Raw genomic sequence first — 135324 nt, 5'->3', positions numbered from 1 at the left:
GGCCGGGGTGGTGGAGTGTGCATGCGCAGAGTGGACGGCGTGAACACCCACCCCCGCCCTGCAGCGGGTGAGGGGCGGGCGGTCGCTGCCTGCGGGGGAGCGGGGTCCGGCCGGGTTGAGGGGCGGGCGGTCGCTGCCTGCGGGGGAGCGGGGTCCGGCCGGGTTGAGGGGCGGCTGGGCTCCCCTCTGTGCCGCCGGTGCGCCCCGGGCTTGGGGCAGCCCTTCGCGGAGGGAATCGTTAGGGCCGGCCTGCGGTGCCCGAAGCTACAGGTGGCCGGAGGGAGCGTGACCTGGCCGTCCCCGGCCTGCCTGCCCTGACCCCCGCGGCCGGGCTGGGCCGGGGGAGGCCCTGTTCGCCGACACCCGGTGTGAACGACGTGAATCTTTTTAAAAATTTGTTCCAGGAGTTCCGTAAGGCTCTGGTGGGCTTCGTGGGCAGCGGCCCGAGGCCTGTGAGCCCGCTAGATGGGAGGCAGGGAGAGGGGCCTGCCCGGCTGTGCAGTGGTGGGACTGTCTCTGCACCCGAGGGTGAAGAGGTGGTGGTGGTGGTGGTGGTGGAGATGGTTGCTCTGGGCTTAGAAGAAGCAGGAGTTTGTGTGGAAGATGCGTTGCCAGTTTTCACAAATGGATTTCAGCCTCTGCTTGCTACCTTCGAATAATCCCCTGTGGCAGCATGGAGAGCTAATGTTTCTTCTTTTCTGCCCAGGCAGGGAAAAGAAAAGGAACATACTGACAGGACTCGGTGCCACATGCTTTGTGCTTCAGAGGCTAAGCCCTTCCCATGTCTCTTGGAGCCTATGGCTTAGCTAGTTCAATGGGAGTAAGTGCATTAGGGATCATATTTTCCGCTGATCTCAAATACTTTAAGCAGTTTTATTGCAGGCCATCTTGAAGATGTGCTTTACAGATCATAGCGAATCAGGCAACAGATGGCTGGCCTTATAATTCACTAGTTGCATTCTTGGAGCATGGAAACCATGAAGAAGAAAGGGCAAGGAGTTGGGTGTATGGAGTGTGAGCTCAAAGGGCTCTGTGCTCACACAGAAAAGAGCACATCATAGCATGGGCAGGTGAGTCTGTGGAGGTGAATGAGATGCAAGTGCAAAACTGGCAAAACTCTCCTCCCTCCTTCCATTTTCAGGTGATGATGTGGGATGGAATAGTAGGATTCTCTCTCTTAACGCCTGGCTACGAGACTGGTGCTACAGGCAGGGCTTTGGGTTCTTTGATAATGGCTGGTTTTATAAGACAACAGGCGTGACAGTGATACATGGGAAAGGTTTATGTCGTAGGGGCAAAAGGGTTCTGGGACAGGAATTAGCAGGGCTCATTCGGAGAGCTTTAAACTAGATTCGAAGGGGGATGGGTAGTAGCTGGGCTTGCACCACTGGGGCAACGCTCTAGTGTTGAGGTAGACCAGGAGGCCCCCCATCCCCCTGGGGTGAAATCGGTGTGCTCAGCTCGCTCCCTGAAATGCCTGTACACCAATGCACGCAGCATGGGGAATAAACAGGAGGAGTTGGAAATCCGTGTTCGGTCGAGGGGCTATGATCTAGTGGCCATTACAGAGACTTGGTGGGACGCCTCGCATGACTGGAATGTGGTCATGGATGGCTATGTCTTGTTCAGGAAAGACAGGCCGCTAAGGAGAGTTGGTGGAGTTGCTCTTTATGTGAGTGAGCAGCTAGAATGTATTGAGTTCTGTCCAGGGGCGGATCAGGAGCGAGTTGAGAGTTTGTGGGTGCGAATTAAGGGGCAGGCTGGCAGGGGTGATACTGTTGTGGGTGTCTATTACAGGCCACCGGATCAGGATGAGGAGGGTGATGAGGCCTTCTACAGGCAGCTGAGAGCAGTCTCGCAATTACAGGGCCTGGTTGTCGTGGGGGATTTCAACTACCCTGATATTTGCTGGGAGGCCTACTCAGCCAGCCATCCCCAGTCCAGGAGGTTCCTCCAGTGCACTGATGATAACTTTCTGATGCAAATGGTGGATGAGCCAACTAGGAGAGGAGCGCTGCTGGATCTTATCCTCACTAACAAGGAGGGTCTGGTTGAAGAGGTGAAGGTTGAGGGCAGCCTTGGTTGTAGTGACCATGAGATGGTAGAGTTCAGGATCTCATGTGGCAGGAACAGAATAGCTAGCAGAATCGCAACCCTGAACTTCAGGAGGGCCAACTTTGGCCTTTTCAAGCAATTGCTAGGGGAAATCCCATGGGACAGGGTACTAGAAGGTAAGGGGGCCCAAGATAGTTGGTTAGCATTCAAGGACTGCTTCTTCCGAGCTCAAGATCAGAGCATCCCAACAGGTAGGAAGTCAAGGAAGGGTACCAGGAGACCTGCATGGTTAAACAGGGAACTGCTGGGCAAACTCAAGTGGAAGAAGAGGGTGTACAGATCGTGGAAGGAGGGGCTGGCCACTTGGGAGGAATATAAGTCTGTTGTCAGAGGATGTAGGGAGGCAACTAGGAAAGCTAAGGCCTCCTTGGAATTAAACCTTGCAAGAGAGGTCAAGGACAACAGAAAGGGCTTCTTCAAATACATTGCAGGTAAAGCCAACACTAGAGGCAAAGTAGGCCCACTGATGAATGAGGTGGGGGTCCTGGAGACAGAGGATAAAAAGAAGGCGGAGTTACTGAATGCCTTCTTTGCCTCTGTCTATACTGTTGGAGGCTGTCCTGAGGAGCCCCGGACCCCTGAGGCCTCAGAAGAAGTCAGGATAGAGGAAGAATCTGTCTTGGTTGATGAGGGCTGGGTCAGGGACCAATTAAGCAACCTGGACGTCCATAAATCCATGGGCCCTGATGGGATGCACCCGCGGGTGCTGAGGGAGCTGGCGGAAGTCATTGCTAGGCCACTCTCCATCATCTTTGCTAAGTCGTGGGCAACGGGAGAGGTGCCTGAGGACTGGAGGAAAGCGAATGTCACTCCAGTCTTCAAAAAGGGCAAGAAGGAGGACCCGGGTAACTATAGACCCGTCAGCCTCACCTCCATCCCCGGAAAGGTGATGGAACAACTTGTTCTTGGTGCTGTCTCTAGGCACATCAAGGATAGGGGGATCATTAGGGGCACTCAGCATGGCTTCACCAACGGGAAGTCATGCTCAACCAACTTGATAGCCTTTTATGAGGATGTAACCCGGTGGATAGATGATGGTAAAGCTGTGGATGTGGTCTATCTCGATTTCAGTAAAGCGTTTGACACTGTCTCCCACAGCATCCTCGCAGCTAAACTGGGGAAGTGTGGTCTGGATGATCAGGTAGTGAGGTGGATTGTGAACTGGCTGAAGGAAAGAAGCCAGAGAGTGGTGGTCAATGGGACAGAGTCCAGTTGGAGGTCTGTGTCTAGCGGAGTCCCGCAAGGGTCGGTTCTGGGACCAGTTCTATTCAATATATTCATTAATGACTTGGATGAGGGATTAGAGTGCGCTGTCAGCAAGTTCGCTGATGACACAAAACTGGGAGGAGTGGCTGACACACCGGAAGGCTGCGCAGCCATTCAGAGGGACCTAGACAGGCTGGAGAGTTGGGCAGGGAGAAATTTAATGAAATATAACAAGGGCAAGTGTAGAGTCCTGCATCTGGGCAAGAACAACCCCATGTACCAGTACAAGTTGGGGGCAGAGCTGTTGGAGACCAGCGTAGGGGAAAGGGACCTGGGGGTCCTAGTGGACAACAGGATGACCATGAGCCAGCAGTGTGCCCTTGTGGCCAAGAAGGCCAATGGCATCCTGGGGTGTATTAGAAGGGGTGTGGTCAGCAGGTCGAGAGAGGTTCTCCTCCCCCTCTACTCTGCCCTGGTGAGGCCGCATCTGGAGTATTGTGTCCAGTTCTGGGCCCCTCAGTTCAAGAAGGACAGGGAACTGCTGGAGAGAGTCCAGCGCAGAGCCACGAAGATGATTAAGGGAGTGGAACATCTCCCTTATGAGGAGAGGCTGAGGGAGCTGGGTCTCTTTAGCTTAGAGAAGAGGAGACTGAGGGGTGACCTCATTAATGTTTATAAATATGTAAAGGGCAAGTGTCAAGAGGATGGAGCCAGGCTCTTCTCAGTGACATCCCTTGACAGGACAAGGGGCAATGGGTGCAAGCTGGAACACAGGAGGTTCCACTTAAATATGAGGAAAAACTTCTTTACGGTGAGGGTGACCGAACACTGGAACAGGCTGCCCAGAGAGGTTGTGGAGTCTCCTTCTCTGGAGACATTCAAAACCCGCCTGGACGCGTTCCTGTGTGATATGGTCTAGGCAATCCTGCCCCGGCAGGGGGATTGGACTAGAAGATCTTTCGAGGTCCCTTCCAATCCCTAACATTCTGTGATTCTGTGTAATGCAGAGGAGGCACAATCATGAGTATATTGTCATTCCAGAGCAATGCCTAGCAATTAGCGTATATGAGTGATTATGGCCCTTAAAGTTTAAGGGTTTATACTGTAGGTTTTTTAAATGCATAGAAACAATATGCTATTATATTTCTGTTGGATCTAATTAGTTGTATTAGACTTCAGTACTCATAAAATTGACCCTTCTTTTACTGTAGACTGAGATCCTATTCCTTTGTTTTTAATAAATCTACTGTTCACTTCGGTCATCTGCAGTTTCTTTAGAATCAAGAATTCTAAACTTAGAGGATTTAGACTTACTATTTCAACTAGAAGTAAATAAGATATAGAAGACCAAACAAAGTAGTCTGCCATAAGGAGTAAAAAAAAAATGAAAAACACTGCATACGTGTGTAAAACCAAATGTAATCTAAGGTAGGACTGTAAGTAATCTGTGTATTAATCATAACTGTTTATTGCACAGTGACACTGTGCTGAGGTGGTTTGGGTGTTCTATTCAAATATTTCCAGAAGTCAATTTGTTTAGAATTTTCTTTCAGCAAAACCTTAACCCAGTTTCCTGGGCTTATAATGTTGTTTCAAAAATAATTACAGCATCCTGCTAATATTTTTCATCCCATACTGCAGATAAATATTCCCAGTTTTATCTCTGCTGTTTTGCTTTGGGAATTAATTGTTTAATTAATTAATTAATCCAATTCTTTGAATATTTTCATCAGCATTTGCACAGAATTCTCCTTCACCTTGGTTGTAACAAGACTTGTTTCCTTGACATAGCCAAATACAAAATTCTTCACAAGGCCAAAACTTTAAGAATCTTGTATAGCACAGTAAAATGCTATATCTTATTTTCAGATTTAGGTAAGCAGCTGGATGCTACCATATTTTTTTTTTTTTGTTCTGTGAGAGTCAAGATGTATCATGGCACAATTTTATTTTAAAAATCACAGGACTTATACTGTAAAATTATGTATGTGGCAAATACATGATTTACTGAAATGGAAAAAAAACACAGCGTTATATGCTGGTTTTTTATAACTTTTTGCATGTGCAAAAAGTTATAAAATTCCTTCCAGTAAGCTCCAAAGTAATTGAAATAGTCTACCCTGCACAGTCCTAAACAACACAGGTAGGAAAACAGGCAAACTCAAGTCAAATAGGCAGGAATCTCTTCCAACAATCTCCCCTTACTGTACGGTGCTTGTCCCCTTTTCTCGGAGATTAGAGCTAAAATCAATCATTCATTGGGATTAAAGTTTTAATCACCACAGAATTTCATACATATTCAATCTCCCCTGTCTAGTTTTTATAGTTACAGTATAGCTGTTTCTATGAAACAGAAAAAAAAAAACAAACCACCTACCTGTCCTAGCTGTGCTAACTGGTTTTGATTGCAAGTGAAGCAAACACATCTGTGCTTGTGGTTTATTCCCACACCATCTTCGCCCCCCCCAAACAAAAAGAGAAAAGAGAGACAGACACTTTAATATAGGCAAGAAGATCTAGAAGACTAAGGAAAACAGCTTTTCATTGTGTTCTCAGGTGTTTAATTGCCAGAAAGGACTTGAAAGTGAATTTGACTGGGAACTGAAATTGACTGGTGGAAAAAGTAGATCTTTTATAGCAAACTACACAGGGAAAAAATAGCATTTGGAAATTGGGACTTTGACAATATTCTGCTTTTACCTTGCATTTTGAAGTGAATGGATGAAATTTTCCTTTTGAGGAAAATGTGGGAAAGGGAAAAAGGGATCATTTGAATTGCAATTAGAATTTTCCTTTTGCTCTTTCCTTTAAACCAACAATGTCTAAAATGTTCTCTGTCTCTACTGGAAATCATACATGTCTTAAGTGAACATTAATTTTGTTTCCACAAAACCCAGTCATATTATAGACACCAGGCCATCATAGTGCTACAGTTCTCCAATTTTTCAACCTTATGTGCTTGGCAAGATAAAGTTACATACAAAACATTCTCTTTAGCAAAGCAGTTAGCAAATTCTTTTCACCATTTCATTTTGTTGGGTATCATCAGGTGCCTGAAACTTTTCCCTAGTCGCATTGGCAGAGCAGAATTATACCTACACTTTAAATGATGAATGGGTGAGAGAGGAGGAGGTGAACTTGAGGTAGTTCATGGCCAGCCAGAGCCTGTGCAAATGCTTCTCCTAAGTATAAGCATTATCATTGCTATTACAGCAATAAGCTCAATGCCCAAGTAGATCACCAATGGGATGGATCTTGACTTTGAGGTGCAGTATAAAGGAGCAAATTAATCTAGGAGGCATTTGTATGACTGGATGAAAAGACTGCATATATGTTACTAGAACAAGAAGAGTTTTACTGGTTTCCAAGTCTGTGCGCACCTCAGCTTCCTCTGAATTTCAGGTTAGCGCGGACAGAAGCACGCACCGCCCCTTCCGTTCGTCCCTACGCCACAGTCTGGCTTCTGTGCAAAGGCAGCAGAGGTGTGCTGGCTGAACAGGGCCGTAGCACACGCCATCGACTCCCTTAGGTGGAGGAACAGGAACAGGGCTCCGGGTGCATGAGAACACACTAGCAGGAAAAACAACCTTGGAAAAAAATGGGCTCTTTCTCTCCCAAAACAAGGCGCACAAACTCACTCATTACTGTTGAAAATGCAGACTCTGCTCTTCATGCTAACTTTGTTTAACTGCACTTTGTTAACTATTTCCATAGCAATAGCTGGTGTTTATTCTTCTGACATTTATTTTGTATATGCCCTCTGATCTTGCAGCCAGGTCACTCCCCACATTCCACAACTTCTCTCTGCAATAGGATGTATAAGATACCATAGAGAATTTAAAACTTTCTCCATCAAAATTTTGCACGGTTGCAGGTGTTAACGTTCTGCTGTAATGTTTCTTCTTATTGATGACTTACTTAGAGATTTATACACCCGACAGTCACGGCATCAGACAGTGCCATCAGTGGAATGTGAATCATGTTACATGGCTCGTTTCGGGTTAGGCTAGTTTCATGGGCAGTTTCTGTGGCTTTTGGGAACTCTTCCTCCTGGAGCAGGAATGAAGTCTGACTTGAAAGGTGGGGATTGTTTCAGAGAAAGAAACTGGTTTCAGATGTGCTGCACATGTATATTGTATGGTGGTTAATGTAAACAATTAAAGGGTTAAATTTCTTATTATCCCCTTCTATCATATTCCCTATGTTTAGAAGCACAAACCCACATGGCTCAGGTGTCAAGCAAATGGGAAGTCGACATATCCCACACCTTTTTCTGCTCCTGAATTTCCATTTCCTTCTTTTCCCCCCAGCTCTTCTTCTGTTACTGGTTTGTTTAAATGATATTCTCTGCAAGGCAGGGCAAGGAATTTCATTATCTCTGTAAAATATTTAGCACTTTAATTTGATCAAAATAAAGTGTAGCTGTAGTCCTAAGTACCGTATCAGAGAGATTAATGAGCTCAATAACTGCAAGAGAAGCAGCAGTGGTTTTGTGAGGAATTGGATCCTGTCTCAGGTCTCCCAAAGGGCTAGAAGGTTAATTAAACCCTGGCTCATTGTTGTAACACTAAATCCTAAAATATGATGTCAGTCTTCGGGTCCCCGCTGGGACAACCCTAGTTGAAATTCTTTCAGATATTTAAGAAGCAGGAAAAAGGAAGGAAAACGGTTAAATTGTATCCCTAATTGCCTTATGTTTTGATGGAAAGTCCATTACAGGGGGAAATCCACATTTGAAAATACTCCTGCTGAGTTTAAAGATGGTATCAACTGTCCTATATTGGGGATGCAGAGAGAGAACAGATGACAAACAGAAAGAGAATGGTGTTGAAGAAGGGAAATGATCCCCAGCAGGCAAGGGTGTGATAGGAGGAAAATGAAATTCCTATGCCAGGTTTTGATTAGGACGAAGAGAAAACCAGCAGTGTCCACAGTGTAATGTGATTCTCTCTCTCCAGCTTTGTCAGCCCTGCCTGGTAGCCTTTAAGATAATGGAGGCCCAGGAGTATCATGGTAGATGCTAGGATCCCAGGATCTGCTAGCAGTAACAGTCATGAATGTAAAATTCCTTGTTCCCTCTAGTCCACATATCCCACTGCTCCCATTCGGTGACCTCCAAATAAAGATTTTTCAAGAAAAAGCATATCTTTATTCTCTGCATCTAACCACACTCTAACATTTCTTTCATTTTCATGTGGTGGGGTGACCCTGGCCAGCAGCCACACAATCACTCACTCGCTCCCCCCTCTCCAGTGAGACAGGGGGAGAAAAGAGGAAGAATAAAAGTGAGAAAACACGTAGTTTGAGATAAAGACAGTTTAATAGGTGAAGAAAAGAGACAAAAAACCAAAGGAAATCACTTGCCACGTGCCACAAGGAAACTGATGCCCAGCCAGTCTCAACAGCAGCCACCTTGGAAACCAAAAATCTCCCTTCTTCTTCCTCTACCCCAGTGATTACTGCTGAGTGTGATATGGTATTATGGAAAAGCCCTTTGGCCAATTGGGGTTAGCTGTCCCAGCTGTGTCCCCTCCCAATCTCTTGCCCACCCCAACCTACTCGCTCGAGGATAGCGGGAAAAAGATAAAGCCTTGACACTGTGCAAGGTCTGTTCAGCAACAGCTATAACGTCAGTGTGTTAGCAACACTATTTTGGCCACAAACTCAAAACACAGTGCTACATGAGCTGCTATGAAGAAAGTTAACTCCATCCCAGCCAGACCCAGTGCAGTATCCAAATAGTTTAGATCATCATTATGCCAGCTTTCAGTTGCATGGAGGGTCTTGAAGATGTCTTCCCAGAGCTTTTCAATGGAGGCACAAAAATTAGTACCAGTTAAACTGTGCCGAACTTTTCTTCTTGTTACAACAACCAGTCATGTACCAGATTAGGTTGGTTTTCCTGAGATGGCTTAGTGTAGGATTATGCCAGAGATATTCATGAAACAATACCCTGCCTTTGACATACTATCACCACTATTTAAAACAGAACCTGTAGGCAGATGAACAGTTCTGGGGTTTCCATGAAATGGTAGGAGATGGCTTACACAGCTTACGCAGCTGGGATTTTACCAGAAGTTCAAATCTTGTCTGACCTGAAAGTGGTTACAGAAGAGAACTTCATAGGCAGAATGAATATTTGAATGTCCAAATTTATCATTCTCTGGACAGTAGCAAGGTTTGGAAAGAAAAATTCCGAAGGAATTTCTATAGAAGGCCTCCTTCTTCAAGATGAGCATCAACTTCTACCTATAGGAAAAAATTTAAAGGAATTTTTCCAATAAGGTTAAAAGATAAATCCTTGCTTGTAGGGATTTCTCACCTTCTCCTTTAATAGCTTTGGCAATTAGTATTTTGGAAGAAATGGCTATTCAAGTTCATGGGCTTCCAGTGAGATGGCCTGCAGTTGCTCTTCTCATTCACTCTGTACAGTGTTTGGGATTAAAAAAATCTACTTATTAACTGTTAAGTTTTATAGAAGTACTGGAGGAAACCATATCACAAAGGAAGAGTTCCTCGAGGAGTCAGATATAGAAGCTGATGCGTAGTTTCATGTTTTCAGTTTGCAGACAGCAGTCACAAAACTGGCACCAAACAGTGTAGTCCAGTGCCACCAGCTTGTGGCCCATCAGTGAACAGCCCTCTGGCACATAGACACGAACCTCTCCACAGACAGTGTTTTTAGATGTATTTTCAGATAATTCCTGTTAATCAAATCACTGTAAAAATGAGACACAATGTGTTTGCCCCGTTATATAATTAATTGAAGTAATTCCTCTAGACTTCAAGTACTTTCCTTTCTTTGCCTAGACTTTGAGATTTTAAGGTGATTCTAACACTGAAGCCAGAAGTTATTGATTTATGCATTTGATATCAGCTTAGCAGTGGCTTTTCACCTTATTGTACTACAAGAGAAAAAATACGGTGGATTCACTCTATGATTAATGAATTTGTGTATGAAAGAAAGCAAAAATTAATGCTGGAGGCATACTTTACTTTTTGTCATCTCTGGGTCATAATGAATAAAACACTTCTTCATGCAGTCAGTTGATTATTTTTAATCCATTATTTTGAGTTTTGCATAGGAAATTCTGGTTTTAATTAACTAATTTTATGAATTCACAGCCACCTGCAAAACATGGGAAAAAAGTTAAGATTTTTACATTTGGGAAAATTCTTTTATACTATTGTAAAGTGAATTCTTTTTTCAAAATGAACACTTTAAAAACCACCTTGTCTTTTTAAATTAGTATGTCAGCCACGAAACATTAGCTGTACATAATAATCAGAATTTTTGGCTTTTTATTTCATATCATTGAGAAAGAATCATTGACTGAAATTTGTTTAATAGCAACGAAACCAGCATGAGGTTTTCCATACCAGCTCTATTCAAGAGCATTTTTATTCTATCCACAGATATCTGTCTGTGTTTCTGCAGCAGAAAATGCTGTGTTGTGTGAACTGCCCCCCATCATCAGAGATACGAAAATATGGGGAAAGTGATAGTAACTTTGCTGAAGAGCTGCATGTGTCCTTGTTCTGAAACCCCTAAAATGACAAACCAGAGGGACAAGGTTGAAGTGTGGGATCAAAGACCTTCAAGAAGAGTCAGGAAAAGCTACCAGCCTGAAGAAGTGGAGAGAAAAGAAAGGAGAAATCATTTAAGGAAGGAGTCTACAGAAAAACTGGCCAGCAAGTCAGGACAGAGCAGCTGGAGCAAGGATAGGCAGATGCTACCTAGACTGGAAGGGAGGAACAGTAGCATGCTATTTCTCCAACATAATCTTCATAATCTTTTCAACATCAGTCTTTGTCTTCTGGGACTCAAAGAAACCTCCTTTCCTGGGAATGCCTCTCTTTCTATCACTCCTTAAGACAGGCTTTCCTCCTCTCCCAAACAGCTTGCTTTGAATAGCTCTCAAAAATCCTACTCATCCAGGGAAAATGCTACAAAAAGGCAGCATATTATCAGAGGCAGCTTCACCTTGCAGGCATGAGGAGAAAGGCATTTGAACTCACAGAAGAACAAGTTCAAAGTGTGAAATTTTGAGTATGATCTTTGAGTATGAAAGTATGAACATTATTATCAGGATTATAATGTTAGGTGTTTCGTGGTGCAAACAACTCTGCTTTCTCCCCCTGTACCACACAAACAAAATAAAAGAAGAGGAAAAAGTAGATGTGACAGCTCTTACTCCAAGCTAATCCTGAAGACCAGAGGAATTCAACCTGGTGATGTTTGCAGCTGAGCCACCACTTGCCTCCTTTTCTTCTCCCCTAGCAGGTAATTTAGATCCATTTCCTGAGTCATTCAAACTTATTAAGAAATTTACTAGTAAAAGTGCAGTGATCCTAGAGCCTTTTACAGCTCTGCTGTAATCCAAACAACTTTTCAACCAGCATGCTTCCAGCATGGGCAGAAACAAGGTCAGGTGCCAGCAGACAGAGAAGGCCCTCACACCCCAGGAGCTCCTGTAGCTCTGTAGTCTTTTCAGAATGTCAATCCCGGACCCGAGCTGCAGAACAGGAACACTTCAGCTGCCAGCAAGGAGGCACTCCGGCTAATTAGCTGGTCTTAAACAGCGAGATCCAAACCAATAGCATCCAGCACACTCTCCAGCATTTAATGGGTGCTACTTCTCTGTATCACCCACCTCTCAACATGCTCCCTCAGCAGCCCCCTTTCTCATATTGTCCAGCCCTGCTGAGTGTGCAGCCATAGTAGCTATTGCGAGATAGCCAGCTGTTGCTGCATGAAAATTGAAAGCGAGTATCCTAGCTCAGGAGAGAGAAGGCTTGTATAAGGAGTCTTATTTTCATTTATGCCAAGAGTATGAGTGGGAGAGAGTCCAAGGCAGAGTCCCAGGGCAGTCATACCCCAAAGTGGTTTTGGGCTTCCTCTTGAGACCAAAGACCTTAGAAGAAACGGGCTTATTTCTTATTTACATGGAAAGTTTTACTATCCTGAGAGAAGGAGTTAGAAGTGCAGAAAGATAAAAAGTTTAACTCTGGATGTACTTTGGAAAAGGGGGAGGTAAGAGACCATCACGGGATGTTTCCATGCACAACTCGAGTACGGGAGCTTTGGTATCACTGCTAACAAGGTGACTGCATTGCCAGATATGAGCAACCTGTCATGGCCTGCCATAAAGGCTTAGAGAAACCATGATTTATTTCACGTGTGTCACAGCCAGAGCGCTCCCTGTTCACAGCTCAGGAGGTAAATCACTGTTACTTAAGTTGTTTTAACAGCTATACACTGCAGTCCACGCACCCGTACACCCTCAGCTGGGGACTGTAGAGACCGGACAAAAGACAACCCTTTCCTCCGGCATATATTGATGACTCTATTCATTTTCACTTAATACACTGTTAGAAACATAGATGTGTGGTCATTTTCAGAAGTCACTTTAGAAAACACATTAAAGGAAACATTAATGAAATAAACCTTTACAAACTAATTATGTTTTTTTCACAAACATATCATAACAGAGTAGTTGTGGGTTGTTAGTTCTTTTCATTTATGCTCCTACTTAGGACTAGTTTCTGAAGAGTACGGGTGAAGTTGGTAAGAGCTAGACCATAAAATTTCTAGTTTGATTTTCCAGGCAATAAGGATCTCTGTCCATCACACCAGCCTGGAGAAGAGCTCACATGTCCAAGGTATAATTAAAAATTAATGGGAAGAGGGGAGGAGGGAATCTTAAAGTGAGTTACACCATTATTTAAATACTCTTCTCTGAGTTCATCATGGGAAAGCTCATTTCAAAATTAGCATGCCAAAAGCTATTAGTTATTAAATTAAAATACAGTGTTAATTAGAAGTGAGATTCCTTTGCAAGCTTACGTTGGGCAGGTCCTCCCTGGGTGGCAAAATTGAAGTACTACAAGAATAATTAAGTCTGAAGAAGAGGCCCAGAGACCCATCACAATAAGCCTAGAAGTAAATATTCAGATAAGAATCCTCCACTTTAGAGTCCTCCCCCTGCCCAACTCTGGATCAATAGAACTGTGTTCTGCAGTGACATGACAGGCTTGAGTTTAGATGGAGACAGGACAGCATGTGTGCACTGGAATGTAGTTATGAAGGCATCAGATGTTTTCATGCACAGGAGCAGGGATGGAGTGTGGTTTTTGGTAGCTGAAGCATTCACAGGAGTGAGTCCCATTAAGAGGAGACTTTTTTTCTTACACCACCATCAAACGGTAAGGTCCTCTGTTGGCACTAGCCTTCACTTTTGAAGAAAAGGCCCGATATCCTAATTACCATGATAACAGTACCCTTCACAGAGGTTTAAACTGACAGTTGCCACCTCTTAATTTCAGTGTATATGTGATTTCACAGAGAAGGAGAATGAGGACTAAGCAACCAGAGACACAACAGTACCACAAAGTTTTGAGATCACAAAGACATCCAGGCAGATTGGGTTTTTTGCACCACAGGTTTCTATTTCTGGGTTTGATCCTATTAGACATTGGTGCTCTTAGTAAAGCTACTAAGACAGCTGTAAAACAAAAGATACCATTGAGAAAGGACAATGAGTCTCTCATTGATTCTTGCTCTGACAGCTGCTGCCCCCCAAATAATGAGGCAGTAAATATTTCTAATGGATGATGCTACTTACATGCAGAGTCCTCTAGTAGCACTGCAAACAAGAGTTCACTACTTTTAACACCCTACGTTAGCGTTTTTCAGTGGTGCCTGAGGACAGAAAGACACCCTGAACCTTGCCCTAAGCACCAAACTGAAGCTGAGTAAGACTACACTTGAACCCCATCCCCGCCAAATGAGTTGTTGGTAAATGAGAACAGGTTTCCTCTTGTGAGTGGAAGTCACAATTCTATTACTTCATTTTTGCAGAGGTACTATACAAAGTTACAACATTTTGTTTTGTTTTACATCTTGAGTGGGAGCGAGTACTGTTTTGTCACAGGTTGCACAAGTGCTCTCCCTTGGAAAAGCCATTTACCCTTCTGATGGGTGGATTAGCAAATCTCTCCTTGCCTGGGGGACAGACAGAGAGGCAAATCTGGGCGTACTGACAGTTTGGGTGCCACTTCTGAATCCGTGCTGAAGTCTCGGAGAAGCCCAAGGGAATTAAACACTTCACTCCCATCAGATGGAAAAGGAAGTCATGTGCCTAATGCTATTAGTGCCTGTGAAATTTCCAGACCTAATATTAGCTCCAGAGGTTGCTCCACTGAGAGATCCCTCTGAGAGTAAGAAAAAAAACGTATTGCTTCAGTGCAATTTGTTCTCCTTAACCACGTTATCACATTGGAGTTAACAGCAATAATTTATGTTCATTATGTGCAGTACTTAATTTAGATAGGCCAACTGCCTTCTTGTACGGTTGCCAGCAGAAGAGTGCGTTGTCTCAGGAAATAACAAGTTTGCAGGTTTCCCATCTTGCTGCAATTCTGGGCCAGGGGTGGTGGGGGGATGTTGTTTGTTTATGCCCATCTGACAGGGAACTAACCCCGGTCCGAGCAAGTTTCCCTCCCCAAAAATACAGGGTTCCACTCTGCAGTACCTGGTTGTGTCTTGTCCGCACCTCACAGCTGCACAATATTCAAAAGCCCTTTCACAGAAGCATTTCTTAGCAGTTGGAGAAGGTTTTTTCCATGCTTTAGTGAGCCATTAACGTTAAATTCATCAGATAAAGAAATATGGGATTTGCCAGGCAAACTCTTTTATCATGTCAGTTAGTGAGTCTTGCTCTGAACCTACTTGCTGTCAGAGAGAGCAAGCAATGCTTCCTCATCCTTCTGGCAGATGATGCCATTATAACCCCAACAAATGCTCTGTACTGAAAACCTTCAACTTCTTAAAAAAAGACTTAATATAGACATTTAAAATACCAGAGATTTGGAATAAAGCTTTGTAAACAATGGGAATTACATGATTATGTTCTGGGCATAACATGGGAGAAAGCAAGCAGCAAAACAGGGAAAAAGACCTAATGAAGAGGGGGATCTTAGTCTGCCCATTCAGCATTGATTGCATTTTTCCTTAAGCAATTGCACAAAAATGAGGTGTAAAGTAACGCGTTACAGCTGGAAGAAAGCTCACTGGTGTGTAAAGCGAGTTGGCCTCGTTTGCTCAAACATGACACTTGCCGAGGTTGCGCGAAGAGAGGAGTAACTGCAGTGGGAAGGATTTCCCCTTGGAAAGCCTCATGAGAGCGGCTCAGCTGAGCAGCACAGTGGACCCCACTCCAGCAGCCTGCAAACCAGCTTTGCTGTACAGAGGCAAAGCGCAGAAGAGGGCGGCTATAAGGTCTGCAGTCCTACATCTACTGTCTTCTCTTGCCTACAAAAGGGTAAGACTAGCTGTATCAGCCCTGTGGAGCTATTTTCTGGCTGCTAATCCCTAAGGAGACAATCATACATATCCCAATCACTGCAATGCTCTGAACAGATTTAGCTCAAATAAACTCATGATCTTAAATGTCATCACACAAACATAAATGTCTGATGGCCAGACAAGCTGCAGGGCTCATGTTCTGCTCCACAAGTCTTGCCTGACTGGATTATAAATCGGAGTTTTGACCAGATGGAATAAAGCGCAGTGTTGTCCTCCTTTCTGGAAACCACCGTGAAAGGGCTCACACTTCTCCGATGTGAAGGGGGGAAACACAAATGCCAGGGGAAAGCCCGAACCACTGCCACAAGAGCCTTCTCTTCACGGACTGGAAGAAGCAAGCCTGTAACAGTGCACTCAAGTCCATCTGCATAGTAGAAATCTACAATTAAATGATGCAGCTTCCAGCCTTAATGTTGACTGTATAACTTTCCTACAGCTGAATTAAAAGATGGGAAAAAAGGAAAGCATAGCACTTTCCTGCCTTTGACAAGGAACTTTGAGCTGATGGGAAGCATACAAGAAATAGCATTTCCCTGAAAATACTTTCAAAGTTTGTACTTCATTGCAGCCAAAGTGGGAGGAGATTTATGCATGTTCTTAAACCCTGCCTAGTTTCTTTCTTCTATTGATTTTCCTCATAAATGGAGCAACCACTAGCACGTAGCTGCTTGTATCATCGTTAGACAAGTAAATAAAAGAGATGTCACAGGACAACTAGGCCACTGCTGAATTCAACTTTTACAAATGTTGCCCTACATCAGCAAGATGAAAAACAAAGGCAGTTCACATCACAAGTCACAGCGAAGAAAAGAAAAACAACCTGTCAGCAGAGTAAACTCTGCTCTGTACCACATTTTTCACTATCAGTCCCCTGGCAAGCTGCTCGTTATATCCCATCTGTCACGTCCCAGTGTCCGTGCAGAGGCATTTACCACAGATGGCAAGGTGGCATCTGCTTTTGGTAGTCTGCTTTCTAGCAAATGCCTTGGGAAGCAATATGCTTTACCTTTCCAGTGATGACCACGACTGCCTGCTCCAGCTGCCCTGCCTCAGGTGGCACAGCTCCAGTCCCGGAAGGCTCACCATATAGCCCACTGCAATCCTTCCCCTTTGGCACATACCTTTATCACAGCAGGAACACAATGATGTTGGCATTGTAGAGGATTTATATATATATGTATCTCATATAATATATTGATATCGTACCATGTATCATATGATATACCAATATCATATATGATATTATGGTGGTTGACCAAAAATCCCTAGAAGGGAAGAAGGCTCCGTGGAGATGGGCAAGGGCAATGCTCCTGTGAAGCTCAGGGAGTATTTCAGGGTGTGACTGACCACAGCCATGGCAAAGCACGCCGACTTTAGCTCAACACGAAGGGGACCAGAGGGCGGCCTTTGTTTTAGCTCAAGAGCTGTCAACGGTTGAGTGGATCAGCTGGTGGTGTAAACATCTCCCTGAGTTAGGCAGACCAGCACAGGGGGAATGAATACATAGCTCAGCCCCACACAGAGTATAAAAACTAAATAACTAATGGAAGAATTTCAAAGAGAGCAACAGGCTTGAGCTGGCTTCAACCCATCTATTCCTTACCGGTGACTGGGCACGCCCAGCATTGTGACAGTCAGCGTATTACTGAGACTGCCAATGGAGATGACGTTGGCATTGTGCTTGAACAGTGTACTGCGATTGCTGTATTTTGCTGAGTGTAACTTACATTTGTATCATGTTGTGTTTTCAGTATAATTTGTATCATCCTCCCAAATCAGAAATCCCATGTGACAACTATCTTCAAGTAAGTAAAGTTACTACTAAACATTACACCCTCCACAAGTGGGATATCTAAAAGAATGTGGTGAAAAAGTATTGGACTCTGACGTATATATACACGTAAAAAATAGTATAGGTTCATGGATGTAAATTCATAGGGTAGCAAAATCCAGAAGAGTATTTCATTAACCCATATCACAGCTATTAAGCTTATATCTACCTGTAAAAACCTGTCATATAAAGTTTTGTTTCATAAATGCACGCAGTGTGTCACGCCTCTCAGAAACAGATTCCAGTTTTAGAAGTATATAGAAAGTGCATTCACCTGTCCCTCCCCGCAAAAAGCCCTCTGCCCAATGTAGCTGCAGTCAGGAGTATAGCATATCTGAAACGTGAACTTGCTCCCAGTGCAGCAGCTGATTGTGTCTGGTGTTGAGGACACGGCCTTGCTTTTATGGAATTCCAGGCTGTTTTCCCAAATATGTTAATGCAGTATTGGAAGAAAAAGGGCAGAATAAGTGAGATTAAGGAATCTAGAAGAGCTATACCCAGAAAGTGCCACCACCACAGTCAACTTCCTATTGTGTTTGCAATTTGAAGAGAGGATGTGTAAGAAGCTCCCACAACCTTAAAGTCCCTGTGATGTGGACTGCTTAATTCAAAAGCAAAGGACCTAACAACATCCCCTGTGCCTTCATTTAAGTAGCAAACGTTTTCTTCCATTTCCACAGCTACCTTACACAGTGCTGCCCATCAAACACTGTGGTGACATGCAGCACCCCTAACCTACCCTTGGCCATACACCCCACTGCCTGGCTGCTTCAGCTTCTTCAGTACGTGGAGTTGTGATCTCTGACGCTGCCTGGTTCAACAAGAGAAGGCAGCTCAGGAAAGAGGACTTGCAGAAGGGCAGGTGGATAGGCAATGAGGGAAGACAGGTACCTCTGAGGACAAGAATTAACAACAGTAATGTCTCTTCTGTAGCGCATGGCAAGACAACAGACAGTAAGGAACAGAGCTCTGCTGTCATCTGGGGCTTTGCTTTTCATAAGCTGGCTTTTGCATGCAAATACTAAGGACCATACCATCTTAATCAAATTAATTCTTTATTATGCTGTACTGAAAAAAAACTTCAACCCATATTTTTCACCTTAAAGCTGAAAAAAATAGTCCTAGAACAGAGCATTAAAAATTCTAGATCAAAATCATCAGACTTTAAAAATGAATTATGGACCTGAGGGCATTCAATGGAGGCACAGAGATAAGAAAAGCTGTACTTGTGCAAACTAGAAAAGTAACAGAAAATAAGTTTCTGCTTGCTTACTCTCAGACTCAGAGCCCATCCTCTCCACAAAAAAAGGTCTGCCCATACAGTGACACACAGTGCAACTGATCTGTCATTTTAAGGCAGCTCAGCACAACCTGGAATATTCAAAGGAGCAAAGGATCATGGAAGGGAAAACCTACAGGAGAAACCAAGAAGTCAGTGTATCATCACACGTCTGTCATTTGTTACAGGCACAGATACCCTAAAGAAGAGCTGATATCTTAGGGGACTGAGCAGGTACAGAGGCAGGCCAGGGATACACTAGAGGTAGAAATTGTAGAGATCTACTTCTGTTGGGCAGCCTTCTGATAAAAATATGGGGAAGGGAACAAAAATGCCAAGTGAACTTCCAGTGGGTCTTGGTTTGCTTTCAGATGGGAGCATATGATGTTGGTGTACAGCTGAGGAAGGGTGAAGGTCTTTATCTTCCAGTGAAAAATAGAAACTTAAAAGATGTCAGATTTGAAAAACTGGTTTAATCTACAGCATCTATCTGTACAGCCATCTTACCCTGCTGGAACCTCAGCTTCTTAGATCACACAGCTTTGGGTTTACTTTGGAGGATTCTTCAGGAAAGGAACATCCCTCCCCCTACCCTGGTCATTTGGAGGAGCCATGCAAAACTTTATATACTGCTTCTATAAATGCTACAGTAATGCACCGTCCCTCCACAGTTCTCAATGACTGGCTCAGTGCAGGGAATGGCCGTAGGGTTAAGCTTGTTCTTTACTCCCAGCCCCCACAAAATGATCCACCCAGATTATTGCTGCAGACACGTGGCCCTCGCATGGATCAGTTTGCAGGACTGAGACCACAAAGCATAAATGGAAATAAAACCAACCAAAGCAAAAAGAAAATAGCCCTTGGTGCACATTTAGTTACAAAAACCAGAGGGGCAAATAGGAAAAGGATGCAGATCTCCCAGTTACATTATCGCCTACTTACTCAGTAACATTGCAAGAAATCAGATGCTGGGCAGTCACCCTTTTTCATTCAAGCACAATTAAAAATCCCTCTATACCAGCATGTTATATACAAAATCACGTACAGTTAAAATAAGCAACTGAAAGTGTGAATGAGATTCTCATATACAGTACTTTCACACAGCCAAAGCTATTTTATTTTACATGATGAGTCTTTTGCATTAATCTTTTTCTGAAAGCCCAGTAAAAACAGCGTGAACTACTTCAGCAAAATTTAAGAGACAACTTACAAAGTAATATTTGCATAGCACTGTAAATCTGCATACTTGTTTGGGCACAGTTCTTAGTAGAAACTACAGTAGGTGACAAGGTTGGGTTTTCTTAATAGCTTCTTGTTTTTAACCAGATTCAGACACATCTCTTCTGAACATCATAAAATCAAGTGTAGGAAATAACTGTAAAAATGTACAAAAATATATACACATGCACAGTAAATGTGTACCCTGTATACAGTTTTATTACTCGTTAGATTTGGCTAATAATGATCATCTGGTACTTACACTTCCCTCCAAATGACAAGTTTGTAACAAATCAGTCAGGTTAAGGATGGTGAGTTTTCTGAGAGAGAAGGTTTTCATTAAAGCTACAGTACTTGCTGGTGATCTTTAGGAGTGTGCAACACGTCAGCAGACAGTAGCTGCCTGGTGTGCAGGCAAGTAGCATTCAGTTGTCACAAGGTAAAGCTCTGACAAAGCTGAAGCAAAATAACATGAAGAGGCACAGCTTGGCTCTCTGCACAGATGCACACGCACGTAATAACGGAGATACACAGAACCAGTTCATGCCTTGGGAAAGAAAAAAAATTCATTCCTGATTAGACTCTGCTGCCCACTCTTCCTCCCTTCGCAAATTAGATTTTAGTGTTACTAGTAAATCGGTGTGTTTTCCTTGAAAATACACCTTGGCCAAAATAAAAGAAATAAAACTTGTCTAAGACTGCAAATTGGTAGTAGTAGTCCCCTCACTAAAGAATACCTCCAATTTAGATTTTAAAAGTAATATTATATTCCAGTTTCTGCTAAAGTGCCTATTTTAAAAATACATTTCCTCTTAAAAAGATAAAATGCTGCTTCTGCTTATGTAAAGCTTTTTAGAAATAGACAATCAGCAACACTCAACTATTCTCAAAAGTGAAAGTGCACAAATTAACTTTCTTCACAGTTTCAAAAACTGAAGAGTGGCTTGTAACAACGGGTATAACGTTTTAAGAAATACAGGCAGCCTTCCATAAACCTGGAGAGGCTGAGGATAGGAGAAACACGACAACATGTTTGGTTTACGGATGCCAATCTACTGTCTTCCCAATTCCAAAGTGTGAAATATTTTCATGACGTTTTCTGGTGGCTACCAAACGTGGCGCAGACCCTGTAACATCAACTTCCAGAAAGTTTTCGCTCAAAACCATAGCAGGTAAAAAAACCACAACCAACAATCTGCAAGGATCTTGATCCTAGAGATTGCTGAGACAATCAGATAAACTAGTCTCCAAGATAATTAGGGGGATGTGGTGCAGAGTAAGAGTTGCCATCTGTAACAAGGAGATAAGCCCTTTAAGACAAATTCTGACCCCAGTCACATGAACAGGGCCCCTCCTTGTAAGTTGTCACATGGAGGTTTCACATTCGTATTAGAGTCAGAGTTTGCCTGCCCACATACATGCTTATCTTCAGTTTGCGAAGCTCCTGGCAATCGCTCAGTTTTCTCAGGGCGAGAATTTGGCCAGACCTGTTGGTGTTCCTCCTCCTTCCAGTGATGCACCTTGTGGTGTTCTTCCTCCCTTCAGCAATGCACCTTGCAGCTCTCAGCACGACTGTTACCTGCTTCAAATTCCAGCTTCACTCAGCACTGGCAGCCTTGAGGCAGCCCATTATGGATCAAAAGGTTCAGAAATACAGAAAGGAGTAGCTGTGACAAACTGGGTCGAAGGACAAATTCAGCATTACCATTACGGGGAAGGGCTCCTTTCCACAGGTATAAACCAGAATGTGTAGTAATCATCTGCTGTGAACCAGAAGCTTCACACAAAGTGAAGTAAGCGCACAGGCATCCAGGAGATGCTGTGAGCTCCACCGCTGCATCTGATTTTCAAAGGAAATCTAGGAATGGATTTTGCAGACTTTTATCTGCATTGGCCTCTAGCATCTGAATGAAATACACTTGGGCTAGGTCTGGCCAATCCTGGCCTTAGACTTAATACATGCTTCTCCAAGATGCCAAAATATGTGAATATTATCTGTCTTCAATCTGAAACACTCTGCACAGTGTGAACTCAGCATTATTAAAAGCCTCCAGTCCCACATTTCTTTAATCAAAAAGAGATTTTGGGGTAGGCCCTGACAAAAACTGCATCTTTAGCAATTGTCAGACATACAGCAACCCCTGCTTGCTAGTTATTCCAACTGTTAGTAAAGACCTTGTCCCAACTCTCTTTTGTCAGCTTCATCAATGCCAGAGGGACCTGTTGCCAGGTAGTGACAGCCTAAGGGAGCAGGCCTGGGAAGGACTCCTCTTTCCTAATAAAGCTTTGCTCTGAAGCAGCAGAGTTGCATTATCACTTAACACAACTATGCCACTTCAGACCTACAGAGCACGCCAACCAGCACCAAAACGCAGGAAGACAAAATGCCAGCTATATGAGACGATTTCTACAGGATTGGTTGAACTGGAAAGCTCCAAGTTCCAGCTAAGAGGTCGTAACCGAACCATCTGCAGGAAATACAGGCAAGCAAATATACAGACATCAGTAGATGGAGACAAGTGGTATCATGTGGAAGTGAGCAGACACACTCACTGTTTCTGTGAATACGAGGCAATTAGGACAAAGGTAGTAGTCATATTCATTGGTCAGCATTTAAGTGTAGAGCCCTTCAACATAAGTTAAAGCAGAACAAAGGAACGTTGCCCATGCTTTTTGTGCTAGAGACAGATATTTTGTTCAGTAACGCAAAGTCAATTGCAAGAGCACATTCAGCCCACAATGAGCAACAGAGAACTGTCATCCCTACCAAGCCAAGACCTCCGGATACCAGTTATCTGGTCCTTCTTCAGCATCAGCTTTTTGTGCCTTCCTAACTGAGAGATGCCACAATGCTAGCAGTCTCCGAGCTCTCCCATCAGGTTCTGAGACGCAGGTCAACATGATGCTACCTTAGAACTGCAAATCACACTGCAAGAGCAATGTCATTGTTCTTCCTGACAATGACAAGCACTGCCAAGGCCAAGAGCATAGCATCTGTCCATATCAGTCTGAGAACCATTCATCTTCGGAGTCAATGCTGAACTCCATGGCAGTCAGCTTGCAAGTCCATACTGGAGAACATGGTATTTAGTCTAAACAATCAAGCAATAAGTGAAAGTTTTGAAAGGTGAAGAGAGAAAACACTCCTGTAGCTTTAAGTTTATTAAACCTAGCATGGTTGAAAAGCAAAAGACAAAAAACATGATATATTTTTGTTTATTATTGCTCTTAAAGGGCTTGGTAGTCAAATATACAAGCTATGTTCTATTAAACCAGAAGAAAATAAGACATAAAATCTATGCTCACTTTTCCAATCCAAGCCACCTGCTAATCTTCAATTAGCGACATTAACTTCAGCTATTTCTGGTCATTTTAATTTATACATACTCCGTGTACGCGTGCATAAAACCCCCTATTTGAGGAGATAAAATTCAAAATTAAGATATCTGTGTTGGTTTTATACTGTTTGTGCATTGCTGTATATTTCAGTTTTCCAAATGGTTACTGATATGTCTGTTTAGAAGAGCAAAATTTAAGTATCTGATGATGTATTTATTACATTTTCAAAAAGAAAGTATGACCAATAAGTTATGATAAGAAAACATGAAATGTTGGTTATTCTCCCCTTGATGTACATGCACTAATCCCGTGATTCCTAATAGGGAGCTACATGCACTAAGAGGAGAAAAGGGTCCCGTGAAGAGAAAGACTATTAATTCCCTTCTCCTTTAAGCATCTCCCCTCTTCTCAGCATTAAGGAGGGATTTATTTTGTGAAATTCTTGTCATGCCCATTAATATACTGCTCAAAATATAAGTATAAAACATAGTCAACGGTCAGCCTGCTTTGCAAGCCTCATTCTACTAAGCCAGTACAATTTATATATACTCAATATCATCTTCAGGAAGCAAGTATACAGCATTTGTAACATCTTTCTAAGAAGCAAGAATTACATCCGTTACTGAATTACTTAAGAAAAAAAAAGAATAAAGAAAAGAAAGAAAAGCCCACTGCTTTTAATCCTCTGGTTAAAAAACAGGGAAAAGTCAGAGAGTTGTCTTTATCAGCATTTGGAAGTCTAACCACATTTAAAGACAGAGGACAAAAACATCCAGCAAGGAAAACCAGAGTCATGGCTAGGCTCTGTTCTCCTCAATTCCCCAAGCATATTCCAAATTCCACTAACATTAACAACAGTTCTGCATCCCCTATCTTAGAGAAGATTTATTGAGGGGACAAAGATGACATACTAATGCTGGGGCTATGGGTACAATGATTCAGTGAAGATGATGAGTCTAACAGGAGACAGACAATGTAGGTCATCCTTCAAACCCTCTTGTTGAAAAGACCACAAATAAAAATCAAGTGTACGATAAAACAGTGATTAATGACCCCAAGTAAGATATTTTTCTAAGTTACAAAATTGCTCTTCCAGTGTTTGAAAACAGAAAAACCTGTGGGAGAAGAGGTTACATTCCAATAGTTAGAGTAAATACAAAAAGAAGGTAAATTATTACTCTCTTATCTTGGTTACTAGAGCAAAGATGAAAATAACGACCAGTGCTTTGATAAGATCTGCTCTTTACAAAAGTGAGATAAATATTCTAGTGGCAGCTGGGTTAAAAATACAGACCCCGAGGGTCAGCTTCTGCCCTCAGCTGTAGATCTGCAACCCATTTCACGAACTTCTGAGCGTAGCCAAATGCAGATTGTGGCCTTCAGACTTGAACATACAGGTAGTTCCCCTCTGTTTGCAAATAATTCTCCAGCTATGCATACAGCAGCAATCTACAAAAACCTCAGAGCGTGCATTTGTAAAAAAGAAAAAAGAAAGAAAGAAAAGAAAAAAGATAGGTACAGCCATAATTCTGATCTCTAATTTTCAGTGAAAAAAACCCCAAAAGGTCAACAAGTAAAACTAAAGATATTTAAAATCCCTGAAGAGACCCCATACTCTTTCTAATGCTTAACAGCACAGCTCACCTTGCAATATACTTCACAATAACATCTAAAGCATGACCAAGTGGAAAGTGCAGCACACCCTGTCATTACAGCACACAGGGTAAGATCCCGGCCCCATTTGAATCAATGTCGAAACTCTCATTAAAAGTTCAAGAGATGCCAGTATTCGAAATCTGATTGCTACAGACCTCTCCTTTTCCAATTCTTGTAAAAAAAGACATTTTGAAAACTAGTGTGCTGGTTTCTGCTGCTGCCTCCCAGTTTACCAAGAGAAGTTGGCTGAACTGGACTTTGGTGATGAGCGACGTGAACAGAAATAACAGGAGAAAACGTCAGGACAATTGAATAAATTTCCTTCTTCGCACAACTCCAAATCCTACAGTCAGCATTAATTCAGAAAACAAAAAAGGCCCAAACAGATTCAAGATTATCATACCTGTATGATGTGAAACAGGGCAAACAACACTCAGGACTGAAGTACTATTTTGAAATTAAGCAGTCTTGAGCAGTTAGCAGGAAATATGATGAGAATTTTATACTGGTTTAATACTAGTGGATCTGTTCTATGGTATGTGCTGATCAATAACACACTGCTTCCAAACTCCACTATCCGTTCTCTCGCATTACAGAATTTTTAAGACGTTGCCTGAAAATAAAAAGTATCAGTGTAACATACAAATAGGATTTCATCTGTAGCCATGACAACAAAGCCTTTCCAAAATGACTCTAACCCAATGAACATCTGTCAGTTAATTTAAGAAGGGTTGTTTTTTCCTGGCTCATTAATAAAAAAAGTTGGAAATCAACAAACATTACGTTGGCTTTAGAAGAGGAAACATTCAATGGCTCCTGTTGTAAAAGTGAGTGTAGTGCTCTTGACAGAAACCAGTGTATTCAGTCATCTGAAGATGCACGTGGCCATGGCCAATGCCCTCTTTTCTCCCCCCACCCCCAAGTCTCTCAACAAAGCAAGAAAAATTAGTTTCTTCTTCCACCCCACCCCAGATTTTCTCCCATAGTTTGACTACAGTAATCCTTAAACAGGCATAAAGTTGATGCATTCTTCAGCTGATGCCTCCAACTTCTTCATTCTTGGCTCAAGTTTTACTCATTAATATTAGTCATCAGTTATTAAGAAAAAGATAGTTTCTAAGTGTTTGTTGTTGTTTTTTAACTGAAGTTAATCGGATACCATAGTCTGGTTATATGTGCTGAACTGCAGCTGTCAGTTATTCCTTTTTCTTGAATTCTTGGTTGCCATAGCTGGAGCCTTTTTCTATTTCAGTTACTCCTATCAGTCTACGAACTCCAAAGGAAGCTTTAAAATATAACAGAGAAATGGGAGGCGTATTAAAACCAGTTCAGGAATTTAAGAAGTTACACAAGCAGAACCAACATGAGTTAACCCAGTCCTGAAGGCAGTAGTGACTACAGACCAACAGTGCGCTGTATGAGGCTGCACATGGATCGCAGGTCAGATGTCACACTAAAAGAGGAGGACAATCCAGATTTAAAATTATAATTAATGCTTCTAGTTGATTAACAGGACAGGTAGCATGCACACTGAAGCATATATTCCCCCTGCCCCAACTGGGGTTTTTGTGTGGGTTTTTTTGTTTGTTTGGTTTAGGGTTTTTTTTTTCCTCAGGGTTTTTTGTTTGAGAGGGGCCTGGGGGTTTTTGTATTTTGTTTGGTTTTGTTTTGTTTTTTTAATTCACAGACAAGGTGTGCTGTAAAAGTATTTTCTCCTTCAGGCACCATAATAATGGGTGACTCACATTACAAGACTCACTTGCTATTATTGATTACTATAGATACTGCCGAAGATATGAAGGCAAGCCTGCCTGGATTAAAGCTTTTGAAATAATAAGGAGTGAGCTCCAAGTATTCTTCTGCAAGCCCCGTTCATATTAATTAATTCACAGAACTTATTGGAGCTAATGGATCCTGTTACATGTCACTCTGGGCTTAGCTTCTTCTCTGCTTTTATTACCTGCTCCAACAAGTCCCAGGAATGTAAGGATAAGGAGAGGTGATCCACTTGCAAAAACTCCAAAGCCAAATGTGAAGAGAGGAGAGAGGAGAACTGTGGCCCAAAAAAGAAAGTTTAGGAGAGTCCATGGTCTCCTAGGAGGTTTAAACTGCTGGCCAGGAAATATGCCTTCCTGATTATACATCTCTTGCAAAGCATCCTGGGAGAAAGAGAAGATAGGAGAAAACATGTTCATAATGTCTGCACCAAGCAATCCAAGACTAGTCAATTCCAGGACAACGTCAAGGACAGTATCTGTGGTAAATACCCATCAAGAGTACACAGCATCCATTTCCATCTGCTGTCATTTATTTGGGCATTTCACTGAGGCTACCGTATTAGCCCCCTGAAGGCAATCCTGGCCACCATCAGAAACGGAAACTCTCCACTACCAAATACCTTCAACTCTTAATTGCTTAGGAATTTAGGGCAGCGTCAGGCCAAAGGCCAATTCAGACACTACCTGCCTCTTTGCTGGATGCTTTTTCTTCCTGTTTTTACTTGCAGAAAGGTCAGCATGATTTAGCAAAGCATAACAGAAAAATGCTGTATATACAGCCAGAAGAGGAAGGCAAAGCACAAGCTAACCAACAGAGACAGCACTGTGCTAGCCATAACCTCAAGACTTCAACAGGGCAGTTGCATCCTGAGCTGAGCCTGCAGACAGATGCAATCACAGAACATATCACTCAAAGGAGCAGCATGCCCATGGTCTTCCCTCAGTTTGTAAGAAGCTCTGTAAGGTTTCCAAGCCATTACCAAGGATGGCTCAAGTTTCACTATTTCTTATTTTTCCCACTTAAGCTGTTTTTCTTTTAGCTTCCCTTGTAAGGGAACTTATAAGGCCAGCAGGACTAGGGAAGTGATCGTCCCCCTGTACTCAGCACTGGTGAGGCCACACCTTGAATATTGTGTTCAGTTTTGGGCCTCTTCACTACAAGAAAGACACTGAGGTGCTGGAGCGAGTCCAAAGAGGGGCAACGAAGCTGGTGAAGGGTCTAGAGCACAAGTTTTATGAGGAGCAGCTGAGAGAACTGGGGCTGTTTAGTCTGGAGAAAAGGAGGCTCAGGGGAAACCTTATCGCTCTCTACAACTACCTGAAAGGAGATTGTAGCAAGGTGGGTGTTGGTCTCTTCTCCCAGGTAGCAAGTGATAGGATGAGAGGAAATGGCCTCAAGTTGTGCCAGGGGAGGTTTAGATTGGATATCAGGAAAAATGTCTTCACTAAAGGGGTTATCAAGCATTGGAACAGGCTGCCCAGGAAGTGGTGGAGTCACCATCCCTGGAGGTATTTAAAAGACTTGTAGATGTGGTGCTTAGGTACGTGGTTTAGTGGTGGACTTTGCAGTGCTAGGTTAATGGTTGGATTTGATCATCTTAAAGGTCCTTTCCAACCAAAACGATTCTATGATTCTATCATAAAGGGCTGAGAAGTGCAAGGCATTCCTTGCCAATAACAAAGCCTTTTAAGGACATACCCTCTGTGCGGGAAGAGCGCTTTAAGGATTCCAGTTACAACATATTGCTACCACCGTATGATCAATACATAAAATACCCACATATGTAAATAATACCTCCCCAGCAACATCTCACACCAAAGCTGAATGGAGGTACGGCCAACACCAGCAAGGAATACCAAGCCCTCCATCTGCAAGAAAAGCAGAGCATTCTGCCCAAGGAATGGCAGAAGCGGAGTGAATGCTCTGTGCTGTCTCTGCTCTCCTTATTGCAGTCTACAACTACCTGAAGGGAGGTTGTAGTGGAGTGGGAGTCGGCCTCTTCTCCCAGGCAACTAGCGATAGGACAAGAGGACACAGCCTCAGGCTTCGCCAGGGGAGGTTCAGGTTGGACATTAGGAAGCATTTCTTCTCAGAAAGGGTCATTAGACATTGGTACAGGCTGCCCAGGGAGGTGGTGGAGTCACCATCTCTGGATGTGTTTAAGAGAAGACTGGACATGGCACTTAGTGGTGGTGTCAGGGCAATGGTTGGACTCGATGATCCCAGAGGTCTCTTCCAACCTGATTGATTCTGCGATTCTGCTTAGCTCTGCATTTACTGTTTAAAAACTCAGGAGCCAAGCAAAGAAAGATCACCCCTGTAACATACACCTTAATGTCTTCTCCTCCAGCCAGGCAATGTCAGAAGAAATTCTTGCATCTAAGAGCCTTTTCATATAGGAATTACACGATGGCATGTCCCTGATAGCAGGAGGCGGGATTCAAGGATTCCAATTTTTTTAAGCTCTCTAGTCCCATCTTACACTAACTGACCCACAAGCTACTTTGATACACCTGCTAATAGGAGGTGGGGGGAGATGATAGCAAATGCTCTTTCTAAGGTAACTTCTCTCCCTTTAATTGAATTAGAGCTTAGGTATTCAAACAAATGAGGTTAAAATGAACAAAATGAAACTCAGAACAATCTGCTGCCTACCTACAGACTAAGCGTAAGCTTGGAAATGCTGAAGCACAGGTCATCATAGCAGAAGAAAGCCCAAGATAGTGGAAGTTTCTGTGCTCCTCTGTTTTCCCACAAAGATAAGCAACACAAGAATCAAGATACACATTTAAAGTTCAACAATCCACCAATGAGGGCTGGGCAACATTAATTACAGTTCTCTCCTCCTCCCCACAGAACTGTTAAATCTGTAGTCAAGAAATTAACCATCTAAGGTAAAAGAAGAAAAGACATGAGGAAAAGCTGTGAGCCCTTTGAAGGCATGCTAGCCATGTGCTACATCAGTCCCTGGCAGCAGATCCCAAGGACTGTCTGTATCATGTCACACATCACTGCAGAGGTATTACCAGGAGGCAGAAGGAAAGTGACAGTGGAAGAAACATTAAAGCAAAGGACAATTGCAGCTAAGAGCTGGGACCAGCTGTCCCTGACATACAATTATCACTCTTCTTGAGTGCCTAAAAACACCCACAGGGAAAATGGAGCTTTTAGAAATGTATGACAGAGATCCAAGAGCTGAAGAATATAAAAAGACAGTGGATTGCTATTAGTCTTCTGCAACTTAGGCATATCTCTGAATCCCATTGTGTTTCCCGGCAATTTGAGACCTACTCACTACCCAGCCCTCTGCAGCCAAGGGGCTCTTCTGTACTGCTCCTTCTAGCAATTTAAGGGATGGCTGCCAAATTATATATAACATTTCCATCTCGTCTCTCCATCCAGTGGAAGAGTGTGCATTACTCAGTACCTTAATACACTACCCCTGTGAAAGTCCCAAAAGAGAGAAAAGAAAGCAAAGCTGTTTACCTTTTCCTGGTAAAGCTTATGAAGCCAGTTTGCAGCTTCCTTTTCATCTTGAGGGATATCTTCCAGAGGAAATCTCCTAGTTTAGTAGAGAGATTAAAAAAAAGAATTAAGGGAAAATCCAGGTATTTGACTTTAGACTTCTACTAGGGAAGATCTTCCATTCAGTGAAGGGCATAAGCTACAGGTAATACTGTCACTGATGGCAGAGGTCTTAAATGCAGAGAATAACTGGGACTTAAATAACACCCAGTTCTCCACCTAAAGCTCAGATTCTTAAGACAAAAGAAACTGCACAAGCTCCTATCAATTTCAGAGTACATTAGTAAAACAAGCATTTCCCATTTAAACACTGTTCTTCCTTCACTGGGAACGGCCACCGGTTGATTCCCAGTGAGCTCAGACTGGGGCACCCCGAGCTGGTAAAAGATAAGCAAGTTGCAAACCCCAGGATAATTGTTTGTTACATTTAGTTAGCGAAAACCCCATTTTGGAAGGAATGGGAGGGGTGGTTAAAAACTCACTTCGTACCAACTCTAAGGAAAACATTATCTTCTACAGCGACTGTACTTCTCTCTCCTTGCCTCTCCAGCCCTACAGACTGAGGCATGCAGTTCTGTGTGCATGCAAAAATTATGCCCCACTACAGGTACTGACCTGACCTCACCAAGAACAGGCACCCTGTAAGAGCCTCTTTCTAGTGGCGAAGAGCGAACCATTTTCCTGCATTCTTTTATTTTCTGAGATAGGCCACTAACACGCTCACAAATGTATTGTCTCCTTTCTCAGTGGCACACATCTCAGTCCTGGATCGATTCAGAAAGAAGTTGCTCCGTTTGTAGAGGGCAGGCACACACGTTACTCTCAGCTCCAATATATTTTGGCAACACTTGGACTGTATCAGGGCCCTCTTACGGCAGGGCAGTAAGACCAGAAGGGTGACCTCTGGGAGGGCTCTAGACACAGTGATGCCAGATACAACTTATTTGCTGCTGTTCAACTGTGGAATATATTTCTGCAGTACAAACTAAAGCTTTCAAGTCTGCAGCAGCAGAGGGAAGATATTCTGATACATTTCTAGTAATTTCTGCATCCCATAAACGAATTGAACACCAGATTTTACAGATTTGCTTTCAGTAGCTCTAACAAGAGGAGCTGCTCAATTAATATAAATAGTGCTCAATAAAAGCTCAGTAAAAAGTTGTTTCCTGAGAACTCTCTGGTAAAGTTGTAGCTGTATTGCTATCACCACTAGAGGGTACTCACAGCAATAACATTTAGTCATTTTTAGCTGATTATTTTCTCTTGAGCCAGTCAGGAGAAAGACTGGATCCTCTGCAGAGAACTAAGCTTCTTACCTCTGCACAGGTAACTGCACACGCATATACCAAGAACAAGAGCTTACATGCTTCCTTTCTCTGAGCTAATCTAAATTCACTGTCGCATTCAGGACACGTTCAATTTTCAGCAAAAAACCTGTAAAAATAGTTTCCTTATTCTCACAGCTTCTGCTCCAAAACAGAGAAAAATCTTGAAGTGTAGAAAAGCATATTGAGAATGTTGATTCAGTCCACAAACAATTTTTATTTCAAATATATCTGAACATAGTCATTAGTTTCTTTAAAAGGGTACAATTAGTAATTTTACCTGACAACATCATCCTCAACAGAATTTTATGAACCCAGACCTCTTCTAATGACTCTTCTACCTCTTCTTCCCTCCTGCTACCTCACCAATAAATGAAACCAGCTTGCTTCTCCATTAGCAAGCCACAGGATATTTAACTGAATGCAGCTGCTCTTAAACCCCATTAGGGCTGTGGCATTCTGCCTCCCTAGAATAGCATTTCTTCCACAGAACTGTTGCTGCAATACCTCGACACCATGGATAATCAGTGTGATTCCCTACGAAGTCTTTCACCCTTGAAGGCTCTGGCAAGACACACTTGTCCTGTTGAAGGACAACATATAGAGCCAGTGCCACATATCTGTAAAGGACAGACCCATGGCCAGAGGTGAAAGGTGTGGTGGAAGTAGCAAGGCTTTTTTTTTTTTTTTCTTTTTCTTTTAAAAACCAAACATCAACCTCATCACCAGAATGTAGCAATGTTTTCCAAAGTGTGGGTGAAGTCCCCAAAGAAGAAGCAGTGAACTGTCAAAAGAACTGTGGAAAGAACAACCAGGTTGTTTGTCAGGTACAAATACAAAAGGGAAAAGAAATTCAACAGGAAAGGGTTGGTAGTTTTTATGATCACAAGGAAGTCTTTAAAGCAGAAGGCAACAAGGAGAAAGCAAGAAAGAGAAAGCATGCGTGTGTGTGTATGCACATGTGTACGTGCTGTATGGGGTTAGGTGTTAGCAGCTACTCTTTCAGGCAAAAGAACAATGAGGAATGTGAGGAATGTACCACCTCATTCATACGATCTCTGAATTTCAGCATTATTTAACCTCTAATCTGCTAATCAAACCACATGAGAGAAGGAGAGAAACTGGCACAGTAAGGAGCTGTACGCCATTTACTGAAAGAGACTACTCACGTTGGACAGGCTACTTATACTATGCATATGCTTGCAGGGGACTGGGAAAGAGGCAGAACCATTGGTTTTCTGTTCCCAGAAGAGAAAGGAAAAATGTGAAGTAGTGCCCTCATTGCAGAAAACTTGGGGAAACCCCATGATGACAATATGGTCATACCCAGGCTCAAAAAGTCTGTCCAGTGCACTCTGACTTGCTGGGTGGTATCACGGGATCTCACACATGAAAGCGAACTAAAGCAAGGGGGAAATGGGGAGGTCTTTGTAGACTGCAGAGGAGCTTGAAGGACAAGGAAAAGGGGACTACAGCAAAGGACATTATTACCCTGTAAAATCTGAATACACTTCAACATGCCAAAGCATGCATCTTAGGTCTCACCTCCATCATTATATGCTCACCTTACACACATATCTGCTTCATATTTCTTTCCATAAAGAATTCCTAATAAAGACGGGTTCTTGTTTCCTCTGAAATTTAGTGTTACATCATATACTGCTGAAACTGTTACAAAAAAGAAAATATGGCTGTTATATCTGCAGTTCTAGCAACGACAATGCCAGCATCCTTGCATTAGACATCAACAGGGCCTTGTGCAAGCCTTGCGTTAATGATGTCAGGTAGCAGCGTCCTTCACTACTTCGTATTTACATGTATTTATCTGTATCAGCCACTGACATTCCCATCTATGTAGCATGTGTGTTATCAAAACACAAGACAACTTTGATGAACTAAGCAACAATAAAGTACCTGAAAGGTTCATTATTTTTTAAGACTATATCTGAGAGTTATGTGGCCCAAATTAATGGCTAACATGCTGAATGCTTACTACTGCCAATTCGCTAATTGTAATGGATGTAATGAACGATAGAGTATACTAAACTGTGCTACACAGAGTATACTAAACACCACATTATAATTAATGCAAAGAACAAGTAGCAGCTTGCCAGTACCTGTTCCCCTGAGACACTGGACAGCAGTGGTGAAACCTTTGGTTCTGGGCAACAGGTGGTATTTCAGTTTAGGCAACCCCTTGGATTCAGCTACCTCCATACTGATACGATGCTTGGTCTCTGTAAAACGAGTTCCTTCACAGTACAGGAGAAACTAGTACAACAAGACAAAAGGCAAAAACAAGGACATCTTGAGAGCAAAAGAAACCAAGCAGAATACTGAAAATTTCTGTAAGATAAACATACGTCCATGCATGCGCACACACTTCAATTATCTCATTTGATCATCAAGTATTAGGCATAAGCGCCACCTCTCAACTCATTTACAATTATATTTAATTTTAACAACACTGGTACCAAATTTAAGGCAATAAAAAGTGTCTAAATAGTTACACCTGAAACATTTACTCAAAACAGAAAAATCTCTGAAGGCTTTGGCTGGCTGGTGATGGACTAATCTACAAACCAGAAAAAGCAATCCAAATATCAGTACACGACCACTTTAGGAAAAAACATATTAATCACTAGCTACCTCATTTAAAATTTGTACTGTGCAACCAGAATGACTCATCTGACGACAGACTTCTTTGAAAGCTTTTCTGATTTTTTTTTTTTGCATTTGTATCAGTTGTGTTCATAAGAAATGATGCCTTTCCCTAAAACATTTACCTTGTTCATCTTGTAAGGCACCAATCTGACTGTGGTATCCTAAGTAATATTAAAGACTTAAATCCTCCCATACCGACTTCAAGCAGCACAAAACATCGATCTGTCCTTCTCCAGCCTCTATATTGCCTCTGCTCTAGTTCAGAGACAGAAGCAATGCAAAGCTGAGAGCAGACACACAAAGCCCTTCTGAGGGTGCTAGGGTGAATTTCTGTTTATCCCTGGCCTTTTTGAAAGGCAGACATCATTCCCATTGTGCCAGCAATGGAAAACATTGCTGCGTTTCAACACACAGACCTCTGCATCCCTTGCAAGCAATGGAGGGAGAGAAGGGCAGTTTGCCACTACTCTCTCACAGCAGTATGATGCAACACTGTAATGTTGCAATTCAAAAGAAAGACTTGTTGAATGCATCACTGTACATCTGCTATCTGTCAGTACTGTGGTCGCTTGACTTTTTCTCTGTAGTGCATCGACATCCTATGCACCACAAAAGGTAAGTTAAATGAACGTTAAAACCACAAAGCCATCGACATGAGAGTCAGACCTGCCAGAGTGCAGTGAGAGGACGGGAGCTGGTCCTGCAACCTTCATTTGGCCCTTGAGGGCACGTTCATTATAAAAATCTGTGGTGAGGACAGCACAAGGTAGAGTGCAACAAGGCAATCTCAACCCCAGTCTGCAATGCAAGCTCTTTCCTCCATACCAAATTCTCACCCTCTGGTACTCAACAGCACAGTCATCCTTCTGGACCAAGCATGCAAGCGAGGTACAGACCGCGCTGCAGTGCAAGCGTGAGAAAGACCTCACAAAGGAAGGTTGCGCAGACAGCCCTAATTGTGGCATTTAAGAATGCACAAAAATTAGGAAACTGATTTTCTGAAATCAATTTTAATCCTTATTTAAATTACCAAGCAGGAAGTCTTGATTTAAATAATCAATGCTAACTACATTTTGCATTTATAGTTTCTAGTTGTTTTCCCTAGAGACTAGTCCTTGGTTCTCAATCATAGAATCATTAAAATGTATACATTTGCAACTAAAGTACAGTCTTGAGATTTTTTAATTGGTAGGGTTTGGTTTTTTTTTTTTTCAAGACTAATCAGGAGGTTATATTAAATGTAGTTCATATCCATATATTCAAGCAATTAAGTAGTTTAAAATACATTCTTCAGATTCTTATTTTTTGTATGCTTGTAATGATGGAAAAATCACAAATAATGCAGTCACAATGTACTAGTTAAGGCTTACTATTTTGCTATTAATTTTAACAAGCTGGACCTGATAATATTGAAAAAGCACTTAAAATGCACAAAAAGCCTCTTAAAATGTTTTATGAGCCAAATAATTGTACATTACATGCGCTGCTATAAAAGCAAACCAGTAAATTTATCAAAACGTTTGCATTCAAAGCTAAAAGAAGGTTAATAGGTTGATTATACCACTGTGTTGTTGCAGTAAAAGCTAACAACATTGCACATAATGAAACATAGATGTTTCACCCTTGACTTCAAATAATGTAAAAAAAATACAAAGGAAAAGCATAACCGCAAAAGCAGATGTAAGCTTGCCATATGGTCTCATAGGGACTTTTTGGGAAACCTGTAATTTCACAGATCAACGAGCATACTAACAAGACCTTCCCATCAAAGTCCATGGTCTGCGCATCCTCCCCACCTAAATTCCCTCACTTCTCCAGAAAAGACTTTTTTGTTTACGTGTCCTTTTAGCCTACCTCGGAAAATGTAGCTTAAGGTTATATAGATGTAGTAGTCAAATATAGGCTGTTATATTTTTTTAGAAAGGTAAAAAATAAGTTCAGACAAAATTAGCAAGTATTACACAAGCCTGATTTATAAATTATCATCAAGCTTCTAATCATTTATGCACACTTCTGAACTGTTTCCAAAATGACTTCCCTTACCAACAGGCAAACAGAGCAACACTTTACCAGCATATCCCAAAAGATCTCCTGAAACAGAGCACAGGTTTTCCTTGATAACACTAGAAGAAAGTAGCGAGCAGATATTCTCCTGATACATAAGGCTACAGTACCACATGAGTATCTCCACCACCATTTCACTTCTAGCAGTCATTTCTATAGGAACTCAACACTTACCCACATATATTCAGGATAATCAGCCAAACGTTTTAATCCTTCAATAACCGTATCTCTGTCTTCTTCCCATTTCCTTTTGCAGAAAACAATCTCAAGGAAGTACCACGTCCAGCCAATTAGGGGCACATATAGTAGCTCTCTCTTAGCCAGAACTTTGGAACTCTTGGAGAAAAACAAGAATAACAATCCAAAAATGTCATTTGCTAATTTGTACAATGAGATCAAACAAAAACATTGAAGTTAAGATGACGAAGAGTTGATGGAGTTATATCTGGAAACTCAAATGCAAAGAAACTGTATGTGTGTGGGTTTTAAATAGTCCTCCAGATGAAGGGAAAGTTCATGGCCCCACGTACCCCTAGCACTCCGAAGCGCTCTGTCATAGTCCAGCCACACAAGAAGTCGATTTCAAAGTTGTGATTCAAGATGATGATGACATGTTCTTTCCCAAAGGTGTTCACTGTGGCCTCGTCTGAGAACAAGGTGCACTCTGTGCCTGACCACCATTCCAGCAGCATTACCAACTCTGACAAACATGATGAAGATGGAGAGAGGAGTTAGGGGTACCGCTTACAGAAAGCATTTAGCATTTCATCTCGAGCCCCATTCAGTGCCTAGTCTCTTCTGACTCCCAACACCACTGCCACCTTTTCAATCCAACCCAGTAGAGGTGAAATTAGAGCTTAGACAGGTATAGACCAAAGAACATCACCATCCTTATGCAGTATTTAGGGCACTAGATGTATGCATTATGGATAATTTAACAAGTTCTTAACAGTGACAAGTTTGGGCATTATATTATGAATGTGAAATTTCATGATCACTGGAAAAAAAAAACAAAACTGTGTGCCTGAAAACAGACAGTTGAGCCGCTGATTGCTCCACTAAATGAGTACAGTTTCTCCCAGGTGGAATACAAATTATGCATAGATGCAGCCTAATGCTTCTACTCAACATGAAATGAGCTTTATGGAGGTAAACAGACCAATAAAGGGCTTTTAAAGGGATACAGTGCTATATGTCTTCTGCAATAGATTTGAATATTATAACACAGGACTCTAATGGTTCTGTATTATGGTCATCAACACAGAGTCAGAAGCACCACAGAATTGAGCTAATTTATCAAAATACCTGGGCAAAGCCAGGAATGGTAAATTGTGTCTTCCTTTTACTGCAAAAGAAAGAATGAGCCTTTTCTCCTCTGTCTTCTCCAGCTTTTCAATATCCCAGCATCTCTCTTACTCCACCCTGAACATTTCCTTCGTTACCCACTCTTCTGATTTTCCACCTTCCCTTTTTTCATCTTAAAAAAAAAACCTTCCACTTAAATTCAGCACACACTGAATGTAGTTGCTATGGTTAGCCTATTTCTCTCATTTCAGTACAAGCAGGCAGATGGAAGGCATTGCTTGTATCATGGGACAACTATAAAAAGTATGAGAATAGTTCATTCTCCCAGTAGGAAGATTTGCTTCCATGCAAACTGTAGTCATTGGTATTTTCTAATTTCAATGTGACATGGATGCAATCAAAATTTGGTTGCATGAATATGGCAGTTAAAAAGTCCAACTCTTCCCACATTACTACGACAAACTTGCACAGTCAAAACTGGAAGGCACCCCCTCAGTTCTTTACATCAGGTTCTGCCACGGGGTATTTCAGCTCTCCATCAAGAGGTCTTGGTTTTGCAAAACGGAGCAGCGCCTTCCTGCACAAGGGCTTCTGATCAGTGAGATCATGACAGGGTAATCTATCCATACTGCTAAATAAGAGTGGGTCCAACTTTGGAACACATCAGAGAGAAGGCAAACACAGTATTTGGGTGAATGACAGTGTAAACCAATCCTGGTCTGCTGAAGACACATAACTTCTCTAGCACTAGTTTTTTCACTTATATTCCCCATATGCCCACTTATCCTCCAGGTTATTCCCTTGTATCATTTTCAAGAATCACTCATTTGGAGGCATGACAAAGTTATGCAACTTGCTGATCAAGAGAGCGTAACCCTGATCAACTGGAAATACAGCAGAGGAAAGACAGAATAATAGTTTATACCAACCAGAGGTTTCTGTCACTGTTTTCCACCTTTGTCTCCTTTGCAAATGATGTGACCACTTACCTTTCTAGGTAATCCTCTAGTTATCCTACCTCAGTAAAAGGGGAAAGAGGACAGCAAGAGTCCTCAGTTGAGAGCTATGCTCTTCCAAGCAGGTGGCCAGGAGAATGGAGTAGTGGTACCAAACACAGCGTGGTACTCCGAGTGATTTTCCCTTTCCATTGCTGTCTATGTATACTAAGGAGGAACATCTCCAGTACCTGCTACAGTTGCTGCATTTCCTTATCGAAACCAAAATCAAACGGGTGTGTTTCTTCTTCAAAATCAGAAAAAAATTCTGTAGAGGCAGGTGTGGATGATTTTCTGCAGAGCATTTCTTGTACCATTCGCTCTAAAGTAGTGGAGGAAGCTTTGCTGAGAGATTTGCCAGAGTTCACACTGAGAGGAGGGTTGATGAGCCAGAGAACTGATACGAGGAAACAGACTGTCCTTTACAAGTGTACTGATAAATGATGTAATTATAACTGAGAGCGGGCTCATTTCCTTTTTTTTTTGGTGTGTGGGTTACAGCTATTTTGCATGGTACCAATCCCGCCGATGCTACAGCAAGCCCATCCTTCTGAACGAAGGGACAATAACACTTGCGCTGCTTGGGATACTTCCTGTAGAGGACAAGCAACACCTCGATACAACAAACCCTCTCCTGCAGCTGGGGTTCCCACATACCAAAGCAAGAAGGTTTACAGCCTTGCAAGTCACATGGAAACAAAGCAAACAAGAGGCACAGTGCACCTCTCAGTTTAAAGTACTAACATTTGAGAGGGTTATTTTTGTGACCAGACTAAACCAAACGCGCTGCGCTCTCCAAAGGCAAGTCATCTGAAAGGAACTGATGTAGGAAAGCTTGAAGTACAGACTACCCATCATAAATTACATGCTCTGCAAAGGGTTTATGTTGAGACCATAGCCCGACAGATGTTTTTCCCAAAATGGCTGCCATGAACCCTGGATAGAGTCTATCTCCTTCCCCTTCTGAAGCTGTGCTTTATGTATTTGAGAAGAGATACAGTAAGACTAGAGCCGGGTTTTCAGTGGGCCAAAGTACATAGCCAGATACGCGATCACCTGTGTATCTACCCCTGCACATGGATCCTCTGCCGGACAGGCAGAGCAGCTCCTGTTACAGACAGCTCTGACATGAACACCCTCAGCCTAAAACTAAACAGCTTGGAGTAAGCAAGCAAAACGTAGCATCTGGAACAGAACACTAACCTACAAGTTCGTTGCCAAAAGGCTTCCACATAATGAAATATATTTCATTATGAATGGCAACTTTTGAACTGCTGCATTTACACGGCTTACTTAATTCGTTATAAATCACAATTGAAGTGCATATTCTGTCAGCTCTTCCATTACAGGCCATCAGCACTCTGCAATCCCATATAACACATTAATTTTCATAGTTTAATTTCTCAATCATTTATTTTATAATAGGCTATACACGAGGGGTTATGCTAGGTACAACGTAATTACCTACTCAGCTTCTCCAAATCTTTTTTAACAGTAGTGTAGGTTATTTCCAGTGTATACAAGATAAGATAACAGCATTTAAAATGTAATTTTTCCATGCACGATACTAACTTGTGGAAATCAAGGGTCTGAACCTACAAGCCTTACAGGCACAAGCAGCTGATATCCTCAGAAAAGCCAGACTATTAATGTAACAATAGTTTTCAGGATGAGATCAGACTCTAGATTATTAAAAGCACATTAAGAAATTCTTACAAGCAAATAAAAAAAAAAAACACATATATACTCCCACTCCCCTCCAACCAAGCTGGCTTTGAAGTTTCTACCCATAAGTTCTTCCATTACAATACCTTTTCTCCTGACAGTTTGCCTGACACTTTCTATTTAATTTCCTTTCTCCTGTGCTTCTCAGACAACACTCTCAATAGGTGGGACAAAAAGCACAGGAAGGACAAGAAGCTTAAAAAGAAACCGAACTAGATACTTTGGAGAGTTTTTGTTGGTAGTACTTCACATCGATGATTTAAGAAACGTGGGTGCCTGTCAGTGGACAGCTCAACTGTAATTTCAGTACTCATTTAGGTGACTCATTCACCCAAAGTGGGAGTTGGATGCTGAGCTGAGCACTAAGGTAAGTGGCCATGCATACTGTGAAGGGATGGAGAATGGAAATGAATTAGATGATTCACTGCTGAAAACAGGAGGTGACATTTGGACTAAGGAGCCTTCTAAACATTCATTTCAGAAATCTAATCCCCTGTTAAACTGTATGAGGAGAAAAAAAAGCCATCCACAGGGATGAAGTTTTGCAAAGGTCTGAAAAGGGAAGGCAAAGCAGCTGCACTCGCTATAGAGCTGTCCCACAGGCAGAAGAAGAAAAGAGTGACAAATTGCTCATAAGAGGCGACACTGGCGTCACAGATGGACACTGTAGGGTGTAAGAGGACTCTGATGTTGTCACACAGTTCAGCTATAGAGTCATCTATACTAGATACTTTAAGACAGACATCTCTCTCTGCAGACCACGCAGTCTACTTGGGCTCCTAAGTAATTGGTCCATATCGCACGTATGCTCAATACCTGAAGCAGTGTCTGTGAATTCCCCCTTCTCCATCACTTAGCACAGGCTTTGATGCTGGATGAAGATGGTATTGAGACAGAATCAGCAACTCTATCAGACAAGATCAGATTGAGGATGGGGAAGAGCTTTACTTCCCACTTTTTTTCAATGACAGAGTGACAAAAGTATCACTCCCTTGACTTCTGTATGTTTTCACAATATTTCAGAAAAGATAGCTGCTTTGAACTGCTCTGAAAGTCTACATCTAACTTATCACTTCTCTCTCTCTCTCGTGTGTCTGTGTTTGTATACATACATGTGTGTACAGATATTTTTTCTTTAATTAACAAAGAGAAACAAAAAACACTCCCCTCCCCACCCCCAGCCCTCCCGTCCCCTTCAAGCATACTCACGGCTCCAAAGCGAATAGGCAAGGCGACAGTTTACTCGGCGATAAAACTGCTTGTTTATGGGCCAGAGGACTAGCGTGCATAGTTGAATGAAGTTAATGATCAGTCCACTCACAACAAAGACGAACCCAATGAGGAGGTGAACTATGAACTGGGTCTTCAGAAAGGCAATGAAGCCCATGATAACCACTCAGAAGCGTGCGCAAGGGCTGTCACTCAGAATAATTGTCCTGAAAGAGAAAGAAAAGAATTAAATGGAGACTGGATTTACAAGCCCTGAGGAAAGGCAGAGTGAGAGCCCTGAAACAGTCCATGCAACTTCAGCAACAGGAACCCAATCCAATAAATACTCTGCTCTCCAAGCCTGCCTCGTTCAGGTCTTCATAGAATAAACTGTTGATGGTGCAAATCACTTCCAAAAATAGGAGGGAATCATTATTTGCAATTTACAGCCCACTAAGATTATTGTTTGCTGAAGATGAATCTCACACCTCTCTTCAAACAAAGATTATATAATTGGACTTAATGCTGGGGGGAACACAGAGCCCTGCGCTCACAGGGAAGCAGTCGAGCCCCGATCAGTAAACAAGCTGCACAGTGACTGCTGTACCTTCAGGGGTTGCTGTCCCTGAACTGCAACAGGAGCCTCGGCCCCCCGCACCCAGTAAATGGCATGCCGAGCCTCTGGAGCTGTGCAAGCAAACCGATGCCGTCCTGGCCTGCCTTCAAAAGCCACCACTCTGTACACATTTCTCCCAAACAAGCATGGAGCGAGGGCTGCTGGGGGCTACAGAGACTTTGTTACGTGCTTGCTTTGACTAGAAGAGTACAGCAGTCCATCTGGGGAGCAGGCTCTTCATCCTGCAGTGAATTTCGGGATGAAAAGAGCAGGGCTGGTCACAGAGAGCATCAGTCTGGCAAACACTATGGCATGGAAATGGAAATTAGGTATTCCCACATCCAAAACCCATGTTGGAGCAAGTTTAATAACTTCTCACTTTGTCAAGCCACCAGTTCCATGATCAAATATACCAGTTAGTGTGGGGAAAAAAGTAAAATAATAGAAAAACCTTAGGCTATGTAGCAGTACAAACTTGATCTGGAAAGGGCTTTGGCGCAGAATCTTGATTCCACTGCATTATCCAGAGCACTTAACTCTGAGCATATGCCATATTTATACCAGGTGCAGAAAGATGGGCGATGTCTGAACCAGCAGAAAGTCACAGTAGTTTAGTCAGACAAGTCTGTCAAATACAGATACAATACAAATCCTGCCAGTACAAAGTTAACCCAATAAAATGTATTTACCAAGCCATCAGATTGAGTTTATTCCAAACCCTGCGTTATCTGGCACTGGCCTTTTGACCCGTTAGGTACTAGAAGCCCTAAAACTAGGCCAACCAGGCTGTCAAACCACAGCTTCGTCATCTCACCCAAAAAATAAAAGCAGGACCCTGATTTTCTGCCACAGCCAAAGCTTGCTAACAGTATTTATGCTCAGCTTTTACAAGTGTTGCAAATGACCAAAACAACTAGTAGATGGTAACAAACACTTTAGACAAGTCAAGCATCCAAAGGTGATGCAGAAGTTCCTGAAGATGCTCAAAAATAAAGTACGTGCCAGCTGTGAGGAACCAAACCATTTTCATTTGCCACCTGCTTACAGTATGGTGCTATTTATAAAGCTCAACAACAATTGTTTTCTACCATCTCTTCTACAAATCAGGTACTGCCTTTCAAGGCATGGTGCGTCTAGCTTTTGCACAATTAAAATCTATTTGCATCATTAGTAATCTACCTAATTCAGAAGCACATTATAGAGAAAAAAAAGTCTGTTTCAATAGAGCCACTGTTGTGCCTACCACAGAAAGCAAAGCAAAGCAAGTTGAGTAAGCCGATATTGAAGCTTATGATGAATAATCTAAATTCTCCCAATGTTTTCCTGTAAGAATAGAAGAAACTTTTCTTCAACTAACAAATTACTTTAAGTACAGCTGTTGGGAAGCAGACACCTGTGTTTAAAAAGAAGCAAGTAGAGCCCCCCTTCCTTTCCCCTCCCTAAAGGGTTGCAGGGTACAGTTGTCTCATACAGCCAAAACACTGCACCAGCGTTCACATGTACCATATGGGAGGTAGCCATGGTATTCGGTGTTTGACTCCCTAACACAGCAATGGGCTCATTTATCTTTTCCACTGGCATGTTCTTCAAGTCGTTGTGTTAAGTACTGCCAAACATTAAACACCAAGTTCTTCACTTCCAAGACCAGAGTCATTCTCTTCATCTCATTTCTCTTAAAAACCAGTTCAAACAAACCAGAAAAGAACAATCTCCCTCCCTGCCCCCCTACCCCACTATCATTTGTTGAATCCCTATCTGGCTTCTGTACAGCCATGTGCAAGCAGCTTTGCTGATGACCATGCCTATCACAGTCATTAGACCAGTACTTAACTGCCTTTCAATGCACAGCTTGGCCGCTTCCGGACAAGGACCCAAAGCACATACAAATAGCATAAGGAACAACAGAAACGTCAAGTATCATCCTCAAATAAAATGGTTTGGCTCCACTTCCACAGCCTCTTTGCTTTGAGCAAAGTCTGGAGCACTCTGGTATTTCTCCCTTACATTAAGGACCTTGCCACATTACACACCCAAAAGGACACATCCCTTTTTACAAGACAGAAAGCTGGAGACACTGCAGCATGTTGCTTCTTCAGCAACACTTCTGCATCTGACATGTATATTAAGATCAGCTAAGTGAAGTGTCTAGGAAGTAAACATCTGCCCTAGCTTAAGACAGCACATCTCAGCACTATCCATTTTTTCTTTTTTAAAGTATACCCATATCATGTGCATATTCAAAGACCTGCTGGTAAAATCTTTTTTCTCCCTTCTTTTCCTAAAGCACCTTGTAACTTCACAACATGGACCTTTCACCACAAAACTGCCATTTTCTCCTGTGCAGCTGCACTGAGAACTGCAGGCAACTTCAGTACTCTCCCTGCTTCTACATCCTCACCAAGTGCCTACTTTTGACAGCCATGCTGCAGGACAGTCCTTGTGTGAAACCCAGCTCAAACCAAATGGCACACTTTCATTGCCTTTTAGTGCCTTACCTCGCAGCGTTGTTTGACTTTATGAAAGTCAGAAACCACTTCCCACAGTATTCATCTTTATCTTCTCTGATGGAAAAGTTCTTAAATGCTTTGCGTCTTTCTGGGCTCCCTCCCCTATTTACACACCTCTCAAGTAAAGGGCAATAAGGTAGATGTCCTACAGCTTTCTTGGGTACAGAGTTATGTGTTGAAGCTCCATGTTCACATGAATTCTCTCATATCCAAAAGATACTACGTGCCTCTCAGTAGGAGGAATACAAACTTTTTCCTTTACCCAGCTTTCTACATCCATTAAAATCCTAATGATTCAACTGCTTCGAGACTTCTACCTCTCCGTTAAACATCGCTGAAATGGGCCACCAAGTTCAAAAACCATTAGAAGGGAGAACGAAAGAGACGGAGTGATTCAATCAGCCTCATTTCATTAAGAAATCAGGCTAAAAAGATGCACAACATGCACTAAGCACATTACAGGCATTTCATGAAACATGTAGATATTTATGAACTCAAAATCAAAAATTAAGCCATTGATCATTCTATAATACAGTATTTCCAGTTCGAACTCCAAGTTTTAATTAATTTATTGCTGTCACGTGTGTACAATTCCTCTGAAGTTCATGAGGTTTGCATGAATATGAGCATGAAATTAGACATTGGTCCATTGATTCTAATATTCCAGCCCAGTTAGAATTAATGTGTTTGACAACAACAAAAACCGCAGCCGCCAGTACTTCTATCTCTAGCCTTTTGCCTTCAGTTTTTCTGAGCATGCTGTTGCCATTTTCCAGCTGCTTCTGCTCTACCATACCATATTTATCTCCACTTATGAAACTAATTACAGACATCTTTTGCTCTGAATGTGTTGCCCCCACCCTGAATTCTGGTATTTTACCTACCTCATAACATTTTTGCTAGTTGGGGAATTGAGTGAAACCCTTATGATACTGAATTCTACCTTTTACCATCATATTTTAAAATACTGTATTTTTCAGACAGAGTTTGGTAAGCCTTCCTGATGCCTGTATAAACTTGGCAAGCCCTGTCTGTGAAGAAAGGCTAATAATGTTGCAAGTCACAAGCAGTACAAAACGGCAGTTTGTTGGCCATGTCTCATCAAGAGTTTCCTCACCTTTTTCCAGAATTCTACAAACTCTGCTCATTGAACACACACAAGGAAAATTAAAAACTATTTTTTTATTTAAAGTGAGAACTATCTGTTCCATGAGCTGCTTCATGTGTATGAGGAGGACAGGTACAAACAGCAGCAGCTGTCTTCTCTCCGTATACTTTCTACCCTCCAGATTTCTCTGATGACCCGACTTGGGCTACTTCTCTTTTAAAGGCAGCTATGAAAATCACTAGCATAAGCACCTGTTCCCTCACCTCCCCTTACAAGATCAGAAACCCCAAGAATACTAACCAGCTACCCAACAGTCAAGGCAGAGATATGAAGGAAAGCTTTCAATGCCACTGCCTATACCTGTTTGGTGGATAAATAAAAGTACAGGTGCCAGTCTGGTTATTCTCAGAATTACTATGTTGAGCATCCCCCAGAAGTACTATGTTGCCACAGGGGCAGCACACTATTTTCCTGGACATTTCTGGGACATACCTCACAAAAATATGTTGATCATCTTATAAGTCGTGTTCAATGCTTAGAAGTAATCACCTCAGTTACCTCTAAGAAATAATTTTTCCTTGCAGAATACGCAATAATTTCCTAGCTAAAAAAGTGCAGTGGCTATCCAGCTTTTAAAAGTGTAATGATATATTCATAGCAAATACTCCTGATATCAGAAAATATTCAGGAAGAAAGTAGGTAATTGATGGTCTTCCATATATACTTTTAGAAGTATAGTTTTAGAAGAACCACTGGCAACCACAGCTGTCTAAGTAGACTAGAAAACATAGCTTAGATCAACAGCAGTGAGTCAGTAGAGCTAAAAAGCAAATGAAAGGAAATGAAGTATAACAACAGTTCTGGTATCCATTTGAACAGTCTGTACTAAGGATTCTCCAGATACTCTGTAAAAATAGAAAACTATTCAATAACATCCCACACAGCATTACAAACTGTCTACTACAGACCTAGCGTCTTAAACCTAAGCACGACAGGAAGATTATCTTAGTTTCTCACACAATATAGGTCTAATTTCCCTGCACATCCCTCAGCGAAATGCAAGGCTGATTCAGAGTTCGTTAAAAATCCTGCTTGTCATGAATTTCTAAAATTGAAGTGTATGGAAGAGGACCTTAAGCCCAACTTAGGTCACAAAGATGCCAATTTGTTTCCGAGTTGTGAGAACTGGGAATACGATCTCAAAAAGAAAAAAAAATTAGATGAGACCTTATTCCTTGAAATGTTGTCAGTCTTGGCTTTGAAACAGCACCACAGCCAGTTTCTAGAAAAGGTCAAGAGTAAAATATTATCACCACTATCTGTCTGAAATATATTCATTATTTTGGTCTTGATCTAAAGTCCATTAAATCATAGAAACTTCCACTAGCGTCAATAGGTTTGGCTCAGTATCTGTAGAGATTTTTGATGAGATTAGTCTATTTCCATCAAATCAAAAGCCTTTTGCTTGACTCGTCATCCTAATAGGATGCCAATACTTCAAGGTTAAAAACAAAACAAAACAAGCTGTGCACATTGCTCTGACATTCATCGCCATTTAATGGGCATACAGAATGAGAGGTCCTGAAGAAGTTATTTCATTTTCTTCTGCCACAGGTAAATTCTAGGCATTAACTCCAGGCATGATGTGATGGTCACTCTGAACAATGACAACCACATGAGGAACACATCCTCAACAGAAACACTAGTCCCTGTTCACGCCTCCTCCACTCTATAAATTTTTAATTTTTTTATTAAAAGACTGTTAGTTTACCAATCAAACTTTAGGAGAGAGTAGGTTACGAAATAAAACACATACATGAATAGTTTCCACGCACCAGCAATCCCCATTGAGGAGTGACCACAGAAAGTCATCCCTTCACCCCACAAATGCCGCACTAGGGCACGGCCCCACTGTGGAGAGTCCCTTGTGTGCTCAGAGCACCTCCCACCACAGCGACCTCCCCCCACTGCCCTGTGAAGAGCATTCATAAGAGGTCCACACCCTACCGGGACTTCAGCCCCAGCACTCCTTCCCGCTTTTAAGATGTGGGGCAGCTTCCTATTGTGGTATGGGTTGCTCAAAAAAGAAAAATTAAGTCAAGATAAACTCATATTTTGTAGATAGAAGACCATGTAGATAGAAGACTATGTAAACAAAGCAAAGAAAAACATTTAAACAACTTGATGGAACCAGAAGGGGATAAAATAGCTCTTGATACTACATATTACTGCACTCGAGGGGCAGTTTTCCCTCTTCCCCACCCTAAATGAAGTGTTACTGACATGATTAAGCCTCCTTGCCAGCTGCAGAGAGCACTGTGCTTATGCCTCTGCTAGAGCTGAATTTATATTTTTCTAACTTGTTGCTGCGATATTACAGCTGAAAACACAAGCAATATTAAAACGGCTATTTTCCAAATTTAATTTCAAACATTTCCTTTTATTGTACTTGGCATATATGAAAAAAAGAGAGCAAGTGTGCACAAATTCAATTTCTCCTCAGCATACACACTCAGTTAACTCATCCTCTATTTAAACAAATGGATCAGATAACCGAAATGAATCCCGACTTGCTTAGAAATCTGCCAGCTGCAGAGCAACCAACACAAGGAAGCAGAACTGCTTGAGAAGCCTCCCTCACTGCAAGCATCTCTGTGAATGAAGAGAACAATGGTATTTTCATAAGGATTTTCTGTTCACAACTGGGAAACTAGGGAAATTCTGTCACGAGTTCACTGGGTAAAACCAGCCCAGATAAGACGCTGAGTATCCCTGAACTAGGCTGACATCAGTTTTTCTGCAGAACAGCCTCACCGTACTTGCAAGACACCGCAGGATTCTCCGTTGACCTTTCCAGTGAAGGAGTCCCACTACTTCAAAACCTGTTTGTGCATGCATGTAACTTATTTTTATTTCAGGAAGACAAGCATTGCCTTATGTTTTAGTAAACTCAGGATAGTTTCTATTATAGTATGTCCTTTACAACTGCTTGTAGGTGTTTGACTGCTGTTTCTCTCCTTTATACATGCACACCATTTGTCATCGTTCGGTCTGCAGTCTGGCACTTTTGCTTCAGTATAAACAACACGTAAAGTTAATTTTTCCTAAAGCTGTAATTACAAAGCCTTAATTGCATATTAAATTTAGATTAGATAATAATTCCCAAGTTCTGCAAGTTTGCCTCATTTCTCATACAGATGGGTTTTGTGCTATATGCGTATTTACAGAAACCTGGGAGAGCCCTTGTAGAACTCAGCCTTAATAAAACTTATCCTACACTTGACTATTACTGATTACAAATATTTACCCAACTGCAAGCATTTGAGCTCAAGTTCTTTCTTTGACCTGCTTGCCGTCAAAAGGAAAAAAAAAAACCTGTAACTTACCTTGTTCTACATGGCATAAAATTAGCCTCATTTTGAAAACAAAAGACAGGTAGTCACACATTATTCCTGGTTTCATCTTTAATGGAAAGGGGAAAAATTCAACAGTTAGGGGCAAAAAATAAGCGTTTTTCAATTCTGGTTGCCCGAACCAAAAAGAAATTGCACTTGAATTGCCTTACTGCAGCACAGCTAAGCTAAACTGCAAGTTAATGTGCACATTTTAATGCACCGGCTTCCCCATTAAAGGGTGCTAGTAACCCAAGAGCGCAACAGTGTTCCCACACCCCTCCCCAGTGCTCCCTGCTCTTCCCGGGGGCTATATAGTGCTGTGTATTTGCCTTTCTTTGCAGCACTACAGAGGTCAATCTCCCAAACACTGCCTCCCTGACGCAGCCATGCACAGGGATGTGAGCCATTGACCCAGGGCAAGAGGGAGCCATGTTCCCAGCAGCCTGTTGGCATGGCAAGACGCAGCGGGAACAGGTCTCCCTGGCTCTTAGGTGGAAGGGGAGAAGTTAAGCAAGACTGCAATTTAAAAGAAAAAAGGATAAAAACAGGGTAAAATATCAGCCAACAGCAAGGCATTTTACGCTGAAAAACACAAGCTAGAACTGTGTCACGTTCCGTATATTTTAAGAAATAAATAGGAACAATTATTCCGTCTTGCAAATTCCCCATGCCTCCAGACAGACAGTTAAACGTGACTCAGTCAGAAATAGCTGTCAAACACCCTCTGCCAGTCTTGTTCCTTCTCTTGGGAGCTTGTAAACCTCCCCCCTGCCTTTTCTGTTTGTTTGGGGGCAGGTATTCACCCCCCTTTGCCACTTTAGATAAAACCCAGAAGCTTCTGTCACCATGAAGGGAGAAGCAGGGGGCTAATCCTTGCTAGCTTCCCAGTTCCCTATTCCTTCCCTCACATTACACTCTCCTTTGTTACACAACCCAACAACTTCCCAGGCCTGTGCAAGATTCCCTCTGTGTGCCACAGCGGATTTATGCCATTCAACCATTGTGCACAGCACTACAGGCGTTGCCTGCTCATCTGGTATTCAGTTTGTATATCAACCCCAAATTCTGAAAAATGCAGTCAAGTTTCCAGCTTGCACAGGTTTTGAGAGCAAAAGCAGCCTGGGAGAAGCTCTTCGACAACTCTGCACACTCCAGCAGGTCTAACAGAACCACTCCAGTTCTCTAAAGGACAGCCAAATATTTTCTGTCCTGCAAACTGCTCTCTGCAATTTCACTCTGAGTGCAACAGCAGGGTGTCCTGCCCAATTCAAGTGCAGCAGATGATAGCCGACACTGGGATGCGATACCTGCCAAGCAGTACTGGGATGCTCTTGGTGCTAAATACTCCCTTTTCTTTTCCCAGCCAGGTTCACTCATCAATGGTACCCAAGAAAGGACTTCAGTAGCACCTTCGGTAAACATTGTGCATCTCTTTATTCCCTATATGCAAGGGAATGGGTACCTGTGAGAGCTAACAGCTAGATGGAGCTTACTGCGTAGCCCAGCAGCAGCTCACACATCATTTAACCACTGCACTGGCAATGAACAAAACTGGCACCAAGCACAAGACATTTAGGCAGGTTTAAATGCTCGTCATGAAAAACAAGCCAACAAACCTGTAATAACCACAGTATCTGCTTGCTTCTGACTTGCTCCAAACTTACACTGCAGGCATGGGAAATCTTTTCCTCAATGATAAAACACAGCTTTAGGATGCTGTAGACACAGAGCACGTCCCCACAAGGCACCTGTCAATTGCCCACTGGCTTGTGTTGCTCACGCTCTCTGCTGTTGCTAGGTGAACTTGTGTAAACTGTGACCTACCAGTCTGTGTGTAGTGCCACAGTGATGGGGCCTTAAGGTATCTGGGCCTCAGCTGGCCACTGTGGGGGGTGGACAGAGTGGGGCAACAGCCTATACCTGTCCATAGAGATCTGTTCTAATACCCCCACCGCCACCTCTTCCTTGAACCTCAGCACGAGCTGAGAGACCTCCCTCTCTCACAGGAAGGAGAGGATATAAAATACTTCTCCACTATGCAGCAGCGGGATTAAGTTGATGAAAACATGCATGCCCACTCCTATGGCTGGGGCTGGAAAACCTCCGTTTTCCCCATGACAGGGGACCCCAGACCTCTGGGCAGGGGAACAGGAAGCAACATGCTTCTCCCTGGAAGGAGGGTGATGGAGGAGATGACCTATTTTATCCAGGTTTACGGCTCACGCTGTGGATGCTCTGGAGGTCTTGTAGATTTGGTGATTTAGCACCATACTCACACCCCTAAACAACACTCCTCAGCTACCAGCAGGTCTCAGTATGGTAGGGCAAAATTCCATATAGGCATGGTTTTGAAAATCACTTTGTTTATATATATATGAAAATATAAATTATATACATAACATATATAATCACATATAAATACATAAAAATAACGTACATAGTTATATATCTATATTAAATTAGATATATAACACGCACAGGACATAGCAGCAATTTCCAGGATAGCAGTTGTAGGCTTGATAGAATTTCATTTTAACCCAGTAGTTACACGAGTATTTGGAAAGGGTGGGAACTGGAAGCCAGGAGACTCCACGATTTACAAGTGACGACAAAAGGCTAGGGTGGCCATAATCAATATTCTTCTCAAGTCAGCTCATTATTTATTCCATCCCACTGCAGTTTACACACCTATGCAATTGCTACAGAGTATCTGTGATCCCACAGATCTGTGATAAAATTTACATTTTGACAGAAGCACGAATCCTCCTTTTTTCAGGCAATGTGGCAAGAATACCAAGTTTCTTCCCTCTCCACAAAACTAATTGATGCCCTTTGAATTTTTCCTGTTAAGCCATGACACAGATTATCAAATACAGAGTAACAGGAAAGTTAAAATGAACAGTTTATATATACTTTCTTCAAAAAGGACAGAGAAAAAGTAATTCTTCCCAGTTCCTAGAGAAGCAGTCAATGCCTCAAGCCTGTCAGTGTTTAACAGGTATTTGGACAATGCCCTTAACATATTTTGACTTTTGGTCAGCCCTGAACTGGTCAGGCAAGTGGATTAGATGATCATTGTAGGTCCCTTCCAACTGAAACACTCTATTCTGTTCTAATCTTATCTGGCTTGGAATAGATTTTCGCCTTGCATTTAACTTCACAAAGGCTACAGAAAATATATCTGTGATAGATCTTCGGTTTCTCCTAATTTTGTTCTCTCTGCAGATTACTGTTATTGCTTCACAAACACCTGGAATATTGGGGGGCCACTGTTGCACTGCCCATCTCAGGTGCTGACACAGTTCTCACGGCTGCGACGGGCCAGGAGGGGCTCAGAGAGCAGGGGCCAAAGCCCAGAAGCCCGCCTGGCACCCCAGCCAGCTTCAGCCCTACAAACTTCCCCTCCAGTTTATGTGAAGGTGGGCAAAAGCAACAACATACCTACATATTGTGAGACAGAAATACAAGCCAGGTTTTTAGTTCGATTGGAAAAAAATAATAATAGTATTTAAAAAAAATTAAACACACTCCAGTTGCTTAAAATTATGAAAGTAGACTGAGACCAAAACTTACTATATAATCTATTACAAGCATGTAATTAACCACAGAAATAGCTGAAGCTGTAAGTTGTCTCAGTGAGTTCTCAGTATAGCTGAAAGAAGTGGCACTTTTGTAATTTTGAAAAGGTCAGGACTTTTGCCCCACCTGACCAGAGGTCAAGTCAACATTTAACCACCAGGAAATCACATTCTGCACCTAGCAGCTCTATTATTTTCAGCCTTTCCTATGGAGCAAATGCTGATACTGACATTTTCCCCTCAAATGTAAGCACTTTCAATTCCTCTTGCAAAGAAAGAATTTTTGCCTTAATTACTTCTGGTTTCAATAGAGCTAGCAGGTGTAGTGAGACTATTTTCTTCATTTCAACTAGTTCATTCAAAGTTGAAAACCTGACTGGGAGTTGAAAAAGGAAAGAGCCTCTTGCAATCTCTGAATAAAAAACAGGTGGGAGAAAATGAGGTCTCTGAATTTTAAATAGGCCCAGACTTGCCCTGGTACTTACGTTTTGTTTTTTCCCTTATAGTAGACTTCTGTTCTTAAAGTGAACATGTTCTGGCTGTGGCTACTCTCTTTAGTGAGAAGAATACTGTCCAGAATGGAATTTCAGAGTAATTCAATATCCCTCCAAGGCTTTCATTCTTTCTCAAGTTATTAGGCTAGATAGTTTGCCTGCACAGGTGAAAATGCACTTTTATGAACACAAAAATCTGAAGTTACTACAATTACGATCGGTACTGTAAACCAGGATCTGGTCAGATTTATGTCTAGATACTGATGGCAGCACTTTTTAAGCATTCAGTGAACACTACAGGGAAAACACTAACAAATATTTAAAGAGAAACACACTTAGATAGTTTGTGATCACCTTGACTCCTACTTTCTAACCTGAGATAATTACCAGATACAAAGCAGATGTTAAAGTCTCCCATTAGGTCCCAAATTCTGAAGTTTAATCAGCTTTAAAAAAAAGTTCTGTTTGTTTTAAAAAATCAGGTTAAAATATAACTATTTCAGTGAGAAACTTTAGTATTTTTATATTTTGATGTAGGGATTTACAATTTGACACAAGATTTGCTGGAGCACCCTCTCCTAAATCACCTGCTCTGATTGGTACAGCTCCTAAGTTGCTAAAAATTTCAGAGTGTCTCCACCCTCAAAGAGAGAGGTTCACTGACACAAAGTGGCCAGAGTGCTAGCTAGCTAGTAGCTAGTTGAAGTGGCAAATAACAAAGTAATTAGCCACAGTGAGTGACTTCTTTAAAATAGCAGGATTCTTTCTCTAGATAGTCCAAATAAATTTCATAACGCCAGTAATCCAGCACTCTTCAGAGAACAGCAAAGGATCTAAAGAAGTACAAGTTCAATACTGTATAAAAAGGCATGCTTCAGAAAACGTTGCCCATGTCCAGATCAGTGTATGGTTTCCTCAGTCACAAAAGTGCACAGCTCCCAGCTGTCCCTTGGAGTCACTCCCCTGAACGGAGGGACATTTTCCAAAGTGAGCCATACAACTGCAACACAGAAAACCTGACATACGGGACTGCCACTACTGAGGTCAACAGTAGAGTAAAATTACAATCTGGTGTTCTAACATCAATTTGATAGCTAGCTACTACCATATCAGAGACATAGTTGATGCCACCACCACAACACTTTGATTTAGTCAGGCAGGAGGAGCTTACTAATTGCCAGAAAAAAGCTCTGAACCAGGCTGTTTGTTTCCTAACTCACTGGGCGCAGGAAGGAAGGAAGCCGCATCCATATGCACACACACGTCACAGCGGTGCAGCTCTCCTCAGCTCTGCCTCGTGCATCAGCTTCCTTCCACCAGATCCACTCCCAGTGGACGGGCAAAGCAATCGCTGGTCAATCCAAAAATTCCTCACACACATCAAGAGGATAGTAAACCTAAAATATCTCTGGCGTATCTTGTCTCTTCTCCATGTAAACATCTATTTTCAGCAGTGTAGCTTCTATTATTGATCTCTTGAGAACAACAAAGATTTTGTTTCTAATTATCCCCTCACCATAGCAATATATGTACCAAGTAGAAAGATGGTCTATTTAGTAAAGTGCATTTGATGCTATTCCTGAATACAGATTACAAAATAGTATCCTAATGGTCTGCAAGTTTTATTTTTATAGTTATTTCCCAAGAACTCAAGTTCCCATCAATTTTCTGTCATTACAAGTCACTTCCTCAGTTGTGTTTTCTGCTAAAAAAATTTTGAACAAGTGCTATTACAAGAAAAACATTTTTTCCCCTGACATTTCATTTCATACTATCGTTTCTAGGTAGTGTTCTCCACAAAGCTTCCCCCTCTCCTCTGTGTTAATGCATTCTTTATATCTACACTCTGACGACATTTTTGTCATCTTACCTACTCCCATATACGCAGCCAGTTCCTGTGCGCATTTCATGATCTTTGCCTCACGTCTCAAAGTTTTGCTTTCAGCTTCTAGTTTTATAAATATATTGGACTGTGTGAAAGCAAACAGAATACATGCATGACAGTGATACGGGGGAAATGATCTTTGAACAATTACCCATGAACATATATTTCAGACTATAGGACAAGCAGGAGAAGGAGAGCAACCCCAGCTACTGATAGCATCCATTTCCCTGGCAGATTCCTAACACAAGATGAGAGATCAGCTCTTCACATAGAAAAGGCCAAACCGTGGACACCTGCATATGGTTTAATTCCCTCCTTTCCAGGCAAAAAGGCCATCAACAAAGAAAACCCATGGGCTGCTTCCAGGTTTAGTTCGGTTTCAAGGCCACCCAACTTCAGATGTCTTCTTTGCATTGTGAACTGGCCTCTCCCAAGAAGCAGCCTCCAGAAAAGGTGACCTACTGCTCATTTGGACGTGGACTAATAAGAAGGCATCTCAGTTCCCAAAATTTCGGATATGATTATTGGCCTCAGTATGAAGTCAACTTGGGATGTCACGTCAAAAAGCCCAGTCACTGACACAGCTTCTCTTGCCTGTTTACCCTCTGTCTGTCTGCACTACCTGAACACAGCCAGTGCAAAGGGAGACAGTACTGGATCCACCCTGCAGTCATCATGTTGAGCACGTACAGGACAGCCATCACAGACATTCTCTCTGTATTAGGGGCCCAGGTCCTTCAGGGCACACACCCTCCCAGTGACAGCTCACAAGGGTCTAATTGGAAGAGCCCAAACACAAACACTGGGAAAATCAAAATCTTCTCACTAACAACAGCCCTTCACATTCCCAGAACTTCTTCCGAAGGAATTAACAGCAAAGCCCACTCCTCACCAAGGCTTCCTTTCTCTCTTTCCAGACATTAAAAGATGACACCAATTTGTACTACTGCTAGCCGTATTAACAACAAACGTACAGTGGTTCAGCACTGGAACAAGTTGCCCAGAGAGGCTGAGGAAACTCCATCCTTGGACATTTTGCACTGCATAAAAACCCAACTGTACAAAGCCCTGAGCAACTCGATCTATCTGTGAAATAAACCCTGCTGAAAGCTGCCTCTAACTCAAACAGCACGCCCTGAAGGTCCCACCCACCTATATTCTTCTATATTTTTTTTTTATAATGAATGCTCATAAAATTACAAACCCTCAATTACAATCTCCATAGAGAAAAAGGATGCTGAGACCTCATATTTGACCACGGGAAACCATTCTGAGACCTCTTTCCTCCTTGAAATGTCATCAAGTGAGCTCTACAGGAAGGTAGGCAATGCACATTTAGCAATAATAATGAAGTCCAAACTGCCCGAGTTTTCACTCCACTTCCCAGGTGGCTTTTGCAGCCTGCAGTGAGCTTTGTGTTGCCATGGCTACTCTTACAAGCATTTCAGTCCTCCTTTAAAACTAATCACATCACAGCTGCAGTACAGACCTGCCCTATCAGGTAACTCAGCCACAGATTCATTTTTTTCCTCTACCATCTGTGCAAATCCAAGATTTGATTTTAAGCGAGTTCATCCTTCTTAAGACAGATGCAAGCTTAACTATTACTTACAGCCTTTGTTTCGCTACTCTTAATCTCTTCTCTAGCATTAAAATGATATCTCTCTCTCATTGTATCTCCCAAATTTCAGAGTGTTAAGTCATATCTGTTTCATATCAGTCTGACATCATTTGTTCGCAAAGGGCATCCAAATCAGCCACTGGGAACCACATGCCTGGGGAACTGCATGTTGCACATCCCCAGTGAAACGGGAACAGTGCCTGCCTCTCCAGACTAGAGGTCTGCAGCAGAGCAACCACTGCAATGGGCATGATCAGCAAAGTCCCTGAGGTCAACTCAGTTTGTGTTCAAGAGTAAAAAAGTCTGTGTCGTATTGACAGCTGCTCTTCCAGTCTCTCCTCCAGCCTTTAATATCTCATGTTTTTTCTAAGCTCCAACTCCGACCAATATATAGGAATCTCCATTTAGTTCATGCATAACAATTGCTCTGGTTGCAGAGAAGAGCTTGAGTAACCAGATACTCATCATTAGAAAGCAGCCTGCTGAAGAAAGGAATTTAGCAAGTAGTTCCAAAAGCCCGATTCCCTACAAACTTGTATTTTAGTGTTGGCTGACACTTTTACAAGCTCACATGTGTGTAGGGACCCAGATATCAAAGACACACAACTTTATGTCATATCCTTTCCCTAAGGTGAGGCTCTTAACAGCCCCTTTCTTGTCTCCCCAGCTACCTCCATGAAACTTGTAGGATTCCAGTTATTTTGGAAACACTTCTCTGCCACCTGCCAGTCAAGCATGGCTGGAAACCCTTCAATGGGTTCAAAACATATGGCTGAGGAGAGGGACACAGCATAAGACTAGGGTTTATTTCCATAGTGAAGCATGCTGAAAATCTGCTAAGCTCAACCCCTTCAAGACATCAAATTTAGATACACAGCAATGCTGTGTTAGCCTGGATAAACTCATGGTTTATGCATGTAGGCATGGTCACAAAATTCTTTGGATAATGAGTTTTTAAGATATTGACAATTTCCACGTTTGCAGATCCACAAGCAGCAGCCATAGCACAAAAACAACCCCCCAAAATCCACATTGAGAGCACTGCTCAAAGCTTCAACTTCTCTTCAAACTCCTCATGTATTTGAATACTCTGTGCTCTTAAAATTGCATGGTTTGGTGCTACGGGTGTGTTAGGAAGACATCGGCTGTTTTAATCTCTAGGCACTTATCTCATAGACAACTACCCAGTCAACACAGGGCACCTATCCTCTCAGTGCTTCAGTTTAAGCTGCCTAAATAAAGCAGCAGAGCATAGAGTGGCTTTTACACAAACGTGGTGGTATTTCAAGCACAGCAGCCTATAGATCATGGGCACATTATTGACAGATTACAGATGTTATATAGAAATATATCATGTCGTGCTTTGTGTGTCAAGTGATAATCTGTACATGTGCATCCGGAGAACTGAACTCCTCTACCAGGCTCGGGTCCGCTCTTCCCCGGCCTCCCTCGATGGTGGCGCAGACAGTTGCACCCCACAGGCCTGACAGAGAACGTGCCAGCCAACGCGTAAGGCTCCTCTCCCCCCGCCATTTTGAGAAAAACATCAGTGAAGTGGAGTAGCATTTAGAGATGTGAATAGTATACTAAGTATAGATGAGACAGATATGTTTAGAATCTCCATCCCAAGAGTCCCCAGCCCATGAGAGGGCCCTCTCTCCCCTCCAGCCAGCATGGACGCAGGGCCCGCCAGCAGAGCCAAGCTCTTCATCTGCTCCACTGCTCCCCTCAGGTCTGGGGAACTGGTGCGGGGATGCACTAAACAGGTACCCTGGCTACTCCATTTTTTGCCCATTTATCTCCCCTCGGAAGTCAATCTTTCTTTAAAACAATATTTTAATATGCAGTCACTATGCAGTCTTTTGCTGCGCTACTCTATGAAGAAAAACACAAAACCAAGCACTAACTTAACAGGAGCAGGGCTTAAAGCTCATGTTTGAAGAGTTTAGTATTTACACTGCAGCACTTCCCAGAGTGCTTAACCATCCCCAGAGCCAGCAACACCAGGCTCCCCACCAACACGGAAATGATCTGCCCCCACTGTGTGCAAATCACCCCTCCAGCACGTACAAACTAGGAACCTCTGGGTTATTCTGCCTAAAATAACAGACAATACATTCACTCCAAAATACAATGATGGGAAATACGAAACAAAACCCAAGTGAAGAGGAAGATAGACATCATTAGAGATTATGTTCTAAACTATTGCTTCTAATACCTGACACCGAGAGAGCAAAGCACAATTACAGTCAATAAGCAAACAAAATAAATGGGCAGTGAAATTACACAGCTCATTAGAACTGCTTGAATATACGTGCAAGTCTAGCACAGGCCTCCCCTCTCTCAATCTGTCTCAAAAAATGCTGAACTATTGAAGTACAAAATACAACGGTAGCCAAAACTTTGTGATCTGAATTACTTGGCTCTTAGCGAAGTGTATTAATAAAATCAAAACATTCATGGCAAGTTCAGGTGTTTCGACACATCACTCAAGCTACAAGGCAGGGCTAGGAACATGGTAAGATCACTGAGTTAAATTACCTTAAGTTCTAATAAAAAGTACAGCAATTAATCAAACTAAATACACGTCAGTATTTCAGTCTCCTTTGGTGGCCAGAAGCTGAAACTTGGAGGGTAGATTCGGCAACAGGGGAAAAAGAAAGAAAAAAGCATTTGTTTCAAACATTTTGCAGCTTGGAATGGGTCAATTAAAAAACACAAAAAGTTAGAGTGGAGGATTTTTATGGGTTTATCCTACATATTAAATGACGACAAGCACACACAGAACGATAAATCCATTATTTACGTGCTAAGTGATTTGCTGATTGGTGAAAATGGACAATTCTTTTAGGGTCTCATGTTGTGGGGAGACTAACCAAACAAACTCCCTGCAGCAGTAATGACTCACCAAAGAAGAAAATGTGATGCCTCATGCTCTTATAATTTCTGTGCACTTTAGTTTTGTACTACGGGTTATACAACCTGTACATACACTGGATTGCTGTGGTATATCCTGTGAGGCAATCATGCCTGGTAGCAGAACAAGCCTATGTGTGGAGACATAGATGGGTAGATGCATGTGAGCCCTCTGGACTATTTCCTACAGAGCTGCCTGTAACTTCAGGGGACCATGCACATCTTCCATCGCTGCCTGAGAACCAGTCTTCACATATCTGAGCAATGCATTTTTTTTTAATTTTTTTTTGGGGGGTGGAGGGGGCATGCTGGATTTCCTAGGTCATTTCTGAGGTTGGTGGTGGTCTTGCATCAGACACAAAATAAGGGAGCCAGCCCCAGGCCTGCAGGGTGCCAGATAAATCCCAGAGGAACAAAGACCCTTCGCTTCCTTACAAGAATTCCTTAGAGAGTACAAACTAAATTTAGCCCAGAAGGCGACCAAACTACATCCTGTCTAGCAAGCTAATAAGGGTGCTCCAATTCAGGAGAAGCAAAAGATCACAGATGGAATTACAGAAAAACCGGGTTAATCTCTCAATATGCAAAGTTGATGCGCTGCTGAACTTCTGATCTCTGATCTTAATCACCCCAGCTCTGTCTGAGGATATTCTAAGGGAATTGCAGCAGCCAAATTAACACACTTAAGAAGAAGGAAAAAAAAAATTAGTCTTTCTAGTTACTTCCTACAGAACAGACTTATGTTAAAAAATTAATAATCTAAAATATTTATCAAAGTCAGTTTTTTTCAAGCATCAACAAATTAAAGAGTTCAAAAAACCCAAACCAACAATGCCAAAAAAGCACTCTGGGGTACTCGTGTTAGGTCTCATCCATATCTAATCAGAGAGGTTTGAATGAGCTTTCTTTTCACAAACAAATAAATGATGTCATCAATTTTCTCCTGAACCTTGAGGTTGTTCAAGAAGAGGATCTGACCTAATACCAGTTAATTCCTTCTGTGTGCAGAATTGTAATCTCTCCTGCAAACCAGATCTGACCTGGATTCAAGTCAAGAATTTTAAGAGTGAACAAAATAGGAGAAGAAGAATTACAGAAGAGATGTACCTGGTATACCTATGCATAACACGCACACAAATTTATATTTATATCAATACAGAAGCGTAACTGATATCGGATGCATATACCACTCCCCAATATTGAGTCAATACATGCAGAATTAATTAAAAACTACACCGTGTTCACGTATATACCTACCACATGTACTTTCTTTGGTAAAAAAAAAAAAGAAAACCAGAAACAAACCAAAACCATTTAGCAGGACAGCTGTTAACATCCTTAAGCTCTACATTTCCTGGTTTTTAACGTTAAAACTGTAAAGTCCCTTACATACATTCCATTTTCTTGAACATTTTGAGGACTAAAGAGGCTAGTAATCACACACATTTTAATTTGAGCTGCCACACTGTATAGCTGAAAGCTTACATATCTGCAGAGATTCACTGTAAAGCTTAAACGTAAATAAACTCATTAATATTAGAAGTGTGTGCGTACACACACAGAGGATTGTAGGCTTGTAAATAGCACAAGCATAACTGCCTGGAGGAAGTACTTGGCAAAAGCAAAGCCAGGAAGATCACCCCACAGATTTTCATTTATTTGTCTCTTCATCACCTTATACAATAAACAAACAAAAGAACCCACGTTAACGCTGGAGACTTGTTCTCAGCAACATCACACCTCTTCAAAAGTTTTCCAGTCGTAGCCATATTAATTACAGCTCCAGCAGGCTCTTCCTTTTACAGTTGAAATGACATGTAATTTTCCCAGTAAAACTAGTCAACAGATTTCACTTGGGTTTCTAAAAGTTGCTATTTGCTCCAGACGCAGCTCTATGAAGTTCCAAGACTCCTTTGAGCTGAAAGTCTTGGACGTATGCAGAGACACGTAGAAACAAAGCCAACCCAGAAATCTAGGGCAGCCCTGCACTACTCTTACCTTTCCCAAAGCCCACGCAGACCCCTTGCCGCATGCTGCTCCAGCACAGCAAAAAACCCAGGTACACCCAGGCTCCCAGCCCCGATGGTCCATGCCACCATCCTCCCGGACCCCAGCTCACCCACAAGGGGAAGCAACCTGCTGGGCTCCTGGGGCGGGGTGGAGAAACAATGGTGGCAGTCCTTAACTTGCACCTGCCCAAAACATTTCTTTTCAAATGCTGAAGACACAGGTGTCCCACAAACACCCTAATACATTACAGAGACACGGACACGCCGATTGTGAGCCTGTCACAGCCTAATTTTCAAGTTGCATGCCAAGAGGGACAGCCATGTGAATGCTAAGCAAGAGCACAAAATAAGAGTGAAATAAATTGAAAAGGCTCTCTCAATGAAATGGGAAGACACAATCACTATCTTATCCAACACCTGCTATGGCATCCTTAGCCACTACGCACTCAGCTGAACAAAAACATACAAAATCTCAAACAAAAGCAAAACCAAGTCCCATGACAACTAAGAGGGCACCAGCTTGAATTATGGGGAGGTGTCTACCCTTGGCCACACATTAGTAGTACATCAACCTCTAAGAGCGTTTCAAAAGGACCACCACCCTCCAGCCCACCTGAAGAAAGCATTTTAAAGGACAATCCACGACCACGGATGCAGCACAAAATCCAACTTACCAATACAAGTAATAGGCTAAAGCCAGGGCGATGAGCGTACTGCAGATTCCAGCTAGCAAGAATATACCCGGCTGGCTTACCAACATCTTCCCAATTTATTATTGATTAATAAAACCAAAAAAAGGAGGAGGAGAAATGGAACGGCAAAAATGGACGATGCAAGTCTTGGCTAGGAAAGCAAATCAGTCTTGACATGGAGGAGGGATTATGATGACAAAAGCACATTGAGGTAAATCTGGAAGCGCTGCCCCTACTAAAACTGCCTGCTCAGCAGCAGGAGAAAGGAGCTGGGTGTCCTCTCCTTTACGTGGCTTTGTAAAACACCAAACTAAAAAAGCCCCTCTTACCTCAAGAATGAAGGTATGATTGGGCAATAAGTGTACTAATATTTAAAATAGGTAAAACTTCTCAATAAATATCACTGTCAGGTGGTGTTGCTGACAAACCAAGCTTTTGTGCTAATCCAATAATCTTCTTACAGCAAATTACCAGGCTACAATCAACTAGATTCACTTGCATGGTGAGGTACCTATGTCAGCACTGCTGCTTGACACTTTTTTCTTTTTTAAAGAGCTGACAAAGAATTTTCACAAAATCTAAATTTTAACACAAAGGAACCTCCTGCCCCACCAAAGCCTGCATCTCTTCCCCACAGAGCAAACACAAGGCTTACGAGAACATCACAGCAGAGAAAGGGTTTGGTCTGCATCCAGACCTGCAGGACTCAGAGGAGAGCTCTACCCAAGTAAAGATGACAGTATTTTCTCTCTCTTCTCCCCACTCCAAATTCAGGGCTTTAGGGAGGCCTGAGCCACAGCAGGCACAGTCCAGCGGCTTGGTTAACAAAAAGGAGATACCAGAGCCTAGAGAGGAAAGAAACGAGGCAGAAGTGGTTACACCCCACCCAAGCAGCAGGAACACTGTGCCACCGGTGTGATTAAGGCTCAGGAGCTTGTCCGGCTGTTCTGCGCCATAATCTGGACAGTCCAGATAAAGAGTGACTTGAGGCCACGTCTGCACAGGGACACAACAGTCAGACTGAAGTGATTCCCCTTCACCTACCATTATACCAACACAGCCCTTCGTGTAGATACAGTTTTCACTGGCATAACTGATCCTCACCTGGTAAGAGTTAGGCCTCTAAGAGAAAGAAGAAAAAACAAAATTCAAACAAAATCTAGCTTAAATGCCAAAGAAAATTTAAAGTGGTAGTCACAACCCCCTTGATGCTCCCATTTTCTGACCAAACTTTAGCAGCAGCACTACAGAAAGCTACAGCACACTGTTAGCTCCCCTTAAACCCTTGGCTGCCCTGTAAGGGAAGTCACAGAGTTTTTAGGAGATTTTAATAAAATGGAAAGAGACAGTACAAAAACACTTAAGATACAACAAATAGGAAGTTTTTACAATCAGAAGAAACAGACCAATACTTGGAACTATTTGGCCAAAAAGGAAAAAAAGAGGCTGTGAATTTAAAAATCACAGCCAAACAGGAGATTTTATCTGGTATGAAGTTCAGTGGAGCTGCGTAGAAAAAGAATGTAAGAAGCTGCCTCTGAGTTTAAAAGCATACACAAAATAAATACTACATACTCCAGAAAGTGTGGTGAGTGGGGTCCAGTAGAAACCAACTTCTCAACCAGGACAGAAGCATCACAGCATTCATGAATTAAAGGAAAATTTCAGGTACTCTCTATGCACCAAGACAATAGGTCCTCCTGCCCTCTTACATCCTGTGCAACGACCAGTTCTATTGTAACAACTTTTTCCAATCTCACCCTATAGCTCAAGCACATTTCTCAAGTGACTACACAGATAAAAGTCTTACTACTATCTACATCTTTGTCAGTGAAGGAGACAGCTTGCAACTAAATTCTTTGCTCGGGAATAATCTGTTTTTGTGGGCTCCAAAGGAATTTTTACTGATTGTGTTTCCCAATCTCATTTTGAGACTGCTCACACTGTTTCTCTTCTATATTACAGAAATAAAATGATATTAAATTATATTAAAATAAACGTCCAAAACCTGAGAGACAAACACACATGTAGTTCAAAGATGACAGGAGGGTTCCAGTCATGCAGAGTTTGTAAACTGGCACTTGCAATGTTTTCGTAGGTGAAAGCTGTCACCAGTTCCAAGACTGCTGATCAATACTTTTCCAGTACACAATATTCATTACAGAAATGCATATAATGGAATATGACTGAGCACAGGACAGCCTCAGAACTTTGTAAATAAAAACCAAAACGAACGTAGCAATTATCAAGAAGCCTCATTTGGAAGAAAAAAATAGGATCTTGTAATAATTGCCTATATTTGGAGCAAGGCTTACTTGGTATTTCTATTATAAAAGCAATTCTAAAATTACAGTGCTGGTATTCAAACAGTGATTCTATAACACCAGCCCTTACATAACAAACAGAAAAGGAGTTATCTAACAGAAGCCCTATTAGTACAAAATTATTTGAGTAATAGGTCTCTTGTATTGCATAAAATAGATCAATGTTGTGTATTTATATAAAAGTTGCCAATCTTAGTCGCTGATGATTAAGAAAAACCTCAGTAGTGTCTACTCATCTCTAAGACTACACAAAATGCTTCTCTTCACTCCAGCTGGTTGAATTTTCAAGGTAGGTGGGAATTCGCCCTTTGTATTCAGATAAAAATAAACTACAAAAGAAATTCCAGGTGTGTAAGTGCAACTAAGCACCAAGCTGTGAAATCTAGGGATCCATCTCCTTCTTAGAAAGATTGTGTGAACCTGGAAAATGCTTTGGGGCACCGTTTCCTTATCTGTTAAAACAGGGATGAAAAATAAAGGATAAACAAAAAAGTCTCATCTGAGATAAGTGTTATAAGAAGAAAGATATACTTCGCTTTCTGGATGGAAAATTATGCAAAAAAAAAAAAAAAAATATCAACCCTCAAACGTAAGAAACAGAGAGCCAACCAGGAGATATCTGTCAACATGCAAAATGTACCATGGCTGAACAAGGAGAAGCTTCTGGACTGCTGCTAAATGAAGTCTCAGCAAACACTGTACGTGTGCCCACAAGCCCCTACCCAAGTTCAAAGCTTTTCTCTGAAGTACTGCATACTAATTGGGAAGGAACTGAAAGTCCGTCTGTTGAGAATTGCTGAGCTGCTTTAAGTTTTAGGTATAAAACACTACCTTCTGCAAAAAAGCAGCCAATATGATTGATTCCATGACTGCACTCCACAGTAACGGCATGATCACCAGTGCAAGTGAACTGGCAGGAACAGGCAGGCTCTCTGGGCTGTCTGGTACCAAACCCACCACCTCTCTCCTACCTCGTCCTGAGAGCAGGCTAGGAGATGCAAGACTTGGCACACTGGCTTTGCTCAGTTACGCTTCACACGTCTGCTCCAGCATTTGCTAACACTATCTGAACTGCCAGGATGGAAAAGCTTAAATAACTACAATCATTTATTATTATTAGGATTATTAAATAAATGAATAACACAGCAAAGTGAATACCCCAGATACTATCCACGTGCTGTGAGAATCACAGCTGCAAAATTGAGAAGTGACAACAGGGAAGTTTTCCACTGCCAGTGCTCTTCTCCACTAAATCCAGAAATTCCCCAGAAGAACATTCACATTATTTCATCTTATAATGTACCTCCAAACTGCTAACTGCTCACAGCTTACCAGCAATGGAGAAAGGCTGCTCTAAAAGATAGCTGAGAAGCAGAATATATGCCACTCATTTGTAACTTTACGGTCCCCAGCCTTCTTGACGGATCTGTGACAAGTGAGAAAGACCAACCAGCCTACTGTCACCGGACTGACATTTATCACACGGACAATCATACCTCCTCTAGACATGTCTTTATAGGAAAGTCTACTGCTTCCACCAGCAAATTTCCAGGCTTTGACCCAGGAGGGAGGTGGGGGCCACGTGGAGGGGGAGGGATGACGAAAGCCACCTTTCTGACATATCTGGGTTTGGAAGATCTCCATGACGGGGCGGGGGGTGGGGGAAGAGAGAGAGAAGTAAAAATACTAAAATCAGAAGCAGTAGGTGTTCTGCTGGGTGACTGACTGTCACCGAGGCAGCTTAAGATAAAACCCCATTGTTTTGCAGTCAGGAAGGAATAATAGGTGAAAAGTGTGGCTTGAAAAACCAACAGGTACACAGCCCAAACAGTTCCTCAGTCGGTTCCCGGGAGCTGAATTGGCAGCCTGAATTGCACTGGGGAGCTTGATCCTGTGGAGCAGAAGGAGGATGTTCAGTGCAATGCTGCTTCGTACAGTGCTGCGTGCAGTCTGTTACTCACAACCCAAAGGGTAAGAAAGCAAGAAAAGTAGAACAGTACAGCAGGGCAGGGGCCCACATCACCCTCTTCTTCCTTGTACAGGATCAAACTTTTATTCTCTTTACTGTCACCTCGGCTGCCATCAGCAGCGTGTTCCTACCTGAACACAACAGCTATACTTCTTTCAGATGACAAATATTTCACAAGGCTGTTATCAGTCTGCATTCATAACTACCCTTGTGGTCAGATCTCCTTTTGCATATACACAAAAGCAGGTATCTTTCTAAAAAGACAGGGCAGGCTATCAAGGAGACTGATAGCAAAAACAAATACATGCTGGACAAAGTTTTTTGTTCTGTGTTTTCAGACAAGATCACACCAGCCCCTTCTGGCCTGAATACCAATATTGGCAGCAGCCACACGACACACAGTCTTTTCAGCGTAAACGGAAAAAAACTCCACTCCAAACAACAAGGAAAAAAAAAAAACACAAGCTTGTTTAGCTTCTTCTGAACAGTAGCTTTTTAATGCAATGTTTGAGAGGGAGGTGACCTAAATATCCTTTTACTGAAGGCTGCAGGGATCCTTGAAAAGACTAGCCCACTAGAAATGCATGCCTGCCTTGCACCAGCAAAATTCAGACAGCTTCTTCGCATGAGGGCTGCTCCACCACTAACAGCAAAAGCATAAGAGTTTTCACAGATACTCTCTGCTCTTTTTATCATCATCTCACATAAACTAGCTCTGACTGGACATAGACAAAAGGACATTAAAATAATTCTGATGCTCTGAGTACTTTCTCAGTCCTACAGGTGCCACAGTACTGATATTAATCTGCCTATGGGAGATTTCTGTGACCTACCTCAAGCCAGGTAGGCAGCTGCCTGTGTGGAAACTTCTACATCTCCATACATTTCACTGTATTGTTTCTACTTCTGTCGGAGACACACAAGATCACTGGAGCAGAGGCTGTTTTCTGTTACCTGGCACAGTTATAAAGCACCATGTCCTGGTTTCAGCTGGGATAGAGCTAATTTTCTTCTTAGTAGCTAGAATAGCGTTGTGTTTTGGTTTTAGTATGGGATTTGGTATGGGAAGAATGTTGATAATATACTGATGTTTTTAGTTGTCACTAAGATATCAAGGACTTTTCAACTTCCCATGCTTTGCTAGTGTGCAGGTGCACAAGAAGCTGGGAGGGAGCACAGACCAAGCAACGGATCCAAATTGGCCAAGGCAATATTCCATATCATGCAACGTCATGCTCAGTATATAGGTGAGGGCTGGCCGGGAAGTTGCTCTCTCTTTCTTTTCCAGGACTGCAATTTTGGGGTTTCTCTCCTCCAGGATCACTAGCCAGGGACGGGCTGGGCATTGGTCAGCAGGTGGTGAGCAGTTGCACTGTGCATCACTTGTTTGTATATTATTATTATTATTATTATTTTATTTCAATTATTAAATTGTTTCTATCTCAATCCATGAGCCTCTTTACCTTTACCTTTCTGATTCTCTACCCCATTCCCCGGGGGGCGGAGGAGAGTGATCGAGCAGCTGCGTGGTATTTAGCTGCCTGTCGGGTTAAAACCATGACACGCTGAAAGAAATGTGAAATGTGAAATTACTAGTACAAAAGTGGGCACCTGTTTCTCTTGGAGCTTGCAGCATTTCAGAACAGTTAACTGCCAAGTCAAAAACTGCCCCCATCATTTGAAAAATTAATAGGTAATTAGTAAACAGAGGTGTTTTTTGTACAAAAGCCTCATATTCAAAAGAGCCTGTGTGCCATACTCCAATTCTGGATGTCACCACAGCTAGCTTGACACTGCTCTTCAAAACCTCCTCAGTCAGGCAGAGTAATAGTTTGAGAAGCAGCATTTATGCTCTTATGATTCATTTTTATCTGCCAGAATAACCCTTAGCTCATCTGCAATTATATGCCAAAAAAAACAGATATTCAAGGATATTAAAAACTGCCAGCAGTTCAATGGAATGTGTTAATATAGAACACATTTATAGACAATGAGTCTGGCAAACCAGGCTAGCTTCATGTAAAATAAACAAACAAGCAGGCTGGTCTAATTAGCAGAACTAATCTAAAAGAATCAATATTTCTCCAATCAAGAAATATAACAAGAACCTTCATACTAGTTACACTGCAATGTATAATTGCTTCTTGAGCCTGCAGTCTGTGCTGTTCATTTTCAAGCCCATTAAACATGAATAACTTATTTTGATTCATTCTATTTAAATTCCTTTTACTTTTATTATAATAAACCAGATTTTGGAAATACCTGTAATAATTGAATCTTCACTGCATTGTTAAAAAGTATTTTTCCAAGTATTTCTAAGAAGTATTTCGAAGTTCATTACTTTCAGGCAACTGGGAGCTTACCCCATGCCTGGTTTGACTGACTGCTCACAAGTCCCTACTTCCAGGCACTGCTAGAGGCTCACTCTTAACTCATGCTTAAGGTCAGTATGTCCTGAGGTTTGCTTGTATAACTGCTATTACAGTTATTACTCATCCCAGGTCTGTACCAACAAGACTTATCTTAAGCTAAACTGTTGGGTTTTTTGGTGGGTTTTTTTGTTTGTTTGGGGTTTTTTTTAAATTTTTGTTTAGAATTTTTTAGCAAATAGATAATTTCGGTAGACACGAGGGAACAGTTAACCTAGTAAAACTGAGAATTTGGTAGTGGTAGGCACAGAGGGATGAACAGCCTTAACACAGCAGCACGTGCAACTGGGCTGTAGGTTTATGTTACCAAGTGTCCCAGCACTACACTGGCCCACAGTCATAAACAGTGAAGATGTTTTCCTTATGGGGCACACATGACGATCACAAGTGACATTGCTATACCTTCCATACAGGAAAAAGAACCACACAAGGAGATGCTTAGGACTTTTGCTCCCATCTTGCAATACAGATCTGAAGTACCCAGATGATTTCTTACTGAACAAGGCAAAAGCTCACAATGCCGGGACAAGGAGTATCTGCCCTGACAGCCACCCAGAAGGGACCTGTAAAATGAGCCACCACAGCCAGGTCCTGCGGTGTGGGTGAGCAGCTCACACTCGTGGCCAGCTGCTGTTCACCCGGCCAGCTCCGACACATACACCCGTTCTCCACCATGGTACAGCACCAGCAGTTGTGGCAACAGCCCAGCACCTGCATCACTAGCTCACACTGCACTGAGCTTCCTTCTCTCTGTTCTTTTCCTTACTTCACAGTAGGAGCGATGCTTGTTCTGTTTTGTTGGGTTTTTTTGTGGTTTTTTGTTGGTTTTTGTTTGTTTGTTTAAGAGAGGTATCCTTTATTTGCCCACCTTTTTCAATCACATGTATTTGGTTGTATGATCTCCAACTCCTCAGTCTCAGGCCAAGCCACTCTTGTGCATCAGGCTACTTGTCCCATTAAACTTGAACACCACAACCAAGGCAGAAAGAGACACAGGTGCAGAGACTGGGAAAATGAACTCTTGATATAAAACTGGTCTTGCTCATAAGGCGTAATAATATCGTCCCAAAACACATGCTGTGACAGCATTCATATTCCCATCTGTACTTCCTGCTGCTTTGGAAAATACTGTCAAAGGTCCTGAATGTGTGGTCTTCACGACCTAAAAGAAGCATGTGAAAACAATTGCTCCCATGGCAACACTGACATTTTCAAAACAATTATAAAAGAGTAAGAGTAAATGCCATTATAGCGTCTTATAAAGCGCTTTTAGTTTGGACTATTTTTTCTTCTCAAAAATAAAGCATCCCTAGGAAATCCAGTTTCTAGGTCCTTGGTCCTTGATTTCCACCAGCTGATCCTCCCAGGTAGAAGTGGTCCCTGTGCCAGCCCAGAGCAGTGACCACCCTGGCAGGGCTGAACAGCGCTGGGTCCCGGGCACAAGCGTAGCCAGCATCGTCCGACAAGGGTGCTCTTTCCCTAAGCTATGTGGGGAGCAAAGCTTAGTGGGGTGCAGTCCAAGTGTTTTCAAAGATGAAGAGGACCAAGTGCTTCACAAAACAGTTATCATGCTCACTTCTTCCAAACAAAGGTCACAACAAGGAGAGCTGATCTTCTGGTGCCCACCTCTTAGGCTCAGTAGTTAGAGGAGACATGCTGAAGTGAAGGACATGGAAACAATATTCACCTCGTCCTGAAAGAGTTCAGAGCAACACTTTTCACCTTGCAGAAGAGTGCTCCATGCTATAACGCACCTAACACACCCAGACCTTCTCGAATGTTTCTAGACTACCAAAGAAAACTAGTCCTTTCACCCACAGGAAGGGATGGCTGTTATGGCAAATGCTATAATAATTCGGCCTCCCCATAATTCAGTCTCTCACCTCCTTGACTGTGTGCCTCTTGGTACCGGCTGTGCTTTGGTTCACGAAATGGAGATTTGTTCTGCAGAAGCAGCATCCACTGGGACACTGAAAAGCTCTCAGTACAATTTATCTAATCCATATTAATATCTATCGACCCGCTCAGGATTTATCTGAACAATCAAGAAGGTGAAGGCTGAAGGAATTATTCATGTGATTATTCCACCCATGCAACTTCCAGAATGGCCATCCACTTCATTCAGAACATTTCGTTTCCCGATTATTCCTCCTTGCAGGTTCTAGCAACCCAAGATAAGACACCCAGGCACACACTACATGAGGGGCACAGGCACCAGGCTTGGCAGCCTGCAGGGCTGGGTACAAGAAGCCCAAGTTCTCTTTGCTCTAAACAGAAGCAGAGCTTGAGAATTCAAGACCTGTGGACAATTCATAAAAATCTGCCCCCCAAGCATACTTTAGCTTCTCAGTAACACTCACATTAACGGCCTTTTCAAGTCTTACATACAAAGAAGAAAAGAAAAAAATGCAGCCATGTAAACTGAAAAATATGCTACAAAACAGCAAACACATAAAAACAGGCTTTCGTGTTATTTCTGGGGCATTGCTCTTACACCAATGGCAATGAGTCCAGGCAAAAGCATTTTGCAGAACTGGTTTTAAAAGTAGCTGGTCACCACGACACTGTAACAAGGCTACATTCATGAATCAACCCACTGGGTCTCCCTCTGCCCACCAAGGCTGCAGATGATCAGCATTAACCAGATTCGGCTGCAGTAACTAATTTTTTGGGGTAAAATTTTGATCTAAGAATATTTGGGGTTTGCAGAAAGCGGTTATTTGCCCCCCTAATATGATCTGGGATAAATGCTTTAACTTCCTCTACAGCAGGAAAATGTACATCTCCAAAAGGGATGTAACCTTGCATGGGGTCAGAATACAGGCCCTGAACACAGACTGTGGCTGATCCAGTATGTACTGCCCTGTGAATCAGAGCTTTGAGAAATATCTCACAGAAATGAAAGTTTCTTGTCCTATAATAGACCTTGAAAGGTTATAGAATACTAAAGCAATGCTCTGGGTATTTGCAAAATCACCAAGATTAAATTACTCTCCTATAAAAAAAGCTACTAATAGCCCATGAAGGGGCAGGGTGTCAGAGATTATCATTAAGATATCAACATCTGACACTAACCACTCCGGGATTTTAAGATCCTGTTCTGGAAAAACCCTGTCCTATTGTTGTGTCAGTGGGGTATCATCCTCTTTCCACTTTTGTTGTCACCATTTGTAGGAGACTACAAAAAAGGGCAAAAAAGAAGGAAGTTTCCTGCTATAACTTAACATTTCCATATCTGGTTACTGAACAAAGTTTAAGGGAGTTTGGATTAAAGGCAGCCTAAAATGACCCCAGAGTCAGCATTCAAGAGATTTCTAAGAACTCTGCAAAGGAGGTCCTCAAAGCACTGTAAGGACACGGTTCCCCTTCCACATTTAAGCAGGGAAGCAATAGTTAAGTATTTCTAGTGTCCTCTGGAAGCTTATTTGTGGCTAAGTCTTCACTGCAATGATTATCAACCGATACAGCATACATCAGACAGCAGGAGCAAACACTACAGCAAGCAACAAGCTGAAGCGCTGGTTTCGTCCCCAAATTAAAGTTCTCAGAGTGGGAGACTTTTGATGCCTCTCCCAGCAATTCATACAGCTCTATGAAAAGAACAGGATTTGCACCCCCTTTTTTTTTCTAAAAGCATCTTATTGCTACAGACAAAATGCAAATACAGAAACGTGGGGGAAGATTTCTTTCTTACCACCACCACTGGGGACCACTTCTGGCACCTGGCAACACTCAGAGCAACAGGAGAATCCCCATCTCCTCCCTCCAGGGAAGTACCACTGTTTATGTTTCAAGAGATTTGCTTTCTCATTTGCCTATAATCAAAAAAGACATTCTTCAATGAATGAAGGTAAAAATATTTTGTTTAGAAGCAAAATACAATACAAACAACATGCAGCTGCTAACCTAGGTCATGAATTCTTTAACTCAAATTCTTCTTATTAAAATTACCCACCTTTCTCTTTTCTTTGGGGAAAAATCCTACTTAATCTTCCCATGTACTAATACTACACTCTGCTCCACAGGTACCAACTACCATTGCTTTCAGAGGGTCTAACTGGCACATATCTATGAAATTAAAAGCAAGTGTTCTCAGCTTATATTTAGTAGTGAAATTGCAGCTTCTATTCAGAACAGAGAAAGGGGTTGCATACTCAAGAACTAGCCTACTTTTCCTAGCTTTACTAATCAGCATAACAAAAGGTATTTCTTTTACCTACAAACCTTGTCTTGATAGAAGTTATTGAAAATGAAGCAGAAGCAATTATCCACTCAAAACACACACTTAATCCCTATATTTTATTAAGAGCGGTTTTTATGATCCTGGAGCAATTAGGTTAATCATTATTTAATTTTAGATTACTGAACTGGAGATTTACTTCAGACACAAGCTCACCTTCCACATAATTTAGTCTCAGTAATTAGAGATGTACTTTACCCAGACGTGGCTTCTTTAAAGCATGTTATCTAATTTCACATGCAGAAATCTATAAACCAAACTTCAAATAAAGGAAATCCCCAAAGAAACTCAGATTTACCAAACTGCAAACCTGTTTTTCCTTAAAAATAAAAAAATTGAAGAAAAAATAGTCTTCAAACATCTGCCCAACAAATCAGACTTATCACAAAAGCTAATATAAAGCATTTCTTTAACCTAACACTACCTTTAGCAAAGTTTAAAGCCATAAGAACAAAAAAAAAGCTCTTCTCACATAAATCACTTAATTTACAACTTATTTTAACGAGGATGTAAGGTCTACAGGAAAATGTATGTGTCTATTAGATGCCCAGCACGTCTCTGCAACAGGATATAACCAGTACTGAAATCGTTCAGACACTTCACAAGGACTTCTGTGACGGTGTTATCAGAGGAACAGAAATAAAGACTGGGCATGTAGGTTCATATCGTATGGATACCATAGCATTCAAAAACTGCTCAATTCCAACCTACTTCAGACAAATTTGTGTAAACACATTGTTGAAACCAAACCATACTAGGAAATGCCAGTTAGGCGTTCAGTTGGCTGCTACCCACCTAGCTCAGCTTTAGGTCTGTATACAGTTAAAAACTATCACAAAAGCAGCTAGGTCAGTTTTCAGGGTTGGTAGAGGAAGGTGGTATGTGGTATGTGAGATACAGGCAGGAAGCTGATTTATAGGGGAAAGTGTAAACAGTTACTGTAATCTTCCTGCATACCTAAAAAGCAAACAAATATCTCATAATTTAAAATAATAATGTTAGCCATTTTGTTTACATTAAAATCCTCACATGAAACCATAGCAATAAAAAGTGTCCATTAAACAAGCTCAGCAAGCCACGAACACCATCTAATCCTACTTCCAATATCCCACAAGAAAGAAATCTTCAGAACTGATGCAACAGAGCATGCCACAGTTCAACAAATTGCATCACTCAGGCCAAGCTGCTCCTTGGAACAAGCGCGTTCTCTGGTCTTGAACCAATTCTTGGACACTGCCTTCATGGCCTGTCAAAGGCATCTTTGCTTTTCGCTGCCTGTGTATTGCATCTCTCATGCAGACATTTTACTAAAACTAAGGTCAAAGTTCCCAGAATGAAACATTGCAACTGGTAGGAAAAGAATTTCTGGTTCAATACTGAAGCACAGCAGTGTTGTGCAAGACAACAGGATTTCAAAGCAAGTTTTGGTCTGACACTGTTTATTGTACTAGTGCCTGCATAAGAGGTACTTGAGCCCTAAAGAAAGGGAGAGAAGCTCTTCCCGTTTAAGATCTTCATCTTCCCCACTTAAAAAAATACATATATATATATATTAAAAAAAAAAAACAAAAACAATAATGAACTGGAAACTTCAAGTTGTATCAAATTGCTTTTCTGATGTCTTCTAAGATTGAACAAACAGATTTAGGCAGTGCATTGAGGATAGAGTCATATTTAAGCACACACACATTTTTCCATTTCAAAAAAAAGTTCCCCATTTAAATATAAATGCATGTGCACGCACTTAAACACTTACGCAGTTTCTCTCTTGCATAGTGCCTTGCATTGAATTCAATATGATAACCTCCAAAACCATGTTTCCATTAGCTACTATAGCTTTGAAAAGATTCTCAGCACTCCAACGTTTAGGACATACAGGACTCAAAAGTGGACACACACAACTCTGTTTTCAGCATCATCTCACAAGCGAAACATTTAATTCTTTTTAGTCTTTTTTTTTGTTTCTTATTTTTTAATAATTTATTAAAACTACTGAATCCATTTTCTGCTCAGTTTTCTTCCTCACCATGGGAAGTATCGATATCTTTGAATCTCCTGATTATCTGCTTGACCCACAGCTCAGTCTATTCCCCAAAGACCATCTTCCATATGATAATATTGCAATGTTGATGGAGGAATGGCAGTTAAAAAAAAAAGAAAAAGAAAACAAAAAGGCTTGATAATGTGTTTTTAATCACAAGTTAACTTTCTCCCTAAATGGTAAAACTGGTTTCACTGCAAACCTCTCTCAAAGTCTTACAGAATCATACTGATATTAACAGAATGGCTTCAGGAAATTAATTCTTGCAACCATCCTACTACTGTGCCCATCATCTCTTAGAAAGAGAGCCCCTAAAATTAAATGCTTCCCTAAGATAATTGGAAATTATTACTCTGAAAGTACTTTCAGAAGAAGAGGTCTTCTCTCATAGTAGGAAAAACTAGGAGAATGTCAATAAATTATGAGGGGTTTACAACAAACCATCAGAATTGTTTCCCCCTCCCCCCATAATGCATAACTGAACTGTGAACCTTCTTGCCATGGCTGTTAGAGATGGCGTAAGTAGACTGAAAAGAGAGGGACCAGAATTATTAGTGAAATGGAAATTAGGAGGATATGACAGAGCAAATAGTAGTTATTATGTTGACTGTAAATCCTTTTGTAAGGCATCCATTATAAGCCAGACTACTGAGCTCGATGGACCAACAACAGACACTCTCCCTTTTCAAGATGGAAATTAGACTTCTGCAGCAAACAAAGCATTTTAATTTTCCATTGCAACTTGCAACCAAATCCTTCAGTTTTGAGCTTCTCTTTGTAAGATGAGGAACAGATAAGCAAGAATGAAGTCGATGAATGTATATGTGGCTTCACGACTCTGGAAAGTTCTCTGTTCACTCATCAAGAGAGAGCTTGAGCACCAGCAGAAGACCAGTAACATCTAACTCTATCCATAGCCTTCTATGGAGCCAGGGCTCTGATGGATAAACATCCTCCAGCAGGTTCAGCTGTGGCAGCCTAAAACACTACTGCCCTCTCTTGTCCATCCCAGCCTCCTGCTAGGGATCACTGCTTCATAGCTGGAACACCTTCATAGCCCGCACCTTAGTTGCACAAATTCACAGTGCAATGTGCTAGTTTAAACCTTTGATGAAAGTGGGTTCTTGCCATGACTCTCTTTTATTCTTATTATTATTTTATTTTTTTAAAGGCAACAAACTCCACCAGGATTTTTCAGCTGTAAACTGCTGGGGCTGAAGCCTGCACGTGGTCCTTTCTGCAGTGCCAATGTCTGGTAACATCTGGAGGAGCAAGCGACGTCTGAGATCATCACAGCAAGACTTGGTAGACAATCCTAGTCCAATTTGAAGAGGCTGAAGTATACTTAGGCTTCTGACACTTGAGACCAGAAACAGGGTAAGTCCTCCGCAAGTTAACTGAGATGTCTGTATGGCACTACAGTGCTTAGCTGGAAAGCTTTCATCTCAGTTCTAGCTTCAAACGTGACATACAGGAAAGGAAACTATGACTACATGAAATGACACAAACTCAGAAAGTCACAGCCACCCTCAACAACTAGGGCGAAACATCTTTGAACCGAGTTAAGCGTGCCCTGTCCTGGGAAGTGTTACCCCAGTTACATTCCAGACAGGTTTATTCCCAAGAAATCTAATAATTTATCTGCAATTTCTTAGAGACTAGTTACCTTGGAGGTTTTTCCATGACTTAACCCTGACTAAAGGCCTAAATTTAAAAAAACAGCACAAAAGAATATATGTAAGAGGGGAATTTGAGTAAGCTCAGGCAAGGTTTCTGTATTTCCTTGTGTTTGGGAGTGCTTGGGTTTTAGTTGGGTTCATTAACAAAATTTAAATTGTGAATAACTCTTGAATGTTGATGCAAGCTCATCCATTCCTTAGAAAAGAATTACCTAAACTGGCTTCTGGGAAGAAGCAGGGTCTGAAAAAGGACCTAAATTATTTTTCTAAATGGCTACTAATTGTAAACGTATTTTTTTCCTACCACAATATATAACATAAGTCTGTCATGTTCAGAGTAATTCCAGTGTTGTTTTTTTTTTTCTTTTAAACATTGGAATATTCTTTTGCTTAGAATATGCCCATTATAGAAATGTTTATCTGCCTAACACAGCTACATGAAGAACTGCCTTCACAGAAACAAGGCTAGTTAGGTGCTGTATTCAGTGCCTAAATGCTACAGAGAGAGACCTGCTGTGGAATGAGTGTGGAAAATGTACACAGGAATGATCTGCAGGGTAAGGGATAAACTGAATTTCCCTCCTCCTTTCACTTTTCAAGACTTAAAAAAACCCAAAACAGTTGCAAACACCCTCTGCTGGTTTCCTCTGGCTGACCTTCATAACAGCACGTTCCTTTCACTCTGGTGCTCCTCTGCCGCCTTCATTTTGTGCCCTGCCCCAAACCCTGGGGCTGAGGGTCCCCAAACTGCACCCCGGGGGAAGCCTCCATCACTCAAGCTGGGGCTGCGGCAAGCTCTTCTCCCATTGCTCTGACGTTTTCTTTGGTGTGCAATAGATTTATAGATAGCTTTGAGAGCTGTAGGTCTTTAAATGGCCTTCAGTCAAGGAAAAAAAAAAAATCCCCAAACACAATTCTTCATAATCACCCACTAACGAGAAGCAATTGATCATTAACTTCCACGCTCTGATCTTCCACAAGCAGACTTTCCAGGTACTCCGATCTAATCATTGTCTTAAGAATTCACAGATAAAGTTAATAGGAAGGAGTTACCTCATGTGATTTGAGAACTGCAGCAAGTTTTGGCAGAAATACCCTTCCTTTACCAGCATGGAATCTATAAGGTTCGAAAATGAAAAACTTATTGGTGAAGGATTAGGAACATCTGGATTAAAACTCCCAGCAACCTGTATGTGCCCAGCACACCAGACTCATGTCATTTCCTTGAGCTCATCCATACACACCCCTTCCCTGTCCACATTAAGTCTCTTTTAGCAAGAGACTGCCACAAGGGCCATGAGTCAAGTAGGCTTGGCTAAAAATATTCTCCAAAACTGCCGCTCATCTGCCTCACTGTTGTCCACCTCATCCTCTGCCTTGACATTGGAGACCCTTCAAGTTTCCAAGCTGTTTGCAAAGCACCTACTGCTACCAGTACCAGCACCAGCAAACCGCAGGAGACAGCCACATCCTAGCACTGGGCACAAACCTGCATGGCAGCTATTTGTAGCCGAGGGATCCTCCTCCTCAGGAGTTATTTTACTCCCCCTGTTTAGACCAAATTAACTACACGTATTTCTGTTTATTCACTATTCGTAATTCAAATACAAGTGAAATTAAAAGGATCTAGAATGGCAATCTAGTTAATAACTTTAATGAACATGAATAGCATTTTAGAAATAAAGTCTATTGTAAAGCACTGTGATGAATGAAAAGTTTACTCCCTGCCCAAAACCCTTAGCATTCTGCATTAAGAAAGTAAAAGCCTTTTAAGGAAAGTTTTAAAATTCTGAACTGCTGCAGGCAAGATCTGAACAGGCAACAGTGAAACTATCTGCATTTGCTATCATGTCTCATTCAGTAGCACAAACAAGGAAAGACCAGTTAAATACACTTATATCCGGAGAAAAAATATTCTTTGTTATGGGTAAAGCCATTGCGCAGTGAATGAGGTGATAATTCTGGATGCATCATCTCTTCAGGATCTCAAAAAAAATTACGGGTGTTCCACACATTCCTTTCCAAGCAACAGTGGCCAACAATAAAATAATAAGGAAAAAAAAAAACCACAAAGCCCACAAACAAAACATCTTCAGAGCTGGCTGCTGAGGCAGAGAAGGCCTAGCTTATCTTCTCCAGGAGAACCTGTGCACTGGACCTTTGAACTAATGTCTTTTTTTCTCTTGTTTACACAAGGGAAGTTTTTAATACCATCTTAACAGCATTTTTAATTAAGCAGAAATATACATAAATAATAGATTTCCAGAAGCGTGATGAAGCTTAAGCTAACTGTAATCTAAAATAACAAAGTAATTCCTAAGAGGATGCATTATATTTACACTCTCCTAGCTTGGTCTTGGTCAAACACAGCAAGAGAGTAAACTGCTACGTTGGAGGTTAAAAGCAGAGTTTAAAAACCCAAGTCAAACAGAAGAGCAGGCGGCTGAGGAGACAGCAAATACTTGCAATCAAAGGGTGACACAGCATGGGTGTTTTATTAATCTTGCAGAAGTCCAGCCAAGGACCCTGCCAAGGGGTTGTCCACACTCCTCCCCACGGTTGCAGCTGCTCCACCTGTAAAAGGCAGAGAAAACCTCACCAGACTGCTCTGGCTCACCCCAGCCCGGGGCTGGTACGGGCAGCAGCAGGGCCCTTGCTCACCCCTGGCCCACGTGACTGAAGCAGGTGCCAGCTATTTTTATGTCTAAACTGCTATTTACATCTGACCTGTTATTAACTTCAAAGGGAGAAGCAGTGGCAGCAATGCCACCAGGAAGGCAACGTGATGTGCTCCCAGGTCATCGGTGGAGAAGGGGAGGCTATGGCTGGGAGGGGGGATGCAATCATGGCCCTGACATGCCTGGTGGGCTGCAGGAATCGTCTGCAGGAATGGTCTGCTCCGACTGCCATAGACCAGCGGCTGCCTGATGCTACACAACCTGCGAGATGTCAAAAAGCCCTGAAGCCTTCCTCCCCATGCATCACACGATCTGACAGCACCAGGCTGCGGGTAGCATGCACTTGCTGGGGCTGATCTCAGTGTCTGAGTGTTACAGAGTTTGTAAATAAAGGAACGTGGCACTGAATTGATAAATTTTGAAGTTCTACATGACAGGGCACTGAAGTAATAATCTGATCTTGAAGTGATTTAAATGCATTCACTGATTCACCAGTTCATTCTCACACCATGGATCTCAGAGGACTATTTGGAACATAATCAAGCGGCCAACTATGTGCAAGGAATCATGTACACAACAGACCATCCGCAAATTGAGAATTACTTCAAAATCCATTTCAAGTAAATCATTCTCCTGCTCCAAAAATCTCAGCTTCTAAGATTAGAGATCTTTTGGAAGATTATTCATTCCCTCATCTCACACTTAAAAGGATGCCCGAATTACGATATCCTGGACCGTAACTGAAGCCATTCAGTGCAAGCAGCTTTCCTATCAAGGTACCATCTTTTCAGTGAGATCCATTACATATCTTAGGGTTTGATTGAGGTATTTAGTATCTTTCCCCCCCCCCGCCCATAAACACAAGAGCTGAGCAGTCTTCTAATCTCAGAGATTGCAAATGCCCAGCTTCTACAGCTGCAGTAATTAAAACCAACTTCTCATGCCATTACCCACATCAAGTCTCTTCCTCAGCATCTGCTCTATTCACACACTGCCCTCTTAAATCAAACGAAGATAAGCTATTTTTTAAGATCAGCTGACTCGTCTTTCCCTCAAAATCACTGCAGCCAAAATTATTCTGAGCAGATATGAAGCATCTTGCCAAATATCCAAAAGGTCTCTTTTAAAGCAAAAAAAAAGCAGACGTCAATGCAAGTGGATATTTTTAGCACCTGAGATGTTCTATATTTATTCCTTTATGTCTATCTAAAAAAACCCCCAAGATCTCTGATGAAGCATTACCAGAAAATATATTCTACTGGAAAGTCTGCTTTATGAATCTTAGCTACACGAGCACTGCAACAAGTATGTCACGCCACCCATTCAACCATACAAGCCTAAGGGTTAGGAGTGTACACAGAATAATGTTTCCTCGGTTTCAAAGAAGTGCTAAAAAAACCCCAACCAAACAAATAAACCAACCCAGAAAGCAAATTCCTCAGCATAATGTTTTTGTCATTCTGCTTCGATGCAACACTTCAGCCTCATGCTTAAAAACTGCCACCTTGAAGTATTTCTAATTGTCTAACCCCCCAAAAAACTCAAGACATCTTGTGGGTTAACTGTTAAAAAAAAAACAAAAAAACAAACACAACACCACCAACTCCAGGACACACCATACTTCTGCAAAACCCCAAGTCACCATCAACAGCAGCAGCTCAGGTCATACAAATATTCAGGCAGTAAGACTACTCATCTTTTCTTTACAGCTGTTACCTTCTTGCCCTGAAGACTCCTGCCCCATTACCTCCAACATGTTTACTCTACTCCAACAACCTTGTGCCTCTGATCTTACGCAAATTATCTGAAGATTTATTTTCAAGGACAGGATACAGATTATCAAAGGTGTGGGTTATTGGTGTGGGAAGAGGTACGTCAGATAGAAAGGAAAAGCAGAACTGTGTCAAGGAAGCTTCTCCTAGTTGGGGTAAACTTTCATTAAAAAAGGAAGAGAAAATAAAGTTGTTAAAGACAGGGTCTTACATCCACAAAAACTGGAAGATAACTTGTATTTTGAAGCTAACAGTATTTGAATTTCCCGCTCTAGAAAGATACCTGTTACCTACCCACAGTTATTTTAGATTTTTGACTTATGCTAGATCTCTTAACATACTCATCAAAACAGCAAAAGGGGGAGTGTGTGGTACGATACTGGTAAAATACTTACCTCTGTATATAAACTTGAAACTTCTCTCTCCTCTGACCTTGAAGGACTCGGTCTTCCTTCCAGATATTCCCTACCTACAAGACAGACATGTCCCATCACTCAGCCACACTCTCCAAGTATTTTTCCAACTGGCATTACCTACACATTGACAGCCCTCCGATCCCAGGGTAAACAGAGGTAGTCGCCCCCGTTGAGGGACTCCAGAGTACGAAACTATACTGGAAACACCTCAGCGTACACACTGATATCAAATGAGTAAGTTTGGTCAGCAGCAGGTTATTATTACTTTCATACAGTGCAAATCACTTGAGTCTGCAACTTGCCACAAGGTAGAAGAATGGATTTTCAAAAAATTATAGGCTTTCCAAGTTAAAAATATATGTACCTCAATTACCTCAGACTGACCCTTGTATATTTGTCTTTGAAGACTTTGCACTGCATCACCATTGCACTATGGAAGGCAGCAAGACTTCAGGTTAATTTTAAAACAAGCTGCTCTGAAGTCTTTTAACTGAGCAAACCCACCTAACTCTCCGATCCAGTTTTGAACTATTTTTTTTTTCCTTCTGATTAAAATATTTCCCATCCAGCTGCAGTTTCAGTTTAAGTCTTCTGTAGAAATCTAAAGACAAGGAAATAGCTAGCTCGAATTCAAGAATTCTCTCCTCTTAGCCACATAAAATTCACAAAAAAAAATAGAAATTCCCTCGCTGTTGCCAGCCCTCCCCCTACTATCAAAAATAGTTTAGAATTGTGAAGTACCCCAAGCAAGGCAACAGAAACATCCAACACCTTTGAAAGACAGGACCCAAATGCTGTACACCCTCTCGGGCTACTAAAAACAAACAAAAAACCCCACATACTCTAACAGACACAAAGTTAGGGTTTGCTTAAGGTAAGTACATCTGTGGGAGAAGAAACAGCATATCCAATTTATTCGTATTTCCTGGATTAAAAGCCATTAAGCTCACATGACAATTTTTTTAGACAATTTGTCTACCTTTTGTGAATTGGATAATCCTTTTTCAAAGTGGATTAAATTCCAGAGTAAGCATGGCAAGAAAAGTTTGTCCAGAAACATGAATTGTGAATGAACGGGATTTTGCCTCTGGCGGTCTTCCCTTCTGCTATATTATTTAATGCCCAAATCAAACTGTTTTGTGGCTTTTGTTAGCACTCGGGTGTCTGACGACATATAACCTGTGCACTGAAAGGCCGATATGCAGCTAGGTATAACCCATTTGTAATTACAGACACAGTTGCTCACATACCCTTCTCAACACTAGAGCTGTCTGATATTCTTCTCTGAGCAGACCCATGCAGACATCCTGCAGGTAACAGCTGGTTCCTTAACATGAGCCACGAACACAAGACTCACAAGGACACATCCAAACAACTTGGGAGGTCACTCCCAGGACAGCCATGTTGCAATCAAGACCACATGAGCTACAAGAATAGCTTCTTTCAGAGTATTAAGACTCCAGCAAGACCTCCAGCACCTACCCCTACTACGAGAATCTGGAAAAGCAACAAGGGAAGTCCAGCAAGAACACCACCAAGTCCTAGCCATAGCCAGCAAAGGCACCAGGGAAGCCACAGACTCAACTGATGTAAAATATCACATTAATCCACAGCACCAGTCTGCTTTTGAAGGGAATGCCCTATGGCTTCTGCAGCTTGGATCACTGGATGATTTTGGTGTGAAAAGCCAGATTCCCTTTGGATGAAACCAAATCAGAAGATCCACATAGAGTATCACCCTAAACCCCTCTGGTGACACAAGCATCCCAAGCAATGCGCAGGCTGCACCTCAGCAAAGCTCTCCAGCATGTCCCAAGCAGTAGGAAACTCCTCAACTGTTAGGAATTTATGCAATACCCGGAATACCTCATGCTAAACAAAGGGCTAAGTAGCACCCTTTGCACCTTTTTAAGTAATGTACTTTTGTATTTTATGTTAACCACCAGCTCTCAATTCTTTGCGATCCACTTTGTCTTCCACTGAGGCCTCTCTTGCCTCCATGCCATTTCTCTTTCCTCAACACCTGTCCTGCCTTCTGTTGCCTTCCTCACTATTGCTGAATGCCACCACTACTTTCAGCTTTATCTTGTATTGTACTCCTTCCAAGTGTCCTTTACCATGACAAAAATCAATCCCCTTCATGCTCACAGAAGCACAGTGGTTCCTGGAGTCACGTGGAAACACCACCGCTCATCAAGCAGTGCTGAAAAGGGACAAGGCTTCTCCAGTGGCAAGAGGAAGCTAACCAACCAAGGAGCGAGACTGCTGACTTGCATGTGCAAAAGGACTGGTGATGAGTGCCACAAAGATCAAGGGGATGAAGGTTGCCTTCTTAAAGGCCACAGAACATGGGGGAAACATGGCAGGCATACCCTTGCCACAGACATCTTCAAACAGATCTTCGGGCACATCATCAACCCTACCCCCTGCCACAGGATGTACCTGTGCTGGGGCCAGGGTCATTGCACAGCAGATACTGTAAGACAGCACCGTCTCTATGCTTCCCCTTCCCAGACCCTGCAGGTAACTCGTATGAGGGAACATGGATGTTCAGGGAATGGACCCTTCCCTTTGTCCATTCTCCCATGGCCAACACTAGCGACCTCTCACATTAACACCTCTGGTTCCAACTGAGGTAAGTGCATTGCTTTTCTATACCCGTTGCTAGGGAAGAAGGATGTGTGCACATTGAGCCTTCAAGCTGAATTACTATGCACTGATCTTGGGTCTGCAGAGAGCCAAACATCAGCAGTCTGACTGGGAAGGCTGTCATGCCTTTGAAAGCAATTCCACAAGGGCAGAAGATTGCTGTTGCTCATAGCATGGCAAGCAGCTAAACCAGAAAGCCTCTCTCCACTCCTTGCCCTGTACAATAGCCTTGCTCAGTCCTGCTGACCAAGTACACCTGCACACAGCATATTCTGCTAACACAGCCCACAAAGGCCCTAACTATGGCCCCCTCCTTCCCCAGTGTAGCGGCACAACCCCAAAGCACACAAGCCTTGGTGACCCCTTGATCCAGGTGGGCTGTTGTGTGGCATAGAGCAGATTCACAACTGTTACTGATCGGATGCCCTCAAAAGCCACCAGATACGCCCAACTAGCTCTCCCTTCAGTGCAGGCCAGCAGAAAAAACCCCAAGGGTTCAACATTTTTGAGGGAGCCCTTTTCCTTCCTTTTCACTCTCTGCCTCTCCCCCTCCCCCTGCTCTCCCTGTGCTTCGCTGCCTTACCCTGCTGCAAATTTCAGCAGGTCGCAGGGCAGATTCCTGCACTACAGCACTGGCCATAGCAAAGAGGTAATTACTATGCATGGTAAGATATCTTGTTCAGAGCCCAACTTCACCTGTCCCTTACAGGTGGAGCAAAAATGGGTCTGTCAGTTTATACTGCCTTCCATTCTCCTGCTGCTGCTTTTAACAAACCTGGGGGAACTAGTCAGAGCCCTGCCCCTGCATTATATCCATACAGCAAGGACCAAACAGTTTGTTTTTCTCTCCTCCACAAGGTCCTCTGAGGTAGAGGCAAAGACAGCCCCTATTCACCAACCCCAGGCATCTTATCCTGAAGTTTCTGCAGGCAGGGGGGCAACGTATGCAGTAGCGGGCCAACCCACTGTAGCACCTCTAGTCTGAGGGGGTACTTAAGAGGGAAGGAGGAGAGAAGAGAGGAGGGAGACCCTGGGCTGGCACAGGGGCTCACAGCAGACCCAAAGAGTTTTGGTTCAGCTCAGTGCCAGATGGGCAGAGAGCCTGACAAGGTGGCAACTCCTGCAGAGGCTTTCATCTCTATCCAGAGTCCTCACCTCATAATCACAGATACGAGCAGGTACAGCAGTGCAGGAGCACGGGGAAGGCCGGAAGCCCCAGTGACAACTAACACATCCCCCCCTCCACAGAGCTTCTACTTAAGTATTTAAGTTGGGCCAAGAAGACACAGCATAGCAACAGGCTCTGTATAGCAATGGCTGACAAGACTTCTTCTGTTATCACAACTCTAGAAGAGGTCTCTCCCCTTCTAGTTAATGTTAATAATAATAATCCTGGCCTAATCTCCAAAAGGCACACTTGGGATACGGGTCACGTGTGTGGTTTGTTATATTCCTTGGCTATCCTCATCCCAAAACCTCTAGGCACCACTGCCTTCCCTTACCAGCCTCTCCCTTGAGATGGCAGCAGCTAATACAGATCTTACCAAACTTGCCTTCCCTTCCCCACCCCAGCAAAGCAGAGACACTGCCCCTCAAGCCCACTCCCCTTCCTCCGAATGGAAAATCACTCTGTTGGATGAGGTCTCCTCAAAGGAACATGACAGCAGTCACAGGCACAAACCTGGACATGAGCAAGTCCTAAAGGGTTGGAGGCCCAGCAAAAATGCTGTCACAACTTATCAAAAGGGACAAAAAGGGGTGGTTGCTTTGAGTGTCACCAGGAACAGAGTGCACACATGGGGAGGGCAGGTTAAGCAGATCCAGAGTCCATTGGGAATCTGTTGCTTTTTATTCAGCACGGACACATTCACACACTAGTAAGTCATGGCACGTAGTTTCATTCCCCCGCTGCACTCTGTCTGCTCCCAGCTGCTGATCACAGTGGTTTTCCTCTGTGATAAGTGTCCTAGATGAGTGCCATGCTGGGTGCTCCAACTTTTCAAAGCAGATGTGGGACGCTGAAATTACAGCCTCAGAAAAGGTTCACACACATCCTCAGTGTCCACTGCAGCTGCCTGTGACTCAGAGCGCACTGGATATATTTGTGTCTCACCTTTTGCGCAGGCAGAACCAGGCAGCACGTTCCACTTCAGTAAGGCAAGATATGAGGCCATGCCCGGAAATACCCTTCCATGGTCCGAAGATGGCAGGACTAACAAAGGGCTGCCCCCACTGCTTACTTAACAGCGGTCGTGGGCCAGGCACCAGGCTGGAACCAATACTGCTCACACTGCGTGGGAATCCACAGAGGGCAAAGGCCCAGGTTACCTTTTTGATAACTCCCACTACATGGAGGTAAAAGGTTTGGAAGATAGCCTTGAAAACTTTGATCATAACTATACCCAGACCAGACTTGCTCACCCCACATCAATTCACCACTAGTGGTAGGAACTGAGGGTCACAAGACTTTACAGATGACAGTCACTCTTTTGTGCAAGGTCCAGGCTACTAAAATTTCACTTCGTGACAGCAGAGACGCTGTACCATCTGATGGCAGAAGGCCTTGACTGTGCCTCTTCACACACAAAAGCTCTGTGCCCACTGCTGGTCATTTCATGTCTTGAGAGCAATGGCATCCTACCAGACCAAGCTTCTCCACCAGGGCCAGAGAAAAAGCAGCTGCAAAACTTCAGAGAAAGCTCTTACTTCTTCCTTCTTCCCCCAAAAACAGGATGTCCAGGAACGTGAGAGTCTGGTCTTTCGGGTGGGCTCCTGGAGCAGTTGATGATGAAAAACACCCACCTCCCCCGACATCACTAATCTCAAGAGTCAAGAGAGGATCCAGTCAGCAGCTTGCATAGGTCACTCAAGCGAGCAAGAAGAGAAATAGTTTGTTCCCACAAGAGGCTTACACAAACATTACTGACAGGGTAATGACATGCTAGCATCATCCCTGTGAAACAGGGAAGAGGACAATGTGACGCTTCCCAGAGCAACAGTCCAAAGAGCTGAGGTTAGCGGGACAGCTTTCCTTCAGAGAGCCCTGCAGCCCGTGCACAGGGAGGACAGTCGCTCTAGGGAGTAGGCTAACTCAAATTCAAAGAACGTTAAGTGGACAAAGCAAGTAAAACCGAAACCTGATCTCCTGGCCTGCTCCTGCTGCACGTGCGGTTAATGCAGACACAGCCAGCCACTACTCCCCTGGCAAAGAGATTCTCTACCCTGTAGAGAAGAGTCCACAGAGAGTAGCTCCGAAATCCCAGCCAAAGCCCAAGCACTGGCACTGCAGGGAAGAGATGACTTCTGCTAAAAAGCATTACAAGTGTTATGTGCCATACTGCAGTACAGTTCTGTTGCTCAGGGTTTTTGTTTCTCATAATAAACTTTTGCTTCAGGTATCTGATGGACAGGTGCCTTTTCAATCTTCCCTTCCCTACAATATGTACCTTTCTTACTGTGGTTATAATCACCACAACTACTAGAAAACACAGGGACTAGCACGCTTATTTGAACAACTGATAAGGACAGAAAAGCATACCATATAGTCCTTTGATTTCCAGTTTAAGCAATATCCTGTCTGAACATTTCACATGGGTGTATTTTCCCCCTTCCTCCTCCAAACATGACATTCAAAAACCCAAGGGTTATCAAACAAAGCTAGTATTAATCAGCCTCTCAGGATCTGAATCCCATGGGCTCAGGGCAAATTGCTGTAGAAATCTCTTTCTTCAGTGGACTTTGTGCTGATTCACAAGCCACATGAAGAGTTTAAGGCAAGAGTAGGACTCCATTTTGGCACATACTCTTCCAGGCAATGCAGCCAGTGCTGCTTGAGACACTACTCTACAGATAGACCGATGCTACTAAAAGAAAGGTCAGAAGACCAAGCTTGGTCCCAAACAAGTCAGGGGGCAAGCCAACAGCTAAGCAGAGCAGACAACAAGGGCTCCAGTCCTTATGATCATTTTTTGGACCTTTTTTGCAGAATTGTCCTCTTGGGTCCCACAGCAGTCAGAGCACTCCAGCAAGTAACACCACCGAGTGTTTTGCTGATCGACCCACTACTTCCCAAACGTGGCCCGTTTCCATCTTGCCATGAACCATCACCAGCCTCCCACACAAGGACTCTGCTACAGACATGCATGGAAGATGTCTACTGCCCTGACCCTTCCTGTCCTCCACGATTCTGGATGGGTACCTAGATCCTACATAAAGGAGATATCAAGGGACGGAGGGAATGTTTTGTCATATCCAGGCTCACCCTGACATGAGGAGATTATATGTCCTCTCCAAAACTGAGGGAGGTGAGAAGCAATATTTTAACTGGGGGGGGGGAATGAAATCTCTATCACTATTTCTAGTGACTGGAATAATTTTTCAGTAATTTCTTGTTCTATTTATGTGCTTTCCCAGCTCCTGCACCAGATGTACATGCTGACCTATCCTCCCAACCAAGAGCTGATAGAGCCACTGAAATCTCAGAGATACCAGATCTCACACACACTCACATTATCACCACCTAGATGTAAATCCTCTGGTGGACCTCAGTGTTTGCTCCCCAAAGAGAGAAGAAACAGCTGCAGAACTAAGAGGAAAAAAAATCTCTTTATCAGGTAGTTCGCTTCTCTTCTAGGGGGTTGAGTAGCAGACAACAGGGAACAGCCAAATTGGGGGGCAGGGACAAAAGGAATCAAGAAGGTCAAGGTAGGGAATGGACTAAGCAGATCTGGAGGCTGCCTGTAAAAGGGGACACAAATGGCTCCACCTCCAAATGGGATAACAGGACCCTCAGAAACACCGAGGATAAATCCTGACCACAGCTGCACACTAATGCCTTAGTACCATCCACTCCTGTTCATGTTTGGACAATATTCTGAAGCCTGGGGAAAGGACTAATTTGAGCACAGCTAATCACTGGGCTGATGAATCAGCTCACCAGTGTGCGTTCTCCTCAGGGAGAGAAGAGAGAATTGGCAGAGGACAGTGCTGCAGAAGATAGCAATATGAGGAAACAGCTGCTGAATTTGATGCAGCAGCCGCCCGTTGTGTGGAAAACATTTTGGTGCAGTGTTCTTGGCCAAAATCATCATCCCCAGCCAAGCACATCCTACAGTACGTAAGGAACAAGCACATTCCCTCCAAAATGCTGGAACTGTAAAACCCAAGGCTTTTGCTGCTGTACATGCAAGTAACAGCAAGACAGAAAACGTTCTCTATCACATGGCAAAGATCGAGGGAAACCCATATCAAGGCAGTCCTCTCAAGGATAGTATCAATCACATGCACCCAAAAGTGATGAGCTTGTGACATATCTACATCTGTATTGCACAAAACCTGTACTAGTTTGAGGATAGTTTTTGCAGCAACTTGAAGTCCAGTGGCTTAAAATCTGCACTGTTACCTTCACTCAGTAACCTTCCATAAGATTAAGTGCAAAATGCACTTCAAGTGTTTTCTATAAAATTATTTTATAAAAACCTCAAAAAGCCCTCAGACTACAACAGGAAGGCAAAGCCCCAGGTAGGGTCACTATGCAGTCCAATGGGCTTGCTGCAATTTGCAGCAACAGTCTTCCTGCCTCTTCAGCGTGTTGCAGAGGTTGCTGCATCTCTTCTGCTAAAGGAGGCTTCCACCATTCCTGCTCCCCTCACTGACAAGCTCAAGCACCTGAAAAGCAGCCCTCAAGACTGCAGCACCAAACCTTGCCATGAATGCTCACCCTACAACCTTCCAGCTGCCATCCACCTTAGAAAAACACTGCTTGAGAAACACTGAAGTCAGGGGAATGGCAAGTAAGCCATTACCCAGAGCAACCACAGGGAAGATGTCTTTCTACAGAAGTAGTTCTCTCCTCCTTGATGAAGATGCTAGAATGAGTTTAAGGATCCTGACATCATGGGCCTCTGCTAGTTAGCGTATTTCCAAAAAGATTAAGGCCAATCCTCTACTGACACACCAGGAAGCCTGGTTGGGAAAGGGAAGACTCAAAGCTAATGGCTTTATCAGAGACCCCAAGACGCTCTTGGAGCCACTGCTGCACTAATGCCCTTCAGCATTCTGTCAAGCAGCTCTTTACATCAAAAGCAGACGCTGTACTCGGAAGCACTGGATCAGGAGCAGTGATACACAGCAATCTCCCAGGTGGCGATGGCTGCACAGCCAGCCAGGCAGAGGGGAACTATCGCATCCGTGTGCTCCTGTGCAGAGCTCCCCAGGACCAGCCCTAGCGCTGCCAAGCTGACGTTCAGCACGCAGAGGCCGTGCTCCCACCGGCAGCTGCCCTTGTCCTGCGCAGCTCTCTCTCTCGATCAGGCCACACTCGTTTACATATGCAAAAACATCTCCAGGAGAGGCTGCTGCTGGCAAGGGCATCCAAAAACAGCAGTTCAATTTCTTCCCCCATTTGGATAAGCTGAGCAGCCACAGCAGCTGAACTGCCTGAGCAACAGGCATGCTGCAGCTTAAATATCTTAATGATTCTCAGGATCGTGCCATCAAGCAATGGTTCCACCTTGCTGTCTGACAGCAACCCAAAAATGGAAAATGCAAAGGACAGAAGAATCGCAGGAACTGGTATTTGAGCTTGCACTTGCAAAAATCTGGCGTCCTTCGAAAAGCTTCCTACAACACACCAGAAAGTGAACCCCAGAGCACAGACAGACCAAACAGCAGGTAAGTGAAGCGCCCACAGTTTGCTAATCTTGCAAAACCAAGCTGCCATGCAAGTGTGTTGATTCAAAGAGAGGTAGGTTAAAGCCATCAGGTGGACATGCTCTGGATTATTTCACTTTTATGAAAAATTTTATGCAAATACATGCCTGCACAGGAGTATTTATGTGGAACAAGCCCTTATCTAAAATACATCATCACTACTTCGTACGAAAATCTACCATCAATACTAAAAAGACCCTGTACAAGCTGAATTCTTTACTCATCACACAAGATAAAGCTCCCAGGTACTCTTGCCTGTAAGAGGAGGTCTGATAAATAAGCACCCTTCTCTAACTGGCTTTTTTCGGTTACGAAGATTTGATCGGCATCATCCTGCCCCTCTCCAGCTAAGTCACAGACCAGTTAAGTTAGACCCATAATAAAAAGTACAAGCTAGCTTCAGCTTTGATGACCTTTATTTCCAAGCTGCCTTAATGGGACAGACAAATATTATGGAACAAAACTGCATTTCCCATTTTTGTTCAACCAAACACTAGTTTACCACTGGACTACTACAGTCTCCCCACCTGCAACATTTTCAGTGGCGGATAACAGCCCGCCTCCAGGACTGTTGTGCTCTCCATGAAAAGGCAAAGAACTATGCAACGAAAAATTACAACTGCAAACTCCAAGAGTTTTTCACACAATACAATCTATTCCATTAAGCAATTTTAGACTTTGAGGAACAAAAGTGGGTTTCTATTCCTATGCCAGACTGACTGATCGTCTCTCTGAAAAGTAAATAAAATCTGCTCTCAATTCTGTCAGTACAGAGATAAGGGTCTAACTTCAGCAAGAACTGCAAGTGACCCAACCTTTTAATTTTTCCTAATGCTTCACCTGTGTCCCATCAGTGGCATAGTAAAGTTTTACTTATTTGTTCTTTTTCCGCATAGCAGAAACAAGCTTTCAGTCTGTGTGAAAGACGATGCCTCAGGTGCTCCCTGTGGGCCTCTTATTTGTTGTTCACTGTAACTACTTTCTCCTGCTGGCAACTGGAGACTCATTCACCAGATTTCCGTGATGACAGGTATAATAAGAGACAAGCAGGTATCTTCTTTTGCATCTCTGGACACCTGCTCTGAAAGAGTTTTCTGTTCCCGTGTGCTGTTACTTGAATACGTGAATGACCTTTCCAAGGCAAGCGACAGTTTTCCCCAGAACACACTTAGTCTGACTGTCAAACTGAAGGGTGGAGAAAAACCACTTGCGCTCCTCAAATATCTTCCAGTTCTACCTTTGTGAACTGAGAAATCAACAGCTTCCAAGACTTATTTCAAGCCCTGCAAATCATAAGACTTAAAACCAATGCAGCCTCAGTGTTGTAGTACAAATAAAACTATTACACTCTACCTATCTATCAAGACTTTAATATCGATTCTTGTTGGTTTGTTCTCTGTTTTTCCTCCTGGTGACCGAAAGGACTACTTTCCCCCCAAAAGCCTTGCTTTGACAAGCACCTAGAAGAGCAAAAAGGTTGCTTTTCTAATTCTAAATACTGAGCCACCAAACACAAAGGGAGGGCACTATGTACATATTTCATTCCCTAGCCTGGCAAGCCTCGTGACTTTGGATCATTCCTTCCTCCAAAGCCAGCCTGAAGAGGAGAACTATGTTAACAGTCTTCCAGTATTTGCTCAATGGCTTTCAGACTAGTCAGTCCCTCTACCCGAAAGGTATAAAAACTAGGTCCTGGGGAAATGGTGAGGAGTCAAATGCATCATCAGAAGCTGGGACAGTCCTTGAGCAAGAGGAAACAGAGCAAGGTAAAGGAAAATCCATAGGAGAGGCAGGAGAAGAAACGAGAGCCAACAAAGATGCAGAAGATGCAAGGTAGTGGTCAGGAAGCACGGGGAGGAACAGGAGGAAGAAACAGGGCCTTGCTGTAGCAAGGGGCTGATACAAACAGGACATGGGACCATCATGCACCCATATCGCCACGTCCAGTTCTGCCTTCAGTAGGCTCAAGGATGAACAGACTGAAAAGTGTGCATGGAAGAGCTTCACAAACAATTTAAGAAAATTTCAAAATTCACTAGAAAACAAGCCTTCAGCAGGAGACTCAACAAGGACAGCTGTTTCTAGTTTAAAGGAAAAAAAAAAACCACCAAAACCACAAACTTAATCACAGTCTAAGTCCCTGCATGGAAACAAGTTTTACAGCAGATTAAATCTCAGCTGCTGGAACACTAAAGCTTGGTAAACAAGAGCCATCAGCTTCTGGATGAAACTAAAAAATTCAGGTCACAAGCCATGTACTTCAGCAAAGATGAAAAACTGAAACAACTTACAGGAGACCAGGATAGTCTTCATGACCAGACATTTTTAAATCAAGTCTGGAAGTCTTTCTCGGAGGCAACTTATAGTTTGAGTACAGATTTATGAAACACAGGGTTAACCCTGGGATAATTCCTATAGCCTCTACCTTTGGCTTGTGACCCAAGAACCCAAGGGGTGGGTGTGTGAGGGATCTGGAGAAAGAAAAGAAAGTAAGAGAAAGTACAGAAAAAGATATAGAGGGAAGCAAAGAAAGCATACTCATAATGAAGTAGAATGAGTAAGAACAGCCTAAAAAAGAGCAAGTAAGAGGATATACATAGTTATTTTGGGTTTTTTAGTTGAAGATGTATGGGAGGAAGGAAAGAAACGGAACAAGAGAAACCAATTCTGTGCAGGAGACTGGGCCTGGAGAGGGGGCAAGGAGGGACTGTGAAGGAAAAGACAACTTCGTCTGTTTCCTTTGATCAATAAGTAGTTCAAGGGCTAGTTTTTCAAGTGCACAGGTCCATATATCAGAGAACCCAGGTCCAGCTTGCCATGTGGTACTCCAAACAGCTTTCTGCTGTCCAGACAGTACACGATGCCACATGACAATAAACCAGAAAAACTAAACCTGAAACATGCCCCCAGTCACGCTCATGCACAGCCTAATTCTTCCAGGTGACAAATCCTGTCACTTAGTGATCCCCTGTCCAAGTGAAATGTGGAAGCAGATGCTCTTTTAAAGCCACTGTATTCCTCCACACACTGCCTTGATCAATACAGCCATTGTTTATTTACTTCGAGCTCTGTGACAAGGTACAGCAGTGAAACTTTACCCAGACACGAGCTCTATGGGGGATCAGATGCGTGCGGGCATTGGGATCTACGCAAAAGGAAAGGAGACACCAGGACACCAGGTATCGATACACAAAAGCACAGGAAGCAAGGGACTACCTAGCTGAGCTCTCTCTGTTGACTTCTTCAAGCAACAACTACAGGATCAAATAACAATAACCAAATTACAAGGGTTTCCACATAATGGTGTAAGTTCAGATCTTTGTAGTCAAGGGTAGCTGAGGTGGTAAGCTATATAGGACAGATCAAAATGTACTGACCAATTCATTAGCCACAGAGGCTTTAAAGCAGGCTGGTTTATCTCACTTGCAGCTCTATCAATGAAAGCAATCAGCCTCTCTGAAGGCAGCAAGAACGTTTATTTAGGGCAGCACGGCACACTTCTCTCACCTCTGCTAGGCGTGGGATGGTAACTTGTTGAGGGAGGCAGACAGAGGGATCAATTCCCTCATCAGGTTCGAGTTTACTCCTATCTTTGCTCTAAAAATCACACCCAGCAACACACACCAACAGAAACTTCTAAAGGGATAAACGTTGCATAAAAGCTTATACTTCCTGCAACTGAGCACTATCATTAGGCAAAAAAGGGCAGAAAATACACACAGCATCATACACGTACACAAAAAGTCCTGGGCAAAAACTCTTAACTCTGAGGGAAAATACGCCTCCTAAAAGTCTTAGGAAATTAAAAACAGGGGGTAGGGTGAGGTGTGTACTTCCCCTTTTGCTTTCACCTACATTTGTTTCATCCACACAGCTTCTTCCACTTGGAGACTTAAAAAAAAACAAACAAAAAACCCCACATACAACACACAAACACACACACAAAAAAACAAAACCAAAGCCCAACAACCACCTTCAAAGACATGTTCCCCCTTATCAATCCCAAGTAGCCTTTTTACAACTCATGTAATACTACTCTGGATCAGATCAGTGATCCCCACACTGCACAAAGTGCTCCCAAGCAGGGTTCACTCTGGAGGTATCAGGAGGAGAGAGAAAAAAAACCCCCTTGCTAATGTATAGATATACTCAAATGACACCAGAATGACTCAAGGAAAGGGGAGTAATTCTTCCAGAACTGGGAGGTTCTTCCAGAACTTCCAGCTGGCAGGTTGCTCACACCCCATGCAGAAAGGCTTTTAAGCGTTAAGCAGCATAGTCGTGAAGAGATTTATGCCTTCTCGCACGTGCGCTTCCTCCTGCTTCCAGTCGCTCTGCTCCTGGGAACTCCATTCCTTGTGTTAAAAAGGGTATTCCTTTTCAATCTACCTGCTGCTTTTCAGATTAATTTCACAGCACGATCTTTAAAATTTTAAAATCAAAGAAAAAAAAAGAAAACACAATATTTGACTATAAGAAACTAACATTGTCCAAATAAGCCAGTTTTTAACTTTTTTTTCTTTCTCTCTATAAAACTTCTAAATACAAAGAAAGGCAAAGGAAAGAGAGAAATTAACAGTCAAATCCTGAGAAACCAGACTTTTATTTTTATTTCAATTTGACAAATCTGAGTCCTGCAGTAAGATTGTCTGCCTTTAAGCTTCAAGAAAGAGTCAATGGCATCTACATGTCAGGAGCCTGTTTTCACACCTCATTGTCAGCCTAAGCATAAGGTTAGGTTTCCTCTCATTCTCATTTCCCAGGTGCCACAAGAGGCTAAAACGGAACAGTAGAGCCGCTTCCTACCCTACTAAGAAACTAAAAGATTAACTAAAAAAAAAAAAAGGGCAAGATGCCTCTCTACATCTATCACATTCATTTATTTCCACATATTATGGGAGGCAAAATCTGTCTCCTTATTATCCTCACGGGAAACAGAAACTGATACATAAAGACAACTTTTCCTAAGTGGATGAGAAATTTCAAAGGATTGCTGTTTCAGGAATATGGAACCCATAAAACAATATGAATTAAAGGTTAAAATATTTACTGGCACATGGAAAATAAAATTCCACATTGCCAGAGCATCCTAAGTATAGCGCATTCAGCGGTAAGTGGATTAAGACCTCATACACTCTTCAGAGGAGACATCTAGGGGCATTACAGCTTTTCTTTTACGAGTTCCCAGCCTCACCTTGCCACCCCCCAGCACAATCATCACCTTAAAATATCAAATCCCAACCCACTTTTAGCAAACTAAGAGATAAGGTTGCACCACTCTTGCTAGATAACAGGTGATACTGCAGCACCAAAGACCTGCAAGCTGCTAAGCAGACAGGCATAGGCCTGCAGAGAGGTCCATAAGAAGCGCTGCTGGCTGACCCACCACAGGGACTGCTGCTCCAGGGGCAGAGGAACCACACACTATCCAGATGGGGCCAGGGCCTCGAAGCACAGGCAGCCAGAGGAGCAACCTCCCTGACTTGACCTAGGCCTGCACCTCACACAGCTCACAAGACTTAACCTCACGCTGCTCAGGCTCGCTGGCCCGAAGGGATGGCCAACTCCACGTTCATGCATTCTCCTTAAGCTAGGGCTCTTTTGCAGATCACAGAATCATAGAATCAGCCAGGTTGGAAGAGACCTCAGGGATCATCGAGTCCAACCGTTGCCCTGACACCACCCTGTCAACTAGACCATGGCACTAAGTGCCATGTCCACTCTTTTCTTAAACACATCCAGAGATGGTGACTCCACCACCTCCTTGGGCAGCCCATTCCAATGTCTAATAACCCTTTCTGTAAAGAAATTCTTCCTAATGTCCAACCTGAACCTCCCCTGGCGAAGCTTGAGGCTGTGTCCTCTTGTCCTATCGCTAGTTGCCCGGGAGAAGAGGCCAACTCCCACTTCACTACAACCTCCCTTCAGGTAGTTGTAGACTGCAATAAGGTCACCTCTGAGCCTCCTCTTCTCCAGGCTAAACAACCCCAGCTCCCTCAGCCGTTCCTCGTAGGACAGACCCTCCAGACCCTTCACCAGCTTGGTCGCCCTCCCCTGGACTCGCTCCAACACCTCAACATCTTTCTTGAAGTGCAGGGCCCAGAACTGAACACAGTACTCAAGATGCGGCCTCACCAGTGCCGAGTAGAGAGGGACGATCACTTCCCTAGACCGGCTGGCTACACTATTCCTAATAGAGACCAGGATGCCATTGGCCGCCTTGGCCACCTGGGCACACTGCTGGCTCATGTTTAGCCGGCTGTCGATCAGCACCCCCAAGTCTCCTTCCGCCAGGCCGCTTTCTAACCACTCTTCCCCCAGCCTGTAGCGCTGCATGGGGTTGTTGTGGCTGAAGTGTAAGACCCGGCACTTGTTCTTGTCGAACCTCATGCCGTTGGTCTCGGCCCATCTATCTAACCTGTCCAAATCCCTCTGTAGGGCCGTCCTACCCTCCAGCAGATCGACACTCCCACCCAGCTTGGTGTCATCTGCAAATGTACTGAGGGTGCACTCAATCCCTACGTTAGATCATCTATAAAGATATTGAACAGCACCGGCCCCAGAACTGAGCCCTGGGAAACACCGCTAGTGACTGGCCGCCAGTTGGACTTTGCCCCATTCACCACCACTCTCTGGGCTCGGCCATCCAGCCAGTTTTTAACCCATTTAAGAGTCCACCCATCCAAGCCCCGGGCAGCCAGTTTGTCTAGGAGGATGCTGTGGGAGACAGTGTCGAATGCCTTACTGAAGTCTAAATAGACTACATTCACAGCCCTGCCCTCATCTACTAAGTGGGTCACTTGGTCATAGAAGGAGACCAGGTTGGTCGAGCAGGACCTGCCTTTCATGAATCCATGTTGGCTGGCCCCGATGCCCTGATTGTCCTGCATGTGCTGTGTAATGGCATTCAGGATGATCTGTTCCATCACCTTGCCTGGCACCAAGGTCAGGCTGACAGGCCTATAGTTCCCTGGATCGTCCTTCTGACCCTTCTTGTAGATGGGCGTTACATGAAGCTACGCACCCCACGGCACCACCAGCACAAGAGACAGCTGGTCAGATGCTCGTGTGTTTGCACACCCTGCTACAGCCAGCTGTGTCCAGCCACACACGCTGCTAGTATGCCAAAAGATTAGGAAGGCATTGCTAAAATCGCTAGTGCCAGCCCATGCTGGTGCAGAGCATGTCCGGAGGGGAACGGCAAGTATGTACTGACCCTTACGTGCCCACCCACCACTCACATCTGAACTCAATATCCGACATCCTTCCATATCAGAGAGATCCAGCCGCAATCTCACGTTGCTTAAAATATTAGTACCATTTGGAAAAGTGATTTAGTCGGGGTAAAGTGCACAGGTAAAGCAAACACACAAGTGGCCTCTGGATCACTGAGGCCAACCCTGGCACTGCTCATACATAGAAGGGAAAGGGAAAAGGGAGAGAGACTTATGGGTTGGAAAGTTAAAACAGTTTTAATAAACTATAAATAATGAAAAAGAGTATAATAATAATAATGGAAATAATTAAATATATACAAATATACACAAAACCAAGATCGAGCTCCCCCGATGTTGTTCCCGTCACCCCTGGCACTGCAGGGCAGGCTCCAGGAAGGCCCAGGCTGGGCCCAACGACGGACGGGAACTGGATTCAGGGATCGGGATCGGGGGCAGCAGGAAAATGGAGAGAGTCCTCTTCGGACACTGACCATAGCAGAAGGGGGCGGGAAGCAGAAGAAGGGGTGAGACCCTTGTGATCCCCCCACTTTATACAGATAATGACGTGTATGGGATGGAATACCTTCGCTGGTCAATTTTGGGTCACCTGCCCTGTCCGCTCCTCCCTGCAGGTGCAACCCCCCTTCGGCTCTTCGCTCGTAAGCAGTGAGGAATTTATCAGTGCCCTTCGTTTCTCTAAGAATAAGTACAGCAAGAGCCTTTCTGCATAACATCCCTAATCCCTACCGGTGCCTCAGTGATAACTATAAACTTCGAGCGTTATCAGTCCTAGAAGCAGACACTGTCCGCAAAACATGCAGCTGGTTTCAGAAAGTGCAGTTACTTAGAAGAAACTTAGCTGACAGTAAAAATCACTGAAAGGAAAATTGGTTTGTTTTAGGCCAAACCAGGACACGCATGCAGGTGAATTTGAGAAATATTGTCATAGACTTCAGCAGGTTTTACTGACCAGCACAAGTCAGTATGAGCAGGTTTCTCTTTTTAAGTGCTTTTTACAGTCAGAAGGAACAGTTATGATTTCTCATGAGTGCATTTCACTAGGTGCCACACTTGGTTTTTCAATCCAGTGTCCCGCCCCACTGCCCAGCCCCGACCACAGCGCTGCAGGCTCTGCCGCTGCCTCCTACCCAAGCTACATCACCCCCCAGAAACATACTCAGCCCCACGGCCAGTGGTTTGTTATGCCACAAAGCAGCATTTGATTACAATCCTCAAACACAATTTGAACTGTTCAGAAAGCACAAGCTATAGTATTACTTACCCATTTCATTATGTTATAACATGCTCTCATAAGTAAGACTTTTTGCTTTTCAATGTACATACTGGTGAATAGAACATTTTTTGACCCACGTACAAAGTACTAGCTGATTTTTAGACAAAGAAAAATAGGTAAAAATAATCACACAGTTAACACCTTTTGAAAACTGCAACCAGCATTTGATGCATTCCAAAGGAAAGGATGTTTGCTTTTCAGCAGTGCAATAACCTCAATTAAACATCATTTGAAGTGCTGGTTACTACAGAGATGGGCATGAGTTATTGCAACTCGGGTGAAGGTTTCTAATTATTTATTTCTAGGCTTAAAGCTCTGCCTATTGCTTGATTCTTAAAAACAGCCAACTATGCTCCTCTCTTTCTCTTAAGACATGGAAAAAAATTGAGAAAAGGAATATACACTTTAAAAAACCCTTCTCTCCTTCCATTGTATGTCTTCCCTCCTGGAAAGGTATTTAAAACATTAAGTGCTTACTCAAAATGATAAACAACTGAATCTACGTAAACCATTTATATGCACCTACATACAAGGAGTTTTAATAAAAACTAAATGCTTAGTGACCAAGTAACTTGCATCACCTTCATTTCAGCTAGGCATTCAGCTACCAACATCAACAACATTCAGAGACTCCATGAATTTTACTTGAATTTGCACCATTGATGTGACTGCTTTTCAGAGGCTGGAGTTTCTCTTAACATCCACACTAATCATTCTTTCCACAGCTCAAGATGGTTGTCACATTTTCTGTTCTAAGAAGATTTTGCAACTATGGCCCCTTTATCAAAGTCCAAAATACTCTTTACGAATGACAATGATAATAATTATAAAGCAGCTTCATTCAGGACACATGGGAATCTTGAAATCAAGAGGACTTAAACATATATCTGAGTGTTTTGATGAATAACAGAGGATTGGAAAGCATAGAGATGCAAGTACTTGTTAGGGAATGACTGCTCTTCACATGACAAATATTTTTGCAAAGCTGGAAACCTCTGGAGATGTTTTCTTGTTTCTTTAGAACATCAGACATATTACAAAGCTATCACATTGTGTTCCAATGTATTTATTAGTTTGGAAGTACTGTACTAAAAAACAGTGGTAAACTAAGGAGAAAAAAAAACCCTCACCATACCAATCCATTCACTACCTTACTCATTTTGCCTTCATCACAGCAGAGGCATGCTATTTCTTTAAAATGCGTATGACACTGGCCAGGAACAGGGAAGAAAGCAAGCAACCAGACACTACTTTGCTCAGCTGCTTAGAAACTATTTAATGCATAATAAAAATCTTGATCCCGACAACAATGAAAACACTAAGGTTTACAGCACTTGCGATCCCATAAGTATATATCTTTGAAGGCACACTATTCATATGCTTACACATCTGCATTTTTGCAATGTTGATTGAACCCGTGGAATGTTCCTTTATTACAGATTACTCCAAGATCTTCATTTCAGAGTGATTTTAAAGAGTCTTATAGCAATGAAATTACATCTTCACGAGTCAAATAATCTCAAACTGAATTCACACACTGACGTATGCGTGTATTTGTTCACTGGCACCTAAAGGTTTTGGCTTTAAGCACATAGATAAACACTGAGGCAGGGAGATGAAAAGACAACTGAGGTTTGAGGAAAAGTCTATCTATGAAGGCTTCTACGTTAACAGGCAGAAAAAAAAATGTTCCTTGAAATTCTTACCAACAATTATGGAAGAGATCTAGGTTTCTAAACATGGGCTGTTTCCAAAATACATCCACAGCATCCACGTGGAACTGGCAGATATGACACCAGACCACTGGGAAAACGATACCCTTTGAGAGTGGTGGCTCCAGGCCAGAAGGAATACCCGAGAGTGCCTAAAGTGACATTAGATGTTCAGACACCTGAGTCGCCCCACTAGTCTCTACAGCTTTGAATAAAGCAGACAAGATTACAATCAGATTTAGAATCAGCCCAGTCCCTCCATCCTACCCCCTTACAGCCAGTTCATTTGGTGGACAGCCACACGATTCCAGTGTGCAGGAAAGAAAGCTGCTTTCTCAGAGTAAATATTTGGAATACTTTGCATGGTATCGGTCTGACAAATAACTGAAGAAACTTTTGAGAATAGTGACTGCAAGAGGAAGAGCAAATGCCAAAAACTGAGCTGCACAGAAGGCAAACAGAAGATAGCAGCCTTTTCACAAGACATCAATATATTTACAACACTATTTCCCACTATCACTTTGTGAAAGATGATTGTGGTTTCTCTTTTTTATTAAAAAAAGAGCAAAATCAAGCTCCAACATGGAAGGGCATACATTATGAACTCAAAAAAATGGTTTTTAGGTATCAAAGACATTAACTATAGACATTAACTACCTGATCCGCACATTTTTCAGAAAGCATTTTCTACCTGCATAGAGCTGCTATCCTGTTCTCCAAGGCCACCGCGATTACTGATGGGAACCACCATGATACCATGAACAAAGGTGACATAAGCGTGGCTTAAGACTCCAAGTACTCCACCTTCTCTTACACGAGTGTTTTATTAACTTTACTATGCTCACTGGCAGGACTTTAAATTTCACATTCATACTAGGAATGAAAGGGGTCAAAACAAAACATAGCCATAGCTGATCTATAGGAAAAAAAAATACCACTAAGCCAAATGGAAATGTTTTTGTTCCCCTTTGGGCTTTATTACTTTCACCAAAGCATTTCTGTTAAGACAGTCAAAAGTACAAATACAAAACAGAAACAAAATACAAAACAGAAATTAGTGTTCAGGAATCTGAAATGAAACCATGTCAGGAAAGCCACACATCACCAACAGGAAAGATCACTCGTAAAAATTAGTTTGAACACTTCAGTTCTTCCAACTTCTATTGTGAGCAATGCCCAGCAACCAAAACATACCCATACAAAATAAATTAGCCTTGGCTGAAGTTTCATTTTTGACCTGATTACAGCCGTCTTCCCAAAATAGCCTCTCACCAAACAACTAAAAAGGCTGCAGTCAAGAACTGGCCAATATAACCAGGGTCCTTAGTGAGCTTACACAGCTCCCTCCACATGCAGAAACTATCACTTCCATTGCAAGAACCGCAAAGCTCTCTGTGCTAAGTTAACATCTGTCTAAGTCTTAAGATAGGATCTCTACATAAGTTAGGATTCCATTCAGACTTGAAGCAGCGAACTAGGACTCCCGAGAAAAATAAGAGAGATTGCCATCCTAAAATATGGGCAGTGGCTCTTAAATGCCTGTGAGAGCCCTCTGGAGAAGAGTCCTAGCCTCTCACCCGCTCATAAAGCAGTGGGAAGTGCCTCAGCAGGGTACAGGGTGGAAGAAGTAGCAGAAACAACCCCACAAGTACACGGTGGAGGAAGCAAAGTTTGACAATGAGCAAATTCAGGGTCTAAAAGACAGATTCCAGGATGCAGTAATGGAGGGCAGGAGAGAGAGGTGCTGTAGGAAGTCAGAGCAAGGCAGGCAGTGGAGGGTCCCAGAAGGCGACGTGTTCAACTGATGAATCTGCACAGCCCCCACCTCCAGCATCTTCCCCCACACCCTCCTCTATTTCAGCCAAGACCCTTTCCAAAAACCCGCTAGCTTAATTCATAGTTGAAATAATGGCAGCATCTACCCAATTGTGATTTCAGGTTACTGTTACACAGAATCACAGAATGGTTTCAGTTGGAAGGGACTCTGTCTATCTACATGATGGACTCAAGAGAGAACTGCAGCCCTTACCCCAGGTAGACAGGCTTACGTAAACATAAATCCAAGAAAACCCAGGAATAGTTAAAAGGCCCTTTTCACTCCCTTCATGCTCCTCCTCTTTCGCCTCCCCTCCCCACATATGTCTAGTATAGAAGAAAAATGGTTAGAGGTACAGTAAAGAAAACCTGATCTAATTACACTAGAAGTACAAAAATGAAATACACAAAAATCAAGCATTGCTAGTACAATTGCTTCATCTATCATGTAATGCAGCATTAAACTTACCTGCTCGTTACTGTAATTTGGCAACTGAATCAAATGCTTAAAAAAAAGCCCTGACAAAACCCACAGTAAGTGGGATGAAACAAGGAAGAGGAGGAGGTGAACAAGAGAAAATTACACCAAGAGATCAAGATAAGTTGGAGATGCACAAATTCACCTGAGAAGATCCATCCTCTTCTACAAAAGATCTGCAAGCTAAAGTGTCAAGCAAAAAACTCAGTGGGGAAAACAATTCCCACTTTGTAACCAAGCTGTATGTGCTTGGCACCACTAGAACCTCATAAATACAGCTGCTGTTGGACAGACACCTCTGCAGAGAGGGCCTGTATCACTGCAGTGGGTTTTTAATTTGTCTAACAATTATCCTTGTGTTTAGAAGCACATAGCTAATGAGGACTCACTGGCTAGCCAGAACAAACACGTATTGCAAAGTACAAGTACTGGCTTTCTCTGTTTATATCCTCCCTCATAGGTATAATTCCACCAGATTACGTCAGATTTGTGAACTCCAAATATTACATTATCTGCAAAAGATGGAGTCTTCCGAGATATGGGGTCTATTTACCAAACAGCAACATCCCAAATGCTTCCAATGTACAGAATTCCATTTTAACATTGTTCTGGAATTAAGGCAGAAACACAGCAGGACTTCCCCCCTCCTAAGAGCAGCGCATTACATGGCATTTTCAAAGCAGCACATTACAAATTCCCCAACAGCTACTGAGTCATTCAAGAGGCTCAATTTATCTTAGTTCGGTCTCTCCTACGTAGGCACACGCTCCATAGTCAGCGACAGGAAGACTGAAGTTCCTTGTGGTCACAAGGAGGCAAGTTGTGTCTCATTTATATTAAAGATATACACACTTTTGATGAGTTTTTCAAACACAGTTGATGACAGTTCAGCACTGCCAAGGTTAGGCACTGGCCATTGCTGGAGAAAGAACTCAAAGAGCAAGACGTTCCTTGTGTGGAGCATCCTAGATCGCCCATGTTTTACCAACATACAAAGACCATATGTCCTGCCAAACAATTTTAGGCATACCATGTATAAAAGAAAGCATTCCAGGAAGCTCGGTGGTATTTCTTTTCTGTTCATACAAAGTGACAGACCATCACAGTCCATAAATTTTCTGGTACTTCATCTTTGATGTTTGCTAGTGAAGCATTCGCCAGTACAGGGAGCCAGGAACTTGACTCAGATTTTAATTCATTGCTTATCATTCTGCAAAACTCCTTCAGCACCCACCAGCTTCGTGCAATGGCTGTAATACCGAAAAGGCAAGCAGTACTCTGCTGTGGAGAGAATTTGCGTTTGCATTGAAATTCTGCGGGCACATACCAGCTAGCTTCTGAATGAGTTTACCCAGCCTTTCAGCTTTTGTTTAGTGCCCTCCACGCATTGCTGGTAGTTACTGCTTCTGGCCAGAGCGACTCTAAGGTACTTTGGCTGGTCGTCAGGAATTAGTTCCGTGCCACAGAAACTCACCAAGAGCAGAATGGCTGAAAAATAGCAAACCAAAGGAAACGAGCAGCACTGTCTTTGCGGTAGCTGGGTTCAGGCTCCAGTTTTGAGGCTGATCTCTAAGGTCAACATCCTCAAGGCTTTGCTCCACCTTCTGCATGGAACAAACGTGGACTGCAAGTGAATTGTTTTCACATACTTAAAGTGGAAGATATGAAGCAGCCACTAATTAAAAGGACGCCTTGTCAGAAAAGCTAAAATACCAATACCCTTCCTGAGGTCATTCAGTCTGACGCACACATTGATCAGCGTTGCCCTGTGCTGGAATTCACGGCACGCGAAGCTCCTAGAGCTGAGCAGGCTTACAGCATGAGTCTCTACCAAAATAAAATTACAGTGTGCACAGCTGAAGGGGATTTCAAGAGGTCACCTAACCCAGCTGTCCCCAACCTTTGACAGCTAAGCTTCTCCATCACCTTTAACTTCTCTTCTTCACCACAAACACTAATTTCTTGCCCCCACCCCCCTCCCACCCGTTTTTTGAACAGCAACATAAGGGACAAGCAGGGATGGCCAGAACTTACATTCTTTGGCTCCTCCCTGCCCCTTGCCCACATCTCGTAAGGGTGCATTTCCCACGAGGGACCCAGCACACCAGTCCCCAGTGCAGGAGCAACAAACCCCCATCCTTCCCCCAGGCATCTGCCAGCATCTTTTCTTTTTGAGTCCTTTCCAGCAACAGAGATTTCACAACTCCAGTTTGGCAACAGAAAGCTTTTTCCAAACCTTTCCAGCTCTCCCTTCTGCATCTTAAATCCATAACTTCTTGTCCTCTCTACAGCAGGCACGGAGAGCAGTTCACTCCCTTCTCTGCAGCAGGCTTTCAGATGTTCTCTACGTAGAACAACCTTCATTCCGTAAACCTTCCTTTTGGTAATGTTTTCTAGACATCCCTGTGAATTTTTTCACTCAATTGTTCTTACAGCTTTGTCCTCAGGAAAAGGTATTTCTCAAAAGGTGATGCCTTCAGTTGCATGCATAGTCCAGCTCATGCTGGGAAGAATCCTTTCACAGGAGCGTGTATGCATCCGCATCTAGCGTACTTGCTTTTTTCTTCTGGGGTCATAGAGAAGGGGAGGGTTTGGGGTTTTTTTTTTTGTAACCACATAAGACTGACTCACATTCAGGTTTGCAAACTGCTAAGTGGAAGTACTACATTTTTGGCTATTATCAGACCAGGTATTTGGTAGGAATACAGGCAAGACTAGGGCTTTCTCTTCCCTTAGATGCTTTGCCAACCTAGCTGTGTTAATGAATAGCATTAAAGAAGAGACTCCAGCATAAGTACAGAGGCACAAATGAATGTAGGCAATGATATCACCAAAAACTGAGGCTGTTGTGGTTGATCTTATTCAAGAAGAGGGATTAAAAGTACCAGCAGACAGACTCCTCCCTTCCAGACTAAACTGCAGTCCCACTAGAAAAGATGCTGCCAACCTTTTTTCAGTGTTGATATTCCTGTGGCACTGGGGAGGAGGAAGGAGCCAAGTAGACAGGAGATAAGCAGCCAGTTTTATCTGCCCTGTGACAAAATGCTCCTACCCAGGAGTACTCCACTATTCCACTATTCCCCACGGTGGATCAGGTAGGAACCTGAACACACAAGAATATGGCTCCGTTCCCTCTTTAGGGACTCGGATCTCAGGAAAGTTAATGTAGATCAAGAAGAAAAGGACAGGCCTGCTGGAGGAGCGGGCAAAAAAAAAAGGAAAGCTGTAAGTTGGTTATTTGGATAGGTTATTTTGGTTATGGATAGGATGAGGGGTAATGGTTTTAAAATGAAAGAACGTAGATTTACAGTAGATATTAAAAAGAAATTCTTTACTGTGAGGGCGGTGAGACACTGGAACAGGTTGCCCAGAGAAGCTGTGGATGCCCCGTCCCTGGCAGTGTTCAAGGCCAGGTTGGATGGGGCTTTGAGCAACCTGGTCTAGCGGAAGGTGTCCCTGCCTGTGGCAGGGGGGTTGGAACTAGATGATCTTTAAGGTCCCGGCCAACCCAAACCATTCTATGATTCTATTTTAGGTCACCCAGTAAAACCAAAGCACCTGCGTAATGCTGTAAGGTTTGTATCTAGAACTGAATTCATGAGGTTCAGAAAGGGAGCTTACAAATGCCACAGTACGCTTCAGACCATTCTTAAAGCTTTTTGGCCTGAACCCATCACTTTAAAAGCCAGTAATTTTTGCACCAAGCCCACCCCTCCCACAGGCCTCCTTGTCACAGAGCAGCAATACAGTAGCCATTTCTCTCCAAACAAATTAAATTCACTTTTTCTTGAAGGAGGAGGGTCAGGAGGATGAAGGCACCATATTTTAAAAAAGGACATTAAAATATAATTATGCTAAACCACGTATCAGGACAAATTAAAGCGAGACAGTAAAATGTCTGCTTTCAACTTGTTTAAATATTCAATTTAAAAAGCCATCTAGGCAAAGTTTTACTAAAATAAACCAACTAAGGAAATGCACATTAAACCAATTGGAAACCCACATTCTTTTTGGATATTCCTTTACTGAAAAATAAGTCTTCACTCTGCCATTATAAACCTGATCATGTCCCCAATGGATGTGCCTTCCTTCACAGCAGCAGCAGCGGGTGTGAAAAGCAACCAGTGCTAATGTCAAACCCAACACCAAGTGTGGTAAAGCTTCTGCCTGTTTCCCTCATATAAAAACACATCCTCTGCATTTCTCAGGCCCAGCAAGCCAAGTTATCGATAGATAACCCCTCCTGGTAGTTCATAGCTTCCTTTGGGATCCATCAAGACAGCTTTTGATTTGGTTTCGACAGAATTAGTGCAGATGAACGTAAAGTATTGCCTTTCCACCTGTAATGCCTTGGAAGAAAACCAAAGGTTCAACCTTCAGACTAGACCTACCCTATGGGTGCTTGACAAATGCCGGATGCCTGCATTTGTAGAAAATGTTTAAGATTTAGGATATTAAACAAAATGACAGAAAAAAAAACAATGCAAGAGAAAGAAAGAAAAGGATTATACCACTTCCTTTTGCTGTAAAGAAAGGTACAGGCACATTACCTGAAAGAGGTAAGGCTCATAGTGGGCTGCATACAGCAGATCCTGTTATTTCAGTTATGACGAACACAAATAGATATTTGGCTTTTACTGTGAAATATAACCAAGATGATGCTGTGAATGCCATTTCATCAGGTAAACAGCAAAACAAGGAAACAGGTTTTTTCCAGTAAAGCTAATGATACCTTTGGATCCTGGAAAGCTACAAATTCTACTTTCCGAGCTACTACATGAAATTCCCTTTAATGTCACCACCACTTTTTGGTTAGCTCTCTGTTTCCAGCATAATATTGCTACTGAAAAGACAATATACTACTCCAGCAATATACTGGCATATACTGTAAAAATTCTATAGTACACAGTTAGACTAAAATAAAGCTGTTCAGCCAGTAAAGCTTCCTTCCTTATTGATAAGCTTTTGCTAGCAACTTGTAAATTAAAAAAGAAAAGTACCATAAAGAGGGCTTCTGTACAGGCACAGCTGCATCCAGGAGAGCTTGCTAGCAGTGCACATCTAATAGTGTAAGTATACACATATGTTTAACAGACATCTTCATTCTAAGACTATGCTCAAAACATTTCCCATTAATGAAGTTATGGTCCTCAGTTCACAGCCATGGTTACAGCTGCCACAGCCAAGCTGAAGCAATGCCATTTTTAACCAAAGTTTTAATTTCAAATGCAAGGGTGAATGCCTCTTCTAGGACTGAGCAGGACCCAAGCAGCAAACAAGCATGTCTATACCAGGTCAGAGCCAAGATCCAGCCCATCTCACGACACGTCCCCAGCAGTGGCCAGTAAATGATGGCCAGGGAAGAGCAGAGGACCAGGGCAAGCGTATTGCAACCCTGCTGCCACCTAACCTCCCAGCGTCTAGTGATTTGCACCCAAGGCACTTCTTGAGGTAGAATTAGTGCCACTGCCTTCAGAGTTCAGCTTAAGACACACCGCTGTAAGGTTGTTAGTAAATGAATGCAAACTCAGTCCTTTCAGAATGGGCAGAGGGAGTGGGCTTGTTGAGTGTTTTCTGACCAGTATTTGGGCAGGAAAGCTTGAAATTAATCCAGCAGCATTTGGCAGCAACAGGTCATGTACCATCACAGAAAGACATTGGTGAAAAATGCAACTGGAGAGCTAAGCTAGCCAGTTCAGTTTCCACCATCAAAAACAATTCAACTTGAGAGGACAAAAAGCAGACTAAAGTACTCAAAGTACATCATATTTCAGATTAAGCCATCTCAATCATGTAAACATCCTTGCTGCAGTGCTAGCTATATATGAAACATCTATTTTCAAAGAGTTGTGCTCTCCACAGATAAGAGTGATATCACACACAAATTCAACATGAAAAACATTTACAAGGTTCAGAAGAGTTACTTAGGAGCAGAGACCACTAAAAGGCATGGCACTCTGTCCCTTGAAGGAAAGCTGGCTGTGGGTTGGCCAGGAAGTCAAGATTTAGTTGGCCAGGAAAGCAAAAGACAAGATTAAAACCTCAAAACACAAAATGCCAAGAACCACCTTGATCCCACGATCCCAGTGATGAGGATACTTCACTGGAAATGGGGGGGGGGGGAGGGGAGTCAGTAAGGATCTGGAATCTGGCCCGAATTCCCACTGCTGCTTATAGTTTTAGCCAAATTTACTGTACAGGCAAAGCCTTTACTTCACAGGCAAAGTGAATTTTAAAAATCCTTGAAATAGAGATGAGAGCCTCATGCTCCCTAGGAAGAGAAGGGCTCCAGCCCTCTGTACCGTGAGCAACCCCATGAAGCTGTCTGAGGAACCAGAGGCGTCACCCTCTGCTGTGACCACCGGAAGGAAAACCAACACTGCTCAGCAGGCCCGGGCAGTTTGGGTCACAGCATCGTCACCGCACTGAAGAAATTAAAACTTTTCTTTTCCTTTGGTTTCAGCCCTTTTGCAACTCAAACTTAAAGCAGAGGATGTCTATATGGCTAATAATCTAAGGGCCACAGGCATCTGATGGATGCAAGAGGAGAAGTTGATCTCAGACACGCTGGTATGGAGCCCAAGACTACAGGAAGGCATTTGGAGTGAGGTGGCCCACGGAAAAGTACACACTCTGCAGCATAACATTGGATCAATGAATCACAACTGGGAGTCAAACACTTGCATTGGGCATTAAAGATGCATGGGTCAACTGTACAGCTGTGCGTCTCTACTCAGCCGGGAGGAAGAACAGCATTCATACTGAAACTTGACGAAGTCTACCAGTCAGGCCCATGGGTTTAAAAATCTACCTTTACCAAATAAACTGATAATACTTGTGTTACTTAATGGTGTGTCAGCCGTTAGCAAAATTTGAGTCCATGAGCAGTCTAGCCTATAATACTACCAGGAGCCTGAAAGCTGACCCAGCAGGAGAAGACTAAAAACTGGTAACACTAAACCATCATGTGAATTATGTTAAGAGGAAAGACAGGCTGTTTTTGAACCAGCACATAACGCACACATTTCCACCATCATGTTCCCCTGAAAAGGCCAAATCTGCATTTGAAGTACCAACAACTTCAAATCTCCAGGGAATCGAATCTCCAAGCGTTCTTTGTACAGAGTCAAGCTTAGTCAAATCTTGCAACTGTAATTACAGGCACTGTCTCCCCAAGCCATCTGCTGTGGCATTTATAACTCCTGGAAGGGCAGCAAGCAGCGCTGGTGGAGGAGAAGAAGAGAGACACGTATCTCAGCAGCCAAAGCCAGGCTGCGCAGGAAAGCTGCAACGCTGCTCTGACCCAAATGGGAACTTACATCCCGGTTATCCACACCTTCACCTTGCAGATACCACCAGTGTTCACGTAGCAGAGGAAACAGCTGGGTCTTCAGTCTTTTTGGATCAAAGGGAGTTAGGAGCTCAACCTCAAGGCAACTCATAACCCCGAGCAAGCCCAGCCTGGCAAGAGCCCAGCAGGAAGAGTTCAACCAGGACCTCACCCACAAATGAGCAAACTTGTACTCTGAAGTCAGTCTGAGAAGCCCAGTTTTCACACACAGACAAACTTTACAGGCACCAGCACAGCCAACAACTCCGCACATCTCTCCTCCAAGAAGTGATGCCAGTAACATGGGCAGAAAATTTAGAACAAGCTAAATTCATCCTTTGTGAGGACACATAGGGTCCAGCCTGATGTACGCGCCTGCATGCTGACGACCACTGCATCTGCTAAATGTTTTCATTGGCACAGGTACAGCTAGAAGAGGCAGAAAGACATTGCTCACCCACCCCTTGCTCCCATAATAGCAAGCTTTAGCGGTGGGCCAAGCCACAGGCACTTTGAAAATCCCACTTTCGCCGTACTGCTGAAGACAATGCCAATTAATTGTTTTGCCATCCATAAAAAAATCACTACAATACTCATTTCATAGGGTTGTCACAAGGATTATTCAACATCTCTGAAGAGCTTTGAAAAAGAAATAGTGGCTATTGTTCTGAGTACCATAGAATTTGGAAAGATCTCACATGAATTTTGCATAACCGTGCATATGTGACAGTTGCAGCCCTAATATATTATTCTCCAGAAGAAAGCCTCACAGAAGCTCATTTACTCTGGGCAACACTTTAGTCAGAAATGTATTTTGGTTTGCTTGTTAATATATCCTAAATAAATATCAATTTTGACTATTTAATTAATAGATTCAGGTGCTGTTTCTAGTCTTTCTTAATTAAGGGAAACACTGCATTTTTGACAAAGAACTCATTTTAGGCTGTCAGGGCTCCTAATAAGCACACTATAATTACCTAAGTAATGCTAACACACAAGAACAACAACAGAGGAGGGAAAAAAAAAAAAAGGGGGGGCAACTAAAAGTTTCACTGAAATCTCATTTCCTTTACAGCAAATGAGAAAGCCTGTCTGCATAGAGAAGAGGTGCTACACACAGAAAGAGGCCAATGTCATACCGCTTAGTCTGACCATTAAAGAGCTCTTAACACTGATGCAGAAACATTGTAAAGGTTTTAAATAGCTCTTTTGCCATGAATAAGCAAATACACAGGAGGCGTTGGATTCTAAATGTTCTCTCATACACTCGGATCCACCTCTTCTGTAAAGAAAATTTCTACCATTTCACTCCAAAGGTATAAGGAATCAGTATGCCCTTTCATTCTCATAAAACACAGGGAGCTCAACACCTACTTCGAGGATAAGTATTTTTTTTCTGAGCAGTCTCAAACTACAGCGGTAATCACAGTTAGGCAACAAGGTTGCACCCAGGGTGAAGACCAATCTGGCTGAGGGAACTACCATTTCCACTACACAGAGCTTCAAAGGATCTTTAAACTTTTTGGAACACAGACCACATCTTTTGTTTGGAAAGCAAACACCACATTATTGATACTACTGCAAGATAAAAAACAGTATTAGGACTAGCCAGTATACAGGCTTTCATTCCCCATCCAAGATGAGACAAAGTTTCTTCTCTTATTTCATCCTAGCTCTCAACCAAGGAACTGGCGCCTACGGGTGCACAAAAAATGCAGCATTGCAGTAGCAAGCCTCACAGAGCCTAGGTCCCAAGTTCCCCGATTCCCAGGGGAAGTGGCAGCCCAAAATTACATGCCTGTTCTCCCTACACAATACATGAAGCAAGTTGCATGCCTGAGAATAGCAAAGAAGGGGGACACAAAAAAGCAACATGAGCAGCTGGGCTGATTAGCAATACCCAGCAAGGAGATCACAGAATCGTCTTGGTTGGAAAGGACCTTTAAGATCATCAAGTCCAACCATTAACCTAACACTATCAAGTCAACCGCTAAACAATGTCCCTAAACCATGTCCCTAAGCACCACATCTACTCATCTTTTAAATACCTCCAGGGATGGTGGCTCCACCACTTCCCTGGGCAGCCTGTTCCAGTGCTTGATAACCCTTTCTGCGAAGAAATTTTTCCTGATATCCAATCTAAACCTCCCCTGGTGCAACCTGAGGACATTCCCTCTCATTCTATCGCTTGTTGCCAGGGAGAAGAGATTAACACCCTCCTCACTACAACCTCCTTTCAGGTACTTGTATACAGCAATAAGGTCTCCCCTGAGCCTCCTCTTCTCCAGGCTAAACAACCTCAGTTACCTCAGCTGCTCCTCATAAGACTTGTTCTCTAGACCATCAATCTCAGCTTTCCCCAGATTTATGTCAGGTAAGAGATCAACAACTTTAGGGGAAAGTTCAGGGTGCCGAGACCATGCTGACCCTCTCATAGAACAGGCATGAAACAGAAAGGTGAGACTGATGGGCAGCATCCTCATGTAGTCTGAGCTGTACATCGTTTTGATATAGCTTTCCTTGCCTTTGCCCTGGAAGGTATCATAACCTCCACCCAGCACTTCCTTGGTAATGCACCAAGGTACCCTGGCACAGCTGGTCACTATACTCTCCTCCTAAAACTGTTTGGGTTTTGCATGGGTTTACAGACAGAAAGAGAGTTCCTGTGGCTCTTGGTGCCTTTTTACAACACTGAACACTCATCTGGCCAAGGAGAAGAACCCAAGCCTCCTGCTTCCCAAGATGAGTGTACCGTCTACTAAACTGCACAGTTACACCGTCTCTCCCATGCAAGGTTAGACAGCTCTGGTAAAGACATAGCAGAAGGAGGTGCTGTTGTGAAGGACTGGCTCCAAAGGCAGCACTTGTAGATTGGTCTTTACAAAAGACAAGCATTTCTTTCATTTTTGCTATGACTTGTGTGTTACAGCTGTAAATGCCCAGCTTCTCATCACTGTCATGTCTTGCACACTCCTAAATGTGTCCAGACTCAGAGGCACAAGGAAATTTTACAGGTAAATCACAAGTACCCACTCATTTTAGAAGCAATAAAAAAAAAACACGTAAGCAAGGGTTTGTTTCTTTTTTAACAATGTGAAATTTGGACTTCAGCAATTAATAAACCAAAACAGGAAACACAGATTACCAGTTTGGTGCACCAGCTAATTAAACATTATTGGTTTGGCGCACCAGCAAATTAAACACTTCCTAGAGTATCTTGATTTTACCTATAGGTGCCTGTGTCCTAGCAATAATCGGTCCCCAAATTAGGTGCTTGCTCACTCCTGGAATTCCGATATGATCACACATCACATGGCATATTGGTTTTTGTGTAACACATTTAAGAGTATCCTCATCAAGCAGCAGAGGCCTTAGGATTAGTATTTTTTTTTCCTCTTTTCATGTTGGTTAATATCATAGGCAAACAAGAAATTTGGATAACGCTTTCTAATGCCTCTCCATTCCCTTCCTTTTAGTTTTACTTAGAAAGATGGTATCGATTACATATTAAGAGCTACCCACAAGCTAAAGGTCCCTGGTATTAGCCTGAAACGTAAGCGTAGACAGAGAATCCTTATTACTATGGGTTCAACACCAGAAGGTATTGGAACAGTCTAAGATACAATGAAATTTTGAGTTCCCTTTGCTTTTTGTCATTTCTTTTGTTCTTTATCTTGTAATACCCAAGGTACCAATTGCCTAGTCACCTGTTCTTTGTTCAGGCACTGACTATAAACAGACTAATACGCATGCGCCAACACTCAGTATTAACACTAAAAAAACCCACTGAAAGAACAGGACATTTTTAGCCATTACAGATTATAATTACGTTTCTTTGTCAGTATCTTGGCCATTCCCATCAAGAATTACTTTCTCATAAGCCAAAGGAGCAAGGCTGAATGCAACCTTTCTTTGGGTTATTTACATAAAGCGTAGAAGCAGCATACCATAATTTATTGCTATCATAAATTTAGTATAGGTGAACTCATTACAGTTAACAGCAATACTTTATTCATACTGGTTCCCCACAAAATGCAAGCCTCAAATCCAATTATTCCGTAATAGTTCTTGTAAGTAAACAAAACACCATTCAGGAATTGAAAACAATGCATCTTTCTGCAAACAGAGGCAGAAAGAAAAAAAAAAAATGAAGCCAGCACAGGACTATGCAATAGTTTCATTTTGTAAGAAGATTAACGCAGGGCAGAAAGCTTTGGCTGGAAAAAGAACATACACTTTGTGCTAGTAAAGTTCCCTGTAAGTGGAATTTTGTCCTGTTTGTTAATGCATCTCTTCAGAGAGCAAAGAAATCACCCTGGGAAGAGGAAACAGCACCCTTATTTCTGTCCAACATTACCTCAGCTAAAGCTCATTCTGATTTCAGCCCTTGTCAGGTACAACTTGCGCACCTCAAATGAGCCATCTGCAACGTGTTGTTAAACTGCAGTAAAAACTTTTCATAAGTGGTCCTGCCGTTTTAATTGTGCTCAGCAGGGACAATGGGGTCAGGTGTTTTTCCTGTGCTTGTGGAATTCAGGCTACATTTGGAGATCAACTGCTCTCTATCCTGCTTTCTCCAATTCAGTGTGCATATAGGAGTAGAGAGGTGAAGGTGGGAATTAAGAGAGAAAGGTATAACATGACTTTCTTAGAGTACATAAAATTGCCCTTAAAAAAGGCTGAATAAAGGTACTGAATGTAACGCACATAATTTTAATCGCAAAGGCTCAGTAACAATAGATGTGAAGCAGAAGAAAACTAGAGTACACAGAAGGGAACCAAGAGCCAAGGCTCCTGTGAAAGTTACAGGGAAGACCAGAATATTTATGTTTAAAATCCAAGGGACAGAACTGCTCAGGCACAAGGAGGTCTGTAACAGCCCAACGCTCACCGCAGCAAAGCAAGTTCACTGCAGGTTACAAAAACAAATGCGTCTCATATACAGCTGCAGTCTTGAAAGAAAATGAATAGAAACCTTACGGGTTTTACTGCTTGTAGAATCAAACTTGAAAAAACAAATACACATACCTATCTGTGATTATGTTGAACTGCACCCAAACGACTTGTAGTTCAAGCACAGAGCCTCAAGTGAAGAGCATCACCGTGAAAGAAACATTGCCAAGACAAGTGGAGAGCTTACCGCTTTACTCCCAAACATGCTTGTACGTATCAGCAATTCACTGATGGCGAACATGCGGTCCTGGACTCCAGCTTATCTCCCTTAGAGCGGGAGAGGGGCAAAGGCCATGAAGTTTATTTTGGACTTGAAATTAATGAGTTTGATAACACGACGAGCTAATGAGATTATTATTGCTTTGAAGGAGAGGCAGCAAGATTACTGCAAACTCTGCCACTTTCCTTTCTTGTTCCGCACCTGCTCTCTGCCTAATCAAGGAGGGGAGATGAAGATTAAAACAGGGAAAAAAAATGGAGGGGAAGAATACACAAGTGTGGCTTCAAATAGGTAACAGTCTCAACACAAAAGTTCCCTTAGAATACAGCGTATTAAAAGCTATAAGGGGATAATCAATGTGCTGATTGATTTAGATGCCTACACGTTAGGTTAGCAGCTTATTAAACTCATCAGCATCATCTGAACAGCGTCCAAGCACAACAGCATCCTATTCGGTTGCCACTCTCAGATCAATAGGGTTTGCTCTTCTCCATTTTGCCCTCGCAAGCCGTGCACCCAGGTACAGCCTGGCTCTTCCCAAACACGCTTTCCTTCAATTCTTTTTGTTTTAAGCCGCTCTCCCACTTTTCGCTCATCCTTCCTCCCACCCTCCCCTCACGCTCGGCGGAGAGCCCTGCTGCCACCCTCCCAGCTGCGAGCCGCCAGCTTGCGCCTCCTTCACTCCGCACCCCCCGGGAGAGCGTCCATCTCACCCCGGGAGTGGGGGATGCATTTCAGCCGGGGCCCGGCCGCGCCGCGGGGACCATTGTGCCCTTCCCGGCGCCGCACCGCCGCCATCCCCCCGGGTATCCCCCACCGCCGGGCCCGGCCCGGCAGTCCCCCGCTGCCGCCGGCGCACAAAGGGCTGCGCCTGCCGGTGGCACCAGCACCGCGGCCGCCGGACCGAGCCGGGCCCGGCGCGCTCCTCCTGTCGCCGCCGCAGCGGGGGGCGGCGCGCTGGGGCCTTCCGTGAGGGGCGCCCGGCTGAGCCGCCGCCACCGCCCGCGCCGGCAGTATGCGGGAGCGCCGAGGCGGCGGGGCGCTGCCCCGGCCGCGGAGGGACCGGCACGGCGCGGCACGGTGCGGGAAGGGTGCGCCGCCCGCCTTCCCCCCGCAGCCCGACACCCGTGCCTCGCTGGCGAGCGGCACCAACCTGCAGACCCTGCCGCCGCCTCCTCGGGAAGAGCCGGAGCTGCCTCTGCCCGCCTCAGCCTCCAGCCCCGGGGCGGGCGGCCTTGCCCGCCTCCGCCTGCTGCTGTCCGCGGTGCCCCCCCGGCGGCAGCAGCGGGCTGGCTCGGCGCCGCTGCCCTCGGGAGGCGGGGAAGGGGCGAGCGCGGCGGGCGGCAGCGGGAGCCTCGCTCATTGAGTGCGGCAGCCCCAGCTGTCGCCGCCGCTGCTCCCCGCAACCGCTACTTCCTGTGCAGCGATGGTTCAGTTCCTCCCGGGCCGCTGGGGGCAGGAGAGCCGGGCGGCGGGGGACGGCGGAGAGGGGGAAGGTCGGGTCAGATAGCGGGGGCGACAGCGGCCGCCGCTCCTCCCGCCCGGCCCCGCCCCGCCCCGCCCCGCCCCGCCCCGGCCAGCACGGCGGGACCCCCGGCCGACCGCTCTGGCCGCACCGCGGTGGGGCGCGATGCGGCAGAGCCGCCCGCCCCGCGCCCAGCCGCCGCCTGCGCCCCCCACCGCGGGGCGGCCGCCAGGGGGCGCCGCCGCTCCCGCCCGAGGCGCCCCTCACCGCTGCTCCGCTGCGGCGGCGGCCGCTAGCGGGGGGAGGGAAGGGGAGCCGGTGTTCCCCGCCGGCGGGTGTGGGGCGATCGCCCGGCCCGGTGAGGGCAGTGCGGCGCCCCCGCGTCCCTACCGCTCGGCCGGGGCCGTAACGCCGCTGCCCGCCGGTGAAAGCCCGCTCTCTTGCCTCAGGGAGCGGCGGTGGCGCCTGCCCCCGGCCCCTCCGGCCGCACACCGGAGCCATGGCTCGTTTTCCCGCTGGCTGCCTTCAGGGAGAGCGGTCTGTGTCCTCCCGCCTGCCCGGGAGCGCGTCCCACGATCGCAGCGGCGGGGAGGTGCGGGGCCTGCCCCGCCTGCGGTCCTGGCCCCGCCGCCCCTCGGGGCTGGGAACGGGTGGGCGCCCGCCGGGGAGGTGTCGGTGAAGCTGCCGGGTACGTACGCAGGGACGGGGGATGTGTGTGGAAGAAACGCGAAGATGGCACCGTGAGGAATCAATGACGGAAATTCTCAGTAGCGCAGGAAACCGCTACGTAACGCTATTAATAAATAAAGATACAGTCCCGGGTCCGAATGAAGAAATAAACGGTAAAGCGGCGACTCTCGGCCGGAGGGTTGACGCTCCGCATGCAGTAAAGCGTGTGCCCGGCCAGGGACTGGACTTGATGGAAGCTCATCATGAAAGGGGCAGGATCTCACCTGGGTTATTTGATTTTGAACAAATGTAACGCCACAGACTGACAATATTTTTGGGTTCCTACAGGTACCATGAAGAAGCAGGTCAGAACATGCCGAAGCGAATACAAGTTTGGTCTGTTTTTCAGAATGAGTCTTGAAAGATAACGGTTTTTTTTGGAATCTTAGTCGTTCTCCTCGGGGTCTGACAGGACTGCATGTGGGAGCTGCAGCAGCTGCGTTTGTCCTGGCCAAAGAAATGCAACTCGGTGAGGCTTTCGTGGGTGATGATGAGTAGGGATAGGGAGATTTTCCTCTCCTTTCTTGGGTGCAGTATGAGGAAGTGTCAAAGCTTAGAAGTTACAAATCTTTTATATACAATCTTTAAAATTGGAACAACATTTTCAAATACCAGTATCTAGCATTAGCCTTCAAACACCTTACCGATGTTGCTAATTGGTTTTACTTTTCAAGATGGTGAGAGCTTGCAATTCTCAAAGCTTTTTGTTCAAGATTGTACATGTTCATTACCTCTGAAAATCAGTTCCTTTTGTTTAGTTCCAGAACATGGATTTCGAGGAGACTAGTGTAGGCAGTGACATGGAAAGACAGTGGTCATAGTACTCTCTGGATCATCACAGTAAAGTGAATACTACCTTCAGCAGTTATGAGATACCTGTAAAAAAAAAGTGGGTTTAACAATTGGGTTCCAAATGTTCCCCTCTTTTGCCTGCAGTATGTGACTTTCAGAACATCGTAACTTGACCTACTTTAGAAAGGTACACACAAGTAATGTCTAAATATTTATGTTCTGTGTTTACTTGAAGTGCCATTAAATCCCTTAATTGCTGCACTTTTACTGTCATCACAGAACTTGCTACTGGTTTCCAGTTGTATGTGAGTTCTAGTACGAGGCAGAGATTCTGCCCTTAGGTAGGGTGCGTATGCTGCTTTTTCTTCTCCCTCTATCTCCTCCAGCACAGCCTCTTACTGGCAGTTCTGATCAGCCTTATCTAATGCTGCTCAGCCCATGCCGGCTTGGTCAATCACAAAATCTTTGGCCGGTCTCCTGTGCTGGTGTAGCTTTATAGTAGGTTGCCATAAATTATAGCAGCCTCTGTGGCTTCCTGGAGAACATCGCAGGTGATTTCAGTCCCTCGCGTAGCTCAGAATAGACACAGGGCAAAGGCAATTTAGGATTCATGTAAGGGTCCTGGCACTGAGCCTCCTCTTTGTCTTCATTTCCCACACTGGTAGTACACAGGTATTTGCAGCTTATTTTTCTGCAACTTCTGAGTTTGCACAAGGATGCACATAGTACAGCTTCCATTTTTTCTGTGTGTGCACTTTTAGTACACCTTACAAGTCTGTTTCCAAATAAGAAATAGCTCATTCAAGGAAATGGTCTAATAGAAGTAGCTTATGATGGTTGGATTGCAGAAACAGAGCATGACATAATTTCTTCAGTCAGAAGACTTTTCAGATTTTATCACTGACAGGAAGACAGTTAAGCTTGCCTGACCTGTTTCTGGTCTGCCTGAATTTTAACTACAGCAAAGTATAAATTCCTTATTTTTTTTATATACTGGCAGTCCTACTTTGCAGTGCTTACATGCTTATAGTGTCCATTGAGAGTGTTATGCATATAACAAATAGTCAAAACCAAAATCTGAAAGGATGGTGCATTCATGAGGTATTTTAGCATGAGACAGATACAGAAGAAAAAGAGAAAGAAAAGAAAATACCTTTAAAATTTGGGAATAAAAATGGTAAATACAGAAACAGCACAAAAAAAAAATCCCAAAAGGTAGGACATATGAAGTTTGCTAAGAAATTATTTTCCACCTTCCTGATCAGCTATATTCTGACATCTTACTGGCAAACAGCATCTTTTCTTTCTTAGCTAGTAAGAGAGCTCTGTGAAGTGCTGACCAGTACCTCTGGACTGAAACTGAGAGCAACCGTCCTGATATTCATCCACTATCATCCCCAGGCTTAAAATGAGCTGTTCCACAGAAGCAATGTTTGTATGTGTACAAAGCAAGATTTCAAATAGAGCACTACGAGCCTTTTCTATTGAGCAAAAAACACTTAACATATCAAAGTGGTTGAAGTCTACTTAAGAGCATCAGGAAAGCAGCTATTTCAGATCACCCCAAAGGTCTGCAGGGTCTGCTGGAAAGTCAGTCTCTCACATTGATCTCCACTTGTCAATTTTTCTGAAAATGTCAATGTAGTTAGGAGAAGCAGGTTTTTCTCTCCACCTGAAGGGACTTTCTTTTCAACGTTAATTGGGATTCACTTCTCCTAGGTTTTGAAAAGTATCCCTTTTGTAGCCATCAGACCTGCTATAGCCCCCCCTACCTCATCCAAATCTCATTCTGGTTTCTCGAACTGTTAGTGAGAAATCACTGGAGGACATTTCCGTGTTAGTTTTCAATGCTGAGCTGTATCTGAGTCATGTTCAACACCTCGGTCCAAAGGCAGCTTCTTATTACTTCCCATCAACTGCAGTGAAGCCCTGATTAACTTCTGGAGCGAACAGAAGCCAAGCAACAATTTGCAGTTTTGTACTGCAGGTACTGCATGAGCCGCGGTACATCAGCTGCTGAAAGGTCAAGGAGACTTGAAGCAGATGATTTGGGGGTGCCTCGGCAGGTGCAGATACACAGCATTGGGCACATGCTTAAGTGAAAGCATGACCTAGCAACAACACTGTTACTTTCTAGTGCTGACACATCCTATCCTAAATATAAGCTCAAATTCCTAATTAATTTGAGGTCTTAAAAAACCCCATGCAGACACAATGCATTAATGTGCACATGATACAAAAGGAACAGAAAGCCAGAATTCATTTCCCGAAGAGGTTAATACGTTAAATCCAACCTAACTGAATATCCTCTTAGCTTGCCAAATGTTCAACATTTCCTTTACAATCTTTCCTACAGTAGTCGGCTTTGTTGTGTCCTCAGTAGTGTTGTGCTGTTGATTTTGACAAATGAACAGAAGCCTGTACTATGAACACAGCTTTCTAACAATTACTTGAAAATTCATTACTGTTAGAGCTGAAATTTCTCAACTCATAAAACATTTTTTTTCCTTTGGGAAAGTGTAGTCAGCTTTCACTTGGTCACTTTTGAGTTATACAAGCGTTAAAAAAAAGTCCTATCACCATAATTACGAATACTTCCAGTATCTTAGAAGAAATATGACTAGAAATAAAGAAGCCACAAGCTAAAAATACATAGATAGCAAGCATTTCAGCAGGGACTGCTGATTTGGAGTGCCTGACTGTGCATATTTTAAAGGGCCAGCTTTTCAAAAGCCGAGTTTGTATAAGCAGTTCCCTTCCAGATGTCTCCAGTACAGCTTGATTTTTTTTTCTCTCTTCTGTCGGTGCTCGTGTTGGTCTCCATTAGGAGTGAACTGAGAAGGTCTGATAGACGGAGTTGCTTATGAGACTGGGACACAGGAATTCCTGTTTTAGGAATGCCAGATCATTTTAGCCAGAGGTGGCATCCCTAGGTTTTCGTCTCCATGTGCATAGTTGAAAAAACTTTAGGCAGCTAAGCAAAATTTAAGTAGAAACCTTAGGCACCGGATTGAGGTGGAAGGTGGCTTAAATTCCCTTCATGCACTTTAGACGCCTAAGTGCTTAACTGCCTTTGTGGTGCGAGATGGACTTCAAATCATATTAAATCCAAGTGTAATTTAATTTGGATTTTCCTGATGCCTTGTGCATTTCTTGAATAAAAATTTAATGAAGCTACATACTGCCAACAACAGAGAAGTATGTGCATATGCTTTACACATATGTATCTTTCAAAAGGGTTATGAAGTTTAAATAAATAAATAAATAAAATGCAACATTATACTAATTTATTGGGCAGAATTAAGGAAAATCAGATTTGTATCTTTTCCACTGGAAAATTAATTCTACTTCTTTACAGAAGAGTCTTCCAATACAAAAATCACATGATGCTAGGAAATAGGTCATGCTGCTCAGCAAAGAACAAAACCTCGCGCAATACAAATACACAAAGACACATTTTGCTGTAACTACAGATCCCCATACTTTCTCTTGAGATTGCATTCGTTATCTTCGGATGCCCTGAGGTGAGTTTTAATTCTGTTCTTCTCACAAGGCACTCAGAGCTGAACCAAACACTCTTGACTTAGATTGAAATTGCGTTTTTTCCCCTGTAATCTAAGGGCTGTATCTTATGCATCTTCTTAAGGAAAAAATACCTATTAACGCTAGTGGGAGTTTTTCCATACAAAGAAAGCAGGATCACAGTCATGTATGTAATTGAATCTGAGCAAATGCTGGATAAATGCTACTTTGATTTAACCCCTCTTAGCAGCATATTTCCAACCTCAAAAGCCCGAGCAAAGCTTGCTCTCCTAACAAGGCCTGTTTCCCTCTGATAAGGCAGGGAGCCCAGCTCCGTGTAAACATCTGTACTGTAGACGTTGAGTGTTGGGTGAAATGCACCCGGCATGTGCTGTGTTGTGTGGCTGCAGAAGTGTGGGTCTCGAAGGGACCCTGGAGATCACTTAGCCCAGTGCTCTTTTATCTGGTCCAAGGGCTACATAACCACCTCAGATGGTTTTCGTTCACAAAGAGAAAGCCTTAGGTTCAGCTTTGAGTATCTATCTCTTTACTAGGTTTTCTTTTATGAACTTGCTCATTTTCTTGCTTGCAAGCATGGAAAGATGCATGTACATTTGATACTGAGTTTTGGTGGCCTGTTCCATCAACCACTTTCTGACAGCTTATGAGTCATGCATGGTTCCCAGACCAAGTGTGAAAAAGACCGGTCCAGTCGATCCACAGAACACATCTGTACAAAGAAGTAGGGTGCGGTAATCAAAACCCCACTTAACGCACAGGATCAAGGAGACAAAGCTGAGTTTACTGGGGATCCTTAATTCTGAATTTTCTGATAATTTCCGTAGTAAATGGATTTGACTTCATTTGAGTTTTTAAAGCAGTTTCGGAAGCTTAGTCAATTGATTTTCCTTTGCATTGGCAGAATGATGGCCAAAATGTGAATGCAAATGAGATTCCTCAGCTTCAGGACTGCGTTAGGAGAGCTTCTCCATCAACTGCAGTACCTTGCTTTCCGTCTCTAGTGGCACTCACCTACCGTTTAGTTTTGTTATGTTTTCAGTGGTGGTCAGCACCGTAGGCAGTGCCTCCTTACTTAGAACTGAATGTTGACAGAACAATGTACCTATTATTTTGTGTGCTGCTCCAGCAAAAACCTAACCAGTCAGGGCTAAGCCGTTGCTGCCGGTTTTGGCTGGAGCTCCTGGCAGGCTGCCTTGTTATGTATAAACATGTAAAACATGAGAAGATAAAAGACTGCAATGTGCCAGATCCCTAATATAGACAGTTTCCTACTTCTGTGTGGAAGAAGTTGCTTTGTCCTGCTTTTGGCAGCACTTGCAGTTCAGTAAGCTGCTGTTACATGGAAGGGGATATGCTTTCCCACTATGGTTTTGATATACTGCAAAATGCTTTTCTGAAGTAATCCATGGCTTTGCCAGCCTGAAACTCAATAAACATGGTTTTAAAAGGACAAGGATTTACTGGTACTGCTGTACGTATCATAAAATAAATCTCCGTTGATTTATTAATGCATGAATGAAGCCAGAGGAGATTGTCCAATATTATCTGTCATCATTGTATACAATCCCTGATCTATGGACCTGACTCCTTGGTTTCTCAGGTGTGGTTTGGTGACGCTAGCAGAGTCAGACTGGCATAACAACAATATACTCAAGAGGAAAACCAGACCCTATTTGTGCCATCAATTAATGTCGTAGGCTAAGGGTATTAGATAAGCCCCCAAACCCAGGTGGGAACTAGTATGCAAAGTTGTGGCAATTTTTCCATTAGACAGGCTTATTTGTATGGTTTTGTAGTCTTTCTGTCTGTGTTAATCTTTCCACAGGAGTAATTTTCCCAAGTAATTTTTCCCAATGAAAATTGAATGTCACGGTATCTGTTTGGCCTCTACATCTGTCACTGGTGCTCTGGTTTACATAATACTGGTGAATTGTTGTGCAGTTTAGAGTACATACCATTTTTTATTGCAGATTTCTATGTAATTGTCGCATTTCTAAAGCTAAGTAGAGAAGAGAAAGGAGCCATTGGATGTCCCTCTCCCTCCCCCTCAGGAGCGTGAAAGGCATTTATAATTCACACAGCCTTAGAAATCCCGTGGCTGATGGAGCGTTGTTTCAAAATCTACTTTCATGAACCACAAGGTCTGAGAAATGCCAGTTTCGCAGTCATGTTACTGCCTAGATTTGCCAGAAATGGAAATGAGAGTAAGGTACGGCAGATTCGGTGTCATGAGCAGTGCTTTAGCATATCTGCAGTTGGGGAGAAATGTTTGGATGCATTTGTGTCAGAAGAGAAAAGCAGCAGTTACTGATAGGGAGTCTCTGAGGCAGATCCAAGTAGATCATCATATGAAGCAGGTTGTCTCTGCTGTCAGATGAAAAAAGAACCAGGGATTCATGAAGTGCTGGTTAAGTGTAATGCACAGTAATCAAATGCCCAAGAAAATCTGCTGCAAAGAAAAAGGACAGCAGGTGCTTCACAAGTTTCAGTAGGGAGATTGGGGCTGCAAAAGCGTGTTATTGTGTTTATTCCCATATATACACTGAGAATGAAGAGGTCATTATAGCAAAGTAAGTGTGGGACTGATAATCTGGAGTCTGGATTAGAAAGCGCTCCTTAACGCAAACATTTTCTGATTAGAAATAGTATATCCATTAATCCAAGTGAAAGAACTGAGACTGACTTCATAGTAAGACTTACACCTCTGTGAAATCATATATAAGTCAGTAATTAAAGGATTCATGGAAGAAGCACTTCCCATCATAAACCAGAGACTGAATTTGGGGAACTACTCCTAAACACCCTTGTTGAGACAGAAAAAAAAAACCAGCCAGATAACTTGTTTCTAATATGCTTGCTGTAGATAATGTGGTGGTAAAGACATAATTAACATTTCAGAGCTCAAAACAAGCAAATCCAACGCAACATACAGCCAAGAGGTTTTGAGTAGAGTAGCATTATGGCTAAGGGTTGACTTCACTAGTAACACCATATGAATCACTATGAGAGAAAGAGGACAGGCAGAAGAGAACAGGAGGGAAGCTGAAACCATCCCAGGAAATAGTTCTACATTACAGAGTGAATCTAATCAAAAGGATGAGTGGATGTTTGCAGATCTTCCAGATCTCTGCATATTAGCACTCAAGAAGGGAAGCTGGAAGTTGTAGATTTGACATGGCATTTGACATTTGCCAGGAGAAACCAATAAAGGCGTGTAAGAAGCAAAGGATAATTCTCTTCCATAGCACACCCACAAGGCACAAGGTCTAAGAACAGAGACCTTTTTGTATAGCCCTATTTATATGTCAGGATTCATCAAATTATCACTTGAAGAATGGAAAAGATACTAGCGAGAAGCTGCATGACAAAGTTCACTGTCCCACACGTTAATTCTTTTGCTTCAGTCTCACCAAAGACCTCTGAGGGGAAACTGAGCTTCTGAAATCATCATGGGAGGATACACACAGACGTACTATTTCACATGTTCTCCAGGATCATGGGACAAAATCAATCATCACTAAAGGCACAGAAGCCTTGTATGGTGCCTTGGATTCAGCAATGCTGTACTGCACTGGAGTACTGGAAAACTGCTGCTGCTTTCTTCGTTTTTTTTTCCTGAAACACAGTCCTGGGCAAGATTCACTGAAAATAAGAATAATAATGCATATTCCCTGATGAGTGACTTTTGGGATGAGAAACAGCTCATAAGTGTTTCTGCAGGCAGCACAGCATCAGGACCCCCACTATTTACAGACTTTTTGCAGGCTTGGATGATCATGGGGCTTCCCATCAGAGACTATGGGATTCCCATGTCACAGTGTGAAGTGCAGTGGCTGGTGCCACTGGGCACTGCTAGACACTCGCCTGTGCCAAATGCAGATGCAGGAGGAGCCAGGAGACAGGAATTAACTCCAGCCGCTTATTACCACACGACAGCTACCAGCACTCAGCGTGCCTTGGGTGGGTGCTTGGAAGTGAGAAACTGGAGACAGTCCCTGGAGTGGGACCGGCTGTGCTGGGTCCAGCCAGTGCTGTCTGGATCCTCGAGGGACATGCAGGCAGTGTGTGACAGGCTCACCACAAACCAAAGCCATCCTCAGGCTGGTGAGACAGGACAGCAAGTGGCAGATGTGGACACCTTAACAAACAGACCAAAGTGCACTGAGCTGTGCAAAATGTCAGTCCAGACCAGCCCAAAGACTTATGATAATGACAGTTGCATAGTGTGTGCATTAATTAATTTTGATTGAGATTTGTAGGAGAAGAAAAATTACAATGTTGCTGGAATTACGCGTCTTGTATCATAGTAGTGCCTTGCAGTATACATTATGGGCACTCCTCAAGGGAGAACAGTATGCCATTTGTTTATGGTGCATTTAAACAATGACTATTGTTACTTGTATTAAAATTTTATCTTTTAACTGTAAGTAAGTGAAGTTTAAGCAATTTACCACCAAATACATTTGTCACTGATGGGAGGAGATCACCATAAAAACATTAATTACTGATAAACTACTGCAAAGAGAAGGTTATCATATCTAAACCAAGCCTAAAAACATAGATGTCTCCAACAAAGCATCTTTAGAATTTGCTGCCTTCAGTAATATGAAGACCTGAAATTTGCAAACTTGTCTCACTGACTGTATGACCCTTAAAGAGTAAAAGAAGCAGTATGCTCTGGCTTAGCTGCTATTGCATTGCCATCTCAACAGAATTTCATAAAAAAACATGAAAAAAAAAGGAATACATGCAAGACGTAAAAATCAGCAGTTGTTCAGTACTGGAATAAGTGTAGCTGAAAGATTTTCTTACTCAGCGACTGAATAAAGTCTTGGCAAATTCTTAAAATGTGAAGAAGTCTAATTACCTGAGCATCCGAAAAATACCTTCTGAGGTTTTTAAGTTAGAGGAAAGGAGAGAGTAGTCTTCCCTTTGTTTAATAATTTAAATGCAGACAGGTACCAGAGAAGGTTCTACAGCAAATAAATCACAAATATGAAATATTGACTTCCCACATTTTTTTATGAGTTCCATTCTTTATCAAAAGTGTTTGGCACAAATTAGTATAAAATTAATTTTCATTTTCTACTGACATTATATCACTCAGTACATTTGGAATGCAAAAATTAAGCATTTGGATAAATGTATGTTAAAGTACGTAATTATTCTAGTAAGTGTATGTACAGATTCTGTTTGCAAGAAGGAAGTATGAAGTAGTGTAAAACTATATATGATTGCAAAATGACCTATTTTAGTGGTTTTAATGCAATAATAATCAACTTCTCCAAATGAAAATAGCAAAAAGATGAAGGACAAAAAAAGCTTAAGATTGATGATGTAAATCAGTGAACACCCAACTATGCCTTAAACCATGATTGAAATGACTATGGACTCAAAATTAGAATTACTGGGTACCACAATTTCCAATCCATGAAGAACTTTTGCCTATAAAAAAAGGCTTTTTTCTTCATACAGAATTTGACATGGGAATATTTCTTGCAGCAGAGCTTTTAAAATGCTAACTGTTGAAATGCTAAAGATGGGATACAGGCATGTACAAACACACCTGAATATATGCAGGTACATTTTGCCTGGCTCGCAGCTCCCCAGTTAATCCCCAGCAATTTGAAGTAAACCTGAGCTACGTGCCATGGCTCCTGGCACACTGAAAGGTCATCTTAGAGGTCCAGTGCTGTGGTGCCATCAGCTTCACCCAACTTATTTAAGTAGCAATAAAACACAAGGGAGAAACAAATCCTTCTGGTCTGGATCCTGAAACAAAAAGGTCATTGTCCTAATGTCATATATCGACCTGCTGTTGTTTCACGTGTGTGTAGACCAGCTTTCCTGTTGTAGGACTAACCGTTGAAAGTATGAAGAAGGTAAAGAGTAGAAATTAATATTTTGATTTTCTTTTTTTCATATCAACAAGATATTACTTCCTCACAATATATCCCACCATGCAGTTTACAGAACAAGTACTGATGATCGGAGTGTTTCAAAAAACAGTCTGAACATGGGTCTTTGGGATAAACAGTAGAAGTTGCCATTTCCAACTGGGAGACGGCTCATTAAAAGGCATGAGACCAGCTCAAATTCTGCCAAGAGGGAGAAACAGGAAGGCAAACAGATCCCAAGATAGTCTGTTACTAGTATGGATTATTTGCCTTGCTTTGAATTTAAGACTTATTTAACAAAGGAGATGTTTTCAGTTACCCTTTAGAGACTTTAAAAATAAATCTCTGCTTTCTATAATTTTTCCTTGGCTTTAATTGCTCAGGACTCCTGGGTTCTGCTGTGATAGCAACCATTAAATCAGTGGATGATGCACACCAACATCTCAATGTTTGTTTACCTACCTCTAAACTTGGGATGGTCTTACTAGTTTTTAGTGAGCGTTAATTATTTGCTTGACCCGTGCCTGAAAAATGCCTCCTGTGCCATTTGATTGCCTTTTAAGTAAATTCTCCCAAGCCTCCCCAGTGTGGCAACCTCACTAGTTAAATGGAAAGGCAATCCTAAATTCACTCAAGGGTGTTCGATGTACTGAACCTACCCTTCCCTGCTGTGTTTCTAGCTGCTGTTATGTCTTGTCTCACCGAGCAGTGCTCCACAGCCTCCGCCCTCTTGCCAGTCCATATAGACAGCCCTTGCTTGTTGGGGAAGGGGGATACAGACACCTTCTCACAGTGGATGTGTGCATGGAGGTGTTTTTTGCCTTGCTCTATGGAGGTGTTTTTTACTCAGACTTGCTCTTTGTGAGCCTGATTCGTCACCTATTAAAGCAATAGGAACCTTTGCATTGACCGTGATTAGGAGGTGCAGCAGCCTTGGGCTGCTTGGGTTTGGGTTGTTCATAGGTATTCAAAGCTTCACCAGCAATGTTGGACTATCAAGTGCTGTACCTGTGTAGGGAGTTTCTGGCCATCAGCATGGGATGACACAGAAGAGGGGAGTTTTGCATAAGTTACACTTTGAAATGTCACTGAGATAAGAGGAAATATCTTCAATCTTAAATTAAATGTTTTCTGTGCTCACTGTCTGAAGATTATGTGCATTTATGATCACAATATATCGTTATACCTAACTATTCCCTTAGCAGCATCAAATTTTATAGCTGTTGTTTTACAAAACCTGCCACTCAAAGTAGTCTGAAATTATTAAGTCAGGAGTTTAAGGGCAGCTTCTCTCAGAAAAAAAAAAACAAACAACTCAGCAACACAGACAAATGTGCTGCAGAAAACCAGAAACAATTAAGACATGTCTTAAGAGAGATTAATTCAGTGTAATTGCCTTGTCAGAAAGAGGAAAGGAATGTCATGTTCGTGTTGTTTTCTCTTCCCCTAAATCAAGAAATGGAATTAAGTAAAACTGATGCAATCAAGGCTCCAATTTCACCATGATCTTGTGGCTGTGCCAGATGATGACAGCTGTAATCTCTGCCTTGCATACAGCCGTGGCACAGCGCAGGCAGTGCAGGAGACAGCTCCAAGGAGCCCTGTGTTACAACTCTCTCCAAAGAAAATACCTTCATTTTCCCTCTTGTCCTCTTGTCCCTTTCTTTCTTCTCTGTTTTGTATATGCTAAGCACTTTGCATGGTAGTGTTATATTCTATAATGTGTCAGAAAATACGCACAAATATTTACAGTAAATACACACTGTATATGGCAGTTTTGTTTGCCATTTGCCTGAATTGACCCACTAGTTAAGATAAAGTCCATATTAAATGGAAGGGCAAGAGATATTTTCTGAACACCACTGTCCTCCCAAATTCAAGGCAGAAAGGAACTAATCACGGAGAGAGGAGTGCAAGGAGGTGGTCTTGGCAGCCAAGGGGACAAGGCGGTATTTTGTGCAGTGGGGGTGAACAGAGGCCCACAAGCTGTGGGAAGATGGTCTGGGGGATTCTGCACAGCCAGAAGTCATTAGGAAGCAAATAATAACTGATCAGACACATGATCAAAGACAGTGAAGAGTGGTATGGGATAAAATTGTTGATTGCTCAACAGAAACCATGAAGTAGTCAAATCTGCTTTCAAAATGGCTATCTGACTACCCAAGAAAGACAGGCGATACTTGTTGGGAAGTTCACTCGAAGAAAAAGGAGACCAACATCCTGCCCAAGACAAACACAGAACCACAGAAGTAGTGCTCTTCCTCTCCTGGGGCTGACCTCGTGGTGTAACTCAGATCATACAGCCTTCCAGACTTAACAGGCCATTCATTTCTAACAGTGCACACCAGCATTAGCATCACAGCCTCACGTGACACTTAAGAAATTCTAGGACTTTTGGGGAATTTGGAGGCTACTGAGTGAAAACAATTTCTGAATTAGGAAGAGGAGTGGAGACAGCCAATGGCTGTGGAAGCGACGCACACCTAGCAAGTGTGATGTGGACTGAGGAATTCGGTTTTGATGCTCCAACTTGTATGTAGACAGTAACCTGTTCAGTCAGGGTGGCCTCATTGCAGCAGAAGGAGGACCTGTCCTCAAAGGAAGTAAACCTGACTGGGTCATTCAGGAGGGCAACATGGTAACAACTAATGGGAAAGAAGAAGAACCAAATAAGCATTGGTTTAACACAAAATCATGCCTGAAGACAAATTGAGTTGAGACACCAAAGACATGATAAGAAGAATGTCTTTAGTTTCCTATGTATCAGCTCTTGATGACTGGGTAATAAATAAGATTTGGGATTTCTCAAGTAGCTCACCCTGTCTAGCTTAATGAAGAGAGAGTAATAATTAGATCATAGGCTGTAAATATCTATCTACATGGGAACAGAAATCTGATAAGCAAGGGCTCTTCTATCTACCAAACAAAAAAGTCTGATTGACTAGCTGAAGCTATAAACTAAACTAAAAATGACATGCAAAATCTGAAATGTGAGGATAGATAACCATTACCAACCTGTACTAATGTTGGATTTCTCATTTCTGGCAATCCATTAGAAAGCTGTAGCAATGGTTATGGTGGATTTCCTACTTCTGACAATCTTAAAATTGAAAAAAACAAAAGCTGTGTTTGGGTTGTTTTTCTTTTTTTTTTTTGAGTGGATTTTCCCCTGAAAGACATGGTTCTAACAAGATTTTTGGAGAGGTAGATGGTGTTGTAGAGATGTTCACCCTACATAACCAAAATTCCATGTGGTTTATAAACCGCAAATCCTTCTTTTGTGCCAACTCATCCATTCAAGGTGGTTAGCAGGGTCTATCACAGGTTAAAGGGGTAAATTTGGGTACTGCTTGTTAAAATATTGGCAGCCGCTTACTCAGGCATCCTCATTAAATACAGATCCCTTTGAAATCAAAAACGTATGTGAGAAAGACCCAGAACTATGCAGACCATCACTGGTAAAATTACAATGTCATGTAGAGATTTTTCTCAAGTGTATCTAAACAGAAAGAAACTTAAATCATTCAAAGGACAAAGGGGAAGATCTGCAGTTGAAATTAACTGTCACATCCATCAAATCTATGGACATAAACCTGGTAGTTTACACTAACCAAGAATTGCTCCCAAATTCCCACCAGTCACAAACAGATAGGCTGGGCTAAACAGACCATAATGTGAGTAACAAGAGAATAGATGAAAGTGGACAAAGGGTGAAGGGAAAGCTAAAAGCTTGATAATCGGTGTTTTAGGAAAAGAAGAAAAGTTTCAGCAGAGGCTGGCCAGTAGCTTAATCCAGTCCCAGTGTAAGTGAATACATCTCTAGCCTCCTGCAGTGAGTAATGTGGACGATGCAGTCACACAGTAAGAGAGACTAAGAGCACTGCCCGGTCATGCAAAGTGTGAACGTGTCTGGGATCTGCCTTAATTTGTAAAAAATCAGGGCAGAGATCAAGTAAAAAGGAGAAGTTTTCTGCCCTTATTCTCCCTCCCCATCCAAGGCACATAGAAACACATTGTTACAGAATCCAGAGCCTGAGGGTTTGGGCAAACGTGCATGACCATCGCTGGCGTATGAAGTATATGTCCACATATAAGAATAGACTGCCCTGTAGGACTACCATGACATGGAGTGCAGTCCTCGGGTTATTTCTTCACCCTATTTTTGAAGCTTTTCAGAACAGTATCAGAGTTTGGCCTCTTCTACCTAGCATGTATAGCCCTCTTCTTAATATGGATTCGGTCAAAAGCAAACCGCTCTTGGTTTTTCGGGAAAGGGATTTCACATCTGAACTTTAGGGATACTGATTTGAAATCTCAGATTGAAGTCACTTGCCATGAGATTTGCTTCCAGACTTGAGGCATTATTGATTGTGCAGCAATGTTCAAAATCAAATTAAATGCATTGATTTGCTCCCAGGAAAACTGTACAAAAGAAGAAGCTGTTTCTCTAAGTGAGTGTCCTAAAATTAAAAACCAAAACAAAACAAACTCCCATTGCTTAATAAAAACTCTTCTTATCTGACAGCATCTTTGTCTCTTTAGAGAGAATTATTTTTAGTTTCGATTGTGAAGAATACTAGTGGAACCACTCTCGTGTGAGTCACAGCAGGTAAGCAGCAGTGCTAAAAATGTAGCTAGGATTTTGCTAGGCTGCTGGGACCATAGCAAAGGTAATGTTGTGTCACCTAGGAAGATGAAAATGATGCACTTTTTACAAATTCAGACAAAAATGTGATAGCAGTCAGATTTTGAGAAGGAACATTTCCACCCATTGTATCAAACTGAAGCTCATTTTCTATTCTAGTACAGTCTGATATATTTTGGGATATTTTCTTACCAATCTTTTTTCTCCTCTCCTAGGAATATAACAAACTAGTCAGCTTACAGCATTATACATCAGCAGCCAAGGAGAGAACAGGGAATAAGACATTTCTACCAGCTCCATTTGCAAAACTCATATTAATCAAAATCAAGCACTGTAGTACTTTTAAGCAGCCATGGCTGCTGAACCCTGGAGTTTTAACTTGTCATTTAAACAGTGGGGTTACTGCTTGTGTAAGCAGTCGTGTCTGAGCTCTCTGTAATTTGGGAAAACAAAAATGTGAAGTTAAACTCCCCTTTTATTTCCCTTATTCTGTCTCAATTAGAAAGGCTGTGATTCCCAGGGTGAGAGCCTGCTGAGCAATACCGTCATGGTATTTGCTTTTCATTCAGCACAATTAATAGATGATTTGCAGCAATCCATGGTGGTGAGGCTGAGTTCCTCCCTGCTCACTGCCCAAAACCTTGCCCCAGGCACCAACCCTGTCTCTCGGAGCAGAGCATGGGTCCTGAGCCCTTAAAGCATGCTGGTGTTAGGGTCAGAGCAATACTTCCCTAGGGATATGGGAACCCTGCCATGGCTGCCACAAAATCCCCACTGGAAGGAGCCCTGGTGGGAAAGGAGTCGGCTGGAAAGGGGTTCCCACTGTGGGCAAGGCACAGTCTTGTTTGGAGGAGGCCTCCGTAGGAGAGTATGCCTTTGGGAGCTGAGCATATGTATAAAGAGAAAGAAAGGTTAACCAATGAACACTCCTCCTTCTCTGGAGATATTCAAAACCCACCTGGAGGTGACCCCGTACAACGTGCACATAGGGGAACCTGCTTTGGCAGGGGTTGGACTAGATGATCTCCAGAGGTCCCTTCCAACCCCAACCATCCTGTGATTCTGTGAACACGTGTGGAGTAGCTGAAGAAGTGAGGTTCAAAGTTGACACAGAGGAACAAGTGGATCAGGTGGGATGACATAGCTGTGACTGACATATAAAGAGGGAGGGGAAAATGCACACGGCTTGTGCGTGCAACCGGTCCAAGCCTTGGCATTTTTATCCCCATTCTGTCCCAGCTCCTTTGGGACAGGTAGATGGTGTTGTAGATACCTCAGCTGGGGTAATGCAGCACACCCAAGCAGAAGGCAATTAAACTTCCTTCTGTACACCAGCAGGGACTCTCTTTTTGACTTTAGAAAGCATGTTCCCCAGGGCCTAAATTGAACTTTAATCTGCAATTGAGCAGCACTATAGGGGCTCTGCTCTTGACTGGAGTATCTGGGAACTACAGCAATGTAAACAATAATTTCATAGTATTAATGTAAGCGTGTTGTTAGATTGCAGAGTCACATATTACCATTTAACATTCCTGGCATAAGGTTGGTTACACATAGTCCTGCACAGGGTTTAATTGAGAGGACTAGATAGCTATGAAGGGATTACTATGACATTTCCTCTGTGGGTAATATGGGTTCTGCTGTCTACAACCCAGTAGATCTATATGGAGGATTCTGCATTAAAATTGGCTATTATTCGAGGCTTTTCAGAGAATTTTCCTGCTTTGCTTTTTAAATATGGACACAAGAGAACATGAAAAATGTATCTGAAAAATTTCACTGTCATCACTTGTGGGACTATTTTTTCTTTCATTTTGCTGTAGCTGCACACTATTTTCCTTATTTGTAAAGCAGTTTTAAAATACACAGGCTAAAAAGGGCAGAGAGTGTGTATTTTTATGAA

General features: G+C 42.9%; 1 protein-coding gene across 2 annotated transcripts; it reads right to left on the bottom strand.

The window, feature by feature from the left end:
* Window positions 1–23160: 23160 nt before the first annotated feature.
* On the bottom strand, window positions 23161–117670 carry AGPAT3 (1-acylglycerol-3-phosphate O-acyltransferase 3). Of its 2 annotated transcripts, XM_068420822.1 has the most exons (10): window positions 117504–117670; window positions 72840–72960; window positions 41603–41829; window positions 36899–37068; window positions 36543–36704; window positions 33758–33911; window positions 33206–33308; window positions 30277–30352; window positions 26972–27170; window positions 23161–26296 (listed from the first exon to the last, which is right to left on the bottom strand). In XM_068420822.1, the coding sequence occupies exons 3-10, from the start codon at window positions 41778–41780 to the stop codon at window positions 26208–26210; spliced, it is 1131 nt and encodes a 376-aa protein (XP_068276923.1). In that variant the 5' UTR covers window positions 41781–41829; window positions 72840–72960; window positions 117504–117670; the 3' UTR covers window positions 23161–26207. The 2 variants fall into 2 exon arrangements, with proteins under 2 accessions (XP_068276923.1, XP_068276933.1); XM_068420832.1 differs by lacking the exons at window positions 72840–72960; window positions 117504–117670 and adding an exon at window positions 70014–70095.
* Between the last annotated feature and the right edge of the window lie 17654 nt (window positions 117671–135324).

The sequence above is a fragment of the Nyctibius grandis genome, chromosome 2 (genome assembly GCF_013368605.1).
Source record: "Nyctibius grandis isolate bNycGra1 chromosome 2, bNycGra1.pri, whole genome shotgun sequence".
NCBI classification, from domain to species: Eukaryota; Metazoa; Chordata; class Aves; order Nyctibiiformes; family Nyctibiidae; genus Nyctibius; species Nyctibius grandis.
The sequence above is the reverse complement of the archived record's forward strand: the minus strand, read 5'-3'. Positions and strand labels throughout refer to the sequence as shown.

Coding starts and splice junctions, on each gene's coding strand:
- AGPAT3 (XM_068420822.1), bottom strand. CDS start 41,780: ATGGGCTTCATTGCCTTTCTGAAGACCCAGTTCATAGTTCACCTCCTC. Junction 36,705..36,898: donor AGCGCTTCGGAGTGCTAGGG/GTACGTGGGGCC, acceptor TTTTTCTCCAAG/AGTTCCAAAGTTCTGGCTAA. Junction 26,297..26,971: donor CCTGGGACTTGTTGGAGCAG/GTAATAAAAGCA, acceptor TATATTTTAAAG/CTTCCTTTGGAGTTCGTAGA.